The sequence below is a fragment of the Salarias fasciatus genome (assembly GCF_902148845.1).
Source record: "Salarias fasciatus chromosome 7 unlocalized genomic scaffold, fSalaFa1.1 super_scaffold_4, whole genome shotgun sequence".
NCBI lineage: Eukaryota > Metazoa > Chordata > Actinopteri > Blenniiformes > Blenniidae > Salarias > Salarias fasciatus.
This window is the reverse complement of record NW_021941229.1, coordinates 27,134,564-27,278,742: the sequence shown is the minus strand read 5'-3', so window position 1 is coordinate 27,278,742 and position 144,179 is coordinate 27,134,564. Positions and strand designations below refer to the sequence as shown.

Here is a 144,179-nt window from a genome sequence, read left to right as displayed (position 1 = left end):
AGATGCTAACTCCTCCATGTAAGTGGATGGCAGACGCTAACTACTCAATGTTAGTGGATGGGACATGCTAACTACTCAATGTTAGTGGATGGGAGATGCTAACTACTCAGTGTTAGTGGATGGGAGATGCGAACTCCTCCATGTTAGTGGATGGAAGATGCTAACAACTCCATGTTAGTGGATGGGAGATGCTAACAACTCCATGTTAGTGGATGGGAGATGCTAACTACTCAATGTTAGTGGATGGGAGATGCTAACCACTCCATGTTAGTGGATGGGAGATGCTAACTACTCCATGTTAGTGAATGGGAGATGCTAACTACTCCATGTTAGTGGATGGGACATGCTAACAACTCCATCTTAGTGGATGACAGATGCTAACAGCTCCATGTTAGTGGACGGGAGATGCTAACTACTCCATGTTAGTGGATGGGACATGCTAACTACTCCATGTTAGTGGATGGGACATGCTAACTACTCCATGTTAGTGGATGGGAGATGCTAACTACTCCATGTTAGTGGATGGGAGATGCTAACAGCTCCATGTTAGTGGATGGGACATGCTAACTACTCCATGTTAGTGGATGGGACATGCTAACTACTCCATGTTAGTGGATGGGAGATGCTAACTACTCCATGTTAGTGGATGGGAGATGCTAACTACTCCATGTAAGTGGATGGGAGATGCTAACTACTCCATGTTAGTGGATGGGAGATGCTAACTGCTCCATGTTAGTGAATGGGAGATGCTAACTACTCCATGTTAGTGGATGGGAGATGCTAACAGCTACATGTTAGTGGATGAGAGATGCTAACAGCTACATGTTAGTGGATGGGACATGCTAATAACTCCCATGTTAAAGGGTGGACGTCTCAGTCGTGGGCTGGCGGGGAGGCTCGGTCCCGACCAATGCCGCTTGCGGCTTTAATTATTATACTGACCTACCAAGTAAACGCAAATTTGACCCCCTAAACATGCACGAAAACTCACCAAATTTGGCACGCACATCATGACCGGCGAAAAATTTTATAAAATGGAAAAAAAAAAAAAACATCTGCTCTCGAGCGCCACCTAGATCCCAAAAAACGTCTAAAACAGTCGCTACGGCCCGCAGGAATGTCGTAGCGAGATCAAACCAACACTCACGCGTTCGTCTCATCGAGATCTACATTTCACGCGCTGACACCCCTGACCTAAATCCAACAGGAAGTCCGCTTTTTCCCTTTCAAAGTAAAATTTTGCTCAAAATCACTCCTCACGAAAAAATTATCTCCTCCGAGACCGTTTGTCGTACAGACATAAGAGTCACGCGACGTGAAAGAGGACAAATTTCTCTACAAAAGTTGTGAACAACTTTGTCAAAAGTCTAACGGTGTGGATTTTATTAGCGTACAAAGTTGGAAGTCTGAAATCCTGCCTTGCTCCGGCCCTCATCTGTTATAATGGGAAAAAAAGGAAAAAAGTCGCCTTTTTTCAGCACCTCGAACAAGTGGCGACTGCGGCTAAACCGTGACTCCTATCAACAAACCGAGCACACGGAAAGTTCCAGCAGGTTCTCCCGAACAAGATGATGTAACATAAGTGGGGAAAATATCATGTTATATGTATCTTTTCACAGGTAAGAAAAGGTGTGCGCTCTGCATTTTTTTTGCTCTCAGTTATAATGGAGCCGGATGGGGAAAAATCTCGCGCTTCTCACAAACTGAGGCCTCTGGGGTCCAAACTAAACGTCTGACTTCTCTGAAAGCCTCACCAACTGAAAGCCAACAAATTTTCCTATCAAACGTGATATTTTTTGTTCAGTTTTGCCAAACAGCAAAGGAACAAGGACCAGTTGTTTCCCCAAAAAAACACTTTTATTTTCTCCTCTCTCCACTCTAACTGAAATGACCATATATGGGCATACAGTGCAGTTACACAGCTGACAGCAGCTGTCAATCAAACTCTGCCACTCAGTGCCTTCATTCAGTGGCTGTCAAAAGCAGATGGCAAAAGCTAACTACTCCTTGTTAGTGGATGGGAGATGCTAACTACTCTATGTTAGTGGATGGGAGATGCTAACTACTCCATGTTAGTGGATGAGAGATGCTAACTACTCCATGTTAGTGGATGGGACATGCTAACTACTCCATGTTAGTGGATGGGAGATGCTAACTACTCCATGTTAGTGGATGGGAGATGCTAACTACTCCATGTTAGTGGATGGGAGATGCTAACTACTCCATGTTAGTGGATGGGAGATGCTAACTACTCCTTGTTAGTGGATGGGTGATGCTAACTACTCCATGTTAGTGGATGGGAGATGCAAACTACTCCATGTTAGTGGATGGGACATGCTAACTACTCCATGTTAGTGGATGGGACATGCTAACTACTCCATGTTAGTGGATGGGAGATGCTAACTACTCCATGTTAGTGGATGACCGTTGCTAACTACTCCATGTCAGTGGATGGGAGATGCTAACTACTCCATGTTAGTGGATGGGAGATGCTAACTACTCCATGTTAGTGGATGGGACATGCTAACTACTCCATGTTAGTGGATGGGAGATGCTAACTACTCACTGTTAGTGGATGGGAGATGCTAACTACTCCATGTTAGTGGATGGGAGATGCTAACTAATCCATGTTAGTGGATGGGAGATGCTAACAACTTTGTGTTAATGGAAGACAGATTCTAAAAGCTTCATGTTAGTGGGTGGACGTCTCAGTCGCTGGCCGGCGGGGAGGCTCGGTCCCGACCAATGCCGCTTGCGGCTTTAATTAGGGACCGAGCCCGAGGGCGAGGTGGCCTCAACTGAGGCCACCTTGCCTGAGGGCAAGGCCTCTATTGTTCTTCGTTGGTTTATTATTATTTTCGTCACCACCTGTTTGACCTCAATTTTGACCCCCTAAACATGCACGAAAACTCACCAAATTTGGCGGGCATATGCAGACAGTCGAAAAATTTTATAAAATAAAAAAATTAACCCCATATGCTCTCTAGCGCCACCTAGGAACTCGCGCAACCTAGAAACACTAAAATCTCCGCCACGGCCAGTGCGAATGTCTTAGACAGATCAAAGTACCGCCCATGCGTTCGTCTGCTCGAGTTCTAACAATTACGATCTGTCCACGATGGCCTACATCCAACAGGAAGTCCAGTATTTCCCTATCAATGTAATAGCCAAAAGTTGCTGTATTCGACGTCAAATTTGACCCACTAAACATGAACGTCTTCTTACCAAATTTGTCAGGCACATCCAGACAATCATAACATTTTCAAAAGTGGAAAAATTAACACTATAACCCCATCTGCTCTCTAGCGCCACCTAGAAACAGTAAAATAGCCGCCACGGCCCGTAGGAATGTTGTACAGAGATCAAACCAATGCTCATGTGTTCGTCTCATCGAGATCCAAAAATGCCCAAGAGGAATACCTATACCTAAATCTAACAGGAAGTCCGCTATTTCCCTTTCAAGATAAAAATTTTCAGAAAATACTCCTTATTTAAAAATTATCTGCTCTGAGACCACTTGTCGTAGAGATGTCAGAGTGGCGTGAAATCATAGAGGACAAGTTCCTCTTCCAAAGTTGTTAAAAACTTTGTCAAAAGTCTCACGGTGTGGATTTTATTAACCCTTAAAGTTTGAGTCTGAAAACCAACTTGAAGCACTGAAATGGACGTTGCTACCCGCACAAATGTCGTAGAGAGATCAAATTGACATGGATGCATTCGTGTCATCGTGATCTAAAAATCTCTAATTGACAAAAATGTCCTAAATTGCACAGGAAGTCCGACATTTTCCTTTCAGTGTAAAATTTGGTAAAAAAAAAAAATTCCTATGCAACGGCCCGTGTGAATGTCGTAGACAGATCAAACCAATTGCTCACGTGTTCGCCTCATCGAGATCTAAAAATCTCTCATTGACATTAATAACCTAAATCCAACAGGAATTCCGCTATTTCCCTTTCAAAGTAAAAATCACTCCTCATTTAAAAATTATCTTATCCGAGACCGTTTGTCGTAGAGACGTCAAAGTAATGCGGCATGAAAGAGGAGAAGCTTCTCTACAAACGATGTTTCAAGCTTTGCCAAAAGTCACACGGTGTGGATTTTATATGCCCTTCAAAATAAAAGTCACATTTTTGGAAAAAAATGGCCGCTGCAGTCCGTAGGAATGTCGTAGAGAGATAAAACCAATTGCTCATGTGTTCATCTCATCGAGATCTAAAAATCACCCATTGACACCAATAACCTAAATCCAACAGGAAGTCCACTACTGACCATATATGGGCATGCAGTGCAGTCGACAGCAGCTGTCATTAAAGGGTACATATGATGCTATTTTTCAGTCATGTCATATAGGTCTCTGAAGGCCAAAAACATAGTATTCAACCTTCTTTACAACAAATTCATCCTTCTTTCAGAGTTTCAGCGATGTAAAAAGTCACTTTTTGAGTCCTTCAGAAGTTATTCAGATCCAACCGATTCAGCGGGGGCCACGGCAATGGAGCTGCAGTGCAGGAAGCTCCATTGCCGTGGCCCCTGCTGAATCGGTTGGATCTAAATAACTTCTGAAGGACTCCGAGCTGCACGATGTCTGTCTGAGTGAATAAATGAGCATGTAAACACCTATAAATAATGTCCAGGTCTCCAAAAACCGGAGTTGCATGTACTACCTTTCCAAAATAAAAGCAAAGAATTAATTCAAAACAAAGGCCCGTTCACAACAGAAAATGAGGTAGAGTCATGAAAATGTATGTTTATGGAGTACCAAGGAGTTAGCCGGTGATTATGACAGCGTGTACTGCCTTTCCAAAATAAAAGCCTAAAATTCCTTCAAATTAAAAGCCCAATTACAACAGAAAATGAGGTCAAGTCATGAAAATGAATGTTCATGTACTGGCAACATTCCCAATGACTGAGACATCAGTGCTAACAGCTAAATGTTAGTGTATGAGAGATGCTAACAGCTACATGTCAGCGGATGAGAGATGCTAACACCTTCATGTTAGTGTATGACAGATGCTAATATCTACATGTTAATGGATTGGAGATGCTAATAACTCCATGTTAGTGGATGACAGATGCTAACAGCTACATGTTAGTGGATGGGACATGCTAACAACTCCATGTTAGTGGATATGAGATGCTAACTGCTGCATGTTAGTGAAAAAGACATGCTAACAGCTACATGTTAGTGGATGGGAGATGCTAACAACTCCATGTTCGGTGACAGGGTGCTGGAAGTCTATGGAGGAGCAAGGTTCCCAGTGACCTGGACTTCGGTCATCAATGTACAAGGACGACCTCAGTCAGGCCACCTTGCCAGAGGGCGAGGTCCCGTCCAACGCCGCTTGCGGCTTTAATTAGGGACCGAGCCCCGGAGGGCAAGGTGGCCGCAGGCCACCTTGCCCGTAGGGCAAGGTCTCTATTGTTTTTCGTTCGTTTGTCGTTCTCGTTCTCTATTATTATACTAACGCCCAAATAAACGCCAATTTGACCCCCTAAACATGCACGAAAACTCACCAAATTTGGCACATACATCCGGATCGGCGAAAAATTCGATAAAATGGAAAAAAAAACAGCATCTGCTCTATAGCGCCACCTACATCCCGAAAAACGTCTAAAACAGACGCTACGGCCCGCAGGAATGTCGTAGAGAGATCAAACCAACACTCACGCGTTCGTCTCATCAAGATCTACATTTCACGCGCTCACACCCCTGACCTAAATCCAACAGGAAGTCCGCTATTTCCCTTTCAAAGTAAAATATTGATCAAAATCACTCCTCACGAAAAAATTATCTCCTCCGAGACCGTAAGTCGCACAGACATAAGAGTCACACGACGTGAAAGAGGACAAATTTCTCTACAAAAGTTGTGAACAACTTTGTCAAAAGTCTGACGGTGTGGATTTTATTAGCGTTCAAAGTTGGAAGTCTGAAATCCTGCCTTGCTCCAGCCCTCATCCGTTATAATGGGGAAAAAAGGAAAAAAGTCGCCTTTTTTCAGCACCTCGAACAAGTGGCGACTGCGGCTAAACCGTGACTCCTATCAACAAACCGAGCACATGGAAAGTTCCAGCAGGTTCTCCCGAACAAGATGATGTAACATAAGTGGGGAAAATATCATGTTATATGTATGTTTTCACAGGTAAGAAAAGGTGTGCGCTCTGCATTTTTTTTGTTCTCAGTTATAATGGAGCCGGATGGGGAAAAATCTCGCGCTTCTCACAAACTGAGGCCTCTGCGGTCCAAACTAAATGTCTGACTGCTCTGAAAGCCTCACCAACTGAAAGAAAACAAATTTTCCTATCAAACGTGATATTTTTTGTTCAGTTTTGCCAAACAGCAAAGGAACAAGGAGCAGTTGTTTCCCCAAAAAAGACTTTTATTTTCTCCTCTCTCCACTCTAACTGAAATGACCATATATGGGCATACATTGCAGTTACACAGCTGACAGCAGCTGTCAATCAAACTCTGCCACTGATTGCCTTCATTCAGTGACTGTCAAAAGCAGCTGGGAGAAGCTAACAACTCCATGTTAGTGGATGACTGATGCCACCAGCTCCGTGTTAATGGATGGAACATGCTAACAACTCAATGTTAGTGGATGGGAGACGCTAACTACTCCATGTTAGTGGATGGGAGATGATAACTACTCCATGTTAGTGGATGGGAGATGCTAACTACTCCATGTTAGTGGATGGGAGATGCTAACTACTCCATGTTAGTGGATGGGAGATGCTAACAACTCCATGTAAGTGGATGGCAGACGCTAACTACTCAATGTTAGTGGATGGGACATGCTAACTACTCCATGTTAGTGGATGGGACATGCTAACTACTCCATGTTAGTGGATGGGAGATGCTAACAACTCATTGTTAGTGGATGGGAGATGCTAACTACTCCATGTTAGCGGATGGAAGATGCTAACAATTCCATGTTAGTGGATGGGAGATGCTAACTACTCAATGTTAGTGGATGGGAGATGCTAACTACTCCAAGTTAGCGGATGGAAGATGCTAACAATTCCATGTTAGTGGATGGGAGATGCTAACTACTCCATGTTAGTGGATGGGAGAAGCTAACAACTCCATGTTAGTGGATGACTGATGCCACCAGCTCCATGTTAATGGATGGAACATGCTAACAACTCAATGTTAGTGGATGGGAGACGCTAACTACTCCATGTTAGTGGATGGGAGATGCTAACTACTCCATGTTAGTGGATGGGAGATGCTAACTACTCCATGTTAGTGGATGGGAGATGCTAACAGCTCCATGTTAGTGGATGGGAGATGCTAACTACTCCATGTTAGTGGATGGGAGATGCTAACAACTCCATGTAAGTGGATGGCAGACGCTAACTACTCAATGTTCGTGGATGGGACATGCTAACTACTCCATGTTAGTGGATGGGAAATGCTAATTACTCAATGTTCGTGGATGGGAGATGCTAACAACTCCATGTTAGTGGATGGGAGATGCTAACAACTCCATGTTAGTGGATGGGAGATGCTAACAACTCCATGTTAGTGGATGACATATGCTAACAGCTACATGTTAGTGAATGGGACATGCTAAAAACTCCATGTTAGTGGATGACAGATGGTAACAGCTCCATGTTAGTGGACTGGGCATGCTAACAACTCCATGTTAGTGGATGACAGATGCTAACAACTCCCATGTTAGTGGATGGACGTCTCAGTCGTGGGCTCCTGGGGAGGCTCGGTCCCGACCAATGCCGCTTGCGGCTTTAATTAGGGACCGAGCCCGGAGGGCATGGTGGCCACAGGCCACCATGCCCGGAGGGCAAGGTCTCTATTGTTATTCGTTCGTTTCTTATTATTATTCTTACGCGTCCCTCCTGTTTGACCCCAAATTTGACCCCCTAAACATGCACGAAAACTCACCAAATTTGGCACACACATCCGGATCGGCGAAAAATTCGATAAAATGGAAAAAAAAACAGCATCTGCTCTATAGCGCCACCTAGATCCCGAAAAACGTCTAAAACAGTCGCTACGGCCCGCAGGAATGGCGTAGAGAGATCAAACCAACACTCACGCGTTTGTCTCATCAAGATCTACATTTCACGCGCTCACCCCCCTGACCTAAATCCAACAGGAAGTCCGCTATTTCCCTTTCAAAGTAAAATTTTGATCAAAATCACTCCTCACGAAAAAATTATCTCCTCCGAGACCGTTTGTCGTGCAGACATAAGAGTCACACGACGTGAAAGAGGACAATTTTCTCTACAAAAGTTGTGAATAACTTTGTCAAAAGTCCCACGGTGTGGATTTTATTAGCGTTCAAAGTTGGAAGTCTGAAATCCTGCCTTGCTCCGGCCCTCATCCGTTATAATGGGGAAAAAAGGAAAAAAGTCGCCTTTTTTCAGCACCTCGAACAAGTGGCGACTGCGGCTAAACCGTGACTCCTATCAACAAACCGAGCACACGTAAAGTTCCAGCAGGTTCTCCTGAACAAGATGATGTAACATAAGTGGGGAAAATATCATGTATCTGTAAGTTTACACAGGTAAGAAAAGGTGTGCGCTCTGCATTTTTTTTGCTCTCACTTATAATGGAGCCGGATGGGGAAAAATCTCGCGCTTCTCACAAACTGAGGCCTCTGCGGTCCAAACTAAAAGTCTGAATGCTCTGAAAGCCTCACCAACTGAAAGACAACTAATTTTCCTATCAAACGTGATATTTTTTGTTCAGTTTTGCCAAACAGGAAAGGTACAAGGAGCAGTTGTTTCGCAGAAGGAAACTGTAATTTTCTCCTCTCTCCACTCTAACTGAAATGACCATATATGGGCATGCAGAGCAGTTACACAGCTGACAGCAGCTGTCAATCAAACTCTGACACTCAATGACTTCATTCAGTGACTCAGGAAAGCAGATGGCAAAAGCTAACTACTCCTTGTTAATGGATGGGAGATGCTAACGACTCCATGTTAGTGGATGGAACATGCTAACAACTCCATGTTAGTGGATGACTGAAGCCACCAGCTCCATGTTAATGGATGGAAAATGCTAAGAACTCCATGTTAGTGGATGGGAGATGCTAACTCCTCCATGTAAGTGGATGGCAGACGCTAACTACTCAATGTTAGTGGATGGGACATGCTAACTACTCAATGTTAGTGGATGGGAGATGCTAACTACTCAGTGTTAGTGGATGGGAGATGCTAACTCCTCCATGTTAGTGGATGGAAGATGCTAACAACTCCATGTTAGTGGATGGGAGATGCTAACAACTCCATGTTAGTGGATGGGAGATGCTAACTACTCAATGTTAGTGGATGGGAGATGCTAACTCCTACATGTTAGTGGATGGAAGATGCTAACAACTCCATGTTAGTGGATGGGAGATGCTAACCACTCCATGTTAGTGGATGGGAGATGCTAACTACTCCATGTTAGTGAATGGGAGATGCTAACTACTCCATGTTAGTGGATGGGACATGCTAACAACTCCATCTTAGTGGATGACAGATGCTAACAGCTCCATGTTAGTGGACGGGAGATGCTAACTACTCCATGTTAGTGGATGGGAGATGCTAACAATTCCATGTTAGTGGATAGGAGATGCTAACTACTCAATGTTAGTGGATGGGAGATGCTAACTACTCCATGTTAGTGGATGGGAGATGCTAACTACTCCATGTTCGTGGATGGGAGATGCTAACTACTCAATGTTAGTGGATGGGAGATGCTAACTACTCCATGTTAGTGGATGGGAGATGCTAACAACTCAATGTTAGTGGATGGGAGATGCTAACTACTCCATGTTAGTGGATGGGAGATGCTAACAGCTCCATGTTAGTGGGTGGTAGATGCTAACAGCTACATATTAGTGGATGGGAGATGCTAACAGCTACATGTTAGTGGATGACAGACGCTAACAGCTACATCTTAGACGAAGGGAGATGCTAACAACTTGCATGTTCATGGGTGGACGTCTCAGTTGCGGGCCGGCCGGGAGGCTCGGTCCCGACCAATGCCGCTTGCGGCTTTAATTATTATACTAACGCCCAAATAAACGCAAATTTGACCCCCTAAACATGCACGAAAACTCACCAAATTTGGCACGCACATCATGACCGGCGAAAAATTTGATAAAATGGAAAAATTCACCTCATCTGCTCTCTAGCGCCACCTAGAAACAGTAAAATAGGCGCCACGGCCCGCAGGAATGTCGCAGAGAGATCAAACTAACGTTGACGCGTTCGTCTCATCGATATCTACATTTCACGCGCTGACACCCCTGACCTAAATCCAACAGGAAGTCCGCTATTTCCCTTTCAATGTAAAATTTTGCTCAAAATCACTCCTCACGAAAAAATTATCTCCTCCGAGACCGTTTGTCGTACAGACATAAGAGTCACACGACGTGAAAGAGGACAAATTTCTCTACAAAAGTTGTGAACAACTTTGTCAAAAGTCTAACGGTGTGGATTTTATTAGCGTTCAAAGTTGGAAGTCTGAAATCCTGCCTTGCTCTGGCCCTCATCCATTATAATGGGGAAAAAAGGAAAAAAGTCGCCTTTTTTCAGCACCTCGAACAAGTGGCGACTGCGACTAAACCGTGACTCCTATCAACAAACCGAGCACACGTAAAGTCTCAAAAGATTCTCCCGAACAAGATGATGCAACATAAGTGGGGAAAATTTCATGATTTATGTACGTTTTCACAGGTATAAGTTGGTGTGCGCTCTGCATTTTTTTCCCTCTCAGTTATAATGGAGCCGGATGGGGAAAAATCGCGCGCTTCTCCCAAGCTGAGGCCTTTGGGGTCCAAACTAAAAGTCTGACTGCTCTGAAAGCCTCACCAACTGAAAGACAACAAATTTTCCTATCAAACGAGATATTTTTTGTTCAGTTATGCCAAACACCAAAGGAACAAGGACCAGTTGTTTCCCCAAAAAAGACTTTTATTTTCTCCTCTCTCCACTCTAACTGAAATGACCATATATGGGCATGCAGAGCAGTTACACAGCTGACAGCAGCTGTCAATCAAACTCTGACACTCAATGACTTCATTCAGTGACTCAGGAAAGCAGATGGCTACAGCTAACTACTCCTTGTTAATGGATGGGAGATGCTAACTACTCCATGTTAGTGGATGGGACATGCTAACGACTCAATGTTAGTGGATGGGATATGCTAACTACTCCATGTTAGTGTAAGGGAAATGCTAACAGCTCCATGTTAGTGGATGGGAGATGCTAAATACTCCATGTTAGTGGATGGGAGATGCTAACTACTCCATGTTAGTGGATGGGACATGCTAACAACTCCATGTTAGTGGATGGAAGATGCCAAATACTCCATGTTAGTGGATGGGAGATGCTAACTACTCCATGTTAGTGGATGGGACATGCTAACGACTCCATGTTAGTGGATGGGAGATGCTAACAGCTCCATCTTAGTGGATGGGAGATGCTAACAACTCATTGTTAGTGGATGGGAGATGTTAACTATTCCATGTTAGTAGATGTGAGATGCTAACTACTCCATGTTAGTGGATGGGAGATGCTAACAACTCCATCTTAGTGGATGGGAGATGCTAACTACTCCATGTTAGTGGATGGGAGATGCTAACAACTCATTGTTAGTGGATGGGAGATGCTAACAATTCCATGTTAGTAGATGGGAAATGCTAACTTCTCCATGTTAGTGGATGGGAGATGCTAACTACTCCATGTTAGGGATGGGACATGCTAACAACTCTGTGTTAATGGAAGACAGATTCTAACAGCTTCATGTTAGTGGGTGGACGTCTCAGTCGCTGGCCGGCGGGGAGGCTCGGTCCCGACCAATGCCGCTTGCGGCTTTAATTATTACATTTCTGTTAAAAATTCACTTCTGTCAATGAGTATTGTGCACTGGGAGACTATTGCCTGTTATTTAGTACAAAAAAAATACCAGATAAATTATTAAATAAGCAGAAAATGTGTTTTCTATACTGGGGTGTGCTGATTTTGTGCTGTCCAAATTAGTGACTTTCAGGTTTTGCTCCTCCAATTTTTAAATCAAAATGTAAAAAAGATTAAAAATTAATTGATATTTGTCAGCCTTTATCTTAAGAACATTGATCATTATATAAAATAAAAAAAAAATAAAAAATATATTTTAAAAATCAAATTATCCTGTCCGAGAAATCTATGTCAACTGTGTTACTTCTTGAAACTCCTCCTCTAAAACCATAATGGTTGGCTCCAAGGTCAACAATTCAACAGGATGTGATGTCACTATTTCTTCTGGTGGGAAATATCAACAGAGCAGGTTAAGTTTGTGATTGCTGTCTTCAATATTTCATTAAACCTTTTGTCTTCCCTTAGAGTGGGAAAATTGATTGTCAACTGTGTTACCATTATATTACAGTGACCTTTGTTTCGTTATGAGATTTTAAAATATACGTAGAAATTATTGAGTGACATTAGTTGATCAAAGGAGAGTTTTGACAGATTCAAGCTAAGCAGCTAGCGTGGAGCCACAAAAATGGCTGAAATGTCAACTGTGTTACCATTTCCTGTAACACAGTTGACGGGAAATAGCACAGTTGACAATATTCCCAGACTTGTTCATAAATATAGTGTCGTTACACATGCATAACATGGTAATTAGATATTACTTGTTAAACATGATTAAGACAAAATTAACCCATACGGTACACATATACAGGGATTACAGCGACTTGTAATGTCTGTATTTCTAATATCAGTCCCTCTGGAATTAAGCGGGGCTTGTCAAATTTCATTTTTCACGTTGTTTGGATGTGATAGTAAAGGACTTTTGTGGATATTTTCAGATCACCTTTTATCATTGTAATAAATTTTGCAATTTTCTGGAGAGACTTTGATTCAGGTATGGCTATTGAAGCGACAGTGTAATTTATGTTTTAGGGTGATGGTGTGTTATGATCAATCTTAAATACAGTAACAATTATTATTTGTGAAATAAGCTCGGAGGTTTTAAATAAATTATACTATTAAATCAGAACTATGCAACATTTTTACCTCAATAAATGTGTTTCAGAATCCCTGTGGGGGTAAACAAAGACTTGTCACGGTGATTCGCCTGTCCCTCCACTCCCCCCGGGGTCTGGGTCCTGAAAACAGCGCTTGCAACTTCAGAGGAGCGACCCGACAACATCTCGCGAGAACAAACCTGCTTTACGGCACTCATACGGGATTACAAGTATAAAAGCTGTTGGAGTGCGACATCTGTCATTGTGTTGCAATAGACGATCTTTGCATGATGTGTTGATTGGTTCTAATTTCTGTTTGGTAACTGAAAAATAAAGAGGAGTGGCGCCTCCTCTGGTAGAAGTGAGCGCGAGTGAGTTCGCTGCACTGAGCTGAAAGCGTCTCCGAATGTTTGTTTTCCAATCAGTCTGAGCGTGCGAGGCGGGCATGTCTGCGACAGAGGGAGCAACCGGAGGAGGCAGCGCGAGGAACTGCTGCTGCAGAAGATTTAACAAAAGCGCGTAAAACAAACATGAAACCCTCGCTAGCGTTAGCAACGCCACCCTGAGGTGCTCACGGAGGGCAGAACCAAAAAGACAGAAAAAAAACTTTGTCTAACGAGCGAAAGAAAGAAAACGGGAGTGAGACACTCTCTGCACGCGAGGGCGGAGGTGGTGATGCGGAGGACGTTTACGACAGTGAGCTTTCACAGGAGACCAGTAGGGGGAGCGCTAAAGCAAATCTCGCATAGTTCTGCTTTAACTGCAACTAATTTAAAATCAAAATAAATAATTTTACATAGAAGCTCCCTCCTTCCTACACGGTATGTCCTGTCAACCGTGTTACTTCTGTCAACTGTGTTACTTAATGTCAACTGTGTTACTACTTTTTATGTCGTAAATCAATAAGATGTTGACGAAACCATCCAAAATTTATGAAGGGCATCACCATTGATAGAACTCATATAAGTATTAGGATAATGGACATACTGTAAATATCAGTGTTATGAGCATTTAAGAAGAATAATGTTCAACCGTTATGAGAGATATCAATCGGATTACATTAAAACAGCTAAAATTTCATATTTTGAAATTGATTAGACAGCCAATATCATGAACTCTGGTAAGTGTACTCAAAATAAATTAAAAAACGGTTTTATTAAATGTGTACTACTCCATTCATGTTTTGTATGAGATTGCATTTGTCCGTAACACAGTTGACAAGCTAACAAATAAATTGTGCATTATAATTAAAATATAATAAAATCAAAATGATCTTAATCATGGCAAATACCGAATTTAGCACACTTGGGGGGTATACCATGGATACAAGTCATTTTTTTAACCAAAAAGGTGTTATCAATTTTCCACCCTATGTGCTACGTGAAATGTATTCCTAATTAGAGAAGCACTCTTTTACTGAAAAAACGCTGCATTGCATCATTGAACATGTCACCACGTCCTGCCGGCTTTTTGTCACAACATGCAGAGACAGCCTGCACTTCAGGGGCCCTTCTTCTTCTGTGGTGTCTGTGTAAAGTAAGGTTGAACATGCAAACAGCACACCTAGTGGCATGAAGTGCAAATGCAGTCATGGCCCCATTAGGTACGTTCCCAAGGTGTCAGTGTAAATTATACGGGGGTTTCAAGTTGTGTCGCTGATATCCACCGTCTGTCGGGGCCCCCCTACCAGCAACTAACCGGTGAGCACTCAGAAAGGGCCCCATGAGGGGGATTTTTGACACGCTGTCATTGCAGCGTCTAGTGTAGCGCCTTTAATTTGTCATTGAAACTGACTGATATCAGCCGTCCCTCGGGGCCCCCTTCAGCTCGGGGCCCTGCCTGGGAGTGCCCCTCGACGTAATGGGCCCTCATGCAACTGCATGCCTTGTGTTACGCTAGTGACGCGTCTGGCTCTGGCTTTTCTGTTTCAGTGTCATATATAGTGAATATATTTCACAGACATATATTCATCCAGCTCTGACAGCTGAGAGGGAATTTTTTTAATCAGCAGCACCTTGGTGAGACGGAGCTGTTCAGCCAATCAGGGAGCTTTATTTGGAGGGTGTGGACAGCTCTACTCGGAGCTGATCGGCGCCTCTCGGAGCTCCACACCCCACAGGATCTGCGATCAGAAATATCAAACGTGTTCATTATCTACGATCTCCCCTTCCGACGCCTCCCGAGAGGCTCCGACCGGAAAACATCTCTCTGCACAGACCGCACGAAGACCGCGACCCGAACTCATTTGAATACTCCCAACAGTCAGACCTTGTCGGCTTTGGTTGGGAGGAGAAGATCGGGGCAAAATTCGGCCCGATCATCCTGTAGTGTGTGGAGGCCTTAAAACATCCCAGCATATCGTCTAGCAGAGGAGGGGGAGGGGCCAAGGCACAAAGACAATTCAATTAGTATGTTTTCACTTGAAATTTGTCATTTAGGACCAAAGAATTATGGGTAAATTGTGTTTCTGGATGTTAATCAATAGATTAGTAAGAAACTTTTTGTCAAGGTTCAGACTCAGAGACTCAACCCCGATGCACGCTGGATGCGGTCACTAAAATCAATGCTGTGATGCACACCGGCCGCAGTCCGGCTCCGGTCCGGCTGCGGTCCGGCTCTGGTCCGGCTGCGGTCCGGCTCTGGTCCGGCTCCGGAGCCTCTGCGGAGCTCCGGTCTCTTTCCACAAGGATCCTATTTTCCCAGACGCCGGAGCCCTACCGCGTCAAACCAGACAGAAGCAAGTCAGTGCTGAAAGGAAACGCGATACGTTTTCCGAAATGTCACTTCAAAATAAAATCCGTCATGTTTTTGCCTTAATATTCTATTTTCGTACTTCTTCTGGTAGAATACAGAACAAACAACGTGATGTAGTCATTATACGCTTTAGAAGAATGACGGTTTTGTTCTTCGTCACTGCTGAAAAGTCAAATGACACCAAAATGGGAGCAGCTCCATGTTGCCAGATTGGGCGGGTTTGAGCCAAATCAAGCGTCTTTTTTGAACACGTCGGACGGGTTGATTAAATGATTGTGTTTATGACGTGTTTTTTATCATACAAATACGGTTTTAACGTGCATTTTCCTCCGAGATGGCGGTTTGGCTGCTTTCTATTGAGTAAAACGGATTTCATATTGTCTACGGGGATAACGACAGATCTGGCAACCTCCTCCAGCGGACTGCAGAGACACTGTAGGCAGTGTGAATCACAGTGCTGCGGTGTACCGGGCCGGAGCCGGACCGCATCCAGTGTGCATCGGGGGTCAGGTGTGGACAGGGACAGTAGATCAACAGTGTCCAAAGAATGATGTATTTACAGACAGGGAAACCAACACAAATACCAGATCAGACCAGGGGCCTTACCTATAGAGCTTGTGGCGCACAAAACGAGCCCCAAACCTTGTGCTGCGGCTCCTCTGTGGTAAAGCAGGTACCTATAAAAATTTTGCAAATGGAAAAAATGTGACTGTCAAGTCGTCTGTGTTTGTGCGCCGCTCCGGACTTGACACGGAGCATTCCCTTCGAAAAGATGTTGTGCTGGGTTTCACTCAAGAACCAGTCCAGGTTTTCTTTCAACTCTTTTATTGCCAACAATTCGGTGTTTTTTTTCAGATTCCTTTAGTTTTCTTTACCTCCTTAGCCCTTTAGACCCCTTAGTTTTCTTTAAGCCTTTAGCGGGTTCTTAATTGCTTTGGCCTTCTCTTTCAGTTGTTAGATAACTTATAGTTGGAAGGTCCTCAGGTGAAAAACCTTAAAGGGGCTGTGTCCTGCTTTTTTTAGCTCGTCCAAACCCTAGAAATGGCATTAACATGGTAATAGTTTATTTTTGGCGCTAAGGAAAAGTAATTTTGTGTGAAATAAAAGATTTTCTGGGGCTAATTCTGAAACCCGGAAGAGAAAACGCTCCGTTTCACTGAAAATCCCGCCTCTCCCCCTTTGACTTTGACTGACAGCTACTTCAACCAATCAGAGCTTCAAAACAAATACGCTGGCTAGCTTTAGCTCTTTAGCTCTAGCTTCTCCACACGGGAAAACGCCTTTTCCTGTGAGAAACTCACCAAGCGCAGACCCTTCAGACCCTTCAGACCCTCCAGACTCTTCAGACCCTTCAGACCCTCCAGACCCTTCAGACCCTCCAGACTCTTCAGACCCTTCAGACCCTCCAGACCCTTCAGACTCTTCAGACCCTCCAGACCCTCCAGACCCTCCAGACTCTTCAGACCCTTCAGACCCTCCAGACCCTTCAGACCCTCCAGACCCTCCAGACTCTTCAGACCCTCCAGACCCTCCAGACCCTCCAGACTCTTCAGACCCTTCAGACCCTCCAGACCCTTCAGACCCTTCAGACCCTCCAGACTCTTCAGACCCTCCAGACCCTTCAGACCCTCCAGACCCTTCAGACCCTCCAGACCCTCCAGACCCTCCAGACTCTTCAGACCCTTCAGACCCTCCAGACCCTTCAGACCCTTCAGACCCTCCAGACCCTCCAGACTCTTCAGACCCTCCAGACTCTTCAGACCCTCCAGACTCTTCAGACCCTTCAGACCCTCCAGACCCTCCAGACCCTTCAGACCCTCCAGACTCTCCAGACCCTTCAGACCCTTCAGACCCTTCAGACTCTTGCTCTTGCTTGACTGTTGCTTTCAGACGATGGTTAAAGTTTATCCTTGAAATCGGAGTTACAAAAAGCAGCAACGCTGATTGCCGAGGGCCTGCGGGGGGGGGGGGGGGGGGGGCTCAGGGGAGCCATCTTCACAGTGTGACGTCAACGTGGGAAAACAGAGCGTTTTCACGGTGGGAGGGGCTGCCTCTCTGAGCAGCACAAACACTGGGAAAGCTTAAACACGCAGGCACGAAGGAAAAAAACGCTTTGGGGAGTTTTAGGTGAGAACAGAACTATATAACAAGGTTAAAACATACAAAAAGTGAATTTTGCAGGATACAGCCCCTTTAAGGAAACAAAGTATGCCAATTACTTCTAGATTCTCTTACAAAAGAACTAATAAGGAACTGGCCATAAAGGACCAAGTGCTTTTAACAAAGGCAGATTCTCAGTATTAACGAAGGTAGTTTCTCAGTTTTAAAGTATTAAACTTATTTAACAGCTCAAGCACAGGTGGCAAATGAGCATAAAAATAAATCAAATCCCTTTCCTGACTGCTTATCTTAAGGTTCCTTTTCAGTGGATTTTAACTTAAACTTTACCACCTTAATAAATAAAATTTTAATTCTTACTTTAACCTAGTGAACGACAAACTTGGTACTTTAATGACTTTAATGAAAGAAAAAGTTAAACTTAAAGTCCTACGCAGCTGGAAAGCCCAGGTGCTCCTGCACGCAAACACTTCTCCCTGAAGTCAGTGGAGATGTGGAAATGGCCACCGTTCCGCAGGCTTACCGGCAGTCCGTCCAGTTCGAAGGGTTCTTTTGCACCGGTTAAACCCAGGGAAGAACAACTTTTCTGATCATTATCAGAGAGCTGTGTCCTCCCCTGGTCTGTCTCCTGCTCCAAGCAGGAAGGCTGTGAAGCAGGTCTTCCCTCCACCCACCTGGCCAGGAGCGTCAATCAGGTGGTAGGAATCACCTGGTCTTTGTTCTCCCTGATGGGGGATGGGATAGGAGGCAGAGTCGGCTCACTGCCACTTCTGACAGAACAGTGACTTTGCGGTCCTCACCACCAACAAAATAGCTGCCGTACAGGACCGCACAATTCAGAGACACTACGTGGAGACAAAACAGGAGAAGGAAACGGAATTGAAACTTCTTTATCTGTCCTGCATGGGGAACCTGCAGGGTCGCAGCAGCAAGAAACGTAGAAAGAAAAGTAGAAAATACAAAGCCCAACCATACAAGGAATAGTGAAATATAATTTGTATGTAAAATTAGATATAATTACATAACAGAAATATACTGACCGACACAACTAATCATTAAATTTAAATTAAATATAACAGAATTACAAATCGAAGACACATATAATTAAGTAATAGATAAAAGCTGACAGATATAAATCAAATATAATTTACATAAAGATCCAAGACAGATATAATGAAATAAATAACAGACATAAAGATTTACATTAGCAGATACAAAGAGATAATTATGATATACGTTTAGGACGGGCACATATGTACACTATACTAGTAACAGATATAAGTTCGATATAATTTAAATCTACATTCAGACAGACAGTGAGTGGTGATGAGCACATGAGGGGAGACACTGAGGAAGTCATGTTCAGAGGCTTTGGAGTGTTTCCATCCTGAACCCTCACCTTTCTACATCTTCTACAATAAACACTACATCAGTGGTTCAAAGGGAGAATCAGACACATCACGGAATAAAAACTCTACAATGTCTTTGTCTCTGCACTTACAAATACCGACTGTTTCTTGTAGACATAATAATTCTTCTCATGATACACACTTCAAATTGTTCTCAATTAAATGGCAAATTGACACAAAAAATGTTTGCTGTGTAGCCATGGCCATGTCTGACGTCCGAACCCGAATCATCCCGGGTTCTGTCGTGGAATTTTATTTTAAAAAGTATCCTAGGCCAGTCACGGTGCAAAAAACCCCACAAACATATATTCCAGAAAAAACGTAAAATCCTCAAGTATATCCACTCTTGGTTCTTGAAGTCTTCCATCGTAGTTCTCCTCAGAAAAATCAGGCAGAGTCAGAGTCAGAATGCAAAAGGAGGACTTTATTCCCAAAAAACCCTCCTGGCAGTCAGGCCGACCAAAAGAACTGACGCGTCGATCGCTCTCCGCTCCATCTATTTATACTATTTCTTGAGAGTTTGTTGCTTCTCAATTGATTCTTCGTCAAAACACAATTGCTCAAAACCATTCGTTGAGTCTTAGTTGAGTCTTCGTCAAGACACAATCACTCAAAACCATTCGTTGCTTCTCAATTGTCTCTTCCCCCTCCCCACAAAGGTCAATGTCCGTGACCCCTTGGGAGGCCCTCTCAGCCTCCATCAAGTCTCCATCAAGTCTTCCCAAATGCCAGGTGTTGTGCAACAAATCATAGTGTTACATTTCTTGTCCAATGAGCCTCATTTGCACCAGAGGGAGAGAGAGAGAGAATTGACCTGTAGTCTTAACTTTAGAAAAAACAAACTATCCAGCTGCCAAGAGGCTGCCGTAAAAATGAAACATGGCAGGCTGGCGAACAGAAAAAGGATACATGTCTTTTCTACACCTGTGTCTACTAGCATATTATAACTACCAGAGACATGCATTACATGAACAATAGTAAATAACATAATATAATAAGCATGATGTAAAGAATATTATAAAATTATTCTACATTTCCCCCCTTTGAGACTAACAAGTCTCATACTACACCTCTACAACTAATCAACTACAATTTATTCATAGCAAACATAAGCATTTGTCTGTAAGCGTGTAACAGCAGTATTTAACTGCTGCACATCTTGCACCTTTTCAAAAAGGTTATGTGGTTTCAGCACACACGTATGAATATACTAAAATCAACTACATAAAATGATTAATAACGTGATACACACTCCCATAAATGATCATACTAAGATTATATTACTAACATAATACAGAGATTATACTACCAACGGTTAACCTTCCACTACCAATCAACCTCCTAACTGAACCCTCCCCAACAGAGGGATATAAGCAGAAATACACTACTCAGTGAAGCTTGGGGTATTATTGGGTGCAGCGGGAACCGCTTCCTGCTGCCAGCAGAATTGCCGAAAAGCAAATCATCTTTTGCGAGTGGCAAGTATTGACGTACACAGTTACGTGGTGTATCTTCCAACACCTGAACATCTTTCATCATCTCTCGTACATCATTCAAAGGCATGGTGGCAAGGTCCTCCCAAGTATAAACACGACCTTTCAAATACCAGGATCTGACACGAGTGTTGGTATCGCTGTCGCTGCCGTCGCTGCTCTCAGATGATATTGGTTCATAAGTTGGGGAGAAAGGTGTGTCCCTGGGCTCCTCAGGGGTTCAAGGACCCGTGTGTGTGATCGGCGCCCTTTGCTCCTGCGCTGGAGCACATCCCTGCATTGGCATGAAGGGAGGGGAGGTGAGGAGAGGGTCTCCTGTGTACTGGTGACATAGGTTGGGAGGGGTTGGTAGTAGGTCTTCGGAGGCTGATAGCGGCATGGAGGTGAAGCCCAGTACACGCCGGTGGACTCTCGTGGACGAAGTCTGCTGGGTCCTGGTTGTAGATCCCCCACCGTCAGTTGCCATGGGACAGGCTCCGGCTGGAAGACACTGTCCGACGTCCTCTCCCCTGTTTGGTCTCGAGTCATCGATGGTATGTTGTCCAACAGGAGTGCATTCCTGTCAATATTGCTCTTCACCATGATTTTCCTATAAAGACAAATAACCCATTAAGCTTTCTTCTAATGGTATCCACCATCGGCACATTGTTACCTTTTTCATTTTTTTCTTCTTTCCATAAACATTTTCTTCTTTGTTTTCCATACTACCCCTATCTGGAGTTCTCCAGAAGTAGCTAGCACTCCACCTACTGTGGGGTGAGGTAGCGTAGCAACTTTATGGTCGCAACAACCTATTGGTTGCGTTAAACTTTTTCATAATCTATATCTTAATGGTCCTTCTCCTGACTCTAAATCTCCAAAGCCTATTTGTTTCTAACTTAGTTGAATCCTAACTGAATCACTCCCTCGCCTACTTGGTAACAAACCTCTACTCCTAGTTTCTTTGCTGCTTTGTTTGGAGATCAGTCTTTAAGATCTTATTTCTGTCTAGCTGCGCCTAATCTGCAGGGGAGGCGTAATCTTTTCCCTTCCTGTGGCCGCCTCTTCCCTGTATGGAGGTATTACCTTCCCCTTCCAGCTCAGGTGGTGTCTGCTGATGCTTTGAGGGCAGTCTGTCAGCCCTGCAGCAGCAGTTTCAGTAAAAACAAACAGTCTTACCCTCGATGTCCAGTGCAGTGCGACTTGGTCAGGACAACTTTGAATGGACCTCCTCGTCTCAGTTGGTTCCATTCCCTCTGAAACCTTTTATGCATACCCCCTCTCCATATCACACTCATTCTAGAGATGGTGTGATTTCAGCCTCTCCGTCTTCTTTAGCCCCTTTTACCTGTTGAAAAATCACCTTACAAATACAGGACAATTGTTGAACATAACTTCTCAGCTGTTCACAAGATAGACCTTCCAAAAGCCCCTTCAAAAAAGGTATAGGCATGGGTCTCCCTATGCATATTTCATGCAGTGTTAGATGGGTTAGTCTGTTAGTTTAGTTAGTTTGACAACACTTAGCAAAACATTCTTAAACATCTTAGTTTGTTCTCTCTGTTCGCTATGAACTTAATTCCCTTAGATTTCAAAATTCCCTGCGACTGTTGGTTATACACATCCAAACTTCTGCTGGATCCCAAGTATTTCATAATACGTTTTATTACCTCCACCACAAAGTGGGATCCATTGTCTGAACTACATGTGTCAGGAAACTAAACCTTGGGAAAACTTCTCTACACAAAACTTTGCTACAGATCCACTGTCTGGTGCATGGGTTGGTACTTCTTCCACCCATCTGCTGAAACGACATATTACCACAAGAATATATCGCATGTATCCAATTCTTTGAGTCCATCCATCCATCCATCCATCTTCAGCCGCTTATCCGGGGCCGGGTCGCGGGGGCAGCAGTCTCAGCAGGGATGCCCAGACTTCCCTGTCCCCAGACACTTCCTCCAGCTCTTCCGGGAGGATCCCAAGGCGTTCCCAGGCCAGCCGAGAGACATAGTCTCTCCAGCGTGTCCTGGGTCTTCCCCGGGGTCTCCTCCCGGTGGGACATGCCCGGAAAACCTCCCCAGGGAGGCGTCCAGGAGGCATCCTGAACAGATGCCCGAGCCACCTCAGCTGGTCCCTCTCGATGTGGAGGAGAAGCGGCTCTACTCTGAGCTCCTCCCTGGTGACTGAGCTCCTCACCCTATCTCTAAGGGAGCGCCCAGCCACCCTACGGAGGAAGCTCATTTCGGCCGCTTGTATCCGGGATCTTGTCCTTTCGGTCATGACCCAAAGTTCATGACCATAGGTGAGGGTGGGAACGTAGATTGACCGGTAAATCGAGAGCTTCGCCTTTCGGCTCAGCTCCCTCTTCACCACAACGGACCGATACAACGACTGCATCACTGCAGACGCTGCACCGATCCGCCTGTCAATCTCACGCTCCATCCGTCCCCCACTCGTGAACAAGACCCCAAGATACTTAAACTCCTCCACCTGGGCTAGGGTCTCTCCACCTACCTGGAGAGGGCAAGCCACCTTGTTCCGGTCGAGGACCATGGCCTCGGATTTGGAGGTGCTGATCCTCATTCCTGTCGCTTCACACTCGGCTGCGAACCGCCCCAGTGCATGCTGTAGGTCCTGGTTCGATGAAGCCAACAGGACAACATCATCTGCAAAAAGCAGAGATGAAATCCTGTGGTCCCCGAACCGGACCCCCTCCGACCCCTGGCTGCACCTAGAAATTCTGTCCATAAAAATGATGAACAAAACCGGTGACAAAGGGCAGCCCTGCCGGAGTCCAACATGCACCGGGAACAGGTCCGACTTACTGCCGGCAATGCGGACCAGACTCCTACTCCGGTCATACAAAGACCGGACGGCCCTTAACAAGGGGCCCCGGACTCCGTATTCCCGGAGCACCCCCCACAAGACACCACGAGGGACGCGGTCGAATGCCTTCTCCAAATCCACAAAACACATGTGGACTGGTTGGGCAAACTCCCACGAACCCTCGAGCACCCTATGGAGGGTATAGAGCTGGTCCACTGTTCCACGACCAGGACGAAAACCGCATTGTTCCTCCTGAATCCGAGGTTCGACTATCGGTCGGATCCTCCTCTCCAGTACCCTGGAATAGACTTTCCCGGGGAGGCTGAGGAGTGTGATCCCCCTATAGTTGGAGCACACCCTCCGGTCCCCCTTTTTAAACAGGGGGACCACCACCCCGGTCTGCCAATCCAGAGGCACCGTCCCCGACCGCCACGCGATGTTGCAGAGACGTGTCAACCAAGACAGTCCCTGCACATCCAGAGACTTGAGGTACTCAGGGCGAATCTCATCCACCCCCGGTGCCTTGCCACCGAGGAGCTTACCAACCACCTCGGTGACTTCAGCTTGGGTGATGGACGAGTCCACCTCTGAGACCTCAGCCTCTGCTTCCTCCACGGAAGACGTGGCGACGGGATTGAGGAGGTCCTCGAAGTATTCCTTCCACCGTCCTGTGATATCCCCAGTTGAGGTCAGCAACTCCCCACCTTCACTGTAAACAGTGTTGGCGGAGACCTGCTTTCCCCTCCTGAGGCGCCGGACGGTTTGCCAGAATTTCTTCGAGGCTGACCGATAGTCCTCCTCCATGGCCTCCCCGAACTCCTCCCAGACCCGAGTTTTTGCCTCCACAACTGCTCGGGCTGCAGTTCGCTTGGCCTGCCGGTACCCGTCAGCTGCTTCGGGAGTCCCATGAGCCAGCAAGGCTCGATAGGACTCCTTCTTCAGCTTGACGGCAGCCCTTACTTCCGGTGTCCACCACCGGGTTCGGGGGTTGCCGCCACGACAGGCACCGGAGACCTTACGACCACAGCTCCGAGCAGCTGCTTCGACAATGGAGGTGGAGAACATGGTCCACTCGGACTCAATGTCTCCAACCTCCCTCGGGACATGAGAGAAGCTCTCCCGGAGGTGGGAGTTGAAAACCCTGCTGACAGAGGGTTCCACCAGACGTTCCCAACAGACCCTCACAATACGTTTGGGTCTGCCAAGTCTGTCCGGTTTTCTCTTCCGCCAGCGAATCCAACTCACCACCAGGTGGTGATCGGTCGACAGCTCTGCTCCTCTCTTCGCCCGAGTGTCCAAAACACGCGGCCGAAGGTCAGATGACACGACAACAAAGTCGATCATCGACCTCCGCCCGAGGGTGTCCTGGTGCCAAGTGCACTTATGGACACCCCTGTGCTCGAACATGGTGTTCGTTATGGACAAACTGTGACTAGCACAGAAGTCCAATAACAGAACACCACTCGGGTTCAGATCAGAGAGGCCATGCGATCCAATCACCCCCTTCCAGGTCTCACTGTCGCTGCCCACGTGGGCATTGAAGTCCCCCAGTAGAACAATGGAGTCTCCAGTCGGAGCACTGTCCAGCACCCCTCCCAGGGACTCCAAGAAGGCCGGGTACTCTGCACTGCTGTTCGGCCCATAAGCTGAAACAACAGTGAGGCACCTATCCCCGACCCGAAGGCGCAGGGATGCGACCCTCTCGTTTACTGGGGTGAACTCCAACACATGGCGGCTGAGCTGCGGGGCTATAAGCAAACCCACACCAGCCCGCCGCCTCTCACCGCGGGCAACGCCAGAGAAGTGGAGAGTCCAGCCCTTCTCGAGAGGTTGGGTTCCAGAGCCCAGGCTATGTGTGGAGGTGAGCCCGACTATATCTAGCCGGTATCTCTCAACCTCCCTTACAAGCTCGGGCTCCTCCCCCCCCAACGAGGTGACATTCCATGTCCCTAGAGCTAGTCTCTGTGTCTGAGGATCAGGTCGCCGGGCACCCTGCCATCGGCTGCCACCCAATCCACATTGCACCCAGCCCCTACGATTCCCTCGGCGGGTGGTGGGTCCACCGGAGGGTCGGCCCACGTCGCCCCTTCGGGCTGAGCCCGGCCGGGCCCCGTGGGCAAAGGCCCGGCCACCAGGCGCTCGCTTGCGAGCCCCAACCCCAGGCCTGGCTCCAGGGTGGGGCCCCGGCTGCGCCATACCGGGCGACGTCACGGGCCTCGATTGTAATATATTCATAAGGGCTATTGACCTGCCCTTGGTCTGGCCCATCTTTGAGTCATATCTACAAAATCTATCATCAGATGATGAAATGGACCGTCTGGTGGAGGAATATGCGCAATAGGTGCCGAAAAAGATTTCCTTGTATTATACTGAACACATACTTCACATTCATGCAGCACTCGATCGACTGTGGGTGCCAGAAATGGTGACCACCAAACATCTCTTAAGTGTCTTAACACTTCCCCCCTTGCGCAATGGTCCTGACCATGCGCATTCCTAATAGCACAGCGTAGCAGAGACAGTGGCAAGACAAAATGTCCAGTACAACTCCTCCACAAACCCCGCTGCGGCCCATCCAGGGTGTTCATGGCCATACCCCTTAAGCCACACCGTTTTTTCCTTGCAGGACTGCCTTGTCCTGTGCTGCTATAAGAGAAGACAGAGTAGTTAAGGGTTCACAATCAGCTGCAAGCAGTATGAGGCACATACTTACCCCTGCTGCCTTTTTTCCTCTTCATCAGTTAATTGATTACCTTTAGCTATTAAGTTGTTTGGCTTTTGATTGGCAGGGCATTCAATCACTGTAACTGCCATTGAAAGTAACATTACTTGTAAGAGTTTGGCAATTTCATCTGCATGGGTGTCCTAAAAGCCTTTATTTCTGCCAATTGGGCAGAGCATGGTTTTCTCAATTTAGTACTTTATAATCCCATAAAGGTGCCATGTGGCTTCAGTTCAATTATGGCAAAACCCACATGGTTGTCCATGGCATCCTTTAAACAAGATCCATCCATAATTAAAGTCACATCAGCCGTTATTGGTTGGTTATATAAGTCATCATATACCCTCATAGAGTTATCTGTTTCTTGTTTACAGTCATATTGGATACCCTCATCAGGAGTTACCATTTTAGTGGCAGGATTCACCGCAGCGCACCGCTGGATTGTGAGCTCAGGAGCATCAAGAATAACTTCATTACCCAGAACTGGTGTCGACTGCAGGTCCTTTTTAATGTTTAATTGGTCTGCAGCTTTTTCTAGTGCACGTAATGGAGCTTTTTTTTTTTTTTTTTTTTTTCCTTTTCTTTTTCCAGCATAGTCAGTTATCCATGGATGGTTATATCCAGTCATCCCCAGAAAGGAAAGCATTTGTCCTACTGTTTGTGGCTGCGGAGCTTGAGTTATAGCCTCTATTTGTGATGGTGCTATGTTTCGTTTTCCTCCACTCAATTGCCGCCCCAAATATTCTATCTTCTCCTTACAAAATTGTAGCTTTTCCCTACTGACTTTATGACCTCCATCAGCCAATGCTGTCAATACAGCTACCGAATCTTTTATACATTGTTCCTTAGTCGGACTGCATATTAATATGTCATCTACATACTGTATTACTGTGCTTGCAACATCCAAATGCAGTAAATCCTATGCTAATATCCTGTTAAATACTGATGGACTTTCTACATAACCTTGTGGAAGTCGAGTATATGTATATTGTTGTTTCTGATATGTAAAAGCGAAAAGATACTGTGACTCCTTATCTATTGGCACACTGAAAAATGCAGAACAAAGGTCTATTACCGTATACTATCTAGTATCTGGTGGAACATTTGATAACAACGTATGTGGATCAGGGAAAACATATGTGGATCAGGGAAAACAGTAGTCTCAGCATCGACAATGGCACTGACAGCTCTTAAATCATGAACCAACCTATCATCTGTAGAATTGGTTTTTTTTATTGGAAGATTGGTGTGTTACATTAACTTTTTGTTTTAACTACCACTCCCATTTCTAGTAATCCATTTATGGTTGGTTCAATGCCTTTGATTGCATGTTGCTTCAATGGGTACCAATTTCTGTTTGGCAGTGGATGGGTTTTACTGATTTGACTCTGCCCACATCAGTCTTATGTCTTGACCATACTTCCAGTGACACTTGTTGGAGAATTAGCGCTTCGTCTTCTTCGAGAGTTGACTGAAGTTCTCCATCTGTTTGTTGGCACATCATAGTGCTTGATTCTTCCATTTCCTTGTCAGGGAAATCCACATACCCCATCTGGTATGCACATTATGTTGGCTTGTAGTTGGCATAAAATTGTTGGCTCCATCTATCTTGAAAGATCATGGGGTTTTATGCCATGGGTCTTCAGTCAGGTCTACAGCATCAGGCGTAGCTGTAGAGGCCTATGCAGCCACTGCAGATGAACTCATTGCAGTGTGGTTGGAATGTCATCTGTCTCCACTGTCTGCAGAGTCTCTTCTTCTCCAGCAGGCGTCTCTGCTCTGCCTGGTAGCTGGCTGTGTAGCCCCCCTTCTCATCCCACTTCTTGGAATTTGATAGGTGGGTGGAGCTATTAGGAGCTGTGGGCCTGGCGGGTGTCAGCTGTCTCCGCCTCCCGTCCAACCAAATCCATTGCAGCATTCCTTGCTCTTGATTTACTGTCACAACTTGCTGGCTCTGTTCTCCAAGTTGCATTGTTGTCACTTTGTCAGTTCTTTATTCAGATCCTCTTCTCTTCTGTTGCTGTAATCTTCATCTTCATAATGCTTGATGTTTGATGCCATTTCGTCACAACATTTCTCATCAAAGACTCCTAGAGGCCATTTTGCCCCTTCGGGAGTTCTGTTGTTCTATTTTCTTATACATTTTAGAATTTCTTTTTCAAATTTTGGGTGCTGTCATATTAGTACCTGTGCCTCCTGTTGTCCTCTTGATCCATTTTAAATCCCATGACCCTTTCCACACAGCTTCTGTGTCTGTGGGGGTAGTTTATATTAGTACAATAAATTATTTATGTATTTATTTATATATATTTTTATTTAGAACTGCTGTTCTCAATACTAGTTCTCTAATATAATCATTAGGCATGCTGCGGTTCTCGGTTTTGAACCAAACTCTTCTGTACGACATACATAGATCAATTCACCTATAAACCACGGTCTGTCGTTGCTTAATTAATTAATTTCTTACAGCTGGCCACCTACTTGCAGAACAGATCTCTATGGCTGTGTTCCTGCATAAATAAGCACTCTGCTAAAGAAATCCCCATCCTGCGAGTAGCTGTCCAATCACTGGCTCTTCCACACCCCCCCCCCTGCCTATGTGTGAAATCTGAGCCAGAGGAGCAAGAGGAGCTCTCACCTACAGATCGCAAATCACCCGTTTCAGAAAGCCATGGCGAGTGGAGGAGTGGAGGAGAACGAGAAGTTAAAGTTTGTCGAGGCATTTTTAATTTTAAATTTGTGTATTTTCTTTTCATGTAGTTACATTCAAACTTCAAAAAAAAAAGAAAATACATTTTAAAGTCTTTTCTCTCTTTTTTTTTTTTTTTTTTTCAGGATGCAAAAATACATACTGAAATAAACCCGTAAGCCCAAACTGAGATACGGACCAATCTGTGGAAACCTGTACCCTGGCACCCCTAATAATCATCCAATAACTCTTTGCTCCCGTCGCCTTGTGGCTTTCTCACCAGTTGGGCAGATTTACCTAACTCTCACCTTCCTTTCTGTGAAACGACCGGACCATCCAGCCGTGGATTTTACTGCCACTCCGTGTCGTAATAGATTACTTAGCAGCAAAGTAGCCCGTCTTGATGGTGCTTCACTTCAGCTGCACTGATAACGCGTCCAACCCCCCTGCATTCCAGCAGCTCCTGATCCCCGTGTCCAGAGCACGTCGGGGAATTCCCCCTGTACTTGTTAGAATAACACATCTGGTCAAATGCCACAGTTTTCTGAATTATTTCCTGCCGATTTTGCCACAATTCAACTTTAGTTTTCATTTTTATATCTACATTCTATCCAATAATAAGTTATTTCATGCATCTCTCCATTTCATCTATGTTCTCCGAAGAGTAATAAATACTCCTTATCACTGCTGCCTCTACTCACTAGCAGTCACTCCCCCATGGTTGACTCTCAGCGTACTCTTTTACGCAGCCCTGTACTATAGGGTTCTAAATTCGATCCATTATTTTCTGCCATCATCCCAAATACAATTTCCTATCTATAATTATCCATACCCGTTTCATAATAAAAACTGTAACGTCACATAAGCTGCAGTATTTAAATAAAATATTCTTTAATCGTCTCATTTGAAGGCAAACCTGCTGTAAATTTTCCACCTTCTCAATTTAGTCAGTCTTCCTTTTCTGTCTATTTACACTATTTATATAATTTTGCTAAAATACCCTATGATTACATGCGCATTTTATTTACATATGTACTTTTTTTGGCCAAAGTTTCTACTCCTTTTACCATCTGCTCTCCTTCAAACTCTCACAGACAGTCTCACACGCACAGTCACCCCTTCTCCTTTCCTCACATCTTTCTAACACTCACTTGCACATTTTTACGCACTCTTACTTAGACATAGACACAATTACCTCCTCCGCGTCAGAAGGCTTTTTGTTTTACAACCACCCTTTCAGCCCCAAAATTCGCTTTGGCGGTCCAGCTCACAGCTGAGCCGACAAATTGACCTTTGGCGGTAACCGCAGTTGGGACGGATCCATCCGTGCTCGACCCTCTCCTGGAGTCTCTTGTGTACACTTTCTCTCCTCTCCTGGGAGAAGGCTTACTAGTTTACAACCTACGCTTCAGACCCAGAGTTCACTTTGACAGCCCAGTCTCTCCGCTGGGTCAACAAATTAACCTCTCATAGGTTGGACCGGCCGTCCGTAAGGGACCCACTTCTGGGTCTCCTGTTTTATACCCTCTCCCTCCTAGAAGGCTTTATTTATGGCAGAGATTACCCATTCAGCCCTAAGGTTAAATTACACAGAAACAACACACTCGCATCCGAAAGTGAGGAGTGCTATTTGCTTAGAACAACCTTGGCAACCATTTAGACATAAAAATTATGAGTAATTGTTACCTTAATTATTTCCAAATAAACATCACTTAACTGCAAAATTCTCTTTTAATACAGATCACTTGGAATTTAAACTACTTAAATTTCAGACTTATCTAAACTTTTCTTTAATTTAATTGAGTAAATAATGTGTGTTAAACATAGCGTTTTGAATTGAATATTCAAACAAACAAATTTGCATTCATTTTACTCCATTTAAAATTTAGAACATTATCTTAAGTATTGATTTACAGTTGTTCCTGTCTAACAAACCCTTAGCGGTATCCGCATCTCCACACTGGCGCCTACTCCCGTCTTAGGAGAATTATCCTCAAGCGGCTCCCACTCTTATACTTATGCCGACCCTTCTCTAGCCGCGGTGTCACTTCCCCCTCAGAAGTTAAGACACATAGCAGCCTGAAGACAGTCCGCGCATGCAAGCGGCCCCTTTTTACCCTTAGCAAGCAGACTCTTTCTGCACCATGGTCATTACTCTTATGCGGTTTGGTCGTTTTTTGCATTCTGACTCCGAACACCCCCTCTGAATTTCTTTTAAATCAAATTTTCTTTTTTATCTTTAAAAATCACTTTTTAACTTTATCTAGGTTCTTTTGGATTAATTTAATCCGGTTTTAGATTTCACCTGGGCAGAGACCAGACATAAGCACACAAAAAATTTAGACGCAGAATAAATTAATCTGCTTACCTCCAATTGTTGTGGCCACAGTGTGCTGAGCCAGTCCTCCTCCACAGATAAAAATCAATCTCCGGTTACTCCTCCTGGCTGGCTCGCCAATAATATGTCGTGGAATTTTATTTTAAAAAGTATCCTAGGCCAGTCACGGTGCAAAAAACCCCACAAACATATATTCCAGAAAAAACGTAAAATCCTCAAGTATATCCACTCTTGGTTCTTGAAGTCTTCCATCGTAGTTCTCCTCAGAAAAATCAGGCAGAGTCAGAGTCAGAATGCAAAAGGAGGACTTTATTCCCAAAAAACCCTCCTGGCAGTCAGGCCGACCAAAAGAACTGACGCGTCGATCGCTCTCCGCTCCATCTATTTATACTATTTCTTGAGAGTTTGTTGCTTCTCAATTGATTCTTCGTCAAAACACAATTGCTCAAAACCATTCGTTGAGTCTTAGTTGAGTCTTTGTCAAGACACAATCACTCAAAACCATTCGTTGCTTCTCAATTGTCTCTTCCCCCTCCCCACAAAGGTCAATGTCCGTGACCCCTTGGGAGGCCCTCTCAGCCTCCATCAAGTCTCCATCAAGTCTTCCCAAATGCCAGGTGTTGTGCAACAAATCATAGTGTTACATTTCTTGTCCAATGAGCCTCATTTGCACCAGAGGGAGAGAGAGAGAGAATTGACCTGTAGTCTTAACTTTAGAAAAAACAAACTATCCAGCTGCCAAGAGGCTGCCGTAAAAATGAAACATGGCAGGCTGGCGAACAGAAAAAGGATACATGTCTTTTCTACACCTGTGTCTACTAGCATATTATAACTACCAGAGACATGCATTACATGAACAATAGTAAATAACATAATATAATAAGCATGATGTAAAGAATATTATAAAATTATTCTACAGTTCACAGCCTCTATGAGCTGCAGCGCGTTAAACCTGTCGACTCCAGAGGCAGAACTATTCTGATAATGCATGGAATCACAATCACAATCATATTGTGCAACCAATTTCCACTGCATTTTATGTATTTTTTTAAGGTGTTTCTGCAGTGTTGAGACACAATGAATTATGGCAACTCACCTTCAAGTCGGACCACTTTGTTCACTTCAGCAGCAGTGGCCCGATGGCTCTGGAACCTGCTCCACTCAACGTGTCTCTGTCTGTCCCTCCACTGCTGTGTCCTCCAGAGAGGACAGCAGACTGGCTCCACCTCACCATGAGGGCCCAGCATCAGCTCAATCCTCCACAGCGGCAGATCCACCTGCATGCGGCGTCTCACCTGCCGGCGACACTTGTGTTCTGCAGCGAGACGCTGATCGCCTGGAAAAGGAAATGCTGCGTTACTCTGCTGAATGTGTGATTAAATTGTAAATGCCATGATTATGCACACTTTTGCTTGTTTGGCTGATGAAAAAGTGTTTCTCTATCGTTTTCGTTCGTTTCTTTATGTTTGGGATAAGATTTAAAATGTTGCTTTTTTTTATTTGAGTGCTTCGACCGCAACCCGCCCGAATTTCATTAAAATCTTAATTTTTCGACACGTCAGCCGCCTGATCCGCGGTTATCTGCAGGCTCCGCGCTGCGCCTCACCGTCTAATATACCCAAATTTCATTCATGAGTTTATTTACATACACATATGGTGCCAAGGGGTGGAGTTGGGGGAGATTGTGGGTGTGATCGGCCACCGTCACGTTCTCCGCAGGATTTGGAACCATGACTTGGAAATTGCAAACAGCTGTGCGGCGGATTTTTCTTTGGCTCCAATTTTTTTTTTGTGGACAGAAGTTTGCGTTGCGTTCCCACGCACCATTACTGTCAGATTTTCCCGCAGAGTTTCATCGGTAAGGCCCTAGAACAGCAGGAAAAAGCGTTGAAACTTCTAGGTAAGAAACAGGACTTAAAGGAACTAAGGACTCAGGCAGGAATATTCTCTGTCTCTACCTGAACACAAACCGACAAGCTGCGAGCTGAACTAACCAAGGACTAAACTAAACCAACCAGCACTGAACCAACGAAGACCAAAGGAACCAAGAATACTGATCACGACACTGCAGCCCCACCACTACAACCCAGCGAGGGACAGGGCTCACGGAGAGGAAGGCAAAAGGAGGTGGGATCGTGGATGTGCTGCTGGTGGCAAGATCAGACAGGTATGCTGGAGCAGCAGTCCAGTGGGGGAGGGTCCAAGAGACTTTTCCCGCTCCAGGGGCCTTACCTATAGAGCTTGCGGCGCACAAAACGAGGTGCTCACACACCAGAAGCACACGCCTACCTACAGAGAGAAAAAGAAGAAAGGAGAAGAGACAAATGCTAGCCACTAACTGGAGCCAGAGGTAGAGGGCGTGGCACTTTTCTCCAAAAATATTGAAAAACTTTTCCATTTGTCATCTGTTATTGAATATACATCCTCTTAAAATAATCTGTCACTAAGTCTATGATGTCTTGGTCAAGTTTTTTTTCTTTCAAACTGAGAGATGCAGGGGGTGGAGCTAGTCCAGTCACTACTTCCTGGTTCCTGCAGCTTCTCACTACTTCCTGGTTCCTGTAGCCTCTCACTACTTCCTGGTTCCTGTCGCCCCTCACTACTTCCTGGTTCCTGTAGCCCCCCACTACTTCCTGGTTCCTGTAGCCCCCCACTACTTCCTGGTTCCTGTAGCCCCCCACTACTTCCTGGTTCCTGTAGCCCCCCGCTACTTCCTGGTTCCTGTAGCCCCCCACTACTTCCTGGTTCCTGTAGCCCCCCACTACTTCATGGTTCCTATAGCTTCTCACTACTTCCTGGTTCCTGTAGCCCCCCACTACTTCCTGGTTCCTGTAGCCCCCCACTACTTCCTGGTTCCTGTAGCCCCCCGCTACTTCCTGGTTCCTGTAGCCCCCCACTACTTCCTGGTTCCCATAGCCCCTCACTACTTCCTGGTTCCTGTAGCTTCTCACTACTTCCTGGTTCATGTAGCCCCCCACTACTTCCTGGTTCCTGTAGCCCCCCGCTACTTCCTGGTTCCTGTAGCCCCCCGCTACTTCCTGGTTCCTGTAGCCCCCCACTACTTCCTGGTTCCTGTAGCCCCCCGCTACTTCCTGGTTCCTGTAGCCCCCCACTACTTCCTGGTTCCCATAGCCCCTCACTACTTCCTGGTTCCTGTAGCTTCTCACTACTTCCTGGTTCATGTAGCCCCTCACTACTTCCTGGTTCCTGTAGCTTCTCACTACTTCCTGGTTCCTGTAGCCCCCCACTACTTCCTGGTTCCTGTAGCCCCCCGCTACTTCCTGGTTCCTGTAGCCCCTCACTACTTCCTGGTTCCTGTAGCTTCTCACTACTTCCTGGTTCATGTAGCCCCCCACTACTTCCTGGTTCCCATAGCCCCTCACTACTTCCTGGTTCCTGTAGCCCCTCACTACTTCCTGGTTCCTGGCGCCCCTCACTACTTCCTGGTGTACTACAAGAGATGGTGGCGCCCCCGGGTCAGTGAGAATACGCACCGTTTGATAGATAGATAGATAGATAGATAGATAGATAGATAGATAGATAGATAGATAGATAGATAGATATAGTGCTTTATTGTCATCATACTGAGCATGACGAAATTAAGAGCAGCTGCCATGTCAGGATGCATATAGGCATTAATAAATAATCAGTACAATATGTACAATACAAAAATAAACAGTAACACAAATTGCCCAAGGACATTTTTGATGCTATTGGGCCTGTTTTGCTGTCCTTGATTAACTCTTCACTGGCCTCTGGTTGCATCCCTTCTGTTTTTTAGCATGCTGTTGTGCAGCCTCTGCTGAAAAGGAACAACACTGATCCAAACGAGCTGTCTAATTATAGACCAATATCCAAGCTTCTTTTCCTTTCAACAGTGTTGGAAAAAGTGATCTATTCTCAGTTGCAGTCCCACTTACATGGAAATGATATTTGTGAAAAATTTCAGTCAGTTTTTAAACCTAAGCACAGCACTGAGACTGCACTTTTACATGTTTTTAATGATCTCTTTTTAGCACTTGTTTATCGTAGCTCTGCTGCTTTATTGCTTCTTGACACGTCATGCGCCTTTGACACAGTAGATCATATTTTGCTCTCTGGCCTGGAAGTGTGCTTCGGGGTTAAAGGTTCAGCACTGGATTGGTTCGGATCTTATCTGTCAGAAAGAACCTTTTCTGTTCACATTGGCCTCCACCAATCAAAATCAGCCCCTCTCAGATGTGGTGTCCCTCACGGTTCCATTTTGGGACCTATTGTCTTTGCCGTATGTTTGTTGCCTTTGTGTTACATATTTAGGAAGCACAATATTTCTTTCCACTGCTTTGCAGATGATGTGCAAATTTATGTTCCCCTGAAACCAAACACGTCCTCCTTTGAACCGCAAAAAACTGTCTGAAAGACGATGACTTCCTGTCAGTTGCCACATGGAGTAGACGTGACACGTGAGAGCTCCTGCCTACTCTGCTTTTTCCCCACTCACTCACCTCATTAATTCGCAAACTGGATCATTCATATTGAATAATTTTTTTTTCCGAACTTACATTTGCATCATAATGACTTCACTGCGCAGCAGGCTGGGGAAACAAGATGACCAAACTGCCTGCTTAACCATGGAGGCTATCTCTGAGCTACTTGACCAGCACAGACAAGCGCTAGCTGCTGACTTTAAAACCTCTTTCAACCAGCTGGAAATCAAACTCGACCAGATCTGCTCCACAGTTGATAATCATGGTCAGCGCCTTTCATCTCTCGAGCTCGTCTCGGAGGACTTGAGCCAACGTGTCAGCGAACTAGAAAATGTTTGCTCCAGCCTGCAAGAAAGCAATTCCAAGCTAATGGCTAAAGTCGCCGACTTAGAGGGTCGCAGCAGAAGACAAAACATCCACGTTCTGGGCCTGGCGGAGTCTATTGAAGGTGGGAAACCTACAGCTTTTTTCTCCGATCTGCTGTGCGAGGTTTTTGGTAAAGAGATACTTCCATCCCCGCCCGAGATTGACAGAGCTCATCACTCACTAACAGCAAACCAGCCCCCGGACAAAGACCGCGTCCCGTCATCATCCGTCTGCACCACTACCAGATCAAGGACCTCCTGATCCACGAGGCCCGCCGCAGAGGGAAGCTGGACTACCGTGGAGAGCAAGTCCCAGTTGTTGAAGACGACAGCCCTGAGGTTTTGAGTCAGCGAGCCGAATACAGGGAAATTATGGCGGATCTTTACAGCCGCGGGTTTAAACCCTCTCTTCTATATCCTGCACGGCTCTGCATTACACTCCCCGATGGAGACAAGAAGTGGTTACGCTCGGCCGATGAGGCGCGGAAATACATCAACGACCTTCCTCACACATTTCCTTCACCGTAAATGACTGTATGATGACCGCGCCCGACAGATTAACTTGTTATCATGTTATCCCTCATCTCGGTCGGGCAGTTTATTGAACCATTACATCACACTGACCCCGGCTGCACACACATATGTGAGTACTGTCTCCCAGACTCAAACTCAGTGAACTGTTACATTTTGGAGTGAAGAATACTCTCAAGTTTATGTTTACATTTTAAGCAACATACCTTATTTTTATATATTTTTTTTTATATAGGACTCTATAGCACTAACAGTACATAAAGATGTAGGGGTATTATGCAAAATCCACTTTTTTTGATGGAATTTGAGGGGTGAATGGGGACACAGTTGTATGTGTAGAGTGCATACAGGAGGGGACTCAGCACTCAGCTCTGGGGGACCCGGAGCTCAGTGACAGGGTGGAGGAAGACAGCTGTCCCATATAGACCACCTACAGTCTGTTGGTGAGGAAGTCCTTAGTGTCATGGTGTGAGGTGGAAGGACCCACGCGCAGGCAGCCAGGTGGAGTTCGAAAATCCTTTATTTCCAGGAATGCAGGGAAACAGGAACGCAGGGCAAGCTGAACTGAGGTGCAGGCAGGGACATGGAAGCACGCAGACAGACCCACAATGAACCAAACCGACACGACACACCAGGGCAGCAGGGCTTAAGAAGAGAGCAGGACAGGTGATAACCATTAGGGCGGTAACGAGGGACAAGAGAACATGAGGAGCAGACACACACAAAACAGGACCCGAGCGCCCCCATCAGACGGCAGGGGCACCGGGCGTGACACTTAGTCCAGGAGCAGATAAGGAGTTTGGGGGGGGGGTAGTCAAGTCGGCCAGCTTCTCCACTAGAATGTCAGGACTAATGTTGCATGCCGAGCTGCTGATGAACAGCATCCTGACTTATGGACCTGGGAGCTCTAGATGGTTCAGAGCTGAGTGGAGAGAAGTGGTGATGGTATCTTCTGTTGACCAGTTTGGCCTGTAGGGACTCTGGTAGGGGTGAAAGTCCTGGGGTAGAGGAGTTTTGAAATGCTGAAGTACAAGCCTTTCAAAGCATTTCATGTACACAGACATCAGCGCTACTGGTCTGTAGTGATTAAGGTCCTTTGTGGCCGTCCTCTTGGGAACCGGGATGATGGTGGCTGCTTTTCGACAGGGTGGAGCAACAACCAGGGAGAGGGAGGAGTTGAGAATACCTGTCAGGACTCCTGACAGCTGGTCAGCTCAGGCACAGAGCACCTTGCTCAGCACACCATCCGGTTCAGCGGCCTTCTGGGGGTTCACAGCCTTGAGTGCCCTCCTCACTTGATGTTCTTGAAGGATGAGCGGTGGAAAGCTGGAGGGTTGGCAGGGGGCCCTCAGAGAGACTGGTCTTGATGAGTCAAAGCGGGTAAAGAAGTGGTTGAGGTCGTCCGCTAGCTGGACATCCATGATGGTGGTTGCTGACGGCGTGCCTCTGTAGTTCCTCAGACACTGGATGCCCTGCCATACCTGCATAGGGTCTTGTTTTTGAGGTGTGACTCCACTTTCCTCCTGTTCTCCAACTTTGCAGTCACAATGCCTCTCCTGAGGTCAGCCCAGGATGAGCTATACCGAGCTCTGTCACCTTTATTAAAAACAGTGTTTCAGGGCCTCAGGAGAGCCTTCACCTTTGAGGTCGTCCATGGTTTCTGGTAAGGATAGACCCAGAGCCGCTTCTTTTTCGTGACAGTGTCTGTACAGTGGCTGAAGTAAGACAGCACAGCATCAGTGCACTCATCTCATCCCAGATGATCAAATATAGATCATTCTGTATTCTGGAAGCAGTCCTGCAGTCGGTGTAGCGACTCTTTGACCAGTCTTTGATGATCATAGTTTCAGGTTTGCTCTTGCCCCCAATGGGAGAGTATGCCAGTACAAGAAGCAAAGAGAGATGGTCAGACTTATCCAGGTGAGGGAGGGGAATAGTCTTAGGCATGCTTCAGATTGGAGTAGACCTTGTCCAGAGTGATCGCCCCTCTGGTTGGACACTGCACATATTGCACAAATCTATGGAGAACAGACTTTAGACTTTGTTGAAGTCCCCTGCTACAACAAAGGCTCCTTCTGGATGAGCTTGCATCAGCCTGGTGATAAAATCATGCAGGTGTTATGGTGCGGGACGGAGGCTCAGGAGCAGAGAGCACAGACAGATGGAGACGGCAGTGATCAGAACTAGTTTATTTATAGAACCAGAAGTCGAGAATACAGGGCAAGGTTCGGGATAGTCCAGGGTCAGAACTAGGTGTCAGTCCAGAGCAGGCAGGCGGCTGGAGAAGCAGGAAGCGACGAGGTGAAGCGGCAAGCAGAGCAGGTCTCCAGACTGAGGACAAGTCTGGCATGCGCCAGACCATCCTACCTGCTCTGCTGCTCCTACGAGCCGCTTGACGGCGTTACGCAAGCATTTCTCCAGCGTGATTGACATGTTGGAGGACCAATAGTTGAGACTCGCATCACGCCATTCATTGGCTAAAACATCGTCCATTATACCTTTCAGGAGTGTTAGGCGAATGGGGCCCCCTGCTGGTCGTGCATGACGCACCTGCAGGCTGGTTTGGCTGGACGCCGTCTGTTCTGTTTCCGCCGTTAACGGCTGTGTGTCAGCACTCGCTAGCAACCACAGAACTTGGCTCACAATGTCCCGTTGGGTCCCCAGCCTGATAAGGAGGTCCGCTCAGATGAGACGAGGGGACATAGACCATTAATGATGCTCATATGGTGCCCCCCCATCATGGTGGTCTAAAATGCTGACAATGATGGAGTCAATGAGACGCCATATTTTGGAGCACAGATGCATCCATGAGGTCTTGAACTTGACTTTCTGATGGAAACGTGTTGGTGATGACCAGGCGGTGCTCTGAACATTTTGTGAGCGGTAGTGTGCCATTGGAGTTTGGGTTGCCAACCCTTCCTCTCCCCAGCATGCCCCCCAAAGGTGGAGGGTTTGTCCCACTCTGGCATTGAAGTCTCCAGGCATGATTAGCCTCTCCACCTTTGGGACTTCAGACAGAGCTTTGTCCAGGTCGGCACAGGAGGCCTCCTGAACACCAGCCTGTGCCTCCAGTGTCCGAGCATCGGCACCAATAGCAGTGACCGTCTGACGGCTGGCAAGTGTCAGGCGTTTGGTCATTAGCTGCTCATTTATGCCCACAGGGATTTTATACACACACACACACACACACACACACACACACACACACACACACACAGGTTCGTATTTCTATCCTTATGGGGACCTTCCATTGACTCCCATTCATATCTAACCCCTAACCCTAACCCTAACCCACACCAAAACAAAGCCTAACCCTAAAGAAATGTTTTTGCACTTTTACTTTTTCCAGTAACAACAACATGGTCAAGAAAACACTGTTTCCCCTCATTGGGACCGGAAAAAGGTCCCCACAAGGCACATCGTGCAGGTTTTCCTATCCTTGTAGGGACATTTGGTCCCCACAAGGATGGAAAAACGAGAACACACACACACACACACACACACACACACACACATCCTTAATTCTGTTTGTGTTCACAGTGAGTCCTGAAGCAGTTGAACTTCTCATCGACCTCCAGAGAAAACTTCGTCAGATAGATTCAGAACCAGTCAGAGGGCGGAGCAGAGGATCTCCACCCACACCGCCGGACCTGATAGAGGTCTTCCAGAGAGCCACGTTCACCTCCCAGTTCCTAAAGATTGAACCAGAACAAAAGAGGAACATGGATCATGCTCAGAGGTTTTCCCAACAACTGGAAGCCTTGAAAAAGAGAACACCCATGGAGGCGTTATCGCACACCGGAGTCCCAGCTGCCGTGTGCATTGTGTTGGCGATCGTCATCGGAGGACTGGCGGGGTTTCATCCAGTTGTTGTCATAGCAGCAACAGCTGTAGTAGGACTAGCAGCAGGATCACTAGGAGGAGTAGTGGCAGCAGTAGCAGTAGCAGTGGTAGGAGCAGCAGAAGCAGAAGTAGGAAGAGTCGTAGTGGCAGGAGTAGGGGTGGTAGGAGGAGCACCAACAGCAGGAGTAGTAGTCGCAGGAGCAGCAGGAGGGGCAGCAGCAGCAGGACCATCAGGAGCAGTAGCAGCAGCAGCAGCAGTAGCAGCAGGAGCAGCAGCAGGAGCAGGAGTATTAGGAGCAGGAGCAGCAGTAGCAGTGTTAGGGGCAGCAGGAGCAGCAACAGGAGCAGGAGCTGTAGCAGGAGCAGCAGCAGGAGTTTTAGGGGCAGCAGTAGGAGTAGTTGGAGCAGCAGCAGGAGAAGCAGCAGCAATAGAACTTGTTGCAGCAATAGCAGCAGGACTACAAGCAATGTCAGGAGCATTAGCAGGATTAGGAAGAGGAGCAGCAGGAGCAGGAGGATAATCTTTGGATCGGGGGAACATGTCATCAGACAGCAGCAGCAGATCTTCATCAGGAACATCAGAACATAAGCAGAGATTTGTGGAGACATGTTGAGGAACTGGTGAAGGCGATCACTGAACCCATGGAGAGCATCTTGGACGAAATGTACACCACATGTTGACATCGGGAGGAGAACCAGACTAAAGTTCTGGAGGAGAACCAGAGTGAACTCTGGTGAAGACGATCCAGGATCCGATCCAGGATCTGATCCAGGTCGTTCCACACAGGAAGAGAGACAGAACTTAACAGACGCCACGATCCGCTCAGCTGATCAGAGCGACAGGGTTCTGGATCACTTCTTCCTGATGAAGAAGGAACTGATGAAGATCAGATGGAGTGAAACTTCTGGGCCACATTGTCATCTGGCTCTGCTAACTGCTAGCTGTTAGCTGTGTTCTAGCTGTACTGTTAGCAGTTTGCCGAAGTTCTCACTACATTGTTAATCTGCTATGTTCTAGCTTTATTGTTAGCTGTTCTGCTATGTTCTAGCTGTAACTGTTCTGCTATGTTTTAGTTCAACCCAGTCTAATGGCAATTCATGCTATGAGTCGGGTAAATTAAACTATTAAATCACGTCCAGGAGCACAATTTGCACAGTTTTTTCGTGTCCCACAACTCTCTTTTAAACTAATACATTTCAGTGAGAGTCGCCTGGTCACGCCGCCCTCACGATTTTTTTTTTCTTTTTTTCCCCCTTGTCCTGTTCGGCAGCTGGGGCGTGCAATATTGTATGATTGTAGCCTTTTACTATCTGAACAGATTTTAATGTTAGCAGCAGGACGAGACTGAGTCTCCTCCTGCTGCTGCCTTTATTTAAAGATGGCATCCGGCATGGCTGAGGACAGGACCGGGACGGAAACGCTCAGAGAGTAATTTCCAGTGTGGGGGGTGCTGTTCAGAGTAATTCGGTGGGTATTTTTGCTGTTTGGGTTTGCTTTTTCTGTTATGTTTTGTCTTGTTTTGAGAAGCAGCAGCATGAACGCTCAGTTAGGTTAGTGTTTTGGGTTTCTTGATTCTTCAGTTGTTTTGTTTTGACAGCACCTTTTGCCCACCTGGTTTGTGCCATTTTTCTTTAAGTACACAAATAAATGTTTTGTTTCTTTATCCATGTTGCAGGCATTTTCCTGGTACACAAAAGAAACAGGCAACTATCTGTGAATTTAAAATAATGGCTTCATTCGATCTCAATGCATTTTTGCGTAATCCTTCTCATGAGTACCTCCTGAGATGCCGAAAAGATGACTTAATGAAAATTGCAGATCATTTTGGTTTTTCTTATTCAAAGCAAATTCTAAAGAAAGACTTAATGGCATTGGTGGTGGACAAACTGGTGGAGCAGCTGGTGATCATGCCGTCAGTATCCTCAGAGCTGCTGGAGCTTCCTTGCGGCACCCTTGATGACAAGGGCGGCCATGATGTGGAAAGTACTCCTTCTGAGGAGGAGCAAGGAAAGCTGAGTGACCTGCCCAAGACCGAGCATGTTCCCTCTATGCCCAGGAGTGAGGAGTCACTGCGGGGAGCGCAGTTGAAACTCCAGCTCGCCCGTCTCAAAATGGAGGCGGAGGAGAAGGCTCAGGAGCGGGAGGCACGGATGCAGCTTGAGATAAAGCGGCTGGAAATTGAGGCTGACACGGCAGTGAGGATCCGTCAGCTGGAGCTGGCGCGATCTGGGCCCACGGCGCCGGGTGGCGGTGACGCCACAGGAGGATCCACTTCCTCTGCTCCCACCTTTGATGTGAGTAAGCATATTGCTTTAGTACCACCGTTTCGAGAATCAGAAGTCGATGCATATTTTTCAGCATTTGAACGCATCACTACTGCGCTGCGCTGGCCAGATGATGTTTGGTCTTTGCTGCCGCAGTGCAAAATTTATGGCAAGGCTTAAGATGCAGTTGCTGCTCTCAAAGTAGAGGACAGTTTAAATTACGAAAAAGTCAAAACTGCCATTCTACTTGCGTATGAATTGGTTCCAGAAGCATACAGGCAAAAATTCAGAAATCATAGAAAAGCCCTAGGCCAGTTTTACGTGGAGTTCAGTTCAGTTCAGTTCAGTTTATTCATTTGTCCCTTGGAGGGCGATTCAGTGTGCAGTAAGTTCACGTTCATACATAACATAAATATACAAGACAACATAAAAGCATAACAAACCTCGGTGCATAATCAGCTCCAGTACAAATAAAAAGATCAGCAAGGTGGATCCATAAAACCAAGCTGTGCGAAACATTCCAGACGGCAAACAAGAAATGACAAACCACTGTCAGCAAATGTGCAGTAGTTGCATAGTAAAGCATGGAGACTGGTGGACATGCTGTTACTTCCTCTTCTTCTCGGCATTTAAAGCGCGGATGGAGAGAGGCACAAAGGAGTTCGCAAGGGAAAAGGGAACCTTGTTTAATAAATGGTGTGACTCTTGTAAAGTTAATGATTATGAGTCTGCGGGAGATGCTATCGGTAGAGGAGTTTAAAAGGTGTCTGCCCAATCGTATTGTGGTGTATTTGAATGAACAAAAGGTTACCTCTCTGTCTGCTGCAGCTCTGTTGGCTGATGAATATGTACTTACGCACAAAACTGTACTCTGTTCTCAACCTGGTGTACCTGTGGTGGAAACCACTGTATCTGCTCAGCCTAAGAAGTCAGTCAAAGCTCCAAAGCAAGACAGAGAATGTTTCTATTGCCACAGACCCGGTCATGTCATCCCCAACTGTCTCACTCTGAAAAGGAAGTCACAGAATCAACAGGACACTTCAAAACCTATAGGGTTAATTAGAAAATCACAGAAAACTCAGAGAATCAGTGACTCACTTGATAAGTGTTTCAAACCCTTCACTTTCAGTGGTTTTGTGTCACTGACAGGAGATTCTGCAGATCTGCGTCCAGTGCGGATCCTTCGTGACACGGCTTGTTCTCAGTCTGTGATCCTGTCCTCAGTTCTGCCGTTCTGTGCCCAGTCCTCATGTGGTTATGATTCCCTGCTCCGTGGTGTGGAAATGGGTTATGCCCTTCGCCCTGTACATCGTGTGCACGTCCAGTCTGATCTTGTAACAGGTGACTTTCCGGTTGCCCTCTGCCCTGAGCTACCCATAGAGGGAGTTGACTTCCTTATGGGGAATGATATTGCTGGAGGGTAAGTGGTTCCTTCCTTGGAGGTGTTGCCCTCACCTCAGCGCAGTGAGGCATCCACGGGTCAAGATAAAACAGGTCGGTACCCTGCATGTGTGGTAACTCGGGCTCAGGCACGTAAGAGAAAATCGAAGGAAAATGTGGTTACTGAAGTGGATCTGGCTGATATATTTATGTCTGTTTCTCCTGAGCATGCTGAGATGGGAACGGGTAACTCCCAGTGCCGCCCTACCTCTGCGCAGACTGAGACGGATGTGCACAAGGGTGACATTTGCCAATTCCCAGTGGACCGTGCTCATCTTTGTGTCATATAGAAGGCTGACCCGACATTGGGAGCATGTTTTTCGAAGGTGGTGAGTGACAGCAATGAAAACAGTGAAAGAGTTTCCTTCCACATTGATGATGGTTTGTTGATGCGCAGGTGGTCCCCCTCTGTAGCCGCCGACAAGAGCTGGAGCCTGGTATCCCAAGTTGTAGTTCCTGCTGTTTGTTGACAACAGGTGTTATCTGTAGCACATGAAAGTAAGTGGTCGGGACATTTGGGCATCACAAAAACGTATCAACGTGTGTTGAAACATTTCTTCTGGCCAGGACTTAAAAAGGACGTCACAAACTTTTGCCGCAGCTGCCATGTGTGCCAAATAGCTGGAAAGCCAAATCAAGTTGTCCCTCCAGCACCATTGCAGCCTATCCCAGTGATCGAGGATCCGTTTGACCGTGTTATCATAGACTGTGTTGGCCCTTTGCCAAGAACGAAGAGTGGTAATCAGTACTTATTGACCATCATGTGTGCTGCCACTCGCTTTCCTGAAGTTGTGCCACTCCGTAAAATCACAGCAGCATCAGTGACAAAAACATTAACAAAGTTCTTTGCTGTTTTTGGGCTTCCACACACAGTTCAAACTGATCAGGGTGCAAACTTTCTATCAAAACTCTTCAAGCAGGTCATGCACACCCTTAACATCCGGCACTGTTTCGAGTGCTTACCACCCAGAATCACAGGGGGCTCTCGAGCGCTGGCATCAGACCCTCAAGTCCATGCTCCGGAAGTATTGCTTGGAAAGACACAAAAATTGGGATGAAGGGGTCCCGCTCGTGTTGTTTGCTGCTCATGAAGCTGTGCAGGAATCTTTGGGGTTCAGTCCAGCTCAACTGGTGTTTGGTCACACCCCGCGAGGTCCAGTTAAGGCATTGCAGGAGAAGTTCCTAGACTTCAAACCGACTCCTAGGAAAAATCTGTTGAAGTACGTTAGTGAGTTCCGTGAACGGCTGCATAGCGCAAACGCTATTGCCAGACAATGCCTTGCGTCGTCACAGTCGGATATGAAGCGAAAGTTTGATCGTGGTGCTGTTCATCGTCAATTTCAGGTTGGAGACGAAGTGCTGGTTTTGCTACCTGTCCTCGGTTTGTCGTTGTCTGCGAAATTTTCTGGTCCATATAAAATATGTGATCGTGTTAGTGACACGGATTATGTGCTATACACTCCAGAAAGACGTCGTAAGATTCATGTATGTCATGTAAACATGCTTAAGGGCTATGTCACTCGTGAAAGCCCTGTTTCAGGCCAAGCGTTGGTCATACAGGCATGCGATGAAAAAGATGAATAAGACCGCCAATCTACAGCTCCTCCAACAGCACGACTAGCAAACTCTGAGATGTTGCGAGTTTTACCATCTACTTTGGCACATCTGGCATCCGAACAGAGAGATGCACTGCTTGCAGTCGTGGCTCGGTTTCCTGAACTATTTAATGATGTTCACTCACAGACTACGGTTCTCTCCCATGACATTGATGTGGGTAAAGCACGTCCCATCAAGCAACATGCATACCGCGTAAACTCTACCAAGCGCACGCTCATGAAACAAGAGGTAGAGTATTTGCTGCAGCACGGTTTTGCACAACCCAGCTCAAGTCCGTGGAGTTCCCCGTGTCTAATAGGAATGAAACCTGATGGGTCTGCTCGTTTCATGACAGATTTTCAGAAAGTAAATGCTGTAACTGTTCCGGATGCTTATCCGTTACAGCGCATTGATGATTGCATCGACAATCTTGGCTCTGCAAAATTTATCACCAAGCTCGACCTATTAAAGGGGTATTGCCAAGTGCCACTGACTGAATGGGCCTCAAAGATTTCTGCGTTCGTGACCCCAGACCATTTCCTCGAGTACCGAGTCATGGCTTTTGGCATGTGCAACGCACCCACAACGTTCCAGCGACTTATTAACATAGTGTTGTCTGGACTAGGGAACTGTTGTGCTTATGTGGATGACCTCGTTCTCTATTCGAACTCGTGGGAGGAGCACATCGAACTACTTGGAAAGGTATTCAGCCGTCTTTCAGGTGCAAATCTCACCTTGAACTTGGCCAAGTGAGAGTTTGGCAAGGCCATCGTCACCTACCTCGGTAAACAGATAGGAAGAGGGCAGGTGCGACCGATCGAAGCCAAAGTAACCGCCATTGTAGACTGCCCCGTGCCAAAGGACAGGAAAGAACTACGTAGTTTCCTTGGCATGGCTGGCTACTACCGTAGTTTCTGTACAAACTTTGCAACTGTGGTTCAACCTTTGACAAATCTGCTTAGCCCGAAGGTTGAGTTTACCTGGACTCCAGAGTGTCAGCAAGCGTTTGAAAGTGTCAAGTCCCTACTAACCACTTCACCTGTGCTTGCTGCGCCTAACTTCAGCAAACCGTTCCAGCTGGAGGTGGATGCCAGTGGAGTGGGTGCTGGTGCTGTGCTGCTCCAGGCGGATGCAGATGGAGTCGACCATCCTGTAGCATATTTTTCTAAGAAGTTTAACTCTTATCAGTTAAACTATTCCACCATCGAAAAGGAAACACTTGCCTTGCTGTTCGCGCTCCAACACTTTGAAGTGTACCTCGGTTCTTGTGGTCTACCCATTGTTGTGTACACCGACCATAACCCTCTGGTTTTCCTGTCACGTATGTACAACCAGAATCAGCGCCTCATGAGGTGGGCTTTGTTGGTGCAGGATTACAAGCTTGAGATCCGCCACAAGAAGGGAAGTGAGAACGTTGTGGCTGATGCCTTGTCCAGGTTGTGGTAACTTTCACCTTCGGTTGCAAAATATGTGTTGTCTGTTCTGTATATGTCGGCATGGATGAACCTGCATTTTAAGGGGGGGGGGGGACTGTTACGACCCCCTTGGTCTGTGTTTCCCCTGCTGCTCTCCTCTCTGCTCTCCAGGTGTGCATCCCTCAGAGCATGCAAAGCAGGGTGTGCCACAGCTCATCCCTGAGTGGACCACCAGAGGTCTCCAGCTCCGCCCCTCGATCCTGCCATTGGTGCCTCACCACACCAATTAGGAGCCAGCAGGGATAAAAGGCCGGGAGCTGCATGCAGACTGGGGCAGACACCTGATAGGAATCACTTGTTAGTGCTGTGTGTGTAGAGAGTTGCTGTGACAGGCTTTGGCTGGTAATTTCCAGTTTGGGGGGTGCTGTTTCAGTGTAAGTCTGTGGGTATTTTGCTGTTTGGGTTTTCTGGTTCTGTAATGTTTTGTCTTATTTTGAGAAGCAGCAGTGTGAGTGCTCAGTTAATTTAGAGTTTTGGGTTTCTTAGTTCTTTAGTTGTTTTGTTTTGACAGCACCTTTTGCCTACCTGGTTTGTGCCATTTTTCTTTAAGTACACAAATAAATGTTTTGTTTCTTTATCCATGTTGCGTCCCTTTTCCCTACGAGCCGGGTCGTAACACAGGTACAGATGGAGCCCAAAAGGCTGTAGAGAAAGTTGGCCCAGGTCACAATTATTCTACTGGCTGTTGTTCGGTGGATGTTAAATCGGTGGCCCAGTTCCCTCTGGGTGCAGCCAGTAGACAGGTATGTAAGGAAGAGGAAGAGCTCATCAATTGGCAGCAGTTTCTGTGGAGGTGAAATGTTTAATTAGTCTTTGTTCAAAGTAACCATGACATCTGTGTGTGAGAGAGTGTACATGTCAGAGTGAGTGAGCTAGCACATGTGTGGTCAGGATGGTGAATACTTACAGTTGGTCTTGTCAAAGGAGTTTCAGTAGTTGTGCTGCTGGCATAAGATTTCCTGGAACTGGTGACCCTCACCATTTTGGTGGTTGCTGCACTGATCAGGTTCCAGAATGCCATCAGGTGCTCGTATGAGGGGAATCTAACATTAGAATAAAAAAGGCAGAGAAAGACAAAAAGAGTTTTAAAACACTACAAATTAAAAACCAAAATCCAGTTCAGCTTATACATATAACATAGACAAGTGATGCAATCACATAGGTCTAGAGTCAAATGTTGATCTTCCGTATATCAAATTATTATGTTTTAGATAACTCACCTGGTGTAAAATCGGATGTCCTCTGGACATGATGCAAACCGCTGTAGTCCAAATGAGCTTTGCAGATGGAGTGTTTGGAGTTGTTGTCTCAACATCTCAATTTCCTCACGCATCTTATCATAATGTTCCCACTCCACACACACAGTGCTACTGGCTCCATAATCATGCTCCAAAAGCATTGGGACCATAGGTTCAGTCTCTTCTTCCAACGGAGCTGGAGACGGCCGAGTCTGCGCTGGTCGAGGGCAGCGCTCCCACACACTGGCCCGTGTCTTTTGTTGAAAATCATTCCATTCAAACAGAGATGGTGCGGCGCTGGCGATCAAAACTCGTCTCCCCTTGGCAGTTATATTAATTTTTGAGGGTTCGAAGTATCGGCTACATACTTTTGTATGTTTGGTTATTGTAAATCCCGTTCTTCGAATCCCTTGCAGCCACTGCGCACGAAGTCCGGTGTCTTTTGGGAAGCGGTGGAAGCTTATTTCGCTGTTGTAGCGACTGGATGCGCTGCATAATGGTACACAGCATTGTTCACTGGAGCCACGTTGTGTTTGCTGGAGTTTAAAAACATCCCTTATGTTGTATTTCTTTCTTTTTGTCTGTTGCGGTTTCATTCTCGCGCCTAATGGCTTGAGTAGGAAGTAAACCGGAAACAAATCTGCCGGTCTCTGGGTCAAACGGAAGTACGTCACGAGACTTGTGCACGGAGTCAATACACACCCATTAGAAACTCCAAAAACCGGCTGGAGCACTCTCCATACTTGAAGGCTCAGAGTTTAAATTTGGTAAAATATATTGAAATGAGGTTTTTACATCTGCGTACAGGACAAAAATGACTACATTTTCAGAAGTTAATTATATCTCAATGTGAAAGAATGGCGAGGTATGGTGGAGTTGTTTGGGGCTGATTTTTCCGTGTTTTATGGGGTGAGTTTCATCCGGAATTAATGAGAATTAATTGCCGTTTTTTGGTCATTTTCTCGGTTGTTTTATTCTTTGCGTCTTGCCATAGGCAGGCACAAAGAATGACACTTTAAACAAAACAAATGGATAATTACAGGTTGATCAGTGTTAATGACAGCATGCCCTGACTTTCCAAAATAAAAGCCTAAAAATCCTTAAAAATGCAAGTCCTTTTATAATCAGAAATGAGTCAAGTTCATGAAAATTGATATTTAGGGAGTAGCAAGGCTCCTGGTGACCTGGGCTTCAGTCAGCAAGGTATGAGGACGGTCTCAGTCGTGGGCGGGTGGGTCGGCTCGGTCCTGACCAATGCTGCTTTCAGCTTTAATCAACACAACATCTTTAAAATTCCTACCATGTGATTTCCTGGATTGTTTTTTCACATTCTGTCTTTCACAAGTGTAGCTCTGATCAAGGTTACAGACCTGTACTGAACTGTGCTGACCTGCAGTGACCTTTACTGACCTTTACTGACCTATACTGACCTGTACACTGCAAAAACTGCACAAATTCAAAATCTTACCAAGTTCAAAAGTCTTGGTTTCAGCCAAAATGTCTCATCTCACTTGATTTAAGGTTCATTTAAGATACAGAGACTCATTTCTTGATTTAATGTTCTTATATCAAGATCTTTTTTAAGTAAAATTCACTTGCTGCATGGACACATAATTTCACTAGTTTTAAGAGTAATTTTCTTTAATTTAGTGTTGATATCTTGTATTTCGGTCATCCTGTTTTGCAGTGTACTCACCTGCAGTGTCTCTGGTTGACCCTCTCTGGTTCCTTCCTGGATCCTCGGCTGTCAGCAGGGTTGTGAAACGATTTGAGGAGATGAGACTTGTTTGTCTTAAAAGTATATTGGGGATTTGTAGGTGGAGTTGAGGCCCCGCCCTCCACCTGCTGGACTGCTTTGACCACTCTGTCTAAATTTGTCTGCAGTGAATTGAAAACGCGGACACCACTCGAGGCGGCTGAGGCCGGTTTGGTCAGGTTGATGTTGCAGGTTTGATTCCCCATCTGTCCACATGTCAGAGTGAGCTTCAACTCTGTTTGAAATCTTTTCCCAGGCTTCTCTGAGAGTTCACACCACCAGCACTCACCTTTTGTGGGTCTAACTGTCTCGTCCTCCACCTCGGCCACTGCATCGGAGCAGTTTTCCTCAGTTTCGGTCGTCCCCCTCCCTTCTCTGCTGTTTGCAGGAGGCCGTGGTCTGTCTGTGGAAGCTGCCGGTGCTGGCTTGGGGTTAATCCACTCGTTGAGTTCAGCTGCATGGAGAGTGGCCTGGTGTGTTTCACCTGCCTCCCCAGTCTATATAATGTGGCCCTGGATCATCACTCTAAGCTGGACTGTAGTATTGAGCTTTGGAACCGACGTCTCCGCGCAATGCATTATGGGACGACGGCGCCATTTTGAAGGGGTAGAGAAATCAAAACAAACTATGACAACACTTGAAAATGCAAAAGAAAAGAGTTGCTACCGCGACCGATTGCGTCCGGATGCACAATTAGGATACCTCGTTCTTACGACATCTTAGGACAGGTCTGACATCGTGTACGCAAGTTTGACTCAGTGTGGATTTACGGTGTAGTGCAGAAAAAACCTGGCGGAGCGTGAAAAGCACATCTCAAACACGCCGTAAAGCAGAAGCAGCACATAATCAGTGCAGATTAAAAAGTGAAAGAATAAAAAATAAAATAATGCCCTTACAGAACATCTAATAATATCCCCTCTTGTGGTATTAATGAAGGATTTTTAACTTTCAGTAACTTCGCTGAGTCCATTCTGCCACGGAGAGGAGCTGTTTTAACAGAGCGCAAAGACGCACACGCTGCTGCGGAGCAGCTTCAGACCCACTGCTGTTTAGCCCCGAAAAGATGGGACTTTATTTTGGCAGTTTTAAACAATATTGCACTGGGTGATAGAGTTACTTTTGATGCGCCTGCGCCACGAGAGGAGCCGACGTGGAAACCAGCAGAGCCTCGACTGGCTGGACCGAGGAGACAGGACCTGAAGAACCGCTATGAAATGTAAATAAACTCTAAAGTGTAGCAAATTATTAATTTACTCAGTGGTGTGAAGCCAGCAGCCCAGAAAATAACATATCAGCTAAAGGGAGATAAAATACAGACAGAGGACGTTTAGTCAAACATTTTATTAAGACTTCTATTCTTTAATTTAAGCTGCACCGACAGCAGGTGGCACGCGCCGCCCTCGGTGGCCTGAGTCCCGGGTCCACTCGGTCCTGTGTCCTGTTCGGTCCGGGGTCCTGCTCGGCACCGGTCCGGTGCTGGGTGTGTCTCGGTGGGACCGTCCCGCTGTGGGGAGCAGACCTGGCCACGGTGCCGCTGTCTGGCTCTGAGACATAATTAAACGAAACAATAAAACTCTGAGCTGTGTAACGTGAGTCAGCGTCATTATTTGTAACATCAGGGTTAAATTAACGGATCTATAATCTGTTCAGACCTCAGCCGGGTCCGTTCGTCCAGATGACGCTGTTCATCGCTGCTGCAAGCTTCCTCCAGACAGCGTTTCCCTTTTCTCCTTTAATTCCCGTTTTAATTCTTCCAAAGAGCTCCTCCTGATTTACTTCCACCTGAAAGGTGATGCTATGACTGTGGAAAAACTCACTAAAATGTCAGTCCGACTGCCAGGATGGGGGGTGGCAGCAGGAGGGCTTTGTTTAGAATAATTAATTAGCCATGTGCTAGTCTTAGCGTAGCTTGTTTAACTGACAGAGTAATTTATGACAGAGTAACTTATTCATTACCAATATCAAGAACTTACCAGAATGAAAATGTGTGGAACATATCAAGAGATATCTTGGGATGACATCGAACTTTATGTCCACACGTCTAACAGCAGCAATCCAGGCAAGCTGCTGCCTTTTAGTAACATAATACGGTGCTTCCAAGCGGGAAATCCAAAAAAAGACAGCCCATTATCTATTTTTTGCCCTTCCGGTCAGGCCAGTGAGCCTTACAACCAGCAACACAGCAGTTTCGAACCATTTTTGTCATTACTTTTCCAACTTCTAATGGGTTTGCACTGCAGCGCGTTTGTAGTACCCCTTCAAAATGGCGGATAAACATTAAAAATGGCTCCGCCCCTTTTTTGTGACATCACGCTCCAAAGCTCAATACACTCCGTCAGTTCACTCAGTTATTCTGACTTTAGCCACACATTCTGAAAGCCTTGAATTCACCTCAGTTCACCTCCGTGTAGTCCTCATCCGTCGTCAAGATGCCTGCTACCTTCAAGTCTCGGTGAAGTCTCCAGGGACCTTCTGTCACTATGCAATTTTCTTTTGTACATAAACCTTTATTTTTGTGTATAATTTATGTTCACATTTTTGGATGAAAAATAAATATGCTACTTAGACAGTACTTTTAGTATTTTTTTTTTAAAAACAAAAGTGTGAGTCTTGATATGCAATCTTTTAGGAGGTTAAATATGTTGATGTGCACTGACTGCTTTTTAGTCTACAACTAGACTAAAATGTCAACCACGTTTTGTTGGTCAAAATTAGTCTAGTTTTGGTGTCCACAGATTAAGAAAAAGTAAAATGTTGAACTTTGAGTGACACGTTTTTCAAAGCTTTTTCCTGTCATGAAAACAAGGGAAAAATTGTTGTGATTGTGTCGACTCAAAGTGAAAAGACAAACTCAGTCTTTTGTAGAAAAAATTAAGAGACAAAAATATACATTTATTTTTATTTGATGTGTGTGTGCTGAGGTAGCAGAACGACTGGAGCTAAAGTTTATAAAGTACAAACTTCACTGAATAAAACTAGACTAAAATAGTTGGAATATAAACTGACTAAGAGTAAAATGCTCACACGTTTAGTCGACTAAAAGTAGACTAAAATAGTTATAATTTGTAGTGACTAAAAAAGGACTAAAATGTTTGCACTTTTATTTGACTAAAAGGGGACTTAACAAAAACCAGATGAATGTGACTAAAACAAGACTAAAAATAAAAAAAAGAAGCTTGAAAAAGACGAAGACTAAAACAAAAATTGAAAATTGCTGACAAAATTAACACGATGGTCCAGTGAGTGTTACCAACCTGCATAGCGCCTAAGAGCGTGTTCACGTACCCGTGAATCCCCATCTTAGCATGATTTTAATTGTGTTCTTGTCTCTCCTCTTGGCAGGTGCTGGTGGATCCGGAGTGGCAGTGGTCCCCTGGTGCTGGTCTCTTCTTCACTTTTCTTTGCCGTGTCCCGGGTGCTGTGTGATTTTGGCTCCTCCCCCTTTGTGACCGCCGTCGTGGTCAGCCCCAGCCCTGTCCGGGCAGGCCTCAAGCCCGTTTATTCCAGAGTTAGTCTGATCATTTTAACTTTCGTGGTTTAATAAAATTTGTTTTAGTTTGAAATCACGTCCTCTGGTCCGGTCTTTATCATTGAGAGATAGGGAGTCGTTCACATGGTGGGGCAGGCCGCCGACAGGGGGGACAAACGCCTGGTTCACGGGACGCGCCGCCTCCGACGCGAAAGTGGGAAGCGCTGCACACCGACTGTCAGATCGGCGCCCCTGTTAACCTCTCTGACGGTTCATACAGGACACGCGGGGGACCGCGGCGTACGTAGCGGCTCGCACCGTGGACCGCGGCATTCCGCTCCGCTCTATTTTCTCCGCGCGCCGCTCGCCGTGCACCGCCAGCTGTAAAGCTGGACAGAGCAGATCGCACCACACAGGAAGTCTGGAACGGAAAATACGAGAGAATCTGGTCAATTTTCAAATTAAAATGAAGTAAAATAACATAAATTATGTTTCTTTTTGGTTTTCCTTTTCAGATAAACACACACACACACACACACACACACACACACACACACACACACACACACACAGGGAGAGAGGGCGACAGAGAGAGGCGCCGCACGCTGCAGCGCTCCGCTTCGATCACCCCCCGACCACACTGTGTGATTATATCTGGTGTTCTTACGGCTGTTGGTGACTGATCTGAGCTGGGGGAGCTCTGCCTCTCTGAGGGCCACATTCTAGCTGGATCTGTTCTGGAGGGAGGCTGTTGATGCTCTCAAAATTATTTTTAAACAAGAAATTCCACCGACCCCTGCAGTTGCACTACTGTTATGCCTGCAAGTGTAACGAAACAAGATGAAAATATTTATTGAATACATTATTAACCGCTGCATTAAAATGCATAACCATCAGATGGCTCAAACCTGAACCTCCATCTTACAATACATGGATTCAGAAAGTTTGGGATAGATATCAAATGGAGCAGACACCATTGTGATAAAGGATGTGACCCCACCCCATCAAGCAGGAACCGGAGACAGACGCTTTAACTTTGTATTGTCCTTTGGTCCAGTCTTTCAGTTTCACTTTGACTTTCAAGTCAAAGTGAAAGTGAAATGGCAGAGCTGCAGTGTTCATAAAGCCGGGGAGAGATCCCGGCTTCCAGCACTGCAGCATCATGTCCTCCTCCTCCTCCTCCTCCTCCTCCTCCTCCAGCCTGGACCCCAGCGCCCAGGCTCCAGTCCTGGTCCTCCACACCGGGGGAACCATCGGCATGAAGAAGGACGATAAAGGAGGTAGAGAACCTCACTGTTCTAGTACTGTTTAGGGGGGGGGGGGGGGGGGGGGGGGGGGGGCAGTGTGTGTGTGTGTGTGTGTGTGTGTGTTGATCTGAAAAGGAAAACCGGAAAGCAACATAATGACCTCCACCAGGAGGTTATGGAATCATGTTGGTTTGTTGGTTGGTTTGTTAGCAAGATCCTGGAAAAAGTAATGGACGGATTGCAATGAAACTTAGTGGAAAGGAGGGTCTTGGGCTAACTTAGAATTGATTAAATTTTGGTGATGATCCGGATCACCGTCTGGATCCAGGAATTTTTTAAAGATTCTTTATCATTGAGAGATAGGGAGTCGTTCACATGGTGGGGCAGGCCGCCGACAGGGGGGACAAACGCCTGGTTCACGGGACGCGTCGCCTCCGACGCGGAAGTGGGAAGCGCCGCGCACCGACTGTCAGATCGGCGCAACTGTTAACCGATCTGACAGTTCATACAGGAGGCGCGGGGGACCGCGGCGTCCGTAGTGACTCACGCCGTGGACACCGTGTGTGTGTGTGTGTGTGTGTGTGTGTGTGTGTGTGTGTGTGTGTGTGTGTGTGTGTGTGTGTGTGTGTGTGTGTGTGTTTGATTGGGTGCGTACGTGCATGTGTCTGTTTGTGTGTGTGTCCATCTCTCTTGTGATTAGACCCAAGTGACCGATGGACCAGCAACACCGTAACTAATCATCATTTCATTTATGTTATTTTGAAAATTGACCGGATTCTCTTGCCTTTTCTGTTTCCGACTTCCTGTCTGGTCCGATCTGCTTGATCCAGCTTGACAACTGGCGCTCTCGCCGCTCGCAGCTCGCGTGAAAAATAGAACGAAGCGGAGCGGGCGCGCTGCAGAGCGCGAGCGGCGCCCCCCTGCGCGCTGTGTGCGGCCGGTCAGATAGGTTAACATGGGAGGCGCTTCCGCGTCCAGTGCGTTCGGGCCGTACGTAAGTCATTTTTTTCCAAAAATGATTTTTTGGCCTAAATCATCTCCTCACGATGCTGGCCACCTCTGGTAATATTGCCTACATCCTCAGTTAAACAGATCATGCGATCCTGCCAGGCACGGTGAGCTATGCCTAGGCCAGAGGAAACTCTGATGGAGGCTCGCAGCGGTCCTCACTTGCAAATCGGTCATCTGACCGGGGCATAGGGGCAAAAGACTCATCGAACCATCTGGTATGGTTCCATCCGAAGCGTCCCTCGGGAATCTCAGACTCATGGTTTTATCTGGTAAAGTGAAAGGATTGACATATTCATAGCTCTAGTTAGTTTGTTAGTTAGAGTTTATACCTGACAGGGAAGAAGGTTTAAAATTGCCGAAGTCACAAAGGCATGTACAAAATGTGCCAAAGTCATTTAATTCTCTCATGTTGCTTGTTTGACTGACCTTGTTGTTTGTATGTCAATATGCATCTGTTGGAACAGCTGTTTTGATTAACATTGTTAGTAAATATATATTCAACCAATGGAATAGTTTTTTGTGTTTCCTGAAAAATCTTAAAAAAATGACTGAGGCGATTATTTTAAGAAGGCGTCGATATGCAGATATATGTTTGGTAAGTGCACGCGTTTCTAGATATATATGTCTATAGATCTGTGCCTGTAGCTCTATGTCTAGGTGAAGCCGGAGCTAGGAAGCCGCATTGTTGTTGTGACTGCCGATTGCAAAACAAAGACACCGCCACGCCCCCTAGCGGCTTGGCGGTGAAATTGCAGAGGAGGGCGTTCCCTTGACGCAGAAGCAGGATGTGCTCAGTGGTGGTGTAGGAACGACGTCGCTGTGACGGGGAAGCGTACTGAGGCCTTTATTCGCCCTCCTGTAGCCTAAAAGAGCCAGGAGACAGGGCTGTCCTCTTCCACCGCTGCTGCTCAGCGTCTCACTGGAACCACCGGCCGTCTTCACCAGATGTATTAAAGACTTTGCTTTGGGGCTCCTGGGTGACGGGGGTGCTGCGGCATCCCCGGACCCCCCTCTCCCCCCGCTCTCATGCACACACACGTAGGGCTTTGGGAGGCGGGCTTATCAAGTTGGGTGTGGTGGAGGGGGCCATCTAAGTGGCCCCAATCACTGCACGCTTCAGTGGCTCGCCTCTCAGTCTTAATTGCACTTAGTCATCTAACACAACCAAATACATACAAACACACACGTCGGGGGGTCTTGGCGCGCTGTGTCGGGGTGGGGCTGTTCAGGTAGATGGGACTGCTCGGTGGTGGGGGGGCTGTTCAGGTGGATGAGACTGCTCGTTTGGCCTCACTCGCGGCACGGTGTGGTTACTGACCCTCAAATTTTAATCGCAAACAACATATACTCCATCAACACTCACGAGACGGAGGGGGGGAGGGAGGGCAATGGGATCTTCTGCGCCCCCGTTTCCGGATTCCTTCTGGTGGGGGGTAGGGCGGGGGGGGGCTGTTGTTTTCCCCACAGGCCGGGGGTTTGGAGCGGCTGTGGTTTGGGGGGCTGCTGGCTCTGGGGGGTGCATACCTGTCTGCGGCGGTGGGGTGGGGAGGTGGGGGCGGCAGTTGTGGGTGGTGGGGGGTCCTGGATGTGGGGTTCGGTGTTCCCTTGCCTTCCGGGGGTGTCTCCCACAGGATGTGACAGTTGGATGACGCAGGAATGTGAGTGTGTTTGGGGTAGGATGGAGTGTGTGTGTGTGTGTGTGTGTGTGTGTGTGTGTGTGTGTGTGCTTGTTAGCGTGTGCGTGAGAGTGTGTGAGTGTGTTGGAATGTGAGTGTGTGTGTGTGCGTTTGGTTTAGGGATGAGTGGTTGTGTGTGTGCGTGTGTGCATGTGTGTGTGTCAGTATGAGTGTTGGGTTGGGGTGGGGGGGAGTGAGGCGGGAGAGGACAGGGGGTGGGAGGGGTGGGCCGGGCGGTGGACGGGGGGGGGGTGGGTTCCCGGGTGGGGGTCGTGGGGTGGGGGTGGGGGGGGTGATGCCCTGGATCTCGGGGTGCGTGGCCGGAGCACTGGGGGGTGTACTGGCCTGGGGTGGGTAGCCGCCCGTGTGGGCCGGTTCTCCCGGGGGGGTCATGGCCCTCCGCCTGTGTGGGGGGTTGGCTCCTGGGCTCTTGGGCCTTGGGCTCTCGGCCCTGCCCGCCCCGGGCGTCCGGCGCCCGGGGTGGACCGGCTCCTGCCGGTCGTGGCTCCGCGGGGCCCGGGCCCCGGGCCCCGGGACTGCCGGGGTCCCCGGCCAGGGCTTTCCTCTGCCCCGTTTCTGGACCGGAGCGGGGGCGTCTGCCTGGGGGGGCGGCTTGGATCCGGGCTCTGTGATGTCCGCCGGCTGTCTGGGCTCTGAGGGCCTCTCTGGCCTGCTTCTGGCCTTCTCAGAGGTCAGAGGTCATATATGCATGCTCACTATCACCATCACTGTCACCATCATATTCACATGATCACTCTGATCTTTAATCACTCTTCACATACTGGGTTACCTTGTCTTCTTGTGGTGGTTAGACTAATGGTGATCTGTAGCAGACCTCTCTTGATGCACACCCCGAGTTTACTGCTAGTTACTACTAGTTACTACTAGTTACTACTAGTTATATTCAAAAAAAAAAAACAAAAAAAAGGGTTTGTGGTGTCCTTGCATTTCCCTCCTCCCCTACACCTCCTTTTATTTTTGTGGCCTGGTCTGTTCACTAATATGGTTTGGAAAAAAAGGGGGAAAAAAAAAAAAAAAAAAGTAAGTATGGTTCTGTAATTTTCTGTGTTGGTTGTCGGCTCTGTTTTGGTGTTGTCTAGATTGGGGGTTTGGGATTGTTCTAGGTTGCGTGTGGTGCGTCGACAACACTGTTTTGTATTGTGACTTTGTACATAGGTTGTGCCCCCCCCCCCTTCCGTTCTCCCTCTCTTTATCTTTCTCTCTTTCTGTCCCTGCTCTCTGAGCGTCTCCGTCCCGGTCCTGTCCGGCAGCCATGCCGGATGCCACCTTTAAATAAAGGCAGCAGCAGGAGGAGACTCAGTCTCGTCCTGCTGCTAATATTAAAATCTGTTCGGATAGTAAAAGGCTACAATCAGACAATATTGCATGCCCCAGCTGCCGAACAGGACAAGGGGGGAAAAAAAAAAAAAAAAAAAAAAAAAAAAAAGTCATTGACGAGAAGTAAGCTGTCCTGTTTCTGTTTCATATTTTCCATTGTTGATTGTAATTATGTTCCTTACGAGTTGATTAGCATCAAAGCTGTCCAGTGGTTGAGTATGGCGTCTCTTCCTCAGTTATCCCAGCTGATTATCTCCCTTTAAGTGTTTGTGTGGGTCCATATTTTCCATATTTTGTATATTCTAAGTAGTTTAATGTTTTCCGTTGGGAGTCGCGGCCATAACGAGCATCTGTGGGCGGATATCAGCGGCGTGCGCGCCACCCCATGTTATGTTCCTTCTTTGGCCACAGGGTGGCACCATTACCACATTTATGTTATTTGAGCCATTTGGTTTAGGGAGAATACCGGAATAGTGAGTCTGTCAGGTGTTTAAAAGCATCTGGTTATGTTAACATTTACTATTCTGATTTGGTGCTTGTTGTGTGTATTATTATGTGAATACATGCTCATGGGAGCAGATTTATGAGGATTTATGTTCTTATATGTTTATTTTGTTACAAATTGAGTCTGTTACATTCATTTGGATTTATGTTTATTTCAGACTGTTACAACACTGCCTGTGAACCGCAATAAATGGACTGACCCTCACAGTCCAACAAAGGAACATCGGCCTCATTCCTGTATCCTGACCGATACACCATCTTGTTTATTGCATAATCCTGAACGAACTGGTTTGCCTAGTCCTCACCTCAACATTGGTCCTTCGAGCCGGATGCAGTATTCAAGATGGAGCCAGACCCTCACTGTGATGTGAGGCCTAGACGACAAATTCACCGCCCTGTCAGGTTTGAAGACTATGAGATGAGTTTTGGCAGATATCCTGAGAGAGACCCACCACAGTGGAACCTATCACCTGCTGTCTCAGAGAGAAGCATCAACCTGCCTCATGGAAACCCGGTCCGGATGACCTCCTTCCATGCACCTAGACCACTCTCCACAACCTTGGATGGGAATGCTGCTCGTAGTGAAACTCCTCAGCCATCCCCAAGCCACCACCTCAGTTGAGATACAGGATGGGTTCCACCTCCAGAACTCACTCGTATGTTTTCAGACTCCCATTCCCACGTAGGATTCAGAGCCCTCCAAGAGGAGAACGCCCGGCTGCTCCAGTCACAACGAGACCTTCATGAAGGCATACAGGAGCTTAACAGGGCACGACGAGAAGTCAAAGCACTAATGGAGGAGGTCCACTCCCTGAGAACAGGTATGAGCCAGTCGGCTACCTCCCAACACTTCAACCATCACCCTCCCCCAGTCAGCATGGCGGGAACTAGTGCAGGTGCCGCTGCTGCAACACCAAATCCAGGAGATGATGAAGAGTGGCCTGACCCTCCACCATGGCCGGGACCAGATGAGGAGCTACATGAAAGCCTGAGTAACCTTACAGTAGGTGGACAGCAGTTCATCCAAAGCCAGCAATACCACCCTGTTCCTGATGCTGCATACCCAACCACCAAACCTCACTTTACAGCTCCACCTCAAACTCAGGCTTACTACCCTAATCAACCGGCCCAGCCCCCTTCGCGCCCTCCTCCCACCTACACCAGCCCAACATATGTGGCTCCTGTGCAAACCCACTCTGCCCTGCCTTCCCCCAGCGCGGTCCCTCAGATGCAGGCCCCTAGGCACATGGTGACTCCTCCCCCTCCTAGTGAACCCGTATATAGGGGTCCTCAGCCCACCATTCCTAAATTTATTCACCCTGATCCCTCAGAATTTGCCAGGCTACGTATAGCACTCGAGAACCTACTCCCACCTACTGCCACCGAACTCTTCAAGTACCACATACTTGTTGATCACCTGAGACTGGATGAGGCCAGACTTATTGCTGATGCTTACCTGAACTCACCGACCCCTTACACCGACACCATGATGCCTCTCCACGACAAGTTCGGGCAACCTCACCAGTTCGCCCTGAAGAAAATAGCAGGTGTCTTAGATGGCCCAGAAATAAAGCGCGGCGATGCAGCAGCATTCCAAAGATTCGCCCTTCAGATACAATCGCTGGTGGGTCTGCTGCAAACCCTGGGGCCCGAGGGCCAAGTCGAACTGAACTGTGGCTCCCATGTGGCTCGATTGCTGAGCAAACTCCCCCCAGAGCAGAGAGCCAACTTCCGCCGTGATAAGTTCAAACAAACTGGGGCCACCTACACGCTCAACGATTTCTCTGATTGGCTTCGCTACAAGTCATGGTGTCAGGGCTTTGACAGTCAGCAGGTTGAGAAGGATGGAAGGGAGAGGCAGTATGCAAAGACCGAAAGTTATCCTGGTCGACGAACAGTGACTGTCCTGCATGGTGCCAAGGAAACCTCAGAACCTGCACACCCACCATACAAAGGAGATCCTGCTAAGAAGAAAGGCGGAAGCAAAACCTACTGTGCCTATTGTGAGAGCACCGAGCATCACTTCAGTCAGTGCGCTGAGGTGACCAAACTTTCCAAAGAGCAACTAAAGGAATGGCTTAAAGTCAACAAAAGGTGCTGGCGTTGCGCCAGATCCCATCAGGCTGCTCAGTGCACATTAAAGAAACCCTGCAACCTCTGTCAGGGAAAACACCTCAGAGCCCTTCATGAGATAAATGCACGACCTGGAAGCAGCGCCATCAATGTGGCAGCCCAAGAAGAGAGTTGCTTAACAAGCTCCGCCTCTGACACCCTCTACTTGGATCAACCTGGAACAGGGAACCGTGTTATGTTAAAGGTTGTTCCAGTTCTTGTGCACTATGAGAATCGGACCCTGAACACCTTTGCGGTTTTGGATGATGGATCCGAGAGAACCATGCTCCTCTCCGCAGCAGCAAAGTCCCTCAGCATGAAAGGCGTTCCTGAAAACCTGCCTCTTCGTACCGTCCGTCAAGATATCCAGGTACTTAATGGACACACTGTGTCTTTCAGCATCTCCTCAACGACGAAACCTCAGATGGTCCACAAGATCAATGGAGCCTTCACAGCTGGTCGTCTCAACTTAGCCCATCACACCTATCCTGTTGAACAACTTCGAAGGAAGTTCAAGCACCTGTGTGGCATCCCCATCCAGCTTGAAAGGAAGCCCAGCCATTGCTTCTCATCGGTTCTGACCAACCCCATCTGATCACCCCCATAGAGCCAGTGAGATTAGGTGCACCTGGTAGCCCAGCCGCCATCCACACCAAGCTTGGGTGGACTCTGCAAGGCCCTAGTCAGTTCATGGGGCGACTAACCCACACACCTCTATGCCCGTTTACCTCATCCCCACCGCAGCTGGATGAGTTGTATAAGCATGTCGAAAGACTCTGGCAAGTGGAGATGATACCCCACAGATCTGAAAAGGAGGTGACCAGATCGAAGCAGGACAAGCAGGCTGTCGCACTCCTCGAAGCCAAGACGGTCCGCACAATGGTTGATAGAGTCCTCAGATACGCCACGCCACTGCACAGAGTACTGCTTTATGCAGACGACACACTCATTCTGCTGAAAGATCCAAATCACTCAACGCCTCACAATACCACGCTATGCTAATGTATCCGGATACAGGATGAACTGAACAAAGCCCCAACAAGGCCAGTACCTGGGATTAGATAGGGGGATAAGATATCAGGTGGACTCCAAATGGACTGAAATATTTAGGAATTAAAATATGCAGGAGGTGGAAGAAATGCCACATTTAACCTTTCATCCAGTTTTACAACAGATGGAAATTAATTTGGACAAATGGAATAAAATAAGGCTGACCTTGTGGGGAAGAGTAACTGTAATCAGAATACTGGTCTCACCTCAGTTCAACTGTCCCCTGATGATGCTGCCAGTTACAGCGTCCCCCGACATTTTTAATCAATATTACGCACTGATCAAGGAGCTTCTCTGGGAAGAGAAAAGGTAAAGCTGTGTTTACCCAGGACCAGGGAGGACTGGCCTCACCTCGTACGGTACCTTACCTGACCCACCAGGGACCAGGGAGGACTGGTCTTACCTGGTACCTTACCTGATCCACCAGGGACCAGAGAGGACTGGCCTTACCTAGTACTGTATCTTACCTGACCCACCAGGGAACAGGGAGGGCTGGCCTGACCCGACCCAAGACTGCACTACATCTCCTTTGACATGGAAGAACTTTCCGTACATTGGACTGGACAATATAACTTAGACTGGGCCGTTATAGAAGAATCTCTATCCTTCCCTTTTCCACCCATAGAACTCCTCTCTCAAACTCCAGGTGAAACCCATGACCTCTGACCCTGTCATGTGACATTCAAAGGAAGTTTGGATGAAGATACACAACATACTTAAAGGTGCATTAAGGAGTTTTTCAACCTTAAAAATACTTATTTTGCACCATAAATATGTTCCACATTTTTAATGATGTGTACAATGTGCCCTGACATATTCATTACAAGTACCGGAGGACCCAAACTGAAATCATTAAAGAGAAATACTGAAATATAAAAATGTGTCAACAAATACATTTATGTGCTAATAAATCATACAATTTTTTTTTCAACAAGAAAATCTATAAAATGTGACTGAAAATGTATTTATTTTGTCATTTTCATTTCAGTATATTTATTTACTTATTTGGTGTTTTTGAAATTTATTTCCTCATTAATTCTGATGCCTGTATTTATTTCCACTTTATTTATTTATGTGTTGCTGAGTTGATATGTAAATGAGGGGGCGGTGCTTCGGGGCGTGTCTTGGGTGTCAGCTCCTCACCAATCGGCCAATCAACTTTAACATGTTCTCCACCCACAGATCCACTCTGCACGTCTGCTTCTCCTCCGAGAATCCTCCTGCTTCACCAGCCTCCTCCTCCACCTCCTCCACCTCCTCCCTCCTCCGTCGCCTCCTCCAGCCTCCACCTCCTGCGTCACCAGCCTCCTCCTCCACTCCACTCTCCACCATCACCATCTCTGACAGCTCCTCCATCACCTCCTCCAGCATCCTTCTCCTCCAGTCCTCCCACCTCCACTTCCTCCACCGTCAGCTCCTCCGTTACCTGCTCCAGTAGCCTCCACCTCCACCTCCTCCCTCCTCCATCACGTCCTCCTCAGGACAGCTCGTCCTCTGCTACGCCTCCTCTGTTCCACACTGCTAGCTGTTAGCCTGCTGTAGTGGTCCATGGTGCTAACAGCTAGCACACTGCTAGCAGCTCCACAGAGCCACCAGACCAGGAACCGGTCCAGAAAAGCTCTCAGTCACCAGACCTCAGTCTCTCTGTGAGGAGTGTGTGTCTCGGTGTGTTGAAGACGATGAGCTGTGTTTGGTTCCTCTGGGCCTCGGCTCCAGGACCTGAACCGTCAGTCAAACGTCCCGCTGGGCTTCAGCAGAGGACTGAAGCTGATGGTTCCTCCATGGTTCTCTTCTAGAACTCCTCCAGACTCAGTCCCCCCTGTGTCCTGTCCCTCAGGTCTCGTCCCCGTCCCCGGCCTGCTCCTGAAGTTCCTGCGTTCGCTTCCCATCCTGCACGACCAGGACTATGCTGAGAAGCACCGCCTGCGTGAGCGCTACGGGGATCAAACCCTGGTTCTGCCGTGAGTCCACTGAGCCTCTGCTCCGCTGACGAAGCTCCTGCCGCTGCTCTGCTTCATGTTCCACTGAAACTTCGTCTTTGTTCTCGACCTGGAACCGTCTCTCAGATGTGAAGAATGCTTGGTGGGCGATCACGTGATCCAGCATGTTGTTGTTGGTCATGTTGTGTTTTTAGCTGTGGAGCTGATTGATAGAGCAGACAGTGGACTGTGGTCCGACTGGGGACTCCATGGTTCTACTGGGGACTCCGTGGTTCTACTGGGGACTCCGTGGTTCTACTGGGGACTCCGTGGTTCTACTGGGGACTCCGTGGTTCTACTGGGGACTCCGTGGTTCTACTGGGGGACACAGACACAGTAACAGGGTGTAGTTTTCCCGTTGGTCCACTAGTTGGTGCTGTTTGAAAATAAAACTCCACATCAAGACAGTCAGCTTTCAGCTTCCTGCTCTTCTGACAATCAGCTTCATCCGGCGGAGTTTCAGGAACATGAAGCATCAGATCATCGTCCTGTCTCTGTTCTCGCTTTCTGTCCTCCTGCTGTGAATGTCCCACATGCAAAGACAGAGACATGTCCCTTCACGTCTCTTCTTCTCCTTCATTCAGTGAGAGTGCTGAGAGGAAGAGGGTGGTCTACACCATCGATGAGTACAACCCTCTGCTGGACTCCTCCAACATGACCCCCGAGGACTGGGTCAAGATCGGGACCGACATCGAGGTGCTTCATCCTTTCCCTGAGATCCATGTGTTGAGAGAAGGAACCGCTCCGGAAATATGACGTTCTCTGACACGTTCCAGTGTTTGAGGCTCTAAAGGTTCCTGGAGAAAAGTTTCATAACTTGGGGGAAATTCACAGTAACTAGAAAACAGCTCAACAGCGCCACCTGCATCACGAATCACATCCAGCTACCAAACCCAGAACACACGAGTACCATCACAGGACGGACATGAAGGTCTGGTAGAGCCAGAACCAGAACTCAGCAGGAAGTCCGTCTTTTGAATGACGTATTCTCCAGCGATGGTTTGTTTCTGTTCTTTGGTTTTCTGGTGAAACAAGCTTCAAATCATGAATTTTGGTTTTTTGATTCCAACTTTCAAACCAGAAACGGGAGACGAGCCGCTCCTGGTTTTCGTCTCCGGACATCAAACCAGAAAACTGAGTCGTCTTGTTTGTGGTTTCTGGATTTCCCCAATCAGAAGGGAACTGGAACAGCCGGAAGGTCCCGGAACCTGAAACCATCCACTGCATGTCCTCGTCCTTTTCTCTGTCCTCCAGAAAAACTACGAGACGTACGCAGGATTCGTGGTCCTTCACGGTACCGACACCATGGCCTACACGGCGTCCGCCCTGTCCTTCCTGTGTGAACACCTGCGGAAACCGGTGGTGGTCACCGGCGCCCAGGTGAGCCGCCGTCTCGCCGCTCCGTCCTTGTCGGGTCTTGACGGAGCTGAAGACGTCTTTCTGTCTTCAGGTGCCGATCTACGAGTTGAGGAACGACGGCAGAGACAACCTGCTGGGGGCGCTGCTGCTCGCCGGACAGTTTGATATTCCTGAGGTGAGACGAGGACGTCACCACGCTGATTCTCCAGGCCGCTCTCACACCAGGACAGTCCGGGACTCGGTTCAGGTTTTGGTTTTCTGAGATCAGACCAAACTCCTGGACTACGTCACGCCGTTACACCAGCTGAGCACCTGGAGGCGCTGTGGCCGAAACCAGCACTGAGCAGAGAGGAAGTAAAGCCCGATGAGGAAGAAACCGGCTCATTGACCGGTCTAGACCGGAAGTGGAAGTCCCCCTAGTGGCCGGCTAGCAGCTAGGAGCTAGTGGCGAGCAGCTAGGAGCTAGTGGCGAGCAGCTAGGAGCTAGTGGCTAGCAGCTAGGAGCTAGTGGCGAGCAGCTAGGAGCTAGTGGCGAGCAGCTAGGAGCTAGTGGCTAGCAGCTAGGAGCTAGTGGCTAGCAGCTAGAAGCTAGTGGCTAGCAGCTAGCTAAGACATGCTGAGCATCAATCAATGAGCCGCTGCTCTTCCTCCAAACTCTTCATTTTAACTATCTTTGTGTTTCACGGAACTACTCTGGTGGGCGGGGCTAGCTCATCACTACTTCCTGGTTCCTGGAGTTGGTCCCCACTTCCTGGTTCCAGAGCCAATCACATAAGAACTCCCAAAGTTGCCAGATTCTGTGTGTTCCATGTCTGCTCCATTGGTGCGATGCCCCTCGCCTGTCTAAACTCACTAAACTGTGGGGCGTCTCTCTCGGGGGGTATTTGGTGATGAAATTTTACTTATTGCACCGTTAAGGAACATGTCCTCTGAGCCGTCACTTCACCATCCTGAGGAACGTTTCCAGGACAGGAAGAACCTTGTGGACTTTCTTTCTGGTCCAGTCTGAAGATGTTCTCTCTGCCTGGTTCTCAGGTCTCCCTGTATTTCTACAACAAGCTCTACCGAGGGAACTGCTCCACCAAGGTGGATGCTGAGAGCTTCGATGCCTTCTGCTCCCCGAACCTGGTTCCTCTGGCCTCCACTGAGGCCCACATCAAAGGTCGGTTGCAGAGCTCCTGTCTGCTGACCAGAAACTCTGAGCTGTCTTCTAGCCTGTCCTCTCCGTCTCTCCTCCAGTCAACACGGACATCCTGTGGAAGGACAAATCCACGGACAAGTTCCAGGTCAGCAGACACCTGAGCCGGAACATCGGCCTGCTCCGACTGTTCCCGGGAATCACTGCCGCCACGGTGAGTCCCAGCTTCATGGAACCAGCAGGTTCCTCCAGTCAGACGTTACTCTGAGACCCACAGAGAGCCGGACCTCTCCCTGGAGCAGGAGGGAGACGAGGCAGGGCGGAAGAACAGGAGCGGAGTTTGAAAATACACTGCAACACCTTTCAAGTGGCTCCAGATCCTCTCTGCGATATTATCATGTGCGCATTTTAGACACGATATTGAAATTTCACTTTTTAATACCACGTCAATACCGGTTTACCGCGACAGCCCTACTTCAGGGGTGTGTTCTCTGAAGGGACCGTTGGCAGAACCTCGCGGTGAGTTCCGGGCTGTGGAGAACCGACCCGTGTCTTGTGGTCCAGGTGAAGGCGTTCCTGCACCAGGACCTGCAGGGGGTGGTCCTGGAGACCTACGGCAGCGGGAACGCCCCCGATAAAGACCAGGACCTGCTGCAGGCGCTGAAGAAGGCCACGGACAACGGCGTCATCGTCGTCAACTGTACGCAGTGTCTGCGAGGAACCGTGTCCATGACCTACGCCACCGGACAGGTACTGCTGCCGCGGCGCCGCCTCCGTCAGGATCCACAGGAACCCGGTCGGTTCTGTCTCTTCCAGGCGCTGATGGACGCCGGCGTGATCTCTGGAGGGGACATGACTCCGGAGGCCGCTCTGACCAAACTGTCCTACCTGCTGGGGAAGACGGGCCTGGACACCAAGACCAGGAGGACGGTCTGTGTCTCTGTTGAGGACAGAAGAGCAGCAGGGTTCTGCTGGGTCTGACCTTCAGAGTGTGTTCCTTCCAGATGATGGAGGAGAACCTGCGAGGCGAGAAACACACCGACCTGCCCGGAGGTCTGAAGGTCTCTGCAGGTCGGCGTCCCGGACGAGAGGAATGAGGCTCGTCTCCTGACGGCAGTCGGTCCCGTCACCTCCAGAGACCTCCCCTGTGTCCTCGGTTCCGGTTCTGAAGGAGCTGGAGGCCGTCCGAGACGCTCTCAGTCCTCCTGTTCAGGTTATTTAGAAATCCAGGCAGTAAAGCCATGTTGGACAGCCTGCAGGATATTTTACATTTCATGGGTCTTTAAACGAACTGAATTAATTAATTTAAATGACATATTGTCACGGAACAGGAAAATAAACTGAATGTGGATGATCTGCATGAAGGACTCCCTTTTCTTCATGGGACAACTCGCTCTCGTCCAACATCATGAAGGCCGTCACCAGTTTTCATTCGACCTTGATGCCGAAGTTTGTTTCTTGCACGCCTGCAGACTTTAGGAGAGCAAAGCGTGTTCAGTTAAATTCACGACGATGGGCCACATCTACATGTCACCTGTTCAGATTATTCTTAGAGTATGGCATACAGATGTATTAAATGTGTTGAGTGCTCCTGATTTCCATTGTTCTACTAGTTTCATTCAAGTCTTATGAATTTTCGCAAATTCAGTTCATACTTCTCTCATGGATTCGGCCATTTTCCTTCGTGTCCTGCTACTTGCTGCAGTACCACCTTCCAGGAGACCAACTTGCCTCATTCGCTGGCCTTGTGAAAACCTACAAAAACAAAGCATAAACGCTCATTTACACTTACAAACACACACAGTATATTCATACCAGGGGGCTCAAACTCAAATCACCGGGGGGCCACTAAAGGCAGAGTCTGGGTAGAGTTGGGCTTAACGTATTCCACAGAAAAGGGCCCAAGTATTGAAAAATAAAAAGTAAAAATTGCATTATTATGTTACAAACCTATAAATAAATTCCATAGATTTCATCAGGGACACATGTGACCTATGGATTATGGACCCTTTGTGAACAGACACTGTGGAGCCTTTGGAACGGTGATTCCTGCATTTGCTGGAGAGAAAAAGGAAACGTCTGTTAGTTGCAGTGATGTTAATGTGAGCTCTCGCCGAAACGGGTGTTTTACTAAAACTGACTTGAATCACGTGAACATGACAGAAATTATACCATTTAAGAAGTCTGAAGGGTTTTTATGAGATGTCAAACAGCCAGAAGGTTGTACAGTTCAGTTTTCATCTTTAACAATGTTTTGTAATGTTTGGTAAATAAATGTCGTGGAGCAGAAACAGTGTTTCCCTCTGAAATATTGTTTCTTAGCGTCACATGAACATGTAAAGCAACAAGCAGGCTGCCTGAGGCTGTGCACGATCTGAGTAAATGCATGAAAGTGAAATTACAGACGGGAGTTTCCTGTGAGGATTTCTGCTCGCCACTGACAGCCATCATGACGGCTGGTCTTCACTGGACAGCTGCAGCGACTGCAGAACTTCTGCTGGTCAAGTAGATCCTCTTCTGCGTCCACAGCACGGCGTCTGCTCCGGTGAGTTCTCGCCTCAGACGCGTCGTCCTCGCTCATCCTCGTGTAAACAGAAAGCAATGAGCAAGCTCCCCGTCCTCCTAGCTCCGCCTCCTCCTAGCTCCGCCTCCTCCTAGCTCCGCCTCCTCCTAGCTTCCTCAGGTTTTCACTCGAGGCCTGCGTGACTGTTAGCGCGTGGCTCTCATTAGCTCTTAAGCTAGTTTTAGAGGCACATTTTGCTCTGCCGGATACGCTGCTCTTCAGGAAAAAAAGGTAAAATTCATGGTAAAAATGTTGTTTCCTGGCGAGAACACAGTGAGACGAAGCTCATCAACGCTGCTGAAAACGCAGCCTGAGCTGAGCCTCTGACATGCCTTCAGTGTAACGCTGAAAAATGGCAGAAATGGAAGCTGGTCAAAGTAAAGAGGAGCAGTGATCGTTCTGAAAGAAGCAGTAGGAGTCAGGTGTTTTCAGCAGAGGGGCTGCAGAGTGACTGCTGGACCGGCTTCGCCTCTCAGGCTGCTGGCTGGAAGCCTCATGATACACAAATAAACACGAAGAGGCTCCAACAAATTCACATTTGATCACATTTTGTCTCCATAAGGAGGTCGGCAGCAGTTCACCACATGACCAGAACAGGCGGGAACAAGAACACTTTCCAGCATTCTCAGCGCTGTCCTTGGTGCTGAAGATGCAGAAAAACAGTCAGGTGGGTCTGTTCTCCAAAACTCACCACCGCTGACATGACAGGACGGATCGATTAATGAAACATCGACAGATGAACACACGGAACAGCCAGCGGCAAACGGCGAACGCCACGGCCAAAGACTGAAAATAAAAACACAGACGGCTGTGAGCAACTCCAGCTGTTGCTTGTCTTAACAAGTGGCTCCGAGAAACGCAGTAGATTTTGCAATTTCTAATATCGTCACCACCACTTCAGTCATGCCTGCTGTCCGCCATCGCCCGGGTGAGGGAGGAGTCTCCTCAACTAACAATTTAATTTCTTTTAAAGTAGATTTTTCTGTGTAAATCCATTCCACTCATACTTTTTATATGTTTACAGTTTTCTTTTTTTGATTAAGTTAACAGTCAACTAATGTAAGGTGCAACAGCTTGCAGCCGCCACCGGGGGGGGCTGCAGCCCGGCAGCACCCCCCTGAAAAGTAGCAGCACAAGTAGTAATAGTAGTAGTGATAATAGTTACAGTTCCAGTGACACAAGAGAAAGAGAAAAGGAAGCATTCCCACCAATCATTTACTGTACAGCTGCGACAGAACACCTGTGTGTAAATTTTTTGAAAAAAAAAAGCTGTAAAAATATAATGGGGTATTTTCACAGCTTCACTACTTCCTGAAAATAGCTGTGCACATTCATTTCCTGTCTTACATTATTGGCCAAACTGATTAATCCAGGTGTGTCTGGTTTAGACTGCTGCAACAAGACACACCTGGACTAATCATTTTGGCCAATAATACAAGACAGGAAATGAATGTGCACAGTTAATTTCAGGAAGTAGTGGAGCTATGAAAATGGCCCATTTATGCACTGCAAAAACTCAAAAACTTGTCAAGTGTAATTGTCTTATTTTTAGTAAAAGTGTCTTAGGCCACTTGATTTAAGATAAAGTCACTTAAAAGTAAAATTTTAGTAAGATACAGGGACTTGTTTTAAGACAATGCATCTTAAATATCTTATTAAGTCAAACAATCTTGAAAATAGCTTGTATTGAGTTATATTTCAGAAGAAACAAGATTTATTTTACATTCCATAGATTTTTCAGGCTGCTGTATTATTTGTATAAGACAGATCATCTTGATTTAAGAAAGAAATGTTACTTGATTCAAGTGAATGCATTTTATTGTAAACTCAACAATAAAGAACATTGTCAGCATACACAAGTTTGTAACAGCTTAAAGACAGTTTCTGTTAAATCAAATAAAAATTGACATGATCATCCTGCACACAAACAATGAAGTGAAAACTTCTTTTAATGAGCAGTATTTACTGGTTTGCATTAAAGCAGTTATGTGCAATGATGTCAGTGAGATCATACTTAGTTGAGACATACTTGGTATTGTTGAAGGTCAAATCATAGTATGCCGTGTGATCAATAATTTTCTTAACATCTACAAAAACATTAGCTTGAGCAAGATGAGGAACTTCTACCTCATAAGCTAAATAATGCTCATTCCATTCAACAGTGGAAAGAGGCTGACATTCAAAACAATACAGTGATCCATTGACAACATAGATATTTTTCACAAGTCCAAACTCTGGTACATTATTGATGACATTAGAAATAACCAAAGTTTTTCCACTTATGTACTTATTTCCATGTTGCATAATCCAAGGTACAGAGACAATGTAATCTACTCCTTCAGCTCCAAAAAAGTCTTTTATCTTCCCCTCCACATAGTTAACATTTTTTACCTCAGACATAGGGCCCATTTCTAGTTCACTCGAAAATAATGGATGTTTCTCATGCACATTTAGACTACATTCATACAGCTGGTTATGCTTTACAAGGGATTTACAAATGTTCTTAAAACTGCTTTTCAAAGCCCACTGCTTGAAAAAGCAATGCTTGGACTCAAAACGCATGCACATCTGTCTCACTGTGGGGCCAAGTGCTTGGATCTGTGAGGGAAGATGCAAAAGGTAATGTTGTTTCGGTATAATAGTCATATCTGGAAAAAGTAATTTGAAATCTTTCAGATGTTGCTCTATTAGAAGCTTCAGTCTTGAGAGAGTTGAGAGGGCAATAATAGGTGAAAATAGAATTCGAACAATCTCCAGAAACTTGAGCAGCATTTTTGTGTATTCATTTTCTCCAATTGTGTTTAACAGGAAGGGCAAGATCCTCAGTAAAACCAACATCTGCCCAGCAGACTGTTTCAGTTTATTGTCATTTGATGACAGTGTATTCATTGATATAGGGCAAGGCTTATCTCTTATGTCCAGAGGTGAATAAGGGAATCCAATAATTGCACTGTTGAGCTTATCTAAATCAATCGACCCTGAAGACACAAAATATTTTAAAACACACTTGATTTCATATGGGGCAACACCTTCGAGAATTACATGCATTATGTCTTGTGGGGTTTGATTAATGATATCAAAGTGGGGAAATTCAGTCAATTTGCTTTTTCTGTTTATTCCATATGTTGTTTTAAGACTTTCTTTGAGAAAGTCAGTGCTTGCCTTTTCAATATCTGTGCATTGCTTGATGTGAGATGCCATTGTTCTTTTAACAAAGAGTTCTTCATTAAATAGTTTCTGCATATCTTCAAAGTTGCACTCGCAATGCCGGCATTTACTGTAGGCAAACCCTACGCCTTCCTTAAATCCAGCCACTTCGTGTTGTGCAAGAGTATCACCACACACAGACATAAGTGCTCCGTAAATTTTTTTCTTTCCATTTGCACTCATAACATCAACACCATTATACAGTTCAGTCAGGTCATGATTAATCCTCTCAAGTATCTTATCAATACCACAGTGAGAAATATCTTTTGATTTTACCATTGCAAGCAGACGAATGGCAGAAAGTCTTGATCTATGTTTGGGATTGATGTTACCTAAGGTGTAATAAATCAATAGCAGCCTGTTTTTGGCTGCCCAAGACCCAAGAGGATTGCACAATTCAATTTCATCTGTATATAGAACTAATTGCAATGCCGTGGGAAATTTCAAAAACAGTGGGTGTGACTTAAAGATTTCTCCATCAATGAAATCGCCAAAAAATCCAGCCTCGCATGGTTGTGACCCTTGTTCAATTATTTGAAGAATTTGTGGATGCAGCAGGAGTTGCTCCAAACTTTTTAGCAATGGAATATAATAAAAGATTTTGTGTTTAATAGTAAGTGCTCTTTGGTCACCACTTTTAACATAGCATGCCACATTTTTGAGGGTGACTATCTCTGCTTCTACTGGTTTAAGGAGTTCTTTGATTGTCTTAATCTGCAAGTATGTTGTGGAAATTTGGTTGAAAGGGTCATCAAACTGGTCAAATATGCTCATTACTTCACTCTTCAGTTGATTCAGGTCCCCAGAATGTCTCTCGAACACACTACTCATTTGATGTTTCAGGTGCTCCAACAGTGAAGCCTGGTATTGCTGGACTCCATTCACCATCTGGTTAACAGCTCTCTGGAGGGACAAGAAAGGAAAAACAATTATGATCCGATTAATTTTTTTCAGTCTATTTGCTTCAAAATCACAGATTGGCAAAACTTTTGCTGTTAGAAATTGCTCTACTCAAAGTTCAGCAATGAGCTTTCAGAATCCAAAATCCATCAACTGATGTTGAATATCACATGCTCTCTGTGGTCAACATTCCAAAACTAAAGAAGCATCTAGAGATAAGGAGGTCGCTAATATATACAGAAATAAACAGAAACTTAATAAGATAAATGAATGAGCTAATAAGTGAAGAACACATGCCTACAAGGGATAAAAGAGCGATTTTCCCCTCCCGGTTGTTATATTTCAGTCTCTCTGTGTAAGTGTTGTATTAAATTCAACCCTCCACAAGCCAAAAGATTTATCTGCAAACGGACAAATAACTTTATTCATCTGTGTTTTCGTTACCATGAACAGTAATGTTTTTACTCAGTGAACATTTCAGAGATGTAGGCCGACTGTCTAACAATTGTAATATTCACTCATTCATTGACTGAAATATGTTATGGAGCTCTCTGCTTTCTGGAATTTTCTATAAAATTTATGCATTTTTAACTTTGGAAATTTTTCATCATAACAATGTTAGAAGAGTAGCATTTTCGATTACTGATGATATAAATAACTTCCTCAGAAATTTTTTCTGCAATCTGAGCTTGGCCTCCACTAACCAGCAAATACTACTGTTGTGTTTTTCCATCTACAGATGAATGAGCCAATTTACTGAGTATGTGATGTAAACATAATTGTTATCATCACAAACTGGGATCCAATTCAAGAAAACAGCTGAATAAAAAAGACATAATAAATAATAAAGAATAAGTTAAATTTTTTGTATTTTTTAGCCATGCTTTCTGAAAGAAACATCAGTTGGTCACCAAAGACATTGGTCAGTTGGGCATGATTGAGAACCACATTGCAGCTGAACATGGACCAGGACCAGAGGTTCCTAACATGGACCAAGTACCTTGTGATTATAATGTATTAAATTTTCAAAGTAACCCTTCCAATCCAAAAAATTACAACCCAGACATTGGAGAAAAAAAAAAAAATTACTTGTGTTAGGCGCTGGGTTTCTCTGGCTTGAAGGAGAAATCCGGTTGCTTGTTTACACAGGTTGATGTGGTCTTGACCTTCTTGAAATCCACTCTGAAACAGATGAACATAAAGGATAATCACAATTGACAATGATGCTATAGCCTTAAGTCTTCATGCCCAGTGACATACAAAATATTTTTATTTAAGTTGGACAAGAAATTTACCGTTTGGTTGATGATGTGTGGACCTCTTTCAATCTCAGAAGAATGTTCTTGTGCTGAACTGGCCATTTCGGGGATGCTCACCCCTGTTTGGTTAATTGTTGCTGCCATTTCGGATGTTTCTGGTGAGTAATGTAGAGTCGATGCCTCTTCCTCCTCCTCCTCTCCTTCAGCTTGCAGAAGGTGGTGTGCATGGTTTCGCTTTATGTGATAATAATAGGAGTTATACACCCGGTACTCACTGGGACAGCCATCAATGCCACATACTACACGAAAGTCAGGACTGCGACTGTGCATAGTATTAATGTGGCCCAGTAGTTTTTTCAGAGTTAGTGCCACAAAAATGTAGCATATGACACAACGCCAAATCATCTCACTGCAGTAAGGTGGTCCAGAAGTGTAGATGGAAGTTGAAAAGATTCTGTTGAGGCAGAAAGAGTAAAAACAAGTAAAAATCTCAGCCATCACACTATTTCATAGCTTACTTCATTGAAACGGTTTCATGAAAAGACTACATAAAATGCACAAATTTCAACTGAATGTTATTCTTGTTACACCTAGCTGCTGATAATATTATAAATGTACAAAACACAGTAAATGCAATACTTACCAAGAATCAACTTATGCTGTCTCGGTCGGGTGGTAAAGCAGGTCTCCAAGCTGAATCCAGCACCAAATGGCCAAAGTTTTGAGAGGTTCTTTTTCTTTTCCCTCTTTTTTTTTTTTTTTTTTTTTTTGCGCCTTTCTCAGTGTATCCGCACTTTAGTGATGACGTAATTTTGTAGGCACCCTAGACTGCAGAAATAAATTTGTGGGCCAACGGATATTTATAACTGTTGAACATTTGTTTTTCATACATTCCTCACTATATGACAAAAATTTCAATATCTACGAGTCTGAATTTAATTTTCAAGATTAAATTGTGACGATCTACGAACTACAACTCCCGTCGACGGATTATGACATCATTGAGCTGAGACGCTCACCGTGTGGCTTGTCAGACCATGTGCGGACCTGGTGCGGACAGGCTGGCTAGCGCTTTGCGACATATTTTGAAGACTTGCACAATTGTAAGTACATTTATGCAATAGTCATGTGCTTGTATCAATATACCAGAGTTTTTAATACACGTTATCCTTATTAAAATTGTTTTATCATGTTTCTTGTGCAACCAGACCGACGAGGAGAGCTCAAAGCTACCTTGCTAATTAGCTTACCAGCATGGACCAACTTGATGACATTGCGAAATCGACTTTGAAAGGTAAGTTTGCTCAAATGAACTCCAGCTATTATAAAACTTGCTTTTAATTGGTTTTTTTCAAAATGTGTGGTGTTATATAAAATGTCATGTGTATATTTTTATAGTTTATGCATATTTGAGTATGGAACTAAAATCAAAAATTCAACTAAAATATTGTGAAATTTCAGTGCATTTCATTTTTCAGTGCATAATGACAAATGCAGTACTTTTTCGTGATGATATAAACAGCAATTTCGTTGCTCAAGTTATTCGGAGTTAATTAATGACAGTGAGCATGCTTGGGCTTCAAAAAAAAAAGCCTCACCACCCCCAAAATTTACAGGACCCATTGCATCGACAAGCTGTTCAAGTTCACCCAAATTTTATATTGATATTTTTTTCACAGTGCAAGTATTTCTTACATGTGTTACATATACTGCACACATAGTAATGTTTACATTTGAACATTGGTAATATAGAAACCATCATGACCAACATGTACGCTTTAAAAAAAGAAGGGTAGGTTTTGTTGAAATGAAGGATTAAATAATATGATATGCTGGTTCTGGGGTAACGTGATAGCACAAGCCTTGGGTCAGTGAAGTCAAGTTGTTTTCACACGTGTGCACACACACGCCAATATTTTTTCAGTTTATATACACTTAATATGAAAGTGCAAATATTGCTTACAGTTCAAAAAAAATATTTAAATGTGAACACTATAAAGAAAACACTGCCATCCTATGCAGATAAGGCACATATATTTTTACAAACGTTTAACTATTTTAAAAGCTAGAAATGCAGTGTCTTTGTATCTTTAAAGTGAGTTTTTTTTGCACTTCACATTACATTCTCTTACTTTCTTGTACAACTGTATCAAGTAGCTTCTTTAATTCGGGCCAGTTATGACTGCAGTACAGTAATGATTCAACTTTTTATGCATTCCAAAATGTTCACAGCTGCAAACATAAGTGAGGAAGTCTTGGGCACCCTGTCTCGTGAGGACCTCCGGGATCTCTTCCCAGGCCCAGAAAATTTCTTTCGGAGAAAAGCGGTCTGGCATGCCTGTCATGCCTGTCGTGATGATTTCGATGAGGTCTGTTTGGAAATGAGACTACATAACAAATTGAACTTCTCATTGTACACAATTTTAAATTTAATTTCGTCATTTTATGCAATTATTATGCTTTGGGTTTTTTCTTTTTTCTTTTTTTAACAGGAAGTTGGCAGAGACAGTGGTACCTCTGTTACCGAATCACCTTTGCCACAAGCACCCATGCCACAAGCATCCACTCCAGTGAAAGAGTTCCCTGCAAAGTGTATGACTCCAGAAAAGACGGTCAAGTTGTCCTTTCCAGAGTATGTGTTGCACACAGACTCTGAACTTGAACAAGTCCGAAAACAATACTTTGAGTTAGCGAAAAAAGGCGAGGAGGGCAACTTTGAAATGTCCAAGGACCTGAGATGTCGACTCATCCGAAACACTATGACAAGCATGATTGCAATCCTGAGGGCAAAAGGTGATGGGGATTCAGACAGATACCCTTCGAAACCAGAAGTAACAGCGATGGCCAAGAGAATAGTCCAGTACTACCCCATGCTCCAGGACAAAGGCAGCAAGAAGACATCGTGGGTAAGTGTTGAAACGTATCCACACAATGGCCATGGTATTTACTGCTTGAAATTGTTGTAGCGGTTCAAAGGAATTAAATTAAACGTTCTGCCACAGATCACAGTGTACGCACAACTGTACAAAAGACTCCAAAATGTGAGATCCCCTCAAAAGGCGAGTCCAGGTGGAAGTCAGCCAAAGAAGCGTCGTGTTGGCCAACGAAGTGACACCGATGATTCAACTGACTCAACCATTATTTTGGATCGCTCCTCAGATGAAGGTGTCCTCCAGGATTTAGGACACAAAGAAAGAGGTGAAACCAAGATCACTAGATCTTTAGCAACGAAAGTCACTTAAGTAGGTCTTAATGAGGGGTGGGCCTTCCTGGTCCTGGAAGGCTGCAGTCCTGCATGTTTTCAGTAATCATTGTCTTTAAAAAATGTTTGATGTCACAGTGATGTTCATAGGTTTTCATTGTCGTGAGTACCCAGGACCAACAGATGGTGATTTGAGTGGGTCTCTGGGAAAATCAGTGTGTCTGCAGTTTTTAAAAAGTTTTTTTTTTTCTTATATTCTATTGTTGTTTGAATTGTAGTGTTAAACTCCTTTGATGGTGGTGTAGTAAGACGTGGTTATAATTGTGTATACATATTAAATTAATCACACGTTATTAATAAAACAGATGCATAGCTAAATAGTGACTGTATCGTCACAGTTCATAATTACAGAGATTTTAAACTGTGTATAAATTTTTCATGGCAAAAATGAGGTGCATCTCAGACTCGCTGGCAGTGAGTTTAATAAATCCTTTCAGATTTGAACGTGTTAGGGACGCAGGAAGCATACCTATGAACATCACTGTCATTACACTTAAAAACTTAAAGGATAAGTTCGGTTTAAACAGTTTTCACGTTGTTTATAGAAAGATGTATAACAATATACTCAACCCAGAAGGGTTTTCTGATCCGAAAAGTGATCCGGGAGAAAGTTAGATCCATAGTCTGAAACTGAAAACTACAACAGTAAACTGAAGTACATTCACCAAGAGACACAGTAGGTGGCGCTGTGCACCAAAGTTGGTTCCCAAAGAAAAAGAAGCAGAACTCTGAACTGCAAACATCATCTTCTTCTTCTTTGGAGCGGGTGGCGATCAACAACTTAGGTGCACAGCGCCCCCTTCTGTGTCTCTCAGTGAATGTACTTCAGTTTAGTTCCTGATCACCGTATTCACTTCAGAGATCTGTAAAACCGCAACAGCATGTATTTTGCGACACCAGAATGTGGTGGAGGAGAGGCATGACCAGACCATGAGGAAATATTGGTGAAACTAATGAGTTTTTGGACGATTAAAGCCATTTTGGGAGCCGGCGCCACGGATGCCCCATTGGCTAACAGTATATGGAGGTCTGCAGCTCCACTATGGATCTAACTTTCTCCCAGACCACTTTTCAGATCAGAAAACCCTTCTGAATGGGTATATTGTAATGCATCTTTCTATAAACAATGTGAAAACTGTTTAAACCGAACTTATCCTTTAAAAGCCAAAGATTCATTGCTCGTGTTTCCTATTTTTGTTTGTGCAGAATTTCACAGTCCAGACACTGGAAGCCAAGCGACCACACCCACCAGGAGTTTGTCGCCGGCTGTCTGTGAGTATTGGAAATGTGTTCAAATCATCAATTGACTGTGTGGCCTTATAATTCAATCTGATTCTGTTTCAAAAAATCTTATATTTATTTTTGTGTTTTGCAGCTAATAAGCCTGCAGATGTCAGTCCTCCAAAAAGGGACAGTCCAGCAATCATGGCCAAGCACTACAAGACCCTCCAGGCTTTGTATAAGAAAAAGAAACCAAACCACGAGTCTGTCTCTCAGCTCCTGGACTTGGAATTTCCAGCCAGACGAGCATTCATTGATTCTGATGCAATTAGTGAGGAGAACAGACCTGGACAAATTCTGGAGGCATATCCTTGTTTTAAGGAAATTGGACATGTAAGTTGTATTAGCAAGGCATAGATAACATAGAAATACCAAGCAGAACTATATTTTATATTGCAATTTCAGTGGACTAATATATATTTCTGGCTGGTATATTCAATGTTTCATAGGTGATGGAAGAGCTTCGGCGCATCTTGGACAAGGACAACACCCAATACATCAACCAGGTGAAGGAAAGATGGCACGACTTCTCCCAGAACGTGCAGTTTTTTGGGATGTGGAAAAAGCTGCTGAAATCCCCAATGGGAATGGAGAAAAGTAAGCAATGCGAACTTAATGTTAAAGACCTGAGAACATGTTCATTACTGTATTTCTGTGGTATTGCCTTCTTTTATATATATACATACGTGTGTGTGTGTGTGTGTGTGTGTGTGTGTGTGTGTGTGTGTGTGTATATATATATATATATATATATACACACACACACACACACCTTCTGATGGCAATTAAGCATAGTCTTTGTTATAGCCATCACATGGAGTCTAACTCATATTTGATGTGATACCTTTTGTCTTGTCTATCTTCCCTAACAGCTGAACAGGCTGTTGGAATCCTTCGTTTGCTGCCATTGTTGTTCCCCTCTGGATCTGCTCCGGTTAAGAAACGTGGAGATCCAAGTGAAGCTCTTGTGCATGTTCTTGAGGTGAGCTGTTCTATGACTCTTGTTATTATGACTGACTAAAAGCAACGAAAAGTGCAGTAAAATGAAGGAAAGCACAGTGTGTGCGCATGTGTTTTCTCTCCACTTTCTGGTTCTTCTGGAAGACATTCTGGATGTATTGTTTATGCACCCTCACACCTGCACCTCACAAACCAGATTTTAGGCAATACATTATATATAAACTGCAGTTCTAACTCAATCAAATGTGATACCACTATTAATACAATCTAAGAACTTCAGACTAGTCCATGTTAAGTCATTCTATTTGTACATAAAACATATTTAAGCATATTTGCCTTTGTAAACCTGATTATTATGTTAAGAATTGTTATTGAAGGATATGTAATTTGTTAGCCTCGTAAACCAGCCCCGCCCACTTAGTAGCTGGATTTAGTAGATTTAGTAGCTGGGGTGGACCACCGAAAATTGGTCTGGCTTTGCAAATAACACTCAAAAAATACGTTATTTTTAAATTAAATGAAGATTGCAACTTGTGTACAAAATGCAGAATCATTTTCATATTCCCACTGAATTGACATTTGGTTAGAAAATACTCCGTATTAAAGGAAGGCTTTGAACTGATGCGAGAAGAAATGCATCCTCGGTTCTGAATAACCAAGACTGTCTTGATTAAAAGTCCATAATTCTAATGAAAGGTTTATGTTTTATAACTTATAGGACAATGAAGACCCCGGCACCTACTTGACGAAGCGCCCTCTCTCCTGTCCAGTGCTGATTGTGAGTCCATGCAACTGCCTCCTGGCCGTGGGAGATGTGCCAGTGACGACGTTCCCAAAAGAGCAGGTCACCGAGGGTGCTTTACACCTCATGGCCTACTATTATGCTCTACACCTCACTTACCCCAAGTGCATAGCCACACTGCTTTCCATCATACAAACGGAGGTCCTTCATGACGCCATCCATGAGAAAGACCTCACACCAGGTTACAAAAAGAGCCTGGCTGAATGGAAAGATTTTATTGGCAAATAGAGCAGAGCACCACTGTGATGGCTAGTTATTTGTGTTTGTAAATAACGAGCCACATGTTCAGACCCTGTTTTTGTTTTTCCCATTGATCAGACAAATCACAATGTTATTTCATTCTCTGTTGTGCTGGGGGTTTTTCGTTGTTTTTTTATTACTGTGCAAAAAAAGCAAATTTTCAGTTTGATGTTCTATTCAAGTTATTAATAAAGTGTTGTTCTAAATGTGTTTTACATGGTGTTTATATGGTATAGTTATCTGAATGGGGAGTTAAGAATAATTTTTCAACTGCATTTTCAAACAACGGTATCTGAAGTATTTAAAATGAACACTTTTTAGTCTTGCTTCAGGTATTATGGAAAATGCATTTTTTTCTCAACGTCAATTGGGGTAAAAGCAAATGTCTGTTTTTGAGTTAAAAACGCCTACTTTTAAGCATAGCTGGTTTATCCTAAAATACAACACTTCTGCCATAAAGTGACTAAATATAAGTATTTCCTGCTTAGTGTGATTAGACATTCAAGCTCAAAATGCTTAAATTAATCATTGTAATCTTATTTCAAAAACAAGGCAGTCTTAAATCTGGAGAAAGTGCCAGGTAATACAGCTCAAAATTAGTTTAATGTATCTCAAATGGAGAAGCTGAGACGAAAGTTATGAAATCAAAAATCTTATTCTGAGTGAAAAAATACCTCTTTTTAGCATTTGTGACTTATTCTAAGACTCCAACCTCAAAAATTCTGATAAAATATGGCTTAAAACAAGTTTTCACAGCTAATTTTAAGAGTTCATTATTCCAAATATCACATCTTATTCCAAGATATCTTACCAAGACAATTTTCACTTGTTCTATTGGCAGATTTTTTCACTTATTTCAAGGTAAAAGTGCCTTGATATAGGTTTTTTTTTCTTGTTTTGAGATGGGCATTTTTTCCAGTGTGTGCTTAAAAATGAAAATGAGCCCTTAAAGTGCTTGAAAAGTGTCTGGATTTTATCTTTAAAAATGTGAACAAACCCTGTGACCTATGATCATCACTTTCCTATTTGCTGATTTGTTCTTTTCTTCACAGCCATGAGTCGAAGGAAAAGATCGCCTGCCTGTCCAATCGCAGATGCAAGTGCCAGCGTAGTATTGGCCAAAATACTGTTCAGGTATACGTAAATTAATGTTAAGTAATACCAGTCATGGCTTGTTTTCTTCTGTTTGTTCATTCCTTCACATCCTGCTGCACCGACTGCTCAAACAGCTTCTGGAGGCTGGAAAACAAAAAGCTGGTTGGAACAGGAGACGACTGAAATCCTGACGGTGGACGAGGCTTTTCTCCAGGAAGAACTCAGAGAAAGACGAGTTTATCCAGGAGCTGATGAACAAAACGCCCGAAGCATCAAACACAGGTCAGAGACAGGATTAAAGCAGGAAATATTCATTTTATTCCTTTGTTTTTCTGAGTTTAAGGTCTTAAACCACACAATACCACAGATTAAATCAGCTTTAATGTGCTTACAAAGTCTTAATCACTTGACATGGTAACTGCCTGGAGGGATTCACAGTAACTACTCAATTCTACAATTTGATAATTAGATCCCTTACTGGCTCTGGAGAACGGTGAATATACACTCTGTTTAATCTTTCAAATTCAATCCAGACATGCTACTACAATGGGACTGTTTAAACAGGCATCTTTGTATTTGTGTTTATTTTCAGTGTTTTTGGGTGTGATTATTTAAACCCCATTAGTTTTATTGTACTTGTTGCAATGACAATAAAGTTCTGTTCTGCTCTGTACTTTGTGGTTTTTAATTCTGAAAGGCTCTCTCTCTCTCTCTCTCTCTCTCTCTCTCTCTCTCTCTCTCTCTCTATATATATATATATATATATATATATATATATATATATATATATATATATATATATATATATATATATGAAGACTGCTTACTTGCTGTTCAGCTTGTGTGCTACATGTAAAAAAAAACGTAAAAAGTAACTAAAAAACAGGATTAAATTGATTTTTCAAAATGCCAACATCTAAGAGAATAAGATATTAAAGATATTAAGAAGTTGATCAAAAAGTTATGATAAAACAGAAGCTTTGGTGTCGTGAAACCACCCAGATCTGTAATCCTTGGCTGGTATTGGTGCAGCAGTGCAGTGTTCTTCCAGTGTCTGACTCTTCTCTGAACTTCCCTCTGACTGAGGATCTGCCGACGGAGCAGTGGGATGGTGGAGGGTCCTCTGCCCGGTTGGATTCTGCAGATTCCTCGGTTGAGTCACTTTCCAGGAAAAGACGAGTGAAACAGAAGAAACCATCACATCCTCAGAGAGCAGAGAAAAGCAGCCAGAGACCAAGTGATTCATGACAATCGCAACCGACTGTTCACCTGAGCGAGGCTCGCCTGCTCTGCTTTTGAGCATCCCTTTGAAAAGTACCAAGAAAGTCAGCTAAGTAACACTGCCCTAAATAAATTGTCTGAATGCATCGTTACAGGTTTTGCACGTCGACACCTTCAGTAAGTTGAGCTATAATAATTTTTTTACTGTTTCAGAATTTTAACCCCTCAAATGCTGTTAAAAAAAATACAAAAAGTCACAAAGGTGAAATATTTTCATTCAGTTGCATTAAAAATGTAATATTTTTAATGTAATACCAATACCTCATTAAGACGTCATTAATCGTGAACCATACGCCAGTTCTGTGAAAATGTCGACTTAAAAAATACAAAATAAACCCTCAAAATAATGATGATTTTCCCTCCTCAGGGCCACACAGTGTGTGATGCCAGGACTTCAGAGACATTGGATGTTAACTTTAGAGAGAGCAACAGAAATAATCGTTCCCACTAAACAGCAGAGGGTCGTGTTAGTTTGACCTTGACAGGTGATGGATGACCTGCGGCTGCGACCTGCTTGACCCCATGAGCTCCGTCCTGCTTCGGCCACCAACAGAAACACCGGATCCGTCTCAGACCAGATGACTCATGTTCCTGGCGGTTCAGCCGGATGCTGACCTGTTGACCTTCAGTCCTCTCCAGATTACAGTTTTTCACGATTGTTAACACACAAAAATCTAAACTTTAGGACATTTTGCACAACCTTAACTTCACGTACCATTCACTCGACTCGAACTGACACTACTTCACACTCCCTTATGACTCCGCTAGACTCTGACTTTCTTCACACTCTGACACCAGTTGCACATCACCTTGTGGTCTAAACTCTACACACTGTGTTCAGTTGTTGCACACACCTCTCATGTAACATCTCAGTGGTTTAAACCTACAACACAGCTGTTCAAAACTCAACAAATTCAGGTCAGTACACTGTATACCAGGGGTTGGCAACTGGCGGCCCACGGGCCAAATCTGGCCCGCCGAACCGTCCAATCCGGCCCGCGACTGGATTCGATCACAGTCACGCACGCACCCCCCGGGGCCCGCCAGTGGACGCACACCCCTCCGAATGGACGGCCCCCGCCCCCCCACACCATGGATGTATGACCTGGCCGCCGGTACTGCCCCCCCCGCCCCGCACCACGGGTGTATGCCTCTGTAGCGCCCGCCGCCCCCCTGCGCGGACCGTGGTCTACACTGGACCGTGAACTCATTAGCTATGAACCAGGTCTACAGGGTCCCGTTCCAAAGAAACACAGACCAGGTGACGGAGCTCCAGCTCCAGTTTGTGCTTGTAACTCCCAGACAGTACAGCACTGACATACGGGTACTGTAGCCTGCCTCTGATGTACAGTAACACAGTTTTTTTTCCTTTTCTACAGTGTCTTCTGACCTCTCTGTCCATACAGTAACTTGCATTCTCTCTGTTGTTCAGCGAATCCAGGAGCTTGATATGGCGAATGAACTACATGAATATATTATTTTGATAACACTTCACTTGAAGCACCTGGTATAACACATTATAAGTAGTTGTAAACACTCATAAATGATCACAATGCTTTATAACCAACTGTTCAGCATAGGATTACGGTGAATGTGATGTTATAAAGCATGTTGATCATTTATGAGTCTTTATAACTATAGTTATACAGTGCTATAATGTACTTATAGTGTGTTATACAGGGGGGCTTCAAGTAAAGTGTTAGCATTATTTTCATAGATGAGGCTGGGTTGACTGTGATCTGGTCAAGGGGAAGAAATGTCACAGGCCAGGGGGTCATTGTTGGGGTCCGCGGCCAGTGTGGTGGGAGCAGAGCTGTGTGTGCAGCAGTAAATCACCATGGTGTCCTGCACCGCCATGTACGTCTTGGTGCCTACAACACAGACTTGCTGCTGGCCTTCCTCGATGACCTCCATGAACAGCCTGTTCCACCAGATCACACTAATGATCCTCAGAGAATGACTGATGCTGTCCTCTGGGACAGTGTGAGTTTCCACCGGGCTCTGCCTGTACGTCAGTGGTTCCAGGACCAGCCTCACTTTATGGTGTTACTGTACTCCTCCCGCTGTACTCTCCATTCCTCGACCCCATAGAGAAGTTCTTCTCAGCTTGGAGGTGGAAGGTGTATGAGTGAACCCCCAGACCCAGGTCCCACTGGTCCAGGCCATGGAAGGAGCCTGTGGCGACGTCAGCCTCGAGTCCATTCAGGGATTCATGCGCCACTCAAGTTCTTCCAGAGACGTCTCCACAGAGAGAACATGGCCTGTGATGAGGACGAGGCCTCTGGCCTGACAGGAACTGAAGGCTTGATGATGCTGGATCATGATGATTCCTCAACTATGTCCAAGAATAAAACATTTTCGACTGCGTATTTGTATCGATCACATTGTAGCCAATTATAGGCTCAGCTGCAACATGAGGGTCTCTGGACACTGAGATAGGGACTAGCAGTGGTTTTGTCATGGCAGATTCTTTCCCCAGTCTAAACTCTACCTCCACCCAGCCCATGAAGGGGATCTCAGTCTGGCTGCCACCCCCAATAAAATGTCTGAGCCTAACAGTTCACTGAGAGGTCGTGCCTGAGCGCCTGAGACCCACAATGCCACTACTGGAACTGCATCCAGTGTGCAATGTACTGTGTGTCTCTTTGCAATCAACTTGATGAGTCTTTCTTTGCGTGGGGGTGGGAGGTCGTTGACTGATGAGGTTTGAGGTGCTGTGGGAGGGGGGACTGGTTGCTGCATGTTGGGACTGGACGATTCACGGGCTACCCAGAGTCCCGGCTGGCAGCTCCATCTGGTTTCCCTGCTGCTCTCTGGCTCGTCGACACCCTCTGGAGAGACGCCCCTCCTGTCCACACTTAAAGCAATGTCTGCAGCAGTCACCCGTCTGAGCTTCCTGACACGCCCTGCAACCTCTGGGCCGACTCCGGCTGGGTGTGAACGTTTTCTCATCGGTCCAGCTTGTGTGGCCTCCACTGTCTGTGACATTAACTTTTTAATTTCTAGAACCTCAGCCTTCAGCACTTCTATTGGATCTATCTCTATTTTGGGTCCCTGACTTTTCTTCCTCCTCCCCCCTGCTTCAGGAGCAGTACTGTCAGCTGCTGATGCTGAGGCGTCAGGTGGGTACACCTCTGCCTGCACTTCACTGACTTTTGGGGGCTTGTTTATGACCGTCTCCCTCAGTTTTTGCTGTCTTTCCTGTTCTAAGTTTGCAGCCTCACTGATCGGCTCAATTAATACCTCCTCTGTGACAGCACGGTTCCTGAGATGTGGCTTGAGCTGGAACTTCACTGCATCACTGTAAAGACCTGTCTCGATGGAGCGGAGGAACTCTCTCTGGATTAGCTCTGGACTAAACTGCTCACCTTCTTCACCTGCATCATCATCACAATATTTTCTCATTAACTTCTCTTTCAGTTCTATTGTTCTGAATAAGAAATTCGGGGCTGACTCCTTTGGATCTTGTGTCATGTTCATCAGGCGATGCAGCAGGTCGGAGGAAGAATCCACCTCGTAGTGAGCCCTGAGTGGTCTTGAGGGTGTGCAGTGTCAGCTGTCTCTTTATTTCCAACAACTCTCGCAGATGGAGACCTGGGCTCGCAGCACGAGTGAATGCTTCCATGATCTCTGTTTCTCCACGTCCTTTCCGCTGAGCGGACTCAATCTGGTTCATGAGACTTGTGTCGAACAATTTATCCTTTTGACCAACTTCTCCAATCTGCCCGATTATCCGGAACTCCCGCTCAGTGTCACCTCAGGCAGTCTGGTTGGTGCTGCATGGCCGTTCTTGTCCTCTTCCTTTGTGGTCTCGATGCCAGGCTCAGTAGCTCCCCCTACTGCTTGTGTCTTCTGCTTGATCTTGACCTCCAACGCCCCAATGTCTTCTTCCATCTGCTGCTGCAACTTCTGGTCCTGAATTTTTAACTTCTCCAGCTCACTTGTCTCCTGAACTGCGATCTCAGCTTCTGGTTCCCATTTTGTCGGCTTCAGAGAGGCCGGGTAGGACAGTACACGTTGCAGATACTGCTGATATGACTCTTCGGACTCTTCACCCTCCTCGATTTCATGTAATGTTATTTCCACCAACCTGATTAAAGCTGGTGTCCGGAGTTTCGTTCGTTTCCAATGTATGAATCATTTTTTAACAGAGCTTAAATGTGTCAGTCTGGTTCGATACTACAATATAATATCAGCATAAAGCAATATAAAAATGTATTTATGAGCCCCGCCTTCATCTCATAGACCCCCATGTTATCCGAAAAAGCGCCGGTCAGCGTCAGCCAATAGATTTCGAGCTTCCACCTTGTCCTGCTGTCAATCAAAGTGTGGAGCAGCCAGAGAGCACGTCGCTCGCCCAGCAGGGGAGAGTTAGCTCTGCAGCAGATATATCCACTGTCTGCTGAACATCCACCGGAAACAGCTCAACATGGAGGATGCTGCAGGACTGGAGGCTCTCATTTTCACCCGACAGATAATTCGCGTGCACAATTAAGGGGGCGTGGCTTGGTCGCTCATGAAAGCAGAGGGAGGGCGGAGCCTGAGACTTTGGATTAAAAAAAAAAACTCTCTCTTTCAAAACTCCGGACACGAGCTTTAAGGTGCGTCTTCTCTTGGTGGCAAACCCCCCCACAGGTGCAGTGCACTTTAGATGCTCACACAGGGAAATGAGCTCCTTCTCCTCCAGCCTCAGTAGTATCCTGCTTATATCATCCCTTATTTCCTCCATGGTCCTCCTCTGCTCTGTCCGTCTGCACATCTATGCGACTGGGCCGTGGGCTGAATCAACCATCCTCAGCTACCAAAATCTGTAGCGTGGCACAAGGCAAAGCTGCACTCCACTTCACATTTAGTTTGATTTTTTTTTTTTTTTTTTTTTTTTTTTGGTTCTGTAAAGAGCAAAAAAAAGTCTTTCAACACCACAGTTGATACATTCACTGACTTCCGTGTGTGTTCCCGTTCTCGGAGTGTAATCACGCGAGACTATCCCGAACCCTGAACACACCGTGTAGCGAACGCGCCCTCTACTGGTCAGAGTTAGACACTGCTTTATAAAACAACACTTCTCAATCCACTAATGGCTCTGAATGCCACACAAACATAAAAACTGAGTTGAAAAACAAAGAACAGAATACAAAGAAAAAAGGTCTGAAAAGGAGCAGGAAGTAAAAAAAAAACCTGTTTAATTTGTACATAATATTCTTTAGTTGTGTACTTTTGTAACAGGTTATGTACAGAGTATCATATGTCAGCAGGAACTAGAATAAAATGGAAGAATTCCCACAGAAGAAACTGAACAGAATCAGATCCTGTCAGAGCAAATCTGTTATTTTCACAAGAAAAAGACCTATTAACCCCATAAAGCCCCCCTCCTTACTTTCTCTGTTTCCATTCTCCCCTTTATTGTTCTGCTTTTATAGGTCTTTTGTAGAAGTTTAACCCTCTCCTGTTTTGTTTTTTTTGTTTGTTTGTTTTTTGTAGACTTGACCTGACAGGTTGGAGATATGAGCACAGAAACATCAGGAAGGATCAAAGGTCAGTCGAATGAATCCAACAGAGAAGGAACCACCGGATCCAGGAAGGAGGGCTCTGGGTCTGGGTCTGGGTGTGTGTGTGTGTGTGTGTGTGTGTGTGTGTGTGTGTGTGTGTGTGTGTGTTCTTGTATTTCTATCCTTGTCGGGGCCAAATGTCCCCACAAGGATAGCAAAACGTGAAACGACGTGCCTTGTGGGACCTTTTTCCGGTCCTAAGTAGGAGAAACAGTGTTTTCTTGACCATGTTGTTGTTACTGAAAAAAGTAAAAGTGCAAAAACATTTCTTTAGGGTTAGGCTTTGTTGTGGTGTGGGTTAGGGTTAGGGTAAGGGTCAGGGTTAGGGGCTAGACATGAATGGGAGTCAATGGACGGTCCCCACAAGGATAGAAATACAAGACTGTTTGTGTGTGTGTGTGTGTGTGTGTGTGTGTGTGTGTGTGTGTGTGTGTGTGTGTGTGTGTGTGAGTGTTCTCTTCACTTCCTGAACTTTGCCAGTTCCTCCCTCATCAGACAGAAGTCCTCAGTGAGCCTCTGGTTCTGATCAGCTGACTGAATGATGGCGTCTCTCAGCTTCTGGTCTTCTTCAGGTGTTGCAGTGACTCTGAAAACGTTCACGAGCAGCAGCAGCAGGCTGGTTACTGATTGAATCAACACCTCCACCACATCAACAGCTCCTCCACTCTTCTTCTTCAGCTCAGACACCTGATGGAGGACCTTCTGAAGACCCTCCACATCTTTCAGGGACTCTTCAGCCTGATACTTGGAGACGTTCTCCTCCAGATCTTCGCATGTTTGATGGATTTGAACCAAGAGCTGCTTCATCGGTTCAACAATCTTCATCAACTCTTCTCCCAGATTCTTCACCTCTTCAGCACTTCCACTCTCACTCATCATTTTAGTGATATTTGCACTGATGACAGCACCTCCACCTGTAAGAGCAGCTGCACCACCAGCAGCAGCAGCAAATGGAAGAAGAACTGGGACTGCTGCACTGAGCAGGAGGAGAGCAGCTCCACCTGCAGCTCCTACAGCTCCGGCTGTTCTTCGAATGTCTGCTCTTCTCTGCATGTCTTTGACTTCTTCAGAAATCCTCAGAAGCTCCTCCACGATCTCCCTCATCCTTGGTTCATTGCTGTTGAGCAGTGAGGTGAAAGAATCTGAATCCAGCTGAAGTTTATTGACCAGACCTGACAGGTCAAACGGCAGCTCTCTGCTGCGCCGTCTCCTTGGAGGTGAATCCATCTCTTGAAGGTTCCTTTAAAAACAACAAATAAAGAGTTTCAAACCCTCTGAAGTGATTTCCTGGATGTTTTCTTTCATTCTGTCTCTCACCGGCCTCCAGCCTCGGGGGGTCTGGGGGCTCGAATCTCTTCTTCTTAGAGGAAATCAACCAGCAGTGAAAATATCTCATCAGTACAAAATCCCATCATGCACTACAGCTCTACAAAAATAACACAAAATACTCTGCGTTCACATGAAACTCATAGGAAAGAAGCAGCAGACAGAACAGGAGCTCCTGCTCTTCCTTCAGTTCTGCTGCAGTCGTTCTGTTTGCAGTTTGTCTCACAGCTCTCATTAAAGGGGACATATTATGCTATTTTTCAGTTACGTCATTTCGGTCTCAGAAGCCCAATAACATAGTATTTAAGTTTGTTCGCCCCAACTTCATGCTATGTTCAGAGTTTGAGCGGTCTAAAACGTGGCTCTGACGAGTCCTCCTCAGAACAGGCTGTTTCTGAGCCTGCTTTCCGGTATGCACTTGAACGCATCTGGCCACGCCCACTCTCTCACACACACATGGTGGCGGCACAGTCAGGGGGAGGAGTTAAATCTGCTTATTTCAGGATAAGCAAAACAAACGCGAACTCCACCATTTCAGCTTCAGTTTCATTTTCACAAAGTTTGGTGGAGCAAGACAGGGAGGAAACAGAGCGTTTTCACATTTGAACGTCATAATGAGGCTACGGAAACACATACTACTATAGGAAACGCTTCACAGAGTGAAAAAAGCTGAATATGTCCCCTTTAAACATCCAGGTATTCACTGCGGTCAAGCCAGCCACGCGGTGTTTAGCGGGGCGCACATATTCTCAGCATTACGGTAAAAGTCAAGCCGAAAGGACTGCAAAATAAACGTCCAGCGGTTCAGACACCGCGGCAGTATTGTCAGTAGTTTCTATTAATGTTTTGATGGAAAAGCAGTGTTTTAGCTCAATTATTGGCAGATTCTTTGACTTATTGACTCGAAATCAGCATTATTAAAGCTTTACTTGATGTACTTCGTTGTTCCGATATGTTTTCCAGCAACAGTATTAATATATCTTCTATTACTTAAAAAAGAAGGTGAGTTGTGATCCGCGGAGCTTGACGTTTATTTTGTAATCCTTTCAGTTTGGTGAACATTGAATATTCCCCCATGCTGCCACATCATGGTCACTTTAAACTCACTGTGAAATACACTCGACGCAAACTATGTTCAAACTCTAACGCTGGTCCTGCGCCCCAGAGAGACCAAAGCTGTTACAGAACTCTGAACTGAAGGACCTGATCTCACCTTTACACACCTGATCTCACCTTTACACACCTGAGCAGCAGGAAAAGACGCGGTTATCCGTGCGTGACGCTGGAAGCTGCGGTGCAGTTCGAAGTGAAACGCAAATAAACGCAGATAAACTTTCTAGAAAAGGTCCAGCATGGAAGATAAGCATCAGCGTCGGTTTGGGGCAAAACTTTCACTTTTGAATTCATACGTTCAACTGACAGGTGGTTTGGTGAAGATAAGGAGCAGCTGCTCTCTCTCTCTCTCTCTCTCTCTCTCTCTCTCTCTCTCTCTCTCTCTCTCTCATAAAAGAGGAAAGTGGGGTAAATATTATAAAACTATTTAAAATGTTCAGACTTCATGCTATATTTAAATGTTCATTCATTAAATTGTTTAAAAGGTAAATGACCTGCTTGTCGTGTTGAAGGTTCATTAATTCAGACCCCAGCAGGAACTGAAGAGTCACATCAGTCCATCTACTGAAAGAGGGATTTCTGCCTGTTTTGACTGTTTTAGTGGATTTTATCAGCCCAGCTGAAGACGGTAAACCCTTCATTAACAGGTTTTCCTCCTGATCAGCAGCTTTTAATGCTGATATAGACACAAGAAGCTCAGCTGGTGTTCTAAAGGTTCATTCTGGTGTTTCTGTTTCCTCCAGGTCGAGCCATCGGCAGAGCAGCAGCACCAACCGTCCTCCTTCCTCCAGGACTTCTGGGCCAGAACACAGTGACCCCGTCAGCCACTGATGCCCAGGTTCAGTGAAATGATGAGTCTGGTCGTTACTGAAGCTGAGGACAGGGATGTGATTTCTGTTGACGTGTCTCTGACTCTGCTGACGCTGTAATGATACGAAGCTGGTTGAAGGTGTTTGTATCAGAATGTTGTTGTTTATTTCTCTTCATGTGAACCTTGTTTGTCTCGTGCTGTCCTGGATGTTCAGGATTTAAAGTCCAGCTGTTCTGGATGTGTTGCTGACAGTCCATCAGAGAGAAGCAGACCTCACAGCTGCTGGAAGCTGCTTCACTCCGCCTCAGCTTCCCCACTGGTCTGGCGCTGGACGCCCCCTGCTGGCACAAACGGGGAATGGCAGAGACAGTCTAAGTACAGGATGAAAACAAACTGCTTTAGTGACCTGCAGCGACCTTTAGTAACCTTTAGTGACCTGCATTGACCTGCAAGAATGAGGAATCTTTGTCGTCACACCACACCACATGACCACGCCCTTTAAACCCAAATCATGAAGCTCAGGATGAAGATGACCTGACAGCATCAGCATGTCTGTAAGGCGGAGCTTCAGCACCACGGACAGCGACTGTGTCCTGCTGACGTCCATCAAGGGAGACGAAGCCGACCAGGAAGTGTCAACAACTGTCCATATCCCATCATGCACCAGGCGTTGCTCCAGACAGGCTGTGGCTCCAGAGTGTAACCCAGGTGGGAAAACGGGGTTTTCCATTGAAATTTCCTGAATGAATTCCCCTGAAGACTAACAGGCTTCTTGCACATTGCTGCTGGTGGAGCGTGAGGGTGTGGGCGAGTACTTCCTGTCAAAGCTTCCGGTGGTTTCAGAGGGAGAGGGGGAGAAAAAAGTTCTTTTATTACGTAGTTTTTAAATGTCTTAATGGCCTCACGCCTTCTTATTTAGCTGATCTGTTTTTGCCGTATCGACCCTCGCGGCCCTGAGGTCCTCTGGCAGCAGCTTATTGTGTGTTCCTAAAGCCAGAACCAAGACCCCCCCACTACAGCCCGCCTGTGGAACAGCCTGCCAGAGACCCTCAGGACCAGAGACCCTCAGGACCAGAGACCCTCAGGACCAGAGACCCTCAGGACCAGAGAACCTCAGGACCAGAGACCCTCAGGACCAGAGACCCTCAGGACCGCAGAGACTGTTGATAGTTTTACAGGGAGGTTGAAAACACTCCTTTTTAATCTGGCTTTTAATTAACCTTCTATACTTCTTATCTCCATCATTTTTATTTTTGGTCATTTTAATTTTTAATCTACTCATCCTATTTATTCGTTCTATTTTTACTATGTACTTTTCATTTATTTTACTTTTCTATTTTATAATCTTATCTTACTTATTTTTTTATTAGCTTTGTATCATGTCTTTTTATGTTTTTAGCTGTTTAACTCCAGTGTTTCCTGAGGGGGGGGGTCCTTCACTCTGAGGGGGTCCTTCACTCTGGGGGGGGTCCTTCACTCTGAGGGGGTTCTTCACACCAGGAGCTGGTCCCGGTCCTCTGCTGGGGTCACTGCACTCGAGTCCTCTGGTCCCGGCTGGCCTGGGGGGCAGCACAGTGACAGTTGTAACAGAGGATACGTTTCCATGCAGGCAGGAACCCTTTCTTAACCGGAAATCCTCAGTAATCCGGCTGCTCTCAGCCATGAAAACACCTGCAAAAACCTCAATCTGCTCATATTCTGGTTTCTAAAAACCCCAATAGGCAAGTTTACATGGACCAGGTATAAGCGGATTGTACGTGGAGCGGATTGTAAAATGTGTCATGTAAACGACCGAGTGGATCCGCTTCACTCGGAGCGGATTGTAATTTGGAGCCGATTGTATGAGGTGGTCTACGCAGATCGACAATCCGCTCCGTGTCCCTTATAAACGAGTCTGACAGCGGAGCTTGTACTGGGGGAGTGTTTGTTCTGGCATGGTGTGACGTGCCAGTAAACGGGAAGCAGCACAGTCAAAAAACCAGCAGAGAACGCCACGGTGGTTGAAAGACACTTTTTTAGTAAAAAACCCCGACAGAAAAAACATTGGAGAGGCGAGATGGAGCCAAATTGCGCAACAGCGAGTTGTATAAAGAGCTCTATAGCAGAATACAAGCGATCGCCGGCCGGTGTTATGGATTAACTGGTTCCCGTGTTAACGAATGACGGCGGAGGTCTGTGTAAACACATTTTGATTACAGCAGTTGTTAAAGTAAGACTCACAAATGACTTTAAACGTATACACTCCCTGTAACTGTCGATAACCGACGTTCGCAAGAACGACTACATTTTCAAATCACGTATTGGCCACAAGTTAACACGGGCACCAGTTAATTCGAAACATTGACACGCGGAGCAGAGGCAGAGCTCACACCGAGACGTGGCGCTCGGTGCAGCGATGCTGCAGCCTATGGGCGGCCGATATGATCAAAAATACGGCGTCAGAGACGCGTTTAAAGCGGCCGCCCATAGCAGCCAGGGGAGCAGCCGCTCCTTCAGCAGCGTATCAGGGACTTTTGGGACATTATCTGAGCAGATATCAGCAGATAAAAACTCTCTGCTCGGCGCTGAGGACTGCTGCTGCGGAGCTAAAGACCTGCAAGTCCCTCGTGAGACTTTGTGCGCATGTCACAGGACGCTGTATAATCCGCTTCACCAGGGTCTTTGTAAACGAGGATTCATCGTGGATCACTTCATGAATACACTCCGTTTAATACGATTGTTTACAATCCGATTGAAAAAAACACCCATGTAAACTGGGCCAATGTTACCCCTGGCTCCTCCTTTTCTATCCTGAATTTGTGGTCATCAGAATATTTCGGTCAAAAGGGACATTAAATCCTGTTCTGCCAGGTTCTATCCACAGGGAATCTGGTCTTCTGAGTCCAGGAACTGCTTGTGATCCGGTTTGAATAACGATGGTTCAGTTCTTCTCTTTTACTGAAAAAACCCTGCATCGCTTCATGAACCCGTTCCAGCTTCTTCTGGAGCTCGTCTCACCGCTGAACACTCTGTTTCTAACAGCATGCAGAGAGAGCCTGGCAGGACCCGATCCGGACCCGGAACACGATCCGGACCCGGAACACGATCCGGACCCGGAACACGATCCGGACCCGGAACACGATCCGGACCCGGAACACGATCCGGACCACACCCTGCTGCACATGCGCCCGCATGATCGCAACCCGATTTACAGAGAGACGGCTCTGTCTGTCCCGCTGTCTAAAGTCCAGGAAGATTACATTCTTAAAAAAACTGAAACAATCTGTGTGTGTGTGTGTGTGTGTGTGGGAGGGGGGGTCATATGTGCAGGTCTATATTGTGGCGTTGGAGCAGCGAGTTGCGGGCAAGAAGACGAGGCGAGGTCTGCTCTGTTGCTCAACTGAAGCTTTATTGTGAAATCAACCAAGCAAGGGAACTTAACACACCAATATCGAGACAAAATAAAAGCCCCAGGTCACCCCCCAAGTGACCCCCTTGACCCACGGTCCGACACATAATGAACATAAAAGGACACAAACAGCACACAACAGTAAGCAAAACACAACCACAACAAAAGGAAACGCAAATAAACCACATAACCCCCATATATGGCCCTGAAAGTCCTGAACGGGGAGCTCCCATAATGCCCCGCGGCTCCCTGGAACACTCAGTTGTGGAGCAGTGGCTCCCTAGCGCCCCTAGCGACCCCCGCGGTCGCTACAATATTAAGCATCTCAGTTATTAGAATATTTTAGAAAGATGCGTCTGTCCCATTATCACACAGAGAAATGATCATTTAACATCACATATTGAAAAAGCCGTCAGACTAAACTCTGGACGGGACATTGTGTTTGTGAAGAGTCCGTTTTTACAAATGATTTGTCTGAAATAGCTTCACTCAGCATCATGACCTCCTCTGCCCTCCTCTCACATCCACTGAGGAGGATTCTGTGTTTTCCCACCGTAGTGATGGACAGAACCGTCCGACTGAAGCAGTCTGCTGCTTTTAACACCGACTGAGAAAAGACGCTTTGAAGGAATCTGATTACAACAAGCTGCCGACCGGGAGGCTTTCAGTCTGCCTCACAACACACACTTCAGTCCAGCTGGATGTTCCTGTGGTGAACAGAGTCTCTCCTGGACAGTAGAGTCTGAGCCTCTGGCACCGGGTCCCGTTGTCCAGGGCCTGGTCTCTGGTCCCTGGCTCCTGGTCCCTGGCTCCTGGTCCCTGGTCCCTGGTCCCTGGTCCCTGGCTCCTGGTCCCTGGCTCCTGGTCTCTGGTCCCTGGTCCCTGGTCCCTGGCTCCTGGTCCCTGGCTCCTGGTCTCTGGTCCCTGGTCCCTGGCTCCTGGTCCCTGGTCCCTGGTCCCTGGCTCCTGGTCCCTGGCTCCTGGTCCCTGGCTCCTGGCTCCTGGTCCCTGGCCCCTGGCTCCTGGTCTCTGGTCCCTGGTCCCTGGCTCCTGGTCCCTGGTCCCTGGTCCCTGGCTCCTGGTCCCTGGTCCCTGGCTCCTGGTCTCTGGCTCCTGGTCCCTGGTCCCTGGCTCCTGGTCTCTGGCTCCTGGTCCCTGGCTCCTGGCTCCTGGTCCCTGGCTCTCCACTCTCCATCAGTCAGATGTGACGTTACACACCACAGAGCTTCAGTGATAAACATCCGACACACAGCAGCTGCCTGACTTCATCACATTATCAGACCAGAGAAAAGTTTCTTCACTGCAGTTATTTTTATTGACATTTCATTAAACTGAACTCGACTGCAGAGAACAAATCCACAGACAACAACATGCGGTCTGTATGAATGAATGAAAGCATGAATTTATTTCAAACATAAAAAATGAGTGGAAAAACAAAGAACAGAATACAAAGAAAACAGGTCTGAAGAGGAGCAGGAAGTAATATAACATGTTTAATTTGTTCGTAATATTCTTTAGTTGTGTACTTTTGTAACAGGTTATTCAGATTCAGATTCAGATTCAGAAAACTTTATTGATCCCACAGGGCAATTCGTTTGCAGCATATCCCGAGTCGTTTCACATGTAAATACAACATGAGACAGACCAGTTTAACCACAAGTGGAACTCAGGTTGAAAAATATTAAAATGTTATGTACAGAGTATCATATGTCAGCAGGAACTAGAATAAAATGGAAGAATTCCCACAAAAGAAACTGGACAGAATCAGATCGTCTGTCAGAGCAAATCTGTTATTTTCACAGGAAAAAGACCATAAAGCCCCCCCCCCCCAACACTCTTCTCTCAGTTTCTATTCTCCCCTTTATTGTTCTTTTATAGGTCTTTTGTACAAGTTTAATCCCCTCCCTCTCCGTTTTTTTCTTTGAATTCTTTTATCTCATGTATATTCTCTAAACTATTAATAGGAGGACAATTCAGCATGCAAAGAAGATGGATTTATTTTGTAGACTTGACCTGACAGGTTGGAGATATCAGCACAGAAACATCAGGAAGGATCAAAGGTCAGTCGAATGAATCCAACAGGTCAGAGGGAAGGCTCTGGGTCTGTGTGTGTGTGTGTGTACGAGTTTTTCTGTCCTTGTGGGGACATTTAGTCCCCACAAGGATAGGAAAACCTGGCACGACCTACCTCGTGGGGACATTTTTTGGTCCCCATGGGGGGAAACAGTGTTTTCTTGACCATGTTGTTGTTACTGAAAAAAGTAAAAGTCCAAAAACATTTCTTTAGGGTTAGGCTTTGTTGTGGTGTGGGTTAGGGTTAGGGTAAGGGTCAGGGTCAGGGGCGAGACATGAATGGGAGTCAATGGACGGTCCCCACAAGGATAGAAATACGAATGTGTGTGTGTGTGCGTGTGTGTGTGTGTGTGTGTGTGTGTGTGAGTTCTCTTCACTTCCTGAACTTTGCCAGTTCCTCCCTCATCAGACAGAAGTCCTCAGTGAGCCTCTGGCTCTGATCAGCTGACTGAATGATGGCGTCTCTCAGCTTCTGGTCTTCTTCAGGTGTTTCAGTGACTCTGATAACGTTCACGAGCAGCAGCAGCAGGCCGGTTACTGATTGAATCAACTCCTCCACCACATGAACAGCTCCTCCACTCTTCTCCTTCAGCTCAGACACCTGATGGAGGACCTTCTGAAGATCCTCCACATCTTTCAGGGACTCTTCAGCCTGAAACTTGGAGCCTTTCTCCTCCAGATCTTCACATGTTTGATGGATTTGAACCAAGAGCTGCTTCATCGGTTCAACAATCTTTATCAACTCTTCTCCCAGATTCTTCACCTTTTCAGCACTTCCACTCTCACTCATCATTTTAGTGATATTTACACTGATGACAGCACCTCCACCTGTAAGAGCAGCAGCAGCAGCAAATGGAAGAAGAACCGGGACTGCTACACTGAGCAGGAGGAGACCAGCTCCACCTGCAGCTCCTGCAGCTCCAACTCTTCTCTGACTGTCTGCTCTTCTCTGCATGTCTTTGACTTCTTTAGAAATCCTCTGAAGCTCCTCCACGATCTCCCTCATCCTTGGTTCATTGCTGTTGAGCAGCGAGGTGAAAGAATCTGAATCCAGCTGAAGTTTATTGACCAGACCTGACAGGTCAGGCGGCAGCTCTCTGCTGCCCCGTTTCTTCAGTGTTGAAGACATGTCTTGAAGTTTCCTTTAAAAGCCAACAGGAAGGCCAACAGCAAGGTCTCAGGCCTGAACTTTTGTGTTTTACTGTGTTATTAGTAAATTATTTTATTTATTTGTTGTTTGTTGCACCGTGGGTCCGAGAGGACTGTAATTTCATTTGTGCTGTATGTGTTTATGTATGGCATATTTGACAAATAAACTGACTTTGACTTTGACTTTGACTTTCTCTCCACTCTGATGAAACACACATACACACACACACACACACACACACACACACACACACACACACAGTGATTTTCAGTTACTAATCTTTCTGAAACACAGTGGGACAATAAAAGCATTCATTCGGCCACTGACTGATCAGGTTGTCATCGGGACACCTCAACGGAGAGTATGGAAAAAAAAATCCACTAAATCACATTGAAGGACGCCGTTTTCTGACTGGAAGTCCATCCCGGGCTGCAGAGCCCGAGATGGATTCTTATGGTGAGTCCATGTGACGAATATCCTCCACTGCAGAACAGACGCACTGTCTCTTTACCAGCCAAAAGCACACTATGACAAACATGCTGTGTTCACAGGGCGTCTCGGTACTGTGGTTCACTCTAAAACCAGACTGATGTCTTTCTAAAATGTTATTAATCATTAAAAAGTCATTGACTTGGTTAAAACCAGTCTTTCTAAAACTTTACTTAAAAACGGTCAGTTGGATCCTGGTCTGTAGTTATTAAGAACATTGGGGTCTAAACTGCTCTTCTTCAGAAGGGGCTTCACCACCGCCGTTTTACAGGCAGTGAGGAAGACGCCGTCTGAAGAGAGCAGTTCATGATGTTTAAAATCTGTTCCTCCAGGAATCCATAGAGTGATTTAAACAGTGGTGGGGATGGGATCTAGAAGGCAGGTTGTTGATTTTACTTGGGAGAAAACTGGACCAAGAGTCCTTCATCAACCAGGTCCAGACTGTCCAGTGTGTCCTCAGGCATGGACAACGGTTCAGCTGTGCTCACTGATAAAACCTGTTGAGGTAAAAGACTGGACCTGATGTCCAGGATTTTAGTTCTGAGGTGGTCTGCAGAGTCTTCACAGAGAGCGTCTGTCGGCTCCTTAAAAGCTTTATTAAAATTAGAGCCAGTTAAAATGTAGAAGGTGGAGAAGAGGAAGCGGGGGTTGTCTTTACCGTCTGGAATAAGTTGAGAGAAGTGGGAAGTTCAGCCTGTTTAACTGCATTATTGTAGATTTTGAGTTGTTGACGTAGAATGTCGTGATGTACAGTCAACTTGGATTTCCTCCACCTTCTTTCAGCTCTCCTGCATTTTCTTTTCAGTGTGATGATTTTAGCAATCTTCCTCCACGGGGGTTTGGAATGGCCCTTGATTGTTTTAGTTAAAAGTGGAGCGACTGAGTCCAGCTGGACTTCAGTTTACTGTTAGAATTGTCAACGATAAAATCACAGGGTGCAGGTGAAATCACAGCAGGAGTGCTCTGTAATGGTGCGTTCACAGAGGACGCGTCGCGGGCGTCGTCGACACTTGGGACGCCTCGAAGCTGACACTTGTGACGCTTCAAGCACGACGCTTGACACCAGGTGGTCACAAAGCTCGCGACACTCTTGACGCGCGTCAGTTTATTGGCGAGCGGGAGGCTGATTTCTGTTTCCAGCTATGGCGGATCGCATCAGGAGAGCGGCTCGGCTTTATTTGTTAAATAAAGCTAGACCGCATCGTCGTCGGAAAAGTGGCTATTGGCTGGTCTGCTCCTCTCTGCTCTGCCTGCAGCAGGGGGCGCTGCTGAGACTGACCACTGTGAGTGCTTTGGGACGGGGGAGGGGCTCACGCAGCACCCGCTGCTCATTGAGGACAGCAGCGAGACGTTCTGTCACGTCTCCAGAGCACCAGAGAAGGTTGCTAGACTTGTCGCTAGTTGCTTTTGACAAATAAAAGTCGCCAAGAGGCTTTGGAAAGTCGCCAGATTTAGCGAGAAAGTCGTCAAGTTAGCAACACTGGCCGGCCCGCATCGGTGCTCGGATCACTCGTAGTGACGTAGCACCGGAGGGATCGTCTCTGATTGGTTGACGCCCAGCGGCAGCACGTCGAAAGTTCAGTTTTCCCAACTCTCAAAAAGCGACGCTCACGACGCTCCTGACGCGCCGCCCGCCGCCCGCCGCTCCACGACGCTCGTCCACCATAGACTTTGCATAGAAAAGCGCCGCTCACGACGCTCGCGACGCGTCCAGTGTGAACGCAGCATTAGATCTCTTTAAAACCTGCAGCCACTTCAGTAGTAAGGCGTGTCCTCACTGTTCTCACCGGGGCCCCCTGCTGGTTAAAACTGGTGATGTTAAAAACACACAGTAGTGGTCAGACACAGCCAGGTCAACAGCAGAGGACACACTGATGGACAGGTCCAGGGTGTGTCCTCTGTTGTGAGTTGGCTGTGCCACATGCTGTTTAAAATCTAAACAGTTTAAAAGGTTTAAAAATTATCTGGACATTGAGTCCGAGATGTCGTCAACATGTAGGTTAAAATCACCAGTTATTAAAATTCTACTATATTTAGAATGAATTATTGATAAAAGTTCTGAAAATTTACTGATAAAAAGACTGGAGTACTGAGGGGGTCTGGAGTACTGAGGGGGTCTGGAGTACTGAGGGGGTCTGGAGTACTGAGGGAGTCTGGAGTACTGAGGGGGTCTGGAGTACTGAGGGGGTCTGGAGTACTGAGGGGGTCTGGAGTACTGAGGGGGTCTGGAGTACTGAGGGGGTCTGGACTCTGTTAAACACAGGATTGGGGGACTGCTAAAAACAAAGGCTTGGTGCTCAAAGGAGATAAAACTATTAAAAGCTACTGCACATGCGCTAAATCTGTTTTTTAAAATGAAGCAGTCCCTCCACCCCTCTTAGCCTATCTGCTTGAAAATAAAAAGTTAAAACTGGGTGGGGAAGCCTCAGTGAGGAGAACAGGAGCGTCAGTGCCGCCGTGTCTCAGTTAAAAGCAGACTGTCGAAGTTTTTGTCTAAAATAAGATCATGAATAATGAAAGATTTGTTTAAGAGAGAGTCACATTCAGCAGCGCCATATTAATGGTGGTGGGCGGGCTGGATGTGGCTCTCAGTGAAGTTTCACTGTTAAAAGAGTCCTTTTTTGTTTAAAACAGTCCGGGGGAGCAGACTTCCGGGGTCATGGCTTAGGGGAGCGGATAAGCAGTGCCACCTCTCTCAAGTTTAGACAGATATACCACTGAAAACTCGATATTGGACAATTCTTTCAGAGCGTAAAGACGCTGTACGTGGCTCAGCAAACAAGCGAAGCATAGAAGACTCGGAAATGTCTAAAACACGGGATAAAAACGCCGCTTCGTCGAAAGCTAGCACCGCGGCGGAGCAGGCTAATGCTAATCCTAGCATAGCCTCTGCCACCGCAAACGACCTGCTCGCAGCTATCGAATCTCTCAAGACCGGGATGAAACAGGACAATGACAATGTGAGAAGGGATATTTCCTCCCTCCATCAAGAGCTAAGTAGCAAACTGGATAAAGTGGCGGAAGACATGAGAGGCCTCACAGACAGAATGGACGAGGCGGAGGCTCGGGTCGGGCATGTTGAAGACGTGACATTGGACTTGTCTCGAGCGCTGACCGAATGTTTGAAGCGACAGAGAGGAATACAAAACAAACTCACGGATTTGGAATCAAGATCCCGAAGAAATAATATAAGAATTTTGGAGTGGACGAACGAGAAAACCCCAAGTCTATGGTGCAGTATATTACGGATCTTCTCTGCCGTGAGTTGAGCTTACCAGCTGAACTGGCTCTTAATGTGCAGCGTGCCCACCGGGTCCCCACAGCCAAGCAGTCTGATGCAGGTGCACCACCGAGGCCGATCATAGTCAACTTCCAGGAGTTTGCAATTAAAGAGATGATCCTCAAAGAAGCTTGGAAAAAAGGTCCGATCCAGTTAAACGGAAAAAACGTATATTTTGACCATGATTATGCGACGGAAGTTATCCAAAAGCGTAAACGATACCAGAAGATCAAAAAAGCGCTGAAAGAGAGAAACATACGCTTTCAAACGCCTTACACAAGCATCCGAATTCACTGGGAGGATGGATCTCGCGTGTACCAGACCGCGCATGAAGCCGGGCTCGAGCTTCGCAGACGGGGATACGAGGTGGAGGTGCCTGCGGCAGGTGACGAAGGGGACGCGGAGGTGCAGCTGCAGAGAGAGGAGCGGCCCACAAGGGGGCACTCATCGTCAACGGGGCTGAGAGCGAAAGAGAGGCTGAGGGAGTTCCAGAGATCCGACGACAAATTACTCTGAAAAAAGTCATCTACATCAGTGGTGTTATCGCTCAAGTGGCTTCTTTCAATTCATCAATATGGAGGGGCGGCACCGGAAGCAGGGAGAGTAACGCTGGACATTTAGGATGGAGGTATTTTTTAAACCTTCTTCACCTATTATAGGGCCCCCCCTGAAACGGGGACGTTGCCCTAGACCTCCCAGCGGGGTCATGGTGGGTTTGACATTTAACCCATTGAGTGGGAGTCTGTTATTGTTCAGATTTTGTTTTCAAATAGTTGTTTTAGGTTTATGTTTGTTAGTGGGGTCTATTGTCATTACAAGTATTCATTATGAGTGGGTTGGATAAACTGAACATTGTGTCCATAAATGTGAACGGTCTTGGTAATGTGATTAAGAGAAGCAGGCTGTTGGCAAAATTAAAAAGGTGTAAAGCTCATGTGGCATTTATCCAAGAAACTCATTTGCCAAAAGAAGAACATGAGAAATTTAAAAAGCTCGGCTATATAAATGCATTCTTCTGCTCACATAAAAATAGCAGGAGAAGAGGAGTAATCACATTGGTTTCTAATACTGTTAATTTTGAAGTGAAGGAGGAAGATTGTGATCAGGAAGGTAGATATGTGATAGTTAAAGGAAGAATAGATAATACTGTTGTCACTTTAATCAATGTTTACTCCCCACCAGAGGGTGATCGGAGATTCTTTCAATTGTTATTTGACAAGATTACTAGTAAAGGTGAGGGAATTTTAATTTGCGGTGGTGATTGGAACACAGTTTTAAATTATTCCAAAGACACAACTAGTACAAAAACAAATAAAAACAATAAATCAATAGATATAAAAAGGTTGGTAAAGGAGGCAAATCTATGTGATGTATGGAGAGATCTTCATCCTCTAGAGAGGGATTTTACTCACTATTCAGCAGCGCATAAGATTCATTCCCGGATCGACTTTTTCCTCATGAACAATAATGACAGGCACCGGGTCTTAGACTGTAGTATAGGAATAGCGGATATCTCGGATCACAATGATGTATATCTAACTATTCACTTAGATAACCCAAGCAAGAAAACATTGTGGAGAATGAATGTCGGTATTCTTAATAATGAAAAGCTGGTCAAAGAAATAAAACAAGAAATTCAAGATTGCATAGCCAATAACAAAGATGACCAAATAGAGCCAATAATCTTATGGGACACTATTAAAGCAGTAATGAGAGGGAATTTGATATCAAGAACTGCCCATATGAAAAAACTGAAAACAATGACACATGCAAAATTAGAAGTCCAATTGAAGGAACTAGAGAAGAAACAACATCTGGACAAAAGTAAAGCTTTGGCGGGAAAAATAAAAGAAATAAGAAATCAACTGACAGAATTGGCTACTGAAGAGACTGAAAAGAAACTAAGGTTTACAAAACAGACCTTTTATGAAGCAGGCCCAAAAGCAACTAAAATATTGGCAAAGCGTCTAAGATCACAACAAATGAGAAATTCAGTTAATAGAATCAGAGATTTAACTACCAAAGAATTGTACTTTGAACCAGGACAAATTAAAGAAACCTTCCAATCTTATTATAAAACCCTATAAGAGCAGTCTGCGCAAGTAGACGAAAAGCAAGTAGAGGATTATTTGGCTAAATTAGATCTTCCCTCTATAGGGACCGCACAGAACGAGAGGTTGACTAAACCGATAACCAAAGAAGAACTCAATAAGGCAATCAGTCGATTAAAAAGTAATAAAAGTCCAGGGAGCGATGGTTATCCCAACGAGTGGTATAAGGTCTTTAAAGAAGAGTTAACCTCTGTACTGTTACATTCATTCAATTGGACACTGAAACAGGCAAAGAGCCCTCCTTCTTGGAAGGAGGCCATTATTTCTGTTTTATTAAAGGAAGGGAAAAATAAGGAGTATTGTGAGTCATATCGGCCAATCTCCATCCTGAATGTTGATTATAAATTGTTCACCTCCATAATTTCAAGAAGATTAGAGCCTCTTCTCCCTGATTTAATAGACGAAGACCAGACAGGATTTATAAAGGGACGCCAAACACAGGACAACATACGACGGACTTTACACGTAATTTATGAAGCCAAGAAACAAAACACAGCCACAGCTTTAGTGAGCCTAGACGCCGAAAAGGCTTTTGATCGGGTCTGCTGGACCTATCTCTTTGCAGTTTTGAAGAGAATGGGATTTAGTGAAACTCTAATTCGGTGTATAAGGGCCCTGTATCACAAGCCAGAGGCCAGAATCAAAATAAATGGTGACCTGACTAATAGTTTTGAGCTCTTCAGAGGAAGTAGGCAGGGCTGCTGTTTAAGCCCTGCCCTATTTGCCTTGTTTATAGAGCCTCTGGCCCAGTACATACGACAAACGACTGAACTAAAAGGTGTAACAGTGGCCAAAGAAGAACAAAGGATAGGTCTCTTCGCGGATGATATTTTAGTATACCTCCAAAACCCCGACAGCTCACTCCCTAGACTTTTACAAATTTTAAAAGATTTTGGAAAAATATCTGGATATAAATTAAATATCACAAAAACTCAAATACTTTGTATTAACTACAGTCCAGCCCAAATAATCAGACAAAAATATAAACTCACATGGGATTCCGAACAAATAAAATATTTAGGGGTTAATTTGACTAAAGAATTTAGTACATTGTATGCAGATAACTATGGTAAAATGAATACAATAATTCAAAAAGACTTGTCAAAATGGACAAATTTAGCCTTAGATCTCAGCTCGAGAATAGAGGTGATTAAAATGAATGTAGAGCCCCGGTTGATGTATCTATTCAATTCTTTACCTGTACACATTCCAGACACGCAGTTCGCTAAATGGGATAAACAAGTGAGTAGATTTATATGGAAAGGAGCAAAACCAAGAGTAAGGTTCAAAACGCTTCAGCTTGAGAAAAAGAAAGGAGGTCTCGCACTCCCAAATTTAAAGGAGTATTTCTTGGCTGCTCAGTTGAGATATGTGATTAACTGGTGCGCAACGGAATATTATTCCAAATGGAAGCATATTGAACTCAACTATGATGCATGTCAACCCCAATCGAGACTTGGAGACAAAGCGAGTTCACGGCCTGAAGAAGTGAACCCTGTTATTGAAACAACCCTTAAGATCTGGTGGGAGGTAGTAAATAAACTCAAGCTGGAAGGAGACTGTAAACTGTTGGTTTGGCCCTCGCATTCCCCAAAATTTGAGATCTGCTTCAGGGCTCACTGTGAACACACACACACACACACACACACACACACACACACACACACACACACACACACACACACACACACACACACACACACAGAATTATTTCAAAAGGACAATGAATGAGTTTGTGGCTCAGGTCCTTGGAAGTCACATGACCTCCAAGCCCCGCCCATCAGCTGCCACTCAGAGAAGAAGTCTCTTCTCTAACTTTCTTCCCTCACATCAGTGTCAAACTGCATCTTATGTTTTCAGTCAGGAATTGATCCTGATTTTTAGAGCAGCAGAGGAAGAGCCCCCCATTGCTCACAGGTCCCAACATCAGAGCCACTTGCTCCAGATGTTGAAGCCCGTCCAGACGCTGACGTCCTGAAACTTGATCTATTGTCACCCCTAAAAGCAGATGTTGCTGGAATTATTATGAACGAGCTGCAATAGGTTCTCAGAGATGGGATACAGTCAAGTCAGCACATAGTGAAGTCAGCACATACCCAAGTCAGCCCAACGCAAACTTGCCGGGGGGGGGGTGGGGGTGGGGGTGGGGGGGCGGGGTGGGGGTGGGGGGGGGGGGGGCGGGGTGGGGGCTCTCATGTGGCCGAGTTGGTCGGTGCCGACTTGACTGTAAACTGCTTACCAAATCGGCCAAAAGCCTCTTTTTTTATCACGATTTGCACAGTTTTTTTCTTGCCGGCTGCGCCGCTGGTCCCCACGAAGCAGGCGGGCGGGCAGCCGGCTGGGCTGTGCAGCGCGCCGGGCTCCCTGTTTGGGAGACTGGAGGACAAACTGTGTGATTGCACATCCCACTTTTCAGTTTTTCATTTCTAAAAAACGTTTAAAACATTATATATATTTCATTTCACTTCACAATTGTGTCCCATTTGATGTTGGTTCCTCACAAGACATGCCAGTTTTATAACATTTTGTTTAAAGTATGAAATTTAAGAAAAAGGTAAGTGGGGGAGTTTGCACATTTTATTAGTGTGTATTTCATTGTTAGAAAAATAAAAGATATTTCTCACAGTGCATTTGTGGGTTCTCCCTTGCAAAAGTATTCACCCCCTTTGAATTCACTGACCTTTTTCTTAAATTTCATACTTTAAACATAAAGTTATAAAATCATAGTACTAGAATCATGGGACCAACTGTTATACAAAGCTCTTGAACTCCACTATCCTGTCAGGTTTGACCTGATATTATCACCAGCAGGGGGCATTACGATGTGTGGTAAAAACTGAATTTCACCTGTGTATATCAGTTTCATTTGATTTGAAAAAATAATCCAAATGAGCGTGTTCCTCATCACTCTAAACCCCTACATGGACTTATTTTGTATATTTTACTCTTCTATTTAGGGAAAAGGGGTATTTTGAAAATAGAGCTCACGGCATGATACAAATCCATTGATTAAGTCATGGATTTTATAGTTCTCTCTGGGGTTTGAACGTAGGGTTACGTGTATGAGTTTATGAATGCCAGTAAACCACATGAACAGCTGAACATGTGCTACTGGTAAAGTGTAATGCATGTCTTGTGAATTGAGTGTGAAGAAACACATCAGTCTGGATTTATTTATGTGATTTGCCAGCAACCGTGTGACTGATAGATGTTGCAAGGGGCTCTATGCACAACTCCACTTCCTGAACTTCAGGAGGCTCCTTGTTTCCTGTCTTTCATGACAGGACGAGCTGATTAATGCAGGTGTGTCTCTCCATTACTGTTGTGGTGACAGAGGTCAGGACACCTGGATTAATCAGCTCGTCCTGTCATGAAAGACAGGAAACAAGGAGCCTCCTGAAGTTCAGGAAGTGGTGAAGTTGTGCATAGAGCCCATTCCTGCGAGATCTTGTGTTCTCGCAATACCGACAATCCCTCTCTCTGAATCGATGGGTTTTGTCCACTGACAGTCGATAAGATGATTTTGGCTCAGAGTCCCAGGCAGATGTGGAAGCACAGATGATCTGGTGCATAAACCTGCCGAACAGATGTGCATATGAGACGCCCGCGGCGGGTTACTGTGCACATCGGACCACCCGTGTTGTTCAGAATCAAGAATCAGAATCAGAATTGTCTTTGTCATCGCAACAAGTTACCGAAGTTACAAGTGCAACGAAATTGCATGGGTTTTTAAGATGCCCAGGCAGCCAATTACGGCGCTCCGTCTTGAAAAGGAAACAGAGTTAAAGAAACTCAGACAGAAATTAGGGGGGGGGGGGGGGTAAAAAAAAAAGATACATCAATTCAGATCACGGTTCCGAAGGGAGTCGTGATTAGAAGTGAGAGACCGGGACGGCCTTGAATGAAGCAGTCAAAGTGAACTTAGGTTGCAGCTGAGAGTGAGAGAGGGAAAATAGACAAAGCAATCAGTCTTGTCTTGAATCTTCAGGGAGATTTGTTTAGTCTTCCAGGGGCGCCAGACACCATCAGAAGGTCTCTTGTTTTGGTGGAAGGAGCCGTTTGACCTTCCTTTGCTCGGTTTCTCCACATTTCAGACAGAAGCTGGCTTAACCCTCTCGGTGCTGGTGACGTCCAACTTGCGTCTCAATCGTCCATAACCCAAAATGTCCACCCTTCGAAAGAGTTCGCACAAACGGTCAGTCTCAGCTTTTGCCCGTTGATTTGAAAAGACCGTCCTCCCTTGGACGTCTTTTGTGGCGGCGGTCTTCTTAATCCTCCAGAGGATCAGGTCGCAGCACCGGCCAATCAGCAGCAGGCCGATCATCATAAATCCAAAAATGTAATCATCCACAATGACCTGGACGGACAGGGGTGCCAGGCATGTGACCCCCCTCCACTTCTCCTGGGCGTCCATCACATACCCAGCATGCCGAGTCCCGTCCGGACCGGCAGGATCCCCCGCTCCTGTGCTCTTTGTTGAAAAACTTGTATCAATTGCGTAGAGAGACCAGCTGATCAATTCCATGGTTGATATTTGATTTGTTTGAAAAAGCAAGTCCAGCGATTCCTCCAGTAAAACAGACGAGACAGAGAGCAGCAAGCAGAGACCAGAGGGAGGGAGGAGCAAAGTAGGGAGCGATAGAAAAAGCGTCCGCCTCCTCCGAGAGCCAGCAAAGATGTGTTGTTTGCAGCGTGATTCCCATAATGCCTTGGGGACCGGTCACATGACCAGACAGCTGCTGCGCCTTCGTAGCTAAGCTAGTCGGTTCAAACAGAACAGCAAACATGAAGCTCCAGGCACATTATCCACTTCTAACCTGTCAGTCACCATAATCACACAGTTTGTCCTCCAGTCTCCCAAACAGGGAGCCCGGCGCGCTGCACAGCCCAGCCGCCCACCCGCCCGCCTGCTTCGTGGGGACCAGCGGCGCAGCCGGCAAGAAAAAAACTGTGCAAATCGTGATAAAAAAAGATGCTTTTGGCCGATTTGGTAAGCAGTTTACAGTCAAGTCGGCACCGACCAATTTGATCACTTGAGAGCCCCCCCACAAGTTTGCGTTGGGCCGACTTGGGCATGTGCCAACTTCACTATGTGCCGACTTGACTGTATCCCGGGGTCGGTGCTGAGTTAGTCAGTGCCGACTTGGATTTGTGCCGACTTGACTGTAATCCTTCAGAGATGCTTTGGTGCCTTTTAAAGTTGAACTGCAATCGGTGAAATCACAGCTGGCGGACGACGGAGGTACTACTGATGCTGAGTTGGCTCAGCTAACGGGCACAATGGGGGACATGGAAGAGCCGCTTTCAGGATCGACGGATGACTCGACTAACTTGAAAACAACTGCTGAGTGCCTCGCTGCCATGGTCACTAGCTTGAAGACAAACGTGAGGACCTGGACTGCGGATCCTGCCGTTAAGATGAGGATGGTTGGTATTCCAGAGGGCCCTGAACCCCGCTGTCCTACAGCCGTGGCTGCCTTGCCGAAGTAAGTGTTCTCGCTGGATAAAGAACCACATGTGGGTCGATCTTATCTCACCCTTCAACCTAAACCAAAACCTGTTGACCGACCGCGACCCATTGACTGCAGGCCTCACTACTACAGGGACTGTTGGTAGCCTGCACTGTGCGAGAGAGTTCCAGCAGATTAAGGTTGGATAAAGGACTTAAACGGTCTTTCTGGATTACACTGCCAAGGCAGTCTGGGCTTGGGCATTCAACAATGTCAAGTGGCCCCTCTGTGGCATCGAGGAGTCCGATCTGGACTTTTCCACCCGGCGCAGCAAAGTATCAGTTACCAGGGTGACTCAGCTATTCCTTTGAGGCTGAGCCATGGAGGCTATGCCTTAGAATCTCCTTGTATTCGATCTGAATATCAAAGGAACTTAATGAGTTTAAGTATAGTAATCAGTGGAACCAGGATGTAAAGATTATTTCAAAGGAATGTTTCTTCAAAAACAGGCGACAAATGGAAAAGTTTTTCATTATTTTTGGAGAAAGGTTTCTTACTAATCTATTGATCATCATCCAAGAATAAAATTTACCCATAATTCTTTTGTCCCAAATGACAAATTTCAAGCTACAAGATACTAGTTGAATTGTCTTTGTGCCTTGCCCCCCCCCCCCCCCCCCCCCCCCACTCTGGTTCACCGCTCTGACCCTGTCCTCCCGAAAGACAACTTTTAAAATGAATGCTAACATTCTGTAACGATCATACGAGCAATGATCCAGATCCTGATCAAATATAGGCGGACAAAAAAAATCAATTTACTCTCTGATCCGACTGCATATTGATAATCTACATGGTGACGTCCTCTGAAGTGTTTCAGTAGTGAAAAGAGCAGGACCCAGACCGGACCAGGACCCAGACCGGACCAGGACCCAGACCGGACCAGGACCCAGACCGGACCAGGACCCAGACCGGACCGGACCCAGACCGGACCAGGACCCAGACCGGACCAGGACCCAGACCGGACCAGGACCCAGACCGGACCGGACCCAGACCGGACCAGGACCCAGACCGGACCAGGACCCAGACCGGACCAGGACCCAGACCGGACCGGACCCAGACCGGACCAGGACCCAGACCGGACCTGACCCTGACCTGATCAGGACCCTGACCGGACCGGACCCAGACCGGACCAGGACCCAGACCGGACCGGACCCTGACCTGATCAGGACCCTGACCTAAAGCTGTTTGTGTCCTTCAGCATTAGAATCACGACACTTGTTTTTCCTCGACTCTGACTCTGAGTCTGTGATGTGAGGAGACGTTTGAGAAAGAAGAAAACACAAAATCTCAATGATTTAAGTCAAAAACACGGCGCTGGTTTTTAAAGTCCAGCAGGAACCAGGTCTCTCTCTACATGTTCAGTCACAGTCCTTTACCTTCAACACTGATCTTCATGAAGAGCTGAAGAGACACAGCAGTCTGTGGACCAGGTCCTGGTTCAGAATGGGTCCTAGTTCAGGCTGATCCTGGTTCAGACTGTTCCTGGTTCAGACGGGCTCTGGTTCAGACCGGGTCCTGGTTCAGACTGGTCCTGGTCCAGGTCTTCCCTCAGCTCCTGTTCACACACTGCAGACCTGCAGCAGGACTTCCTGAGGTTCCTCTGGTCCAGGTTAATGTTTGATCTGGTTTTATGGCTCCAGAGAGCAGCAGTGGACTTTAGCAGCTTTAAAATGAATCAGGTGACTTTTAATATATTTGGGGCAAAGATTCAACACAGGAAGTTATAAAGCCTGGACTGGTTAACTCTGGTTAATTCTGGTTTAACTCTGGTTAACATTTAGGGTGCTGGTTGATATTGTGACGGCTGTTCGCAGAACTCAGGTTTCATCAGTCTGGACTCTCAGTAAAGTCACTGTTATTCATTTATTCTATTGAACCACTGAGCAGATGAGAATTTCCTCTTGTCTGAAACCTAACAGAGAACTGAAAGAGAACCAGAGAAGACCTGAAAAACAGGAGGAGAACCGCAGAGGACCTGAAGGAGAACCGCAGAGGACCAGAAGGAGAACTGAAGGAAAAGCAGAGAACACCTGAAGGGAACTCCTCCTGTTGGACTGTTAGAATTCTGTGTAAATATTGATTAAGCTAGATTGATTAAGCTACAAGTTTTTCTTCCCCATAAATATACTGTTTATATAAAAAAATTAGTGCTGGGCAACGATTAAATTTCTTAATCGTGATCAACCTCATAATTTTTCTGCGACTAATCGCATTATCCGCAAAATGCAATAATGAATTCAAAAGTACTCTGTAATGATCATCCTGCCCACAGCCGGGGACAGGGACATTTTTGGGTTTTTTTTTTGCAAGAATTTTGCAAGAAGCATAATCTTACAATAATAATTTTACAATTCATCAAATCTGTTTTATTATAACTTAAAATACCAAGTCTTTACCAAGATTGCCCCCCCAGCCCCCCCAACACACACACACACACACACACACACACCAGCAAGAGCAGAGCAGATGAAAAACAAAGTTTGTTATGAGCACACACTTCCTCAAACTTCATTCTGTGTTTGACCCTCAGACAAAGAAGGATAAATTCAGTCACGCTGAACTGTGCCTCATTAAAGGTATAATGGACGATGTTTTAGCCAAAGAATGGCGTGATGATAGCATCAACTATTGGTCCTCCAACATGTCCATCACGCTGAAGAAATGCTTGCGTCATGCCGTCAAGTGGCTTGTAGGAGCAGCAGAGCAGGTAGGACGGTCTGGCGCATGCGCGTTTTTCAAAAAGTGAGTAACAGAAGTTTGGCTTCGACTTTTTCGAGAAAATCGTCCGTTATACCTTTAGGCCAGATTGTGTGTTGAAGGGAAATTTACTTTATTTTGCGTGTTTTCAGAGCCTGGAGAATGCCCAGCTGGCCCAAACGTTGTGCCGGCAAAAGACGCGATTTAAGTTTCACTTTCATTTTTGTCATATTTGTGCTCCTCATTTCAGTTTGTGCCTCATACCAGCCTTTCCCACTGAGCAATAGACGGCTAGTAGACGTCTAGTATTTTTTTATACCTGATTTCAACCGTCTAGATTCCGTCTGTTTTTAGACGGAATTTAGACGTTGCAGTTTAATCAATTATTCTATAATTATTTATTTAAAAAAACAACTGTAAGGTGCATAGCTAATCTCCAAATACTGAACTAATATAATTATGAAAGCCGTTGAGCGATATACAGTATAGTATAAATATAGCCAAGATTTAGACGTCTAAATCTCTACCGCATTTCAACGTCTAGATATAGACGGAATCTAGACAACTGAATTTAATCCATTATTTAAAAGTTGTTTATTTAAAACAACAGCTGTACGTTGCAGAACTGATCTTCAAATACTGAACTGATATAATTCTGATAGCCATCGAGCGACATACAGCATAGTATAAATATAGCCGAGATTTAGACGTCTAAATCTCTACCGTTTTTCAACGTCTAGATATAGACGGAATCTAGACAACTGAATTTAATCCATCATTCAGTAGTTGTGTATTTAAAACAATAACTACACGTTGCAAAACTGATCTCTAAATATTGGATTGAGATCACTTTAATAGCCATAATCGTTATGAGGTATAGTTTAGATGTAGATGTCTAATATCCCACATTTCAGCGTCGATAATTACACCATTCAATTTATTCTACATGTTCGGAATACAAATCAAACAAAAATCTGATGGCAGAGCCAGCTCTTTGCAGTGCACAGCTTTCACAGTAGAGTGATCGGTGTTTTCGAATTATTCTATCAAAACGTATGAAACCTCCACAAAACCTTCAGTAAATCTGAAAGCCCAGATCCTGCTGAGCACTTGACAACAAAGTTTGTGGCTGAAATTCCCTTAGATTATTAGATGTCGGTTGTGTTTTCTCAGCCTCTGTAACGCTGACTGCCCACATGTTGCTTTCGTCGTTGACAAAAACCTCTTTGGTGTACTACGCTCACGTGACGCACCGTGCAACCACTTCTGGGAAAACGTTATTCTGCTCAAAGAGAAGTAGTCCGTGATAAAACTGAACTACTTCACAGTCTTGTGGAGATTGTACGACCATAACCTGAAAACGGCTTCAACTTGTGCCTGTGGACTGCGCTACTTCCAACTGTGAAATCCTTGTGCTCATGTGCTCCACTGTACTGAAACAACGGTGGAAAAGTTGGTTGAAGAAGTGCTGTTTCAGGCATACAGAGGTGGGTGTCGAAGCAAATACTACAGAAAATTGTTAATTTTTGCAATGTTTGGTCCTTTTACCGTCATGCATTAATTTAGCATTTGCTTGCATGTTGTGTTGGTTGCTAGCAGGCGGGCTGCCGTGTTACAAGCTGGGCCCAACAGCATCGGCTCGTCAGCGCTAACTGGTGGTTCAGTAATTAAGGGCTGCTCTCTCTGTAGGAACTGAGGTTAAAAGCTTCTGCTTCGGCTATTTTCCAAACATTTTACTGTTTAATTTTGAATACGAGATATATTCAGATGTCAATACTTGACCATAATACATAATACAATAGGCAGCCACATTTGCAGTTTTTCTTCATTTGTTCTATTGCTTTGTTTGAAGAAGCAATTCGGAAGAATTTTAAGGAGGCTCCAGATGACCAGATCCGCTCGGCCATGGGACTCCATTCCAAACAGGCCCCAGCTCGGACTGGTGGAGGGGGGTACAGGAGACCCAGGACTCCAGTGGTGTAGTTTGATTTTAAAGGTTTGGTTTGCAGCAATAAAACGAACAAAAAAAATCTAAAAAAAAAAAAAATGTTGTTGTTCTTATTGTTCTGGTTTTAATGTTGTATTTACAATTTGTTCTAGTTTTTTCACTGCAATGTTTATGTGACCCACCTCCAGAAGGGTTAATAAATAAAATCTATTAATTTGCAGTCATTATTTAATTATGTCCTTATGTTTATAAGTGTTTTGTAATTTACTTTGAAAAACCTGAAGTTTATTTTGAAGACCGGAAGTAGTAGGCCGCGCTAGTGAAGCAGATTAACCTCACTAATGCACAGACGGAGCAGCGTCTTCACTTCCGTGTGAGAGAGAAAAACGGGAAAAAATGTATGAAAACTGTACAATGTCGCAGTCAGACTGAGAAATGAAGTAGTTGTTGATACCATGCTCCGAAAACTCCGCTTCAGAGAGGAAAAACCGTCGCTGAAGCTCTTTCCGCCTGCGTTTCTCCTGAAAAAAACATTGGTAAGCTAGTGGCCAGGTGTTGCAATGTGTGTGGAGATGTGAGGTGACCATGCTGTTTCAATTAAGGCTGTTTTGTACATCTTAAGTTGTTTTTCTTTCATGTTTTGCACTTAAAAGCATTTATATTCATGGATTGATGGTGAAATTTGACTGGAATGAGCACATTGTGAGAGTTTTACTGTGTGAAACGCCTCATCTTTTGCACATGTGATGGGAAGTTAAAATGTGTTCAGGAGTACAAGAAGTCATTTTAAGTTCATTTAAGTTGCTTATAAGCAGCAAAGCTGTAATTTAAGTTACTGAGGTTATGAGAACTGATGTATTTCAGTGAAAATCTCTTCTCTGATGTAAAAAAAAAAAAAAACTAGAAAATCAGAGAAACACATGAGGAAGCACATGTTATGCCTTCATGTAGAAGTAAGAATTCCTTGGTTGAATGAAATCTTTAAAAGGAACCCCGACTATAATGATAAATTTGCTCTATGTGGTTCAGCTTGCTGTCAGTAACATATCTATGAATAATTTAAATATATATATATATATTCAGTTAACTATATTTTAACAAAGTTTATTTCGCACGGAGGCCGCCATTGTTGTGCACGTTACAAAGCATTCTGGGTAGTGACGTCACAAAGTTGTTTCACCTCTCAGCAGTGTTTTTAGGAGTGATCTGTTCACAGCTTTATAAGCATGAGTGTTCAACCCTTTCAATTCGAACCAACACGAAACCAAATACAGAGCGAGGACGAAAATGAAAGTAACAGAGGAGATGACGATAAGAATGGTCGCTATCAAGAGGAAGAGAGAGACGGTCACAGCTGCTGGTGCCTTTGTGGATGCTGCCTCTCAGTGGCGACCGAGAGAGAGCGTCTGCTGCAAAGAGCTCAAGTTTCTTTCTGTCGCTGTTCATGGTACTTATTTACTTTATATCGTCACGATTAACATAATTAACACAAAAATGACAAACGGAGATGCTGCTCTCTCTACTTTACCACAGATCTCCCCTGAATCACAGCGCATCCAAACTTTCAGGCTGTCTGCATAAACCCGGACGTCTTGTGGGAAATTCAGCCCGGGAGCGTCGTGTGGAGACGCGTTTTATCTGAGGGGCGGGCGGGGGGGGGGGGGGGGGGGGGGGGGGGGGGGGGGGGTCATATATAACATACCGGAGAGCGGCCACGCACACGGCCGGGAGAGCACACACAAATCTTCTGTTATCATTTAAAATCTGGCACGGCGGCCTAATAACAGACAGTGTTCTCACCATATTTAACAGTCCAAAACACTCCAGATCATGGCCATGTCCGGATTAGCTGCAGTCCTCCATCAAATTAATTTAGGTTAATTTAGGTTCAAATTAATCGTTTAAAAATTGGTTTCAAACTGAGCAAGCTATGGTTAATTGAATAGTACCTGCTCCATAGACATTAATGTTATCAGTGAGCCAGCAGCCCCTAGTAAGATGGCTGCCGTGGAGCAATGTCAGCCCTCATTGATGTGCATCATGTGCATGGCGGGAGCGGTGGTGCCGGCCACACACCGTCACCAGCTCCGAACTAGGCTATTGGATTTGGTTCCACTCCACTGGGTGTGGATTCCCTCAGCTGCAGCTCCCCTCCACTCTGCTCCGCTCCAGGACTTCACTCAGCCTAGCTGCAGTCCTCCATCACCACGACAGCACTCGGCGTCCTCACCCTCGGTAAACTATTAAAAACTGCCTCTGTGGTCCAGCTTGGTCTCACCTGCTGGTCCTCAGACTCTCTGTCCTCAGTCCAGCCTGGCAGCAGCGGAGAATGTCAGTGACCTGATGCAACTTTTCATTCTGTCCTTCATCTTTCCTTTTCCACAAGTTAGTTAACTTGGGAGAAGGCGTTTGATGCTTGGGAGCAAGCAGGATTGCACCTGTGACCAGCGGTGCCTCGGCTCGGCTCCTGTGTAAACTTTACACGGTAGTTCTTTCTGCATATGTGATCATTTCAGCCCGACTAACTAATGGATGTGCCTTGGCCTTGCAGACTTATGATCGGGACTCATTGTTCTGTATCAAAGAGACTATGGAGGGCCTGTTTCCTACACAGGATCGCTACAAACAGGCGTTTCCTCCCCCCTTGACTATTGCCTCAAACTCACTGGAGTATTTGCTGCTGTTCCGGGCGTTGGGCAAGATCTGCAGGAGATCCAGGAAAAGGCGAGGATCCCGGGCCGGTGTCCAGGTACAGCAAAGGCGTGAGGCTGCTCGCCGGGGCTCTGTCACTGCACGCTGCGGAGGACGCGCTCGGTGTCTCCGCCATGTCCTGGTCCTCGATGATTGTGACAGCATATCCACATCGCTGTTAGCCCGGGCTACGAGTGTCCTGGACTCTGTACAGCGCTTGAATCCTGGTCGCAGATCCTCATCAGAGCAGCGCACTTCCGTGTTTCCTTTGAATCTCAGATGGTCAAGGTGGGAACCTTGACCATCTGTACACTCAAAAAAAATGATTTTTCACTGTCATAGGTATTACAAGAACAAATTCACTTGATTTTACCCAATTACACTTATTTCACCCTTTTATTGGTAATAAATTAATACAACCTACACAATTCTTTTTAATTTAAATTTAATTCAAATGAAACGGTATAATCTCTTGCCTGTGTCGAGTCTGTGGCTCAAACGTGCTATGTTCATCTCAATAAGATTAAACCATGGCTTTTGCAGTTTCATTGGAACAATAGATATGCACATTTTAGTGAGTTGATTTTGTTTGATTTCTAATGCAAATATTTTCTCTTGTAGATACCCAACCTCCCTGAACAACATAGGGGCACATTGTTAAGAAATGTGACAATTCTGTGCACCTGACAACCTCTTTACATTGGTAAGGATCATGCTATAACTTTTAGTAATTCTTGTATATATTGTTTTCAATGGTTTTTTTCCATGTCAGGTTTTAGGGCACAAATAGAACAAACAGCATCACAGAGCACATTACAAATATTTGTCTTAGAATATGGTCAAGAGAAAATATTTTTATTATTTTTTTGGACAAGTAGTAGCAAACTAGTAGAATACAGCTGCTGATAGGATGAACGTTTTTCTGTTTAAGTGGTACTTTTCTCTCTCTTCTGCCTGCAGGTGTATGTGGCAGTGTAAGGTGTGTGACATATTGTTATCAAGTAGGTATGAGTTATTGAAACATTTTCGAATCAGACATTGCCATCATGGTCGCAACTTCAGATGCCCGTGTGTGTATAGAGACTGCCCATGTACTTTCACTTTGTGGAAAAAACTTCTGAATCATGTTTGTCGGAGCCATTCCTCACAAACAACTCAGAAGGCATTCAAATTAGTCACATTTTCTTGTCAGAATTGTGCATGTAAGAATATCTCATCCAAAAGGGATTACTTTATTCACATTAATGAACATCTAAGGAGGCATGAAACAGTTAGACGTGTGTTTGAAAAATGTACATTTCAAACTATTATTTACAGTACGTTCAATTCTCATAAGAACAGAAAGCATAAACCTTACAGTTTACCAGATTTTAAAGCTGATGTGGTTACTACTAGACATCTTATGTCTGATTATCAATTTTTGTTTTTAGATAAATGCAGAGTTTATGCGGATTAATGTGATGCCCCTCGAATCACGGTTCATCTCCCAGTTGGACAAGTACACAGAAAACCTGATGAAGGTTTTTCGTCGAAAGGGTGGAGTTGCAGGACACAAGATCCGCCAGATATTGGCATTGACAGCTAAGGTACATGCTCTGGAGGTTTGTCTGTTTAAACTTAAATGAATTAATCATATTCAACACCGAAAGCTATCTTTTTACTTTTTTTTTTTTTTTGCAGAGTGATGACAGTGGCATCAGGCGAGGCTGCATTATGAAACGTCTGTGTGTCTACCTCAGTGAGGACAGCAAGGATCTCATCAAGGAATATAAGGTCAGTAAATATGTCAATGTGCAGAAGTATATTCTGTTTATTTGAGAGGAAAATATCATGTAGTGTTAATGTAATCTAACATCTTCATCTATCCTTCAGCTATCTACAAAAGTGCTTGAATTTTTTTCCTGATTGATTAAAATATATAAACATGGGCAATAATTTGTGTTTGTGTTGTGTGCAATTAGCTACACTGATTAATTAAATAAGCCAGATTAGTCAAAGTATGTCAGACCTAACACTTACCATGTTTTGTAGAATGCCCCTCTGAAGTCTCCTGAGTCTGACTGAATATTTGTTTTTCTGGAGGCATGTTGGTGCTTTGTTTGAGAATTTTTGTCAAATCCTTTTCAACCTGATCTCCTCTGTGTTGGTCAGAATGTGGACCTTGAAGAAATGGAGAGAGGCTTTCCTGAGACCACCATGGGGATCTATCTGATCAGAAAAGAAGATGCAGAGCCAGAAGAGGAGCCTGAGGACATGAGTGTTTTGATTGAGGGAGTGGAAGTCCTCGCTGGCCTGAGAAGCATCACTCATGGACGTGCTATCCTATTTGGATTGATCTATGCACTGAACTTAAGCTACCCACAGGTATGGAAATGCACATTCGAAGTGTTCCAAAAGGTTCTGATGAATTTGAATGAACAGAAGCTGTCACCCACAGTTCAGTCATTAAAAATCAAAATGCTGCAGTGAACTTTATTGTACATTTTGTCATTCAGATGCACTTAACATAATGCACTTAAAAGAAATGGACACTAAAGAATTGTTATTGTTGCACTTTATGTTTACTTGGACAGCTTTTTCACTGGCTCACTTTGCAGTTGAATGTCAGTTTTAACAGCTAGATGTCAATAAATGAGTATAAATTGAAAATGTGTGATGTGTTTAATGTAATTTAATGTGATTTGAATGAACTGAGTTTAAGAAACTGGAATGGGTGCATCAACATATTTTAGGTAATTAGAATTTAAAGAAAACACAAATAGATTTTAAGTAAATTAGATAAATACAATGAGTCTCAATTGCATAAATCCTCATACTCTTTTCATCTCTGTTTTATTTAATATAAATACATTGGGGCAATTTATCGGTTTATGCTCGAATTACTTAATTGCATGGAAATTTGTCATGTAATTGAAATACATACAACTGATGAAAATGACCACATTTATTTTTTGAGTGTACTGTGTTGTGGTCTACTGTCCTCCTGGCTCCGCTGCTGCCTTCTGAAAGGATTTTAGCAACTTTTTATCCTCCAGTATAAAGTTGGAACCTGTTTTAATCCTTGGAGATTTTAACCTTCATGTTGATAGCACCTCTTCACCCTATGCAATGGAATTCTTATCACTGACTGAAGCTTTTGACCTTGTTCAACACGTTTCATTGCCAACCCACCGAAACGGCCACATTTTAGACCTTCTTTTCTTACTCGGTCTGGACATTTCTAATGTGTCTGTGATTGATGTCCACATGAGTGATCATTGTCTTGTGTCATGTGATTTGTATTTCAGTCTCGAGCCCAAACCTTTAAAAGTAAGGTCTCAGAGATCATCACTGCTAATACTGCAGAAAGGTTCTCTGTTTTGTTCGATCCTCCTCCTTTTACAAATGGCTCCGGTGTAGACGACCTAATCCAGTGCTTCGATGACCACTGTGTAATGGTTTTGGATGAAGTGGCTCCTGTTACCCCCTGATCCCACAGCAGCGTCTCCCTGCGGTGCGCCGCTGCGCGTTCACGTCCGTTTGTGTGCTCCGTCAGAGCGCAAAAACATTGTGAAGCGCATGCTCGAGATGTTCAAGCTCCCGCAATATACTGAGAGCACTAAAAGCCGGAACAACAACAACAACAACTCATTCATTCGTCGTTTCTTTGCCAAACAGTTTCTCAACTTCCACAATGAGTCTCTCTTCATCCGTGGCGATAGTTTAGCTGCGCATCCAGAAGTAAACACAGACCGACCCACTCCGTCTGTGCTGCGCGTTTAACTCCATGACCCTTTCACAATAAAAGAGGCTCACAAACAAACTGTATTAAGAGGACAAACATTACCACTACATGGAAAACAAACCATATGCTATTTTTTTTGACTCCAGAAATGTATTCAAATATCGAAATATGCACATCCTCAGTTTTTTGGATATTTGTAATGAGCTTTATTTATGACAAAATGCATACATAAAATAATATTGTTACAAATAGATGTATAACTGTATGACTAACCAAAACCTGTGACCTGGCACAATGTAAGTACTGAAGATTATACAAAGATACTTCAGTGAACATCTCTGACAACAACCACATATGTAAACGTTTCAAATTATTTAATTTTGAAAACACAGAAGTTGTTTCAGTTCTCTTTCCTGTTTGGAGCTATCTGAACAGCGGGGCTTGACGCGCTCATGTGCGGCCGCGGCCAAAAATAGGTGGGACGTGTATTTTCATCCCGGACGCGGCTGAGCGCGCCGCTCGCGTCGGTGACGCACGCGAGTGAGCGCTGGATGTGGAACTGCTCCCGACCACTGCAATGGCAACGTATTTGCTGCGGCCAGCGCGACGCAGCGCAGCGCGGCCGAACGCTCCACAAACACGTGCTGTGGGACCCGGGGGTTAAAGTCAATCTGTCTACACAGAAAAAAGCATGTCCCTGGATAAACGAGCATATTTTAAGCTTTAAGAGACTGTGTCGAAAGACTGAACACCTGTGGAAATCCACTGACCTCGAGGTTCACAGGCTCCATCTCAGGGATCTTATTTCCTCATACAGTGAAGTGGTTGAGAATGCCAGGTCCAACTATATTCATCAACTGGTGGCAGCGAATAAGAAAAACCCCAAAGTGCTGTTTGATACAATTAAGAGCCAATCCCAGTTCTACCCCTTCCCCCTCCCCCTCAGCCCTCCCCCTATGATATGTGCGTTCACGAGGCTTCAGGGCTTTCCCAAGTCTACTTTTTGAACAGGGGGAGGGGAGAGGGGGAGGGCTATTTCACCCCTTTCAGAGAAGTTTGCATCGATGCTCCCTGTTCTCTGTAGAGGTAGGCGGAGTTTCACATTGGCCAGAAAAAAAAAACATGGCGCCCACCACGGAGTCGCACAGATGTAAGCTTGCTTTCTGTATACTATTTAAAAAGCTATAAAAAGTGTATTTGCTTCACTGAAATTTATAGATATACTAGCGTGACAGTGTCCCAGTCATGGATTAACATTTTAGCGCTGCGTAGCTCCGTTTCCAATCGTAAATTTGTAACTTCTAAAGAGCACTAATCACTGTATTAACGTCATCTTTTATCATGTTTTTAACGTAATATGTTTGACACAGAGACCCCCGATGAAACCCGACTGCTGATTCAGTTTAGAGGTGAAAATGAAGAAAAGTTTTTGAAATCAAAATACAGCGCCAAAACACATTGGGAGTAAGTTATATTATTCGTCTGAGCTATATGTCAGAAATAAAACGTGTTTATATAAATATATATGTATAACTTTAGGAAATTCATAAAAGAAAATGGCTTGGAAGGGGAAGTTACAGCCCAGCAAGCTTCAAAAAAGTGGGAGAACCTCAAAAATAAATATAAGGTAAATAATAACACATTAAAAAATGAAAGTAATTTCTAATGTAATTTCTATCATTTCTAATATCCATAATTTTTTGTTGTTATAGGAGGTGGAGCTTAAAGGGCCGAGGGGGATCCCAGTTCATAGTGCTGCAAAGAGCCCCGGCCCTCAGCCCTGTTCTTAAAGGGGGAGGAGAGTGATAGGGGGAGGGCCAAGGGCAGAGGGGGAGGGGGGAGGGGGAGAATTGGGATTGGCCCTAACTGTTTCGTTTGCCCTGCTGCTCCTGTCACCCCCTTTTTAACCGAAGTTGACAGCCAGGCTTTCCTGAATTTTTTCGCTGATAAAATCAAGAAGCTCAAGGACAACATGCCGCCCCCTCAGTGTGGCGCCTCGGCTGCTACCAAGCCTATCTCCAGCTTGTGGTCCACCTTCGAGTCTGCAACTCTTGCTGATGTTCTGGCTCTTATAACCAAGATGAAACTCTCACCCTGTCCCTCTGACGTCATTCCCTGCGGACTGTTCCCAGAGGTTCTGGAGGCAGTCGGTCCCTCGGTCACTGAAATGATCAACCTCTCTCTGTCATCAGGTGTGTTTCCGAAGGCCTTCAAGCTCGCCATTGTGGAGCCTCTTCTTAAAAAAGGAGGTTTAGACCCGGCAGATCGAAATAGCTATCGGCCCATCTCTAAGCTGCCATTTCTGTCAAAGATTCTTGAGAAGGTGGTCTGCAATCAGCTGTCTTCCTACCTCGACCAATACAACCTCTTCGACAAATTCCAATCTGGCTTCCGTAAGCACCACTCCACAGAAACAGCCCTACTAAAAGTGTCCAGCGACATGTCGTCAGGCACCGTACCAGTTCTCTTAGATCTGTCCTCAGCGTTTGACACTGTTGACCATCAGGTCCTGCTATGTAGACTGAGGGACCATGTGGGACTGTCGGGGTCGGTTCTACAGTGGTTCACTTCATATCTGTCTGGACGCAGCTTTTGTGTGTCTATAAACCAGGTTAAATCAGAGTCCATGAATCTGGCGTGTGGGGTGCCTCAAGGCTCCGTCCTGGGCCCTATCTTCTTTTTATTGTACCTGCTCCCCCTGGGTACCATAATCCAAAGGTTCAAGGACGTCTCCTACCACTTGTATGCTGACGACATCCAGCTCTACTGCTCTTTCAAGTCGGATGGGATACAGAAGCTCGATACCTTTTTCCACTGCTTGGCTGAAATCAAACAATGGCTCAGCGAAAATTCTCTCCAACTTAACGCAGACAAAACTGAAACACTCATCATCGCCCCTGATGTCTCAATCCCAGGGATCAAACAGGACCTTGGTGACCTAGGGCAGTCTGCTAAATCCAGTCTTAGAAACCTGGGTGTTTTCCTTGATAGCACTGCAAGCAGCAGACGAGAAACCGTTTCTTTCAACTAAGAAAAATCTCTAAACTTAGGAAAATGGTCTCATTCAATGATTTAGACCTCATCATTCATGCTTTTGTCTCATCGCGTTTAGACTACTGCAACAGCCTGTTTTCATGTCTGAACAAGAAGCTTTCGAGGTTGCAACTTGTGCAAAACTCTGCAGCTCAATGGGTGCAATTCTAACTGGTCATCAATCAAAGCAGCTGCTCCACTGATTAATGGAGGAACCCGGACCCAGTGGGTGTAAGCATTTACTGAACCCCGGGTTCTACCTTGTAGAACCGACTCCCAGTTCTGCTCCTTCTCTAGTTTCAATGTAATTTCATTGTACTACTGTAATTTCATTGTATTGCTACATGTCATTGATGATTGTTCCTCTTGTAGCCTCTGTACCCTGAGTTTATATATGAACTGTATGTAGATACAAGAACCTGTCTGTCCTATCTCCTTCTCTTTCTGTCCCCTCACCTCAACCGGGACAGCAGGAAGACCACCTCTGAGCCTGGTTCTGCAGGGTTCTCCTCCTCTGAGTCTGGTTCTGCAGGTTTCTTCCTGTCAAAAGGGAGTTTTTCCTTTCCACAGTTGCTTATGCTGCTCATGTGGATCTGTTGGGTTTCTCTGTAAAAGTGTCTAGAAATGACCATGTTGTAAATGGCACTTCATAAATAAAGCTGAATTGAATTGAAAACCTGAATTGCAGCGAGAATCTTGACCCGCACAAACAGATGGACCTGCATATTTCCCATTTTGAAGGAGCTTCATTGGCTGCCAGTTTCTTATAGAGTCAACTTTAAGATTTTGGTTTTAACCTTCCGGGCCTTGCACGACCGAGCTCCTTCTTATATTCTCGACCTGCTCCAGCCTTACTCCCCTGTGAGGGTTTTAAGGTCTGCGGACCAGAATCTCTTAAAGGTGCTGCGTACCCGGTTCAAAACCAGAGGAGCCCGATCCTTCCAGGCCGTTGCTCCCAGGCTCTGGAACGATCTCCGGCCTCTCTCCGTTCAGTTGTGTCTGTTGACACTTTCAAGACACAACTCAAAACCTTTTTATTCTCTCAAGCATTTGCTTAGTGTTTCGGGCCTGTTTTGCTTATTTATCTATGTGTATTTAACTGTCTTATTTATGTATGTTGTGAAGCACTTTGTGGCTTTTTGTCTGTGAAAGGTGCTGTATACATAAACTTTACTTACTAGGAGGAGTCTTGGGTTTGCTGGGTCTCAGGACACCGTCACTTTTTTTCTTTTCTTGTTCCACAAATTAAACTTACACTTTTGATTGAAACTTCTTGGCTTGTCTAATAATGATCAATACTTTTTCTTGGAGCCGCTCTATGAAATCAGGAACAGCTGATGTTAATGGCGAGTGGCACCTGTCGTCAGGTACATTATCGTTTTGTTTTTTCTCATAAATCAAGTTTTTATTGTCATTTTTCACTTGGTACATGACAATCATACATCCTCAATGCTGACTAGTAGGACTTTTAAATGTAAATAAAGACCAACAATAACCCTACAATAACCCAAGTTTTGAACATTGCTTCAAAGAGAGAGAAAGAGAGAGAAAAAATAAATTCACAACTAAGATGAAAAAAATTAATACACCAGAAGAAAGAGGGGAAAAAAACAGCCCATAATTAGGTATCATCCCATTGGGCGTATTAACAGTAATATAAGACCAGAAATGTTCCCAGTCAGCTGCTGTGGCCCCCCCTGACCCCTGACCCCTGCCACTCACCTTATGTAATATACCTTCATATGAAGCAGTCTTTATTGTCATGTTGAGCCGTTCTTTAAACTTCAGGGTTTTGGGAGTGTTCCAGTCTGAGGATTATTCCAGCAGCCGCTGAAACCCAGATAGACCATCAGAACAGAGAGTTCTGTCAGCGCTCTGACCTTTATCACTCAGTAAACTCAGTCCTGGGCTGAGAGAACAGTTCTACCCTCCAAACCATGCAAACAGCAGCCGTCCAGAAACGTTTGATAACTGGACAATCCCACAAACAGAGGATCCATCATCATCCTGACATTTCCAGCACAGTGAATTATTCACAAGGCCTCATCTGCTCAGTGTCACAGGAGTCCAGTAATATCTCTGTATTATCGTATATTGTGTCAATTTGTCTTTAAACTCACTCAAAGATTTTCCACATTGTGAAATTATTTTCATCCATTCCTCATTCCCAAAAGCATCCCGATGTCCTTTTCCCATGAACCCTTCAGATGTATCGGCTCAGTGCTGAGAGCAGATTCATCCTCCTGCAGAACACTGATGCTCTGCGACGGTGAGGCGGCAGAACCAGATACTCCAGAATATGGTTCTCTTCTGTTTTCCAGTCTAGTGATCTGACACAATTCCTCATCTGTAAATATTTCCAAAAATGTTCCCTTCCCCTTAGATTATATTTCCTGAGTAGATCTCTGTAGGACATGAACTCTTCACCATCATAAGACGATCCAGCCTCCATCCTCCACGCCTGAGCAGCTCTTCCAGAACTCTGGTCTTCTACCAACAGACTGAGGACTGAGCCTCAGCGTTCAGTATGGCTGCTTACAGTGAGAGCATTAAAGGGACTTAAGGCAACTTTTCAAAATGTACCTGAGTGCTGCCGCGATAGGCGCTGCGGGGAACTGCAGCCAGCAGCCGAGGCGGCGCCGGAGCGCCACTTCTTCACGGCGCTGCAGCAGGGATGCTCCTGCTGTTCACTACGTCGCGGTTTACTGCAAGACCACAGCGCAGATCATGTGATTTTTGTCAGCATCCGTTTTCACTCCTAAATGCAGCTGAAGTTCCTCCAGGAATCAAACGCAGATCCAATATTTATTCGGGTGCCTGCGGCTTCGCTCTTTTTTTTTTTTTGACTCATGAGATAACGCTGATAAAGTCCTTTTTTTCTTCGTGGTGTTTCTAGTGGGCTTTGAGTGGATGCAGTTATCCGATTGTAATGGGGCGGGGGGGTGTTGGGCTCGTGCTTGGATTCACAGACCGGGAGCAAATGTATAACATACCGGGAGAGCGGACAAATGAAACTACAAATTAACTTTCTTCTGTTGATTCTTGGTTTGTCAGCAGTGAGCAGCGGCGTATTTGCGCAGCGCGATTCATTTGCCGTGTGGAGGAGCGGTGTGGGTCTCCTCTGCTCTGCAGCAGCAGGGGGCGCTGCTGAGACCGGCCGCCTGGGAGTGCTTTGGGACGGGGGAGGGGCTCACGCAGCACCCGCTGCCTGCTGAGGACAGCGGAGACGTCCTGTCACGTCTCCACAGCACCAGAAAAAGTCGCTAAATTTGTCGCTAGTCGCTTTTGACAAAAAAAGTCGCCAAGAGGCTTTGGAGAGTCGCCAGATTTAGCGAGAAAGTCGCCAAGTTGGCAACACCGCCGCCCCTGATCCCAGCAGTGTTTGAGTCCGCGTCCACGGCGGCCATGTTCTTCCTGTTCGGCAACGCGCATACAGCGTCAGTTTACGTCACATCCACACGACTGCGCGGGAAATTCGGACCCGAACAGCAACAAATTATTTGGCACACAGCCTGGATGAGGCAGCAGACAGACCCGCCGACCGGCCTGTTTAGGTTTCACTGCTTCACGCCCCGTTAGCGCTGAATACACTGGAGATGCAGGGGAAGCTTTTCACAGATCTTTCCTTAAGTCCCTTAAAGTATTTTGTGTATCTTCATCCAAACTTCCTTTGAATGTCACATGACAGGGTCAGAGGTCATGGGTTTCACCTGGAGTTTGAGAGAGGAGTTCTATGGGTGGAAAAGGGAAGGATAGAGATTCTTCTATAACGGCCCAGTCTAAGTTATATTGTCCAGTCCAATGTACGGAAAGTTCTTCCATGTCAAAGGAGATGTAGTGCAGTCTTGGGTCGGGTCAGGCCAGCCCTCCCTGTTCCCTGGTGGGTCAGGTAAGATACAGTACCAGGTAAGGCCAGTCCTCCCTGGTCCCTGGTGGGTCAGGTAAGGTACCAGGTAGGACCAGTCCTCCCTGGTCCCTGGTGGGTCAGGTAAGATACAGTACCAGGTAAGACCAGTCCTCCCTGGTCCCTGGTGGGTCAGGTAAGGTACCAGGTCAGGCCAGTCCTCCCTGGTCCTGGGTAAACACAGCTTTACCTTTTCTCTTCCCAGAGAAGCTCCTTGATCAGTGCGTAATATTGATTAAAAATGTCGGGGGACGCTGTAACTGGCAGCATCATCAGGGGACAGTTGAACTGAGGTGAGACCAGTATTCTGATTACAGTTACTCTTCCCCACAAGGTCAGCCTTATTTTATTCCATTTGTCCAAATTAATTTCCATCTGTTGTAAAACTGGATGAAAGGTTAAATGTGGCATTGCTTCCACCTCCTGCATATTTTAATTCCTAAATATTTCAGTCCCTTTGGAGTCCACCTGATATCTTATCCCCCTATCTAATCCCAGGTACTGGCCTTGCTCCAGACTTTGTCCAGTTCATCCTGCATCCGGATACATTAGCGTAGCGTGGTATTGTGAGGTGTTGAGTGATTCAGGCCTTTCAGCAGAATGAGTGTGTCGTCTGCATAAAGCAGCACTCTGTGCTGTTGGCCGCCTCCCTCAGTTCCTCTGATATCTGCATTTCCTGTGGGGAAGACGGCCAGTGGTTCCAGTGAGACGCTGAACAGCAGCAGTGAGAGAGGACAGCCCTGTCTCCTGGCTCTCTAAGGCTAAAGAGGCGCATTATTGTTAAAAAGGTCAGGGGTTGCTGGTGATACTGCTGCATGTCATGTCCCACATTACATTTTATGAGCAATAAAACCAGATCAAACATTAACCTGGACTGTTGAAACCTCAGGAAGTCCTGCTGCAGGTCTGCAGTGTTTGAACAGGAGCTGAAGAAAGACCTGAACCAGGACCAGTCTGAACCAAGACCTGGTCTGAACCAGGACCCGGTCTAAAGGCTGCTGCGTTTCTTCAGCTCTTCTAGAAGATCAGTCTGAAAGGTAAATGAGTGTGACTGAACATGGAGTGAGAGACCTGGCTCCTCCTGGACTTGGATTGTTGTGATTTTCTGTTTTCTTCTTTTTCAAACGATCTCCTCACACTCCAGACTCAGAATCAGAGTAGAGGGCAAACAAATGTTGTGATTCTAATGCTGAAGGACACAAGCAGCTTTAGGTCAGGGTCTGAGCTGGGTCCTGGTCCAGTCTGGATCCAGGTCTGGTCTGGGTCCGGTCCGGGTCCTGGTCCAGTCTGGATCCAGGTCCGGCCTGAGTCCAGGTCCGGTCTGGGTCCAGGTCCGGTCTGGGTCCTGCTCTCTTCACTACTGAAACACTTCAGAGGACGTCACCATGTAGATTATCGATATGCAGTCGGATCAGACAGTAAATGGATTTTTTCTCCTTCTATATTTGATCAGGATCTGGATCAGGATCTGGATCAGTAGCGGTGTTACAGAATGTTAGCATTCATTTTAAAAGTTGTCTTTAGGGAGGACAGGGTCAGAGCGGTGAACCTGGTTAATCCCTGACTGCTGAAGATAAGAGACTGAAGGCCAGCACACACTACAGGATTTTTTCCAATCTTCCCCGATTCAGAGACACACTACAAGACAACAGAGGACAGATCGCACCAGATCCTCCTCTTCTGATCTTCTAGTGTCACTCTGGAGCAGAACACACACTAGAAGATTCTTCATGAGAGAATCGGCTCCTCACTCCTCCAAATCTGGCGTCGTCAAACGTGACTTTGTGCTGTTTCCCTTCATTCCTGTGTTTACATTCATCTCCACTATTAATGATGAGCGGAGAACTCATTCATTCCCTCAGTTCATTCATTCACATCTGCATCGCTCCTTCAGTGCCCCCCCCCCCCCCCCCGCCGCCCCGGCCCATTTAAATGTTCCAGTACAGAAGAGGGAAACAGTTTGAGATCATGTTCTTATAACTTACCTCCACATTTGATAATAATTCAGCTTATTAATGTGTGGGGGTTTTTTTGACTCCTGAGTGGAGCAGTAGAATAAAGTTAGGTATGTGACAAATAAAAGCTGCTTTTTAAAATCACCAAATATCTTAAATCATTCTTTGTGTCCCCAGATTGGATGGTTTACACCAGAATAAAAACTTGTTGAGCCTTGATTAGGTTAGTTTATTTATTAGTCTGCTCTGTCTCTCTGCCTTCAAAAAAAAAAAACTTTCCCTGACTCCCATACCTTGTTGGGAGTCAGGGAAAGTTTTTTTTTTTTTTTCCCCCATTCTTCCGAGATGGTTAATAATGGAGATGAATTAAAACATTGGGATTATTGCAGGACTGGCGGAGATGCAGATGAATGTATTAGATCGGTGTTTGGATTTGAATGAAGGAAATCCAGTTCATCCAGGAGTTCATCCGGTCCTGCCCGCGGACTGGCTTCGGTTCTACTGCTGGGATCCGTGGTTCTTGTGCTGGACCGTCCAACGGACTGTCCTCAACATAGTCCTCAGCTTTACTTCTTATTGTCTCATGCTAGCTGTTGCCAAAGCTGTCCGTCCCTGGGAGAGGGATCCCTCCATACTGTGGTTCTCCCCAAGATCTCTTCTTCTCCCACTGGGTTTCTGGAGTTTGTTCTTGCCGGATGTGAGGGTCTAAGGCGGTGGTTGCTTCGTTTTGTCTCGTTACTGTGAATTTGACATATTAACATGATGCTTATTCACTGTTTTTATTTTTACCAACCAATGTAACATCTTGAAGCCTCTGAGGCAGCTGTTGTTGTGATACTGGGCTGTACAAAAATACATTGATTGATTGATTGATTGATTGGTATAACCTCTCATTTTCTGCACAGCTGAGTTTAGGAGCTCTGGCCAGTGGCGTATGTACCTAACACTGGGCCTTCATGCAGAATTCTTATATGTGCCCCCAATGCCAGAAATTATACATTTTTCAGACAAAAAAAAAACACTCTCAGATGAAGGTAAAAAAAACGCCCATAAAAGTCAAATATCTGTCAGTCATTGGAAATGGACTTGTGTGGGGAAAATAAAGAAGAAAAAAGAAAGAGGATGAGCATTACAGCTCAGCTTCCTAACACAATGTGGTGACGGCGCACCGGAACAACAGATTAAAAGCTCTGGATCATTTAAATACACCACAGCTCTGCCCGTCTCTGCTGATCTTACAGCTGCACCTTCCTGGCTTTTCTCTCTGCAGACTCGTCTGTCAGGGTCCGGGCGGCATGAGGCCGAGCCAGGGTCTGCCAGGGAGAATCTGGTCTCTTTAGTACAGGAACTACTTGTGATGCAGCTTAACTGCTACCAAGTAAATAAAATGTGCAGAAACGATCGTTCAGTTCTTCTCTTTTGAGTGATTCTCTAATTAGGGGTACATTTCATGTCCATGAGTAGTATAGGCCTAATTATTATATTTCTGTTAAAAATTCACTTCTGTCAATGAGTATTGTGCACTGGGAGACTATTGCCTGTTATTTAGTACAAAAAAAATTACCAGATAAATTATTAAATAAGCAGAAAATGTGTTTTCTATACTGGGGTGTGCTGATTTTGTGCTGTCCAAATTAGTGACTTTCAGGTTTTGCTCCTCCAATTTTTAAATCAAAATGTAAAAAAGATTAAAAATTAATTGATATTTTTCAGCCTTTATCTTAAGAACATTGATCATTATATAAAATTAAAAAAAAATAAAAAAATAAATACATTTTAAAAATCAAATTATCCTGTCCGAGAAATCTATGTCAACTGTGTTACTTCTTGAAACTCCTCCTCTAAAACCATAATGGTTGGCTCCAAGGTCAACAATTCAACAGGATGTGATGTCACTATTTCTTTTGGTGGGAAATATCAACAGAGCAGGTTAAGTTTGTGATTGCTGTCTTCAATATTTCATTAAACCGTTTGTCTTCCCTTAGAGTGGGAAAATTGATCGTCAACTGTGTTACCATTATATTACAGTGACCTTTGTTTCGTTATGAGATTTTAAAATATACGTAGAAATTATTGAGTGACATTAGTTGATCAAAGGAGAGTTTTGACAGATTCAAGCTAAGCAGCTAGCGTGGAGCCACAAAAATGGCTGAAATGTCAACTGTGTTACCATTTCCTGTAACACAGTTGACGGGAAATAGCACAGTTGACAATATTCCCAGATTTGTTCATAAATATAGTGTCGTTACACATGCATAACATGGTAATTAGATATTACTTGCTAAACATGATTAAGACAAAATTAACCCATACGGTACACATATACAGGGATTACAGCGACTTGTAATGTCTGTATTTCTAATATCAGTCCCTCTGGAATTAAGCGGGGCTTGTTAAATTTCATTTTTCACATTGTTTGGATGTGATAGTAAAGGACTTTTGTGGATATTTTCAGATCACCTTTTATCATTGTAACAAATTTTGCAATTTTCTGGAGAGACTTTGATTCAGGTATGGCTATTGAAGCGACAGTGTAATTTATGTTTTAGGGTGATGGTGTGTTATGATCAATCTTAAATACAGTAACAATTATTATTTGTGAAATAAGCTCGGAGGTTTTAAATAAATTATACTATTAAATCAGAACTATGCAACATTTTTACCTCAATAAATGTGTTTCAGAATCCCTGTGGGGGTAAACAGACGTGTCACGGTGATTCGCCTGTCCCTCCACTCCCCCCGGGGTCTGGGTCCTGAAAACAGTGCTTGCAACTTCAGAGGAGCGACCCGACTACATCTCGCGAGAACAAACCTGCTTTACGGCACTCATACGGGATTACAAGTATAAAAGCTGTTGGAGTGCGACATCTGTCATTGTGTTGCAATAGACGATCTTTGCATGATGTGTTGATTGGTTCTAATTTCTGTTTGGTAACTGAAAAATAAAGAGGAGTGGCGCCTCCTCTGGTAGAAGTGAGCGCGAGTGAGTTCGCTGCACTGAGCTGAAAGCGTCTCCGAATGTTTGTTTTCCAATCAGTCTGAGTGTGCGAGGCGGGCATGTCTGCGACAGAGGGAGCAGCCGGAGGAGGCAGCGCGAGGAACTGCTGCTGCAGAAGATTTAACAGAAGCGCGTAAAACAAACATGAAACCCTCGCTAGCATTAGCAACGCCACCCTGAGGTGCTCACGGATGGCAGAACCAAAAAGACAGAAAAAAAACTTTGTCTAACGAGCGGAAAAAAATGAAACGGGAGTGAGACGCTCCCTGCACGCGGGGGCTGGGCGGGGGGGGGGGGGGGGGGGGGGGGGGGGGGAGTTGATGTGGAGGACGTTTACGACAGTGAGCTTCTTTCACAGGAGACCAGTAGGGGGAGCGCTAAAGCAAATCTCGCATAGTTCTGCTTTAACTGCAACTAATTTAAAATCAAAATAAATAATTTTACATAGAAGCTCCCTCCTTCCTACACGGTATGTCCTGTCAACCGTGTTACTTCTGTCAACTGTGTTACTTAATGTCAACTGTGTTACTACTTTTTATGTCGCAAATCAATAAGATGTTGACGAAACCATCCAAAATTTATGAAGGGCATCACCATTGATAGAACTCATATACGTATTAGGATAATAGACATACTGTAAATATCAGTGTTATGAGCATTTAAGAAGAATAATGTTCAACCGTTATGAGAGATATCAATCGGATTACATTAAAACAGCTAAAATTTCATATTTTGAAATTGATTAGACAGCCAATATCATGAACTCTGGTAAGTGTACTCAAAATAAATTAAAAAACGGTTTTATTAAATGTGTGCTACTCCATTCATGTTTTGTATGAGATTGCATTTGTCCGTAACACAGTTGGCAAGCTAACAAATAAATTGTGCATTATAATTAAAATATAATAAAATCAAAATGATCTTAATCATGGCAAATACCGAATTTAGCACACTTGGGGGGTATACCATGGATACAAGTCATTTTTTTAACCAAAAAGGTGTTATCAATTTTCCACCCTATGTGCTACGTGAAATGTATTCCTAATTAGAGAAGCACTCTTTTACTGAAAAAACGCTGCATTGCATCATTGAACATGTCACCACGTCCTGCCGGCTTTTTGTCACAACATGCAGAGACAGCCTGCACTTCAGGGGCCCTTCTTCTTCTGTGGTGTCTGTGTAAAGTAAGGTTGAACATGCAAACAGCACACCTAGTGGCATGAAGTGCAAATGCAGTCATGGCCCCATTAGGTACGTTCCCAAGGTGTCAGTGTAAATTATACGGGGGTTTCAAGTTGTGTCGCTGATATCCACCGTCTGTCGGGGCCCCCCTACCAGCAACTAACCGGTGAGCACTCAGAAAGGGCCCCATGAGGGGGATTTTTGACACGCTGTCATTGCAGCGTCTAGTGTAGCGCCTTTAATTTGTCATTGAAACTGACTGATATCAGCCGTCCCTCGGGGCCCCCTTCAGCTCGGGGCCCTGCCTGGGAGTGCCCCTCGACGTAATGGGCCCTCATGCAACTGCATGCCTTGTGTTACGCTAGTGACGCGTCTGGCTCTGGCTTTTCTGTTTCACTGTCATATAGTGAATATATTTCACAGACATATATTCATCCAGCTCTGACAGCTGAGAGGGAATTTTTTTAATCAGCAGCACCTTGGTGAGACGGAGCTGTTCAGCCAATCAGGGAGCTTTATTTGGAGGGTGTGGACAGCTCTACTCGGAGCTGATCGGCGCCTCTCGGAGCTCCACACCCCACAGGATCTGCGATCAGAAATATCAAACGTGTTCATTATCTACGATCTCCCTTTAGACGCCTCCCGAGAGGCTCCGACCGGAAAACATCTCTCTGCACAGACCGCACGAAGACCGCGACCCGAACTCATTTGCATACTCCCGACAGTCAGACCTTGTCGGCTTTGGTTGGGAGGAGAAGATCGGGGCAAAATTCGGCCCGATCATCCTGTAGTGTGTGGAGGCCTTAAAACATCCCAGCATATCGTCTAGCAGAGGAGGGGGAGGGGCCAAGGCACAAAGACAATTCAATTAGTATGTTTTCACTTGAAATTTGTCATTTAGGACCAAAGAATTATGGGTAAATTGTGTTTCTGGATGTTAATCAATAGATTAGTAAGAAACTTTTTGTCAAGGTTCAGACTCAGAGACTCAACCCCGATGCACGCTGGATGCGGTCACTAAAATCAATGCTGTGATGCACACTGGCCGCAGTCCGGCTGCGGTCCGGCTGCGGTCCGGCTCTGGTCCGGCTGCGGTCCGGCTCCGGTCCGGCTGCGGTCCGGCTCCGGTCCGGCTCCGGTCCGGCTGCGGTCCGGCTCTGGTCCGGCTCCGGAGCCTCTGCGGAGCTCCGGTCTCTTTCCACAAGGATCCTATTTTCCCAGACGCCGGAGCCCTACCGCGTCAAACCAGACAGAAGCAAGTCAGTGCTGAAAGGAAACGCGATACGTTTTCCGAAATAAGTCACTTCAAAATAAAATCCGTCATGTTTTTGCCTTAATATTCTATTTTCTTACTTTTTCTGGTAGAATACAGAACAAACAACGTGATGTAGTCATTATACGCTTTAGAAGAATGATGGTTTTGTTCTTCGTCACTGCTGAAAAGTCAAATGACACCAAAATGGGAGCAGCTCCATGTTGCCAGATTGGGCGGGTTTGAGCCAAATCAAGCGTCTTTTTTGAACACGTCGGACGGGTTGATTAGATGATTGTGTTTATGACGTGTTTTTTATCATACAAATACGGTTTTAACGTGCATTTTCCTCCGAGATGGCGGTTTGGCTGCTTTCTATTGAGTAAAACGGATTTCATATTGTCTACGGGGATAACGACAGATCTGGCAACCTCCTCCAGCGGACTGCAGAGACACTGTAGGCAGTGTGAATCACAGTGTTGCGGTGTACCGGGCCGGAGCCGGACCGCATCCAGTGTGCATCGGGGGTCAGGTGTGGACAGGGACAGTAGATCAACAGTGTCCAAAGAATGATGTATTTACAGACAGGGAAACCAACACAAATACCAGATCAGACCAGGGGCCTTACCTATAGAGCTTGTGGCGCACAAAACGAGCCCCAAACCTTGTGCTGCGGCTCCTCTGTGGTAAAGCAGGTACCTATAAAAATTTTGCAAATGGAAAAAATGTGACTGTCAAGTCGTCTGTGTTTGTGCGCCGCTCCGGACTTGACACGGAGCATTCCCTTCGAAAAGATGTTGTGCTGGGTTTCACTCAAGAACCAGTCCAGGTTTTCTTTCAACTCTTTTATTGCCAACAATTCGGTGTTTTTTTTCAGATTCCTTTAGTTTTCTTTACCTCCTTAGCCCTTTAGACCCCATGGCTCAGGGGAGCCATCTTCACAGTGTGACGTCAACGTGGGAAAACAGAGCGTTTTCACGGTGGGAGGGGCTGCCTCTCTGAGCAGCACAAACACTGGGAAAGCTTAAACACGCAGGCACGAAGGAAAAAAACGCTTTGGGGAGTTTTAGGTGAGAACATGACTATATAACAAGGTTAAAACATACAAAAAGTGAATTTTGCAGGATACAGCCCCTTTAAGGAAACAAAGTATGCCAATTACTTCTAGATTCTCTTACAAAAGAACTAATAAGGAACTGGCCATAAAGGACCAAATGCTTCTAACAAAGGCAGATTCTCAGTATTAACGAAGGTAGTTTCTCAGTTTTAAAGTATTAAACTTATTTACAGCTCAAGCACAGGTGGCAAATGAGCATAAAAATAAATCAAATTCCTTTCCTGACTGCTTATCTTAAGGTTCCTTTTCAGTGGATTTTAACTTAAACTTTACCACCTTAATAAATAAAATTTTAATTCTTACTTTAACCTAGTGAACGACAAACTTGGTACTTTAATGACTTTAATGAAAGAAAAAGTTAAACTTAAAGTCCTACGCAGCTGGAAAGCCCAGGTGCTCCTGCACGCAAACACTTCTCCCTGAAGTCAGTGGAGATGTGGAAATGGCCACCGTTCCGCAGGCTTACCGGCAGTCCGTCCAGTTCGAAGGGTTCTTTTGCACCGGTTAAACCCAGGGAAGAACAACTTTTCTGATCATTATCAGAGAGCTGTGTCCTCCCCTGGTCTGTCTCCTGCTCCAAGCAGGAAGGCTGTGAAGCAGGTCTTCCCTCCACCCACCTGGCCAGGAGCGTCAATCAGGTGGTAGGAATCACCTGGTCTTTGTTCTCCCTGATGGGGGATGGGATAGGAGGCAGAGTCGGCTCACTGCCACTTCTGACAGAACAGTGACTTTGCGGTCCTCACCACCAACAAAATAGCTGCCGTACAGGACCGCACAATTCAGAGACACTACGTGGAGACAAAACAGGAGAAGGAAACGGAATTGAAACTTCTTTATCTGTCCTGCATGGGGAACCTGCAGGGTCGCAGCAGCAAGAAACGTAGAAAGAAAAGTAGAAAATACAAAGCCCAACCATACAAGGAATAGTGAAATATAATTTGTATGTAAAATTAGATATAATTACATAACAGAAATATACTGACCGACACAACTAATCATTAAATTTAAATTAAATATAACAGAATTACAAATCGAAGACACATATAATTAAGTAATAGATAAAAGCTGACAGATATAAATCAAATATAATTTACATAAAGATCCAAGACAGATATAATGAAATAAAAAACAGACATAAAGATTTACATTAGCAGATACAAAGAGATAATTACGATATACGTTTAGGACGGACACATATGTACACTATACTAGTAACAGATATAAGTTCGATATAATTTAAATCTACATTCAGACAGACAGTGAGTGGTGATGAGCACATGAGGGGAGACACTGAGGAAGTCATGTTCAGAGGCTTTGGAGTGTTTCCATCCTGAACCCTCACCTTTCTACGTCTTCTACAATAAACACTACATCAGTGGTTCACAGGGAGCAGTCAGACATCACGGAATAAAAACTCTACAATGTCTTTGTCTCTGCACTACAAATACCGACTGTCACTTGTAGACATAATAATTCTTCTCATGATACACACTTCAAATTGTTCTCAATTAAATGGCAAATTGACACAAAAAATGTTTGCTGTGTAGCCATGGCCATGTCTGACCTCTGAACCCGAATCATCCCGGGTTCACAGCCTCTATGAGCTGCAGCGCATTAAACCTGTCGACTCCAGAGGCAGAACTATTCTGATAATGCATGGAATCAAAATCACAATCATATTGTGCAACCAATTTCCACTGCATTTTATGTATTTTTTAAGGTGTTTCTGCAGTGTTGAGACACAATGAATTATGGCAGCTCACCTTCAAGTCGGACCACTTTGTTCACTTCAGCAGCAGTGGCCCGATGGCTCTGGAACCTGCTCCACTCAACGTGTCTCTGTCTGTCCCTCCACTGCTGTGTCCTCCAGAGAGGACAGCAGACTGGCTCCACCTCACCATGAGGGCCCAGCATCAGCTCAATCCTCCACAGCGGCAGATCCACCTGCATGCGGCGTCTCACCTGCCGGCGACACTTGTGTTCTGCAGCGAGACGCTGATCGCCTGGAAAAGGAAAAGCTGCGTTAGTCTGCTGAATGTGTGATTAAATTGTAAATGCCATGATTATGCACACTTTTGCTTGTTTGGCTGATGAAAAAGTGTTTTTCTATTGTTTTCGTTCGTTTCTTTATGTTTGGGATAAGATTTAAAATGTTGCTTTTTTTTATTTGAGTGCTTCGACCGCAACCCGCCCGAATTTCATTAAAATCTTAATATTTCGACACGTCAGCCGCCTGATCCGCGGTTATCTGCAGGCTCCGCGCTGCGCCTCACCGTCTAATATACCCAAATTTAATTCATGAGTTCATTTACATACCCATATGGTGCCAAGGGGTGGAGTTGGGGGAGATTGTGGGTGTGATCGGCCACCGTCACGTTCTCCGCAGGATTTGGAACCATGACTTGGAAATTGCAAACAGCTGTGCGGCGGATTTTTCTTTGGCTCCAATTTTTTTTTTGTGGACAGAAGTTTGCGTTGCGTTCCCACGCACCATTACTGTCAGATTTTCCCGCAGAGTTTCATAGGTAAGGCCCTAGAACAGCAGGAAAAAGCGTTGAAACTTCTAGGTAAGAAACAGGACTTAAAGGAACTAAGGACTCAGGCAGGAATATTCTGTGTCTCTACTTGAACACAAACCGACAAGCTGCGAGCTGAACTAACCAAGGACTAAACTAAACCAACCAGCACTGAACCAACGAAGACAAAAGGAACCAAGAATACTGATCACGACACTGCAGCCCCACCACTACAACCCAGCGAGGGACAGGGCTCACGGAGAGGAAGGCAAAAGGAGGTGGGATCGTGGATGTGCTGCTGGTGGCAAGATCAGACAGGTATGCTGGAGCAGCAGTCCAGTGGGGGAGGGTCCAAGAGACTTTTCCCGCTCCAGGGGCCTTACCTATAGAGCTTGCGGCGCACAAAACGAGGTGCTCACACACCAGAAGCACACGCCTACCTACAGAGAGAAAAAGAAGAAAGGAGAAGAGACAAATGCTAGCCACTAACTGGAGCCAGAGGTAGAGGGCCTGGCACTTTTCTCCAAAAATATTGAAAAACTTTTCCATTTGTCATCTGTTATTGAATATACATCCTCTTAAAATAATCTGTCACTAAATCTATGATGTCTTGGTCAAGTTTTTTTTCTTTCAAACTGAGAGATGCAGGGGGTGGAGCTAGTCCAGTCACTACTTCCTGGTTCCTGCAGCTTCTCACTACTTCCTGGTTCCTGTAGCCTCTCACTACTTCCTGGTTCCTGTCGCCCCTCACTACTTCCTGGTTCCTGTAGCCCCCCACTACTTCCTGGTTCCTGTAGCCCCCCACTACTTCCTGGTTCCTGTAGCCCCCCACTACTTCCTGGTTCCTGTAGCCCCCCACTACTTCCTGGTTCCTGTAGCCCCCCGCTACTTCCTGGTTCCTGTAGCCCCCCACTACTTCATGGTTCCTATAGCTTCTCACTACTTCCTGGTTCCTGTAGCCCCCCACTACTTCCTGGTTCCTGTAGCCCCCCACTACTTCCTGGTTCCTGTAGCCCCCCGCTACTTCCTGGTTCCTGTAGCCCCCCACTACTTCCTGGTTCCCATAGCCCCTCACTACTTCCTGGTTCCTGTAGCTTCTCACTACTTCCTGGTGCCTGTAGCCCCCCACTACTTCCTGGTTCCTGTAGCCCCCCACTACTTCCTGGTTCCTGTAGCCCCCCACTACTTCCTGGTTCCTGTAGCTTCTCACTACTTCCTGGTTCCTGTAGCCCCCCACTACTTCCTGGTTCCTGTAGCCCCCCACTACTTCATGGTTCCTATAGCTTCTCACTACTTCCTGGTTCCTGTAGCCCCCCACTACTTCCTGGTTCCTGTAGCCCCCCACTACTTCCTGGTTCCTGTAGCCCCCCGCTACTTCCTGGTTCCTGTAGCCCCTCACTACTTCCTGGTTCCTGTAGCTTCTCACTACTTCCTGGTTCATGTAGCCCCCCACTACTTCCTGGTTCCCATAGCCCCTCACTACTTCCTGGTTCCTGTAGCCCCTCACTACTTCCTGGTTCCTGGCGCCCCTCACTACTTCCTGGTGTACTACAAGAGATGGTGGCGCCCCCGGGTCAGTGAAAATACGCACCGTTTGATAGATAGATAGATAGATAGATAGATAGATAGATAGATATAGTGCTTTATTGTCATCATACTGAGCATGACGAAATTAAGAGCAGCTGCCATGTCAGGGTGCATATAGGCATTAATAAATAATCAGTACAATATATACAATACAAAAATAAACAGTAACACAAATTGCCCAAGGACATTTTTGATGCTATTGGGCCTGTTTTGCTGTCCTTGATTAACTCTTCACTGGCCTCTGGTTGCATCCCTTCTGTTTTTTAGCATGCTGTTGTGCAGCCTCTGCTGAAAAGGAACAACACTGATCCAAACGAGCTGTCTAATTATAGACCAATATCCAAGCTTCTTTTCCTTTCAACAGTGTTGGAAAAAGTGATCTATTCTCAGTTGCAGTCCCACTTACATGGAAATGATATTTGTGAAAAATTTCAGTCAGTTTTTAAACCTAAGCACAGCACTGAGACTGCACTTTTACATGTTTTTAATGATCTCTTTTTAGCACTTGTTTATCGTAGCTCTGCTGCTTTATTGCTTCTTGACACGTCATGCGCCTTTGACACAGTAGATCATATTTTGCTCTCTGGCCTGGAAGTGTGCTTCGGGGTTAAAGGTTCAGCACTGGATTGGTTCGGATCTTATCTGTCAGAAAGAACCTTTTCTGTTCACATTGGCCTCCACCAATCAAAATCAGCCCCTCTCAGATGTGGTGTCCCTCAGGGTTCCATTTTGGGACCTATTGTCTTTGCCGTATGTTTGTTGCCTTTGTGTTACATATTTAGGAAGCACAATATTTCTTTCCACTGCTTTGCAGATGATGTGCAAATTTATGTTCCCCTGAAACCAAACACGTCCTCCTTTGAACCGCAAAAAACTGTCTGAAAGACGATGACTTCCTGTCAGTTGCCACATGGAGTAGACGTGACACGTGAGAGCTCCTGCCTACTCTGCTTTTTCCCCACTCACTCACCTCATTAATTCGCAAACTGGATCATTCATATTGAATAATTCTTTTTTCCGAACTTACATTTGCTTCATAATGACTTCACTGCGCAGCAGGCTGGGGAAACAAGATGACCAAACTGCCTGCTTAACCATGGAGGCTATCTCTGAGCTACTTGACCAGCACAGACAAGCGCTAGCTGCTGACTTTAAAACCTCTTTCAACCAGCTGGAAATCAAACTCGACCAGATCTGCTCCACAGTTGATAATCATGGTCAGCGCCTTTCGTCTCTCGAGCTCGTCTCGGAGGACTTGAGCCAACGTGTCAGCGAACTAGAAAATGTTTGCTCCAGCCTGCAAGAAAGCAATTCCAAGCTAATGGCTAAAGTCGCCGACTTAGAGGGTCGCAGCAGAAGACAAAACATCCACGTTCTGGGCCTGGCGGAGTCTATTGAAGGTGGGAAACCTACAGCTTTTTTCTCCGATCTGCTGTGCGAGGTTTTTGGTAAAGAGATACTTCCATCCCCGCCCGAGATTGACAGAGCTCATCACTCACTAACAGCAAACCAGCCCCCGGACAAAGACCGCGTCCCGTCATCATCCGTCTGCACCACTACCAGATCAAGGACCTCCTGATCCACGAGGCCCGCCGCAGAGGGAAGCTGGACTACCGTGGAGAGCAAGTCCCAGTTGTTGAAGACTACAGCCCTGAGGTTTTGAGTCAGCGAGCCGAATACAGGGAAATAATGGCGGATCTTTACAGCCGCGGGTTTAAACCCTCTCTTCTATATCCTGCACGGCTCTGCATTACACTCCCCGATGGAGACAAGAAGTGGTTACGCTCGGCCGATGAGGCGCGGAAATACATCAACGACCTTCCTCACACATTTCCTTCACCGTAAAGGACTGTATGATGACCGCACCCGACAGATTAACCTGTTATCATGTTATCCCTCATCTCGGTCGGGCAGTTTATTGAACCATTACATCACACTGACCCCGGCTGCACACACGTATGTGAGTACTGTCTCCCAGACTCAAACTCAGTGAACTGTTACATTTTGGAGTGAAGAATACTCTCAAGTTTATGTTTACATTTTAAGCAACATACCTTATTTTTATATATATTTTTTTTATATAGGACTCTATAGCACTAACAGTACATAAAGATGTAGGGGTATTATGCATATAAGTATATATTTTTTGATGGAATTTGAGGGGTGAATGGGGACACAGTTGTATGTGTAGAGTGCATACAGGAGGGGACTCAGCACTCAGCTCTGGGGGACCCGGAGCTCAGTGACAGGGTGGAGGAAGACAGCTGTCCCATATAGACCACCTACAGTCTGTTGGTGAGGAAGTCCTTAGTGTCATGGTGTGAGGTGGAAGGACCCACGCGCAGGCAGCCAGGTGGAGTTCGAAAATCCTTTATTTCCAGGAATGCAGGGAAACAGGAACGCAGGGCAAGCTGAACTGAGGTGCAGGCAGGGACATGGAAGCACGCAGACAGACCCACAATGAACCAAACCGACACGACACACCAGGGCAGCAGGGCTTAAGAAGAGAGCAGGACAGGTGATAACCATTAGGGCGGTAACGAGGGGCAAGAGAACATGAGGAGCAGACACACACAAAACAGGACCCGAGCGCCCCCATCAGACGGCAGGGGCACCGGGCGTGACACTTAGTCCAGGAGCAGATAAGGAGTTTGAGGGGGGGTAGTCAAGTCAGCCAGCTTCTCCACTAGAATGTCAGGACTAATGTTGCATGCCGAGCTGCTGATGAACAGCATCCTGACTTATGGACCTGGGAGCTCTAGATGGTT

General features: G+C 45.5%; 3 protein-coding genes and 3 long non-coding RNA genes across 11 annotated transcripts; 4 read left to right on the top strand and 2 right to left on the bottom strand.

Moving 5' to 3' along the window:
- Window positions 1-61,005: 61,005 nt before the first annotated feature.
- Window positions 61,006-68,254, top strand: LOC115382615 (60 kDa lysophospholipase-like). The gene is made up of 10 exons (XM_030084432.1): window positions 61,006-61,066; window positions 64,519-64,642; window positions 65,245-65,356; window positions 65,915-66,040; window positions 66,111-66,194; window positions 67,055-67,181; window positions 67,259-67,371; window positions 67,722-67,907; window positions 67,974-68,087; window positions 68,162-68,254. The coding sequence occupies exons 1-10, from the start codon at window positions 61,006-61,008 to the stop codon at window positions 68,252-68,254; spliced, it is 1,140 nt and encodes a 379-aa protein (XP_029940292.1).
- A 5,456-nt stretch (window positions 68,255-73,710) lies between these two features.
- On the bottom strand, window positions 73,711-76,574 carry LOC115382500 (uncharacterized). The gene is made up of 3 exons (XR_003930573.1): window positions 75,123-76,574; window positions 74,917-75,009; window positions 73,711-73,830 (listed from the first exon to the last, which is right to left on the bottom strand). It is a non-coding gene; the product is annotated as an uncharacterized LOC115382500 (long non-coding RNA).
- LOC115382497 (uncharacterized) lies at window positions 75,881-77,627 on the top strand. The gene is made up of 3 exons (XR_003930569.1): window positions 75,881-76,380; window positions 77,319-77,455; window positions 77,579-77,627. It is a non-coding gene; the product is annotated as an uncharacterized LOC115382497 (long non-coding RNA).
- A 49-nt stretch (window positions 77,628-77,676) lies between these two features.
- Window positions 77,677-81,868, top strand: LOC115382480 (uncharacterized). Its single transcript, XM_030084219.1, has 7 exons — window positions 77,677-77,992; window positions 78,089-78,284; window positions 79,555-79,620; window positions 79,724-79,962; window positions 80,079-80,226; window positions 80,502-80,611; window positions 81,308-81,868. Exons 1-7 carry the CDS (start codon window positions 77,681-77,683, stop codon window positions 81,617-81,619), a joined length of 1,383 nt encoding a protein of 460 aa, XP_029940079.1. The 5' UTR covers window positions 77,677-77,680; the 3' UTR covers window positions 81,620-81,868.
- Window positions 81,869-89,903: 8,035 nt separating this feature from the next.
- LOC115382488 (uncharacterized) lies at window positions 89,904-92,276 on the bottom strand. Of its 5 annotated transcripts, none has more exons than XR_003930561.1 (3): window positions 92,126-92,276; window positions 90,874-90,982; window positions 89,904-90,796 (listed from the first exon to the last, which is right to left on the bottom strand). XR_003930561.1 is itself a non-coding variant. In XM_030084230.1 (3 exons), the coding sequence occupies exons 1-3, from the start codon at window positions 92,247-92,249 to the stop codon at window positions 90,016-90,018; spliced, it is 945 nt and encodes a 314-aa protein (XP_029940090.1). In that variant the 5' UTR covers window positions 92,250-92,273; the 3' UTR covers window positions 89,904-90,015. The 5 variants fall into 5 exon arrangements, 1 of the variants encoding a protein (XP_029940090.1); XM_030084230.1 differs by having other exon boundaries at window positions 90,874-90,913; window positions 92,126-92,273; XR_003930562.1 differs by lacking the exon at window positions 90,874-90,982 and having other exon boundaries at window positions 92,106-92,276.
- A 162-nt stretch (window positions 92,277-92,438) lies between these two features.
- On the top strand, window positions 92,439-96,031 carry LOC115382498 (uncharacterized). 2 transcript variants are annotated; one of them, XR_003930571.1, is made up of 4 exons: window positions 92,439-92,623; window positions 92,739-92,833; window positions 93,021-93,514; window positions 95,828-96,031. It is a non-coding gene; the product is annotated as an uncharacterized LOC115382498 (long non-coding RNA). The 2 variants fall into 2 exon arrangements; XR_003930570.1 differs by having other exon boundaries at window positions 92,739-93,514.
- Window positions 96,032-144,179: the final 48,148 nt, after the last annotated feature.

Coding starts and splice junctions, on each gene's coding strand:
- LOC115382615 (XM_030084432.1), top strand. CDS start 61,006: ATGATGCCTCTCCACGACAAGTTCGGGCAACCTCACCAGTTCGCCCTG. Junction 64,643..65,244: donor GATCAAACCCTGGTTCTGCC/GTGAGTCCACTG, acceptor TCCTTCATTCAG/TGAGAGTGCTGAGAGGAAGA. Junction 67,182..67,258: donor CACTGAGGCCCACATCAAAG/GTCGGTTGCAGA, acceptor TCTCTCCTCCAG/TCAACACGGACATCCTGTGG.
- LOC115382480 (XM_030084219.1), top strand. CDS start 77,681: ATGACTCCAGAAAAGACGGTCAAGTTGTCCTTTCCAGAGTATGTGTTG. Junction 79,963..80,078: donor GTTTTAAGGAAATTGGACAT/GTAAGTTGTATT, acceptor AATGTTTCATAG/GTGATGGAAGAGCTTCGGCG. Junction 80,612..81,307: donor CTCTTGTGCATGTTCTTGAG/GTGAGCTGTTCT, acceptor TATAACTTATAG/GACAATGAAGACCCCGGCAC.
- LOC115382488 (XM_030084230.1), bottom strand. CDS start 92,249: ATGCTTATCTTCCATGCTGGACCTTTTCTAGAAAGTTTATCTGCGTTT. Junction 90,914..92,125: donor CGTCTTTTCCTGCTGCTCAG/GTGTGTAAAGGT, acceptor TCCTCTAAGAAG/AAGAGATTCGAGCCCCCAGA. Junction 90,797..90,873: donor CCCCCCGAGGCTGGAGGCCG/GTGAGAGACAGA, acceptor TTGTTTTTAAAG/GAACCTTCAAGAGATGGATT.